Consider the following 137,119-nt stretch of genomic DNA (forward strand, 5'->3'; position numbering starts at 1 on the left):
CGCCCCGGTGCAAGGCAGCTGCGCTCCCGTGGCTCCCCCTCCTCAGGTCCCGCCGCCGAGAGCCCGGATGTTGGATTCAATCCCTACGCCGGGTCCTTCATTTCCATAAAAGGGCAGCGGCACGGCGGGGCAGAGATTGCTGCCGCCGAGGGCGCCCCCGCCTCCCCCGCACTGCTCGCTCCCCCGCCGCGCGCCGCCCCGCCCCCAGCCCGGGAGTCCGCGCGGCCTCGGCCCCGAGTGCGGCCGCAGGGGACGGGGGGGAGGGGCGAGGCGGCCGGACCCGCTGCGTGCGCCTTAGCGGGGCGAGGGGGAGGGAGCCGGACTCGGACTGAGGGGGCGGGGAGAGAGGGGTGGAGCGCCGAGGGAGAGGCGAGGGGCCGCGACGACCGGACTCCATTAGTCGCTCCGGCAGGGACGCAGCGTTTCACCCGCAGAGGAGGGGACTCGCAGCCGCCGCCGCCGCCGCCGCCGGGCGAGCCTTCGCCCCGCGCCTGTTGCCGCGCGAGCCCCGGGCCGGGAGCGCGAGGAGCGCGAGGTAAGGGGCCGGGCCCGGCGGGGACTGAGGGGAGCGCGGGCGGGGAGGAGGACTGTGGAGCCCGCAGGCGGCGTCGCCCGAGCCTGGGTGCGGCCAGCAGGCGGGCAGGTGAAGCCCGCCGCGGTCCGCTAGGCGAGGGCCGCTAGGCTGGGGCCGCGCGGGGCGGGCGGCGCCGTGTCCGCCGAGGGCCGCCGCGGGGCGGGAGCGCGGGGCGGCCGCCGGGAAGGGGCGCGGAGCGCAGGATCCTGCCTGCAGCTGGTCTCGCCGCCGCTCTCCCGAACTTAGGTTCGTGCGGAAACCCTCGCGTTCTCCACCTTCTCTCACCCCGCGGCCGACACTGCGAGTTCGGTGGGATTTGCCTTCCTTTGGGGGAGTGACGCTGACGAGAGCCATTTCCTCCGTGCTTGCAGGAAGGAGCCATGGCTCTAGACGGGATAAGGATGCCAGATGGCTGCTATGCGGATGGGACGTGGGAACTGAGCGTTCATGTGACGGACCTGAACCGCGATGTCACCCTAAGAGTGACCGGGGAGGTGCACATTGGAGGGGTGATGCTCAAGTTGGTGGAAAAACTCGGTGAGTAGCATCCCGGCCGCGTCAAAGTAACGACTACCCAGACTGGGCGCGGGTGTTGGGGGGGTGACTTAAGGCGGGAGGAGGGGTGGATTTTGGAAATTTTGGTTGGCATCCCGCAAATACTTTTTAAAAAAATGTAAGCTCTCTCCGTATTTAAGCAAATAGACCTTTTTCCTTTTGAATCTTGTTTTGTATTGCTACTCTGAAATTTTCATAATGTGGTGATTCCAGCCTCCCGATTAATAACGCTCAACTGCGTAGTAAATGGAGAAGATTCCTTAATTCTTTACACTTAGCGATTTCACATTAAAAGAAATGAGAAGAGTGCGCAAGTGAATGTTGAGAGGGTTATATTACAGGGTTTGTGGTTATCAATTACTTACCTTCAGTGTACCTGGATGTTGGTGACGTTTGGTATTGAGAATGATGCGGAATCTATTTAAGAATAAATTCTACTGGAAATTGTTCAACTTCTGGCGCTGATATGAAGGTTTTGTAGCTGTACTACTACGTGATGGAGTATATTAAAATGTTGCAGTCATCCACTCTTACAAGGGGTAGGGCAGTGTTTGACTACCTATAGTAGTCCGTGTTTTAAGTAAGTTATTTCCCGCGTTCGATTTTACATGAATAACAAGCTGGTGGAAGAATTTTGTTTTAAAAAGCAGACATTATTGAACTTACTCGAGATTGACAATATTTGCTTAGGTACAAATATATTGATTTAAAACTGTTGATTGATTTAAAACTGACTCAGTCTTAAATAATAGGGTATCCAACAATGTGAAGTGTAAGAAAATTTTTCAGTACACATTTGTGATGGATGAAACCATCTTCAGCTGGAAGAATCAACTAAAATGATTCAGTAGATGCTTTTATTACAAGAGAAGTGCTTGGAGGACTGTTCCTGAGCTTTAACGTGCCATTTGTTTGTAATACAGTTTCTGAAAAGTGGAAATGCATGGCATTATCTTTTTAGGCTTTGTGTGTGTGTCTTTTTAAAACACAGCATTCCTTCTTCTGGCCATTCTGGACAAGTAGAGAAGTGGTTATTTATCAGGAAATGTATTTCTTACTGAGGGATTAGTGTATACCTACCACATAAACTTACCGAAATAGTGCTCCAATGTAATTTGCAGTGTAAGACAGCATTCATTTAGGTGGGCCTTCTTTGGATTCCTTTAGGAAGTTTAACTATTGAAGGACCATAAAGAAGCTCCTTGCAGGGTAGCCTCCTCCTTAGGACTGTGCATTGTTTGGTTCTCTGAGACATAACCCAGCACAGAGCCCCCCTGGGTGGCCCTTTGAAAATGAGATTTTGCTGTGTGTTTATCCACTTAACTGTTGGTTAGCATTGTTCTTATCTGATTAATCAATCACTGTGCAAAATATTTCTGAACCTTTTTTGTTCAGCACTAGTGAGGGATTACAGTTAAGGAAGAAAATATCAAATATAATTGTATTTCCTTTGTTTTCAAAGGAAGCAAGCATTTTCTTCAGAGATTGCTTTATATATGATAAATGACCTTATTAATACTCCGGTTTCAATAAGAGATATTTCTTATTGTGAAAAAGGACCTGTTGAAGGTGACTGAGATAACCTGTAGTTCTTGAAAGCCAGTCTTTATCTAATGAATAAATAATGACTTCTATATTTATATTGCATTGATGAGAGCTGTTTATTACAGAATCACAGGCATAAATAGAAATACAGGGAATAAACTTTTTAGACAGAACTGATGTTAATTTGCAGTGACTATAATTTTAATCTTTTAATGTTGATGCATTTTAAATATTTTATGCAGTGAAAAGAAGCCCAGCAAGGTAGGAGATGTTGTGTACGTGAAAGCCTTACATCTTTCTTGAACTGAGCCAATACTGATCCTCTTAGGTTTTGACTTTCAAATAGAAAGTGTTTTTCAGCATAATTCTGACTCTCCTGTTTGGTAAAAAGTAAGGCTAAATGATTTTTTGCTCCTGGTTTTAGGATTAGATACTTTGAATGGCAAGCTATTTTGTTACCTATTGGCAAATAAATAGAGGAGAAATTCAGGACAGCATTTAAAATTTACAAACCAGGCTAATCAGATTAGAAAAGAACTTTATAATTCTTCAGAGTTGCCTAAAACTGGAATGGCCTGCCTTCTGAAGCCCTAAGTTGTGTTACTGAAGGTATTAAAGGGCAGACTGCATGGTTACTTGTCAACGAAGTAGATCAAAGCAGCTTGCCGAGTCTAGATAAGAGGTGGAGGTCATGGTAGGGATGAGAAGGCGCAGGGTTTCATGTTGGAGGGGATTGCAGAGCAGGGATGGACAGCTAGCAGGACCAGGGTGCTCTGGCCTCAGAACACTTAGGGTACCGCAGAACCGCCTTCACCTGCGTGTTCAAACTCCGGGATGCGTGTTTGATACCCTTCTTATTCTCATCAGAGTGTGTATGAACACCAAAGCATTATGTTTTAAGGCTGTCTTCCATATAATCAGTGACAGCAATTATTTCTCTGGGATGGATAGAGTCCATGATGACTCCTTCCCTCAACATTGTGTTAAAATTTTGCGTTATGTGCACATGTGAAATTTTCTGGGAAGAGGCTTCTTAGCTTTCATTAGATTCACAAAGAGGTCTGTGATCAAAAAAAGGGTTATGATAAGGTTTGGCCCTTGAAGGTCAGCCTTATTTTGAAGGTACAGTGTTCATCCCAGACTTAGGCACTTTAATTAAGCAAGTTATAAAAGTAAGTAATGGTTCCTTAGAATGTCAACAACATCTTTATATTTAGTTAGAATTTTATAAAGAACTTGTGTGCTTCTTCAGCTAAGGTCATTCAACCATGATTCTTAGATTTATGACTTTCATTCAAAGATCTGAACGATCCCTTTTAAATTTTAGTACACAACACATTTGTCATTCTGCACTAATCTTTTACAAGAAAATAAAGAGTGTGTACCGTGAAAAAGTGGGCTTTAGGGAATTATATCCTGATGTCACAGAAACTTTTTGCATCTGTGACTTTAGGTTGCTACTAGACAAATAATTTTGACCTCATTCTGAAAATGAAAAATTACTTCACTTTATTTTTTAAAAAATCCAGATTAGAAGCTTTAAATAGAATTTTTAAAACTTATTGTACTTTTTGTTAAAAACAGTTTTGAAAGCTTATAGTTGTTTTTTTTTTTGGGCCGCACCAGGCGGCATGTGGGATCTAGTTCCCTGACCAGGGATGGAACCCGCGCCCCCTACAGTGGAAGCACGGCATCTTAACCACTGGATCTCCAGGGAAGTCCCTAGTTTTTTTTTTTTGTTTTTTTTTTAAGGAAAGAGTTAAAATATAAGACATCAGGGTTAAGGATTATAAAAATAAGACATCAGAGGATAAAATTATAAAATAATTGTATTCAAAATAAATGTTGTAAGGAAGAGGCCCAATTTTATGGGATTCCCTGACGTTCCTCTGGAGATCATTGAGAATTATTAAAACTGTTCTACTCAATAGGATTCAGAGGTTAGTAAGTGTTGAGGATTCAAAATGCCAAAGAGATGCTTTGTTTCACTGCATTTTAGTATCACTTTATAAAAATTGTCTTTTTAGAACTGTGTACAATTAGATCTTTAATTTTCTAGAAAAATTTATGGTAGTTAGAGAGTAAGGAATTTATTGTAACATGGAACTTAGTGAATGGAAATCTCCAGCCAACAGCTCTATGAGGTTGGAGGGAGGAATAGGCTGTGTGATTTCTGAGTTTCTTCTAACTCTGATTCTATGAGTAGGAAGAATGTAGAAGTTGGGTTGAATCAGATTAAATGATAATCCAGAGGAAAAAATGTAAATTGGCAGACTCAGGAGTACCTAAAAAAATACATGGAGTTGACTTAGAAAATTTGAGGAATATGTTTCTGGATGTAGCCTTTGGAAAGAAGTCATCCTTGCTTTAAAGTGTCATGTTCTTGCTATAATAATGAAATAGAGTACATTTGCGTTGGAGTTGCATGTTAGGATTGAGGTAAACTGTGAATTTAGCACACGTGATGACCCCCCCCCCCAAAAAAAGATTTTGGTTCAAATTACCTTAAAAATCCCTTAAAGTCATCATGAAGTATGGTTTCCATACATTCATTCCATCTCACAGAAGTGCAAAATAGCTAGTTTTTCCTTCAGAAACTCCAAAAATAAATTTCTTTAGTTGAGCACCAGATGAAGAAATTGGCTTGCATTAGGGGTTTTGTTACACAAAAATACTTTGAATACTAGGATCAGAGCTTGGCAAGATGCACACAGGGAGAGACACATGTGTTACTGGACAGCTCCCTTATACTCCTGCTTAGTGCTCCTTGGGGAAGGTATGCTTATTTCGTGGAATGGTGCTGTGCTGTTGAAATCCTCAGTTTTTCCCCCTGAGAGCTTATGGTTGAATTCATGGAAGTAAAATGTCTACATGATGCAGCCTCACTGCATTCGTAGTGAAATATATTAAGATAAAAATAAATGTGAAAATCTTTTGGAGTGGGGTGGGAGAAACACCTAATGGTGAAATCATATATATTAGAGTGAGTAAAATTTTAGTTAAATATGTACTGTCTTATTAAGTGTTTAGAGTGCTGTTAATGATCCACAGGAGCTGGACATTGAATTTTATGTTTCTCAGCATATCTTAAGCTCCTTAAAATAAAGGACAGTATGTAAATTTTACTGAAATTCTCATAGCACCTAATAAAGTATAAGCTATTCCTTGGATGCATTATGTGTTGTTTGCTCCCGTGTTTTATACCCAGTTTTTAAAAGATCAGCAAATACTGTTTGATTCCAACTAGAGTTAACTTATTTATAGAGGCACTAGAAAGAATATATCTTTTTTATTCAATTTCTTAGGAAAGATCTTGTTGGAAACGTCTTATTAGCTATTGAAGAAAATTGAAAGAAAATTTAAAGTTTTGCTTTTTATTTTCAACTCTTTGTTTTTTGAAATTTCAAACTTATAAGTTCAAGAATAATAACTGTGAACACTATAATCTTCATCTAGACCATCAGTTAACATTTTGTTATTTGATTTCTCTGTACATGTAAACACATACACATTTTTTGGGAACCATTTGAGGTAGTTGCACACATCATAACCCTTCATCCCTAAGTACTTAAAATATGTATCACGTAAGAACAAGGACTTTCTCTTAGGTATTACGTTACAGTTATCAAATTCAGGAAATGTAACATTGATTCGGTACTAACATGTCTAACATGTTCAATACTAATTGTCTGACATGGATCCGTATTTCAGATTTGCCAGTTGTTCCAGTATTGGCCTTTGTCTTTTCCATCCAGGATTTCATTCTACATTTAACTGTCACTAAATTGACCTCTTTACTTAGTTTCCTTTAATACACACAATGGCTACCAAGTTTAGAACCATAGGAGAGTACGTAATATGTGGCCTATTAATATTACATTAAGATACGTGTACAGCAATTGTACCTGTTTTCAGACTTCATAGCTACCCTATGGAACAGTTCCTTAGCCTTTCTTTTTTTTTTTTTTTTTTTTTAAATTTGTTTATTTATTTATTTTTGGCTGTGTTGGGTCTTAGTTTCTGTGCGAGGGCTTTCTCTAGTTGCGGCGAGCGGGGGCCACTCTTCATCGCGGTGCGCGGGCCTCTCACTATCGTGGCCTCTCTTGTTGCGGAGCACAGGCTCCAGATGCGCAGGCTCAGTAATTGTGGCTCACGGGCCCAGTTGCTCCGCGGCATATGGGATCTTCCCAGACCAGGGCTCGAACCCGTGTCCTCTGCGTTGGCAGGCAGACTCTCAACCACTGCGCCACCAGGGAAGCCCAGTTCCTTAGCCTTTGTCTTTTCAAGACATTGTTTTACCTTTTTTCAATCATAAGATTCTTTATCAGTGTGAATTTCACTTCAGAATGATATTTTTACAGGTTCTTTTTCATACACTTTTATCTTTAAAGTTCAGTTTTCTTCTTCGCTTTCTATTGGATAAGGTATAGATAATAGTTTTAGACATCATTGGGTATAGATTTCCCATAGTGTTGGTTGTCTTTAGACTGTAGTAAATGTTAATGCATACATAGAATAATAAACAATATTCTGGCTCTGCCACATATTGGTTTGTGTGATCACTGGACAACTAATCCAATCTGCTGAGTGGGTTTTGACATCTGTAAAATGCAAATTTAAGAAAACTTTCTCATAGGTCTTGGTGGGAAAAGAGATACTACATGTGAAAATGCATTACATGGACTCTTTGTGCTATACAAATGAGAGTGGCATTGAAAGTCCCTGAATACCCTGAACTGGGGGTGGGGGTGGGGGAGGGACTCCTTTTGAAAGGAGTTAAGATATAATCTAGACTGTTTAATAGGTTCCAGCTTTAATCGTGGAGAACTGTACTCCTCAGAAGGAGCCTAGTTTGGGACTGCTTTGTGCTCTCACCCCCTAAACAGCAAGGAAAATAGCTATCATTCCGCTCTTTTGCTCACTTCCAAACACACCTGCCCCTGTAATGTAGCAAAGAGCTATTTAACTACTGTTTTCATGAGATTTCTGAAGTGGAATGGACCAACAAGTGGACGATGGTATTCCAGAGATTTGAAAAATTTATAACCACGAAGGCCTCAGTAGTATGTTTTTTATTCACTTATAACAAAGGAATGATATAAAATTGTGTCTTGGCATATGAAAACATTAAGCCCATTTAGAAACTAATGTAAGTGGTTTAAGAAAAAAGGTAACGTATTCAGTATTTTTATTTGAATAATTATATTACTGAAATAAATATTAATAATGCTGATGCCACTGTAATGCCACATTACAAAATGGTATATATGCCCAGTGTGAGGTAAACAGATATTCTAAAAGAATATTATAAAATAATTTTTTAAAAGAGATGTTTAAATTTTTTAAATGACATTCTACACTTGGGTTTGTGGTTACAAATTCACATCCAGTATTATTCATTTGTAACAAATTTTTGCATAATTATTGCATTTTTTGCTTGTTAATTTTTTCTTAATGTCAAGCTTACTGAGGTATAATTTACATATAGTAAAATTCATACTGTTTAGTATAATGTGCTGAGTTTTGACAAACCCATGCAGTCATGTAAAACAACCACAATCAAGATATAGAACTTTTCCAACACTACAGAAAATGTCTTTGTGTTCCTTTATAACCAGCCCATCCCCTCAACCCCAGCTTCTGAAAACCACTGAATGCCTTTTCTAGAATGTCATATAAATGGAACCATGGAGCTTTGAGGGTGGTTTCTTTCGCTTAGTATAATACATTTTATTTTATTTAAAAAATATTTTTAGCATAATACATTTTAGATTTGTGTGTATCAGTAGTATTTTGTTGTCGTTGTTGAGCTGTAGTTCATTGTGTGGATGTGTACCACTGTTTATCCATCTGCCACTTGTTTCCAGTGTTTCCAGTCTACCAGTGTTGTTTCCAGTTTGGGGAGATTATGAATTGGGCTGCTGTAAACATTTCCATGAATGTGTATTTTCATTTCTCTTGGATAACTACCAAGGAGAGGGATTGGTGGGTAGTATCCTAAGTATATGCTTAAATTTATTTTTTGAATTTTATTTTATTTTTTATGCAGCAGTTTCTCATTAGTTGTCTATTTTATGCATGTCAGTGTATACATGTCAGTCCCAATCTCCCAGTTCATCCCACCACCACCACTCCCACTATCCCCCTATGCTTAAATTTTTTAGGAAACTGCCAAGCTTTTCCAAAGTGACCACATCATTTTGCATGCCTATCAGCATGGCATAAGAATTAAAAAAACATTTTTTGAGAGTTCCAATTGCTCTCAGTCCTCCCTTAGCACTTGGTATTGTCAGGTGTTTTTGTTTTTATTTTTGTTTAGTCAGTCTAATAAAGTATGTAGTGGTATCTCATTATGATTTTAATTCACATTTCCCTAACGACTAATGATAGGAAGCTTTTCACATGCTTATATGTCATCTGTATATCTTAGTGAACAATCTTCATATCTTTTGCCTATTTTTTTAAATTGTGTTGTTTGTTTTCTTACTGAGTTTTAAGAGTTCTTTATTCTAGATACAAGTACTTTATCAGATATGTGTTTTGCAGTATTTCCTCCCAGTCTATGGCTTGTCTTTTTATTTTCTTAACAGTATCTTTCAAAGAGCAAAATTTAAAAATTTTGAGGAAGTTCATTTTATCAAGTTTTTTTCTTTTCTGGATTGAACTTTTAAAAAATTGTCTCATGCAGGGAAATTGGCCTAGTCAAGGTCTCAAAGATTTTGTCCTGTAAGTTGTATAGCTTCTGTCTATTTGTATGTTAATAAGGAGGAATAGGTGAGGTACAGTAGTGATAATGTATTAGAAAGGAAATGATTGCATCATATCAATTTAAAATAATGTAATTACAACTTTAATTTGGTAGAATCTGAGGTGAAAAATAATAGTCCAATGAACACTGATTTATCATCAATCTACTAGAAAAGTTAGATTTTTTAGAACTTTAGTCATAAAAATAGATCTATAGTAAAGCATCATTGAATAATACAAGTTTTAGGGTTTAATGTTATAGAAAGAATTAAGTCTGGATTCCAATCCTGACCATCCCACTTAATAGCTGTGTGATTTTTTAAATTTTTTAAGTCAGGGTTTTCACGTTAAGGATCTCAGTTTCCTTATTTGTACAGTATAGATAAAGACAGAATAAGCCTTCATTTATGTTTGTTCCCTTAACTTTGTAATGTTATTAGAGTTCTTTGAAAATTATTTTTCAAATGTGATCTCTCTAAACTAGAAGATAAACTAAAACAGTACTGTTGTGGATAAAGAGTCATTATTCGAATCCTGGTCTACCTTCCTTCATTGAGAATACTACACTATTTATTCATAGTGACTCAGAGTTACATGGTAAAATGTTTTGAAAATTTTATTTTCTGATATTTTCTCTCAGTTTCAATAATTCTGCTTCGAAGTGAATCAGTGTACTTAAGAGAAGAAGATAAGCAATAAATCATTGAAATGTTGAGTTTACATTTCAATTTCCTTTCACGATTCAGTTTTCAGTCTCGATTATCTACTATTTAGCTTTATAAGGACCATCCAGTTTCAGTGTATCCTTGGGCAACCCTTATACAGTTTTCAAGGTTATGGAGCCGATAACCTTCAGCCCAGAGGAGGTGACATTTGCTTTGGAATCTGTAGTGAATCTTTTCTGAGATATTTACCTATCTTATATTATGCTGTAACTAAAAACTACATTAAGTATTTTAAAGATCAATTGTGATGTTAAAGCATCAGTGTATTGATGGTTTTGATATCTTAATGGAACACTCAAGGTTATGAATAAATCACCAATAAAGTGCCAGCATTATTTATTGTAGACGAAGATGTCTATTGGATAAGTGCCTCCCAGCTTATTCCTTAATGCAGTTCCTGAATTTCATAACCTTTGAAATTAAAAATAACTTGAAGAAAGCAAACAATTGCTGTATCATTTTAAGGTTTTATGCAAGGTGTTGATGAAATCTGTTGCTGTGATAGAATGCCCTTGTTGTGGACCATAGACTGTGGGAGGGCCTCCTGACTGTGTCACAGTCCTGACTTTACCTTATTCTAGCTGTGCAGCTCTGTGACCTACCTGTCTGTGCCTCTGCTTGCTCATCTGTAAAATGGGAATAATAATAGTATCTTTATCCTAGGATTATTATAAGGATTCAGTTAGTTAATATATATGAAGTGTTTTAGAATAGCCTTTGTAAATGTAGCTATGTTGATGATGAAATGTAGCTGTGTAAAATGTTCCCTTTTACTGAGCTAGAGAAATAATATTTTATAAAAGATTGAGAAAGTGTCATTTATAAAGGTAAGCCAAATAGTACTGATTTATTCTCTACCATATTAGGAATGCATTTTAACTGTATTATGCTAACTTGCATCACTATGGGTAATATTTTTAAAAAGTATAACATGTTTTAGAAGCAGTAGATTTTATGCTTCAATATGTACAAAATTATAGATAAACTATGCTTAAATGGAGGGTATTTCCAATAAATTTAATATTCTGGTTTAGGCAAGTACCTTCTTTAAAAGGTGAACTTTGTTAATGTTTAAGAACTTAAGTCTAAGACATGCCACTTAGAATTATATATGACCTTGGCATGTTATTTTAACCTATCCTGATTATTAGTCTCATTTAACCTTAACCTTAGTTTACTTACCTGTTTCTTGGAGTTACTCAGTTAACCAACTGAGTACGGTGTTAAAAGTATTAACAGAATCCCTGGTAATAAGTAGAATGCCTATATTAAGAGCTCAAAAAAATGTTATCCTCAGTTGTCCTTCAAATACTATGTAAACCTAAAACATAAATTTGAACTGTGGATTGAAGTAGGCTAATTCATTTTCATTGTATTTATGTAGTACTTAACCAGAAACCCCTTCTTATTTTCTTGCTTTTGTAAGTTTTGTTTAATGGTTCTGAACTCTGAATATATTCCCCGAAGCCACACTGCCTTGGGTTTAAATACTGGCTTCACTCCCTATAAGCTTTGTGACCTTGTGTCAAGTTATTTAGCATTGCTGTGACTTAGTTTCCTTACAAGTAAAATGGAGATAATGGTATACTTACTTCATAGGGTTGTTGTGAGGATTAAATGAATACGTATGTGTAAAGCACACAGTGGCACATAGTAAGTTCTGTTAGAGTAACTGGTGTTATTTTATTGAGGGTCCTAATGGACCTCTGGGATATCTCACTATTAAATATCTTACCTTATGAGTTTGGGGAATAAATGCCTTAAAGAACTTAAGACTAGGAAAGAGGGGCTTTAGAGCAAGAGGAGACATTCACATGTAAATATTCCTACCTAAAGTCTGTACACTCATATTCTGTTTTCAATAGGTTAGAGAGGTTTATAACATGAGACTTTTGTGGGGATTAAAGAGGTACGTGAACTTGACCTCATCAGTAGTAGCAGCAAGCAAAACATTTATGGAGGGCCAACCATTATATTAGGTAATGGGACATAGTCCCCACTCAAAATGTGAGCAGCTTTCTAGTACCAAAATGAAAACAGAAGATTGCTTTGAGTTGACAGTCTGGTTGTGAAGTGCCAAATAAGTGGTACAGGAAGGTGGAGGAGATTTAGAAGCATGAACAGAAACTGGCTTTATTTAAAGAGGGCCAGGGTGAAAAGTTAGGAAGAAAGGCATTCTGGATTGAGGATTGCAGTGTTTATGGTGTTCTGGAGACTAGCTTAGAGAAGTAGAAGATAATAATTATAGAGAGGAAAGTTATAGTTAAGTAAGTGAGGAAATGATATTCTGTTCTTTTATTCCTTCACTCACCCACTTAATGTTTTAAATGAGAACCTGCTGAATGCTAGATACCATACTATGAATGGGAGAGACAAGAAGTGAACAAAATTAGCTTATTCCTTACACTCATTCAACTTGTAGTCTTAGGGGCAAGACAGTCTTTAAATAAGTAATTGCTATAATGTGATGAGTGTTAGGATAATTGAACTAGTTATGAGAGTATGTACTGGGGAACCTGACCTAGTCAATGAGGAAGGGTTTCTGGAGGAAATTACTTTTAAAACGAGGTTTGATGGTAGAGTAGGAATTAGCCAGAAGAGTGACAGAGGATCTTAGCATGGGGGCATGGGATAAAAGAACAACAGGTTGGGAGAAGATGAGAAGTCCCAGCATGAGAGCATGGGAACAAGGGAAGGCTGCCATTTGAGGAACTGAAAGAAGTCTAATGATGACGGAGGAATGGTCCTGGGGAACCGGTGACTTGACAGGCTTAAGAAATAAGCAAGTGCTTAAAGTGCATTGTAAACCAGGTTTAAAAGACTTAGTGTTGTACTAAGAGCTGTGAGATACCAATAATAGATTTTAAATTGGAAGAGACATTAGATCTTTACAAATTTGGAGTTCATCATGTACATATGTGTCAGTAACATAAGATACAAGCAGTAATAAGCCTCTTGGATTCCAAGAAATATTTTTTCAGTAGTCTGCACTCCAGTCCTATATTAGAATTTGTTTCTGAGATAAATTTTAAATGTCAAAGCCAATGAAATATTCTTAAGTTACTTCTTTTTTGAACTATAAAATAGCTAGTGCCTTTGACCAACTTTAAAAGACAAATCCAGTTATTACTTCTGTGAGTCAAATACTAACTGATAAATTCAGCCTTGATGTTAACTCTCTTAGAATTTGTTACGTGTTGACATTGCATGGACTCTGAGTCCAGTCTTCTAGGAACTAAGTCAAGTTGAACCAAATTAGTAGTAAGCCTTTGGATTGGATAGAAAGTTACCCACCCTCTGGAAATGAATAATTGACATGACTTCTATTTGTGCGCACTCTGTAATTGCATGCATGTATGTCGTCTGGTAAAGCTTCTCAACTACTTTGAGTTAGTGTATTTTGTAATAGGAAATAATTGATATTGAAATTGATAAACATTATTTTGGGTTTGTGAGTAACTTCAGAAGGCCATTTGTAAACTTAGTTGATTTTGTTTTGTTTTGATGAGTGAATTCCTAATTTTCAATCAAGTTAGCTATGTCAAAGAAACATCAGTCACTTTTTAATCAGGAGTTTAGTTTCTAAATGTTTTTGAAAACTGGGTGATGCATCTGCTTTAGTCAGTCATTGAAGTCTTAATGTAAACCAATAATTTTCTTAAGCTAAAATTGAATGGGGTACTTTAATTGAAATATTTTGGCAATTTGAATGATATGTAAACTTTGAAGCAGTTTACTGCTTATGCTAACAGATGAAAAACATTTTTTTTAAGAAAAGGACATATCAGATTTTTGGAAACCATCAGTATTTTGCACAGTTTCAGTATGCACATGTTTCAGTTATCATGGTTTAGTTAACACCAGTTATCCAACAACATGGTTCACATTTTAGTTACCACCATACTTTGAGTAATTGCATAAAGTACCAACTTTGCTTCTAGCTCTTCAGTCTACAACTCACTGTGTCAATAACATGTGTATCATGATCAGTGACCAGTTATATCACGTATTTCAGTCTGTCCATGATTGGTTACTGTATATTTGTGTTCATGCATAGACAGCATATGTAGTTGTGTTGCTTCTTTTTCTCCCACTGATAAACTCATGAGATTTTTTTTTTAAACGGATAACTGAAAGAGGGAATTGGCCAACGAAGATAAATGTGCAGCAGAAAAACCCAAAAAGTGGTGATGCCAGAACTGAAATTTGAATCAAGCATAAATGGAGTTATAGAAGAAACAGCTCACCACGGGAATGTGGGTGCTGTCGCCATTTGAGAGACTCTAGATATACAGCCAGAGGAATTTAGTGAAGGCAAACTTATCGACATAAATGAGATAAGTGGTATGACAAAAAAGACAAAGATGTCTCAGAGGAAGTGACACCAGCAAAAAATTGCATATTAAAGGAACTCTCGGAGATATATCATGGCATTGAAAGTACACAGGATAAAATGTTGGAAATTGATCTAAACCTAGAAAGGAGTATGATAATTTGCCAGGGCATAGACAAGTGGTATTTAAACTATTCTTGGGGACTTCCCTGGTGGTCCAGTGGGTAAGACTCCACGCTCCCAATGCAGGGGGCCCGGGTGCGATCCCTGGTTGGGGAACTAGAGTCCACATGCCGCAACTAAGAAGTCTGCATGCTGCAACTAAAGATCCCTCATGCAGCAAGACCTGGTGTAGCAAAAATAAATAAATAAATGAATAAAACTACTCTTGGTAAGTTTTTACAAAGAAGTGTAACACTTCTCAATATTTCTAATGTTTTAAATTACAGTACAGTAAATACCAGTTTTATTTTTTCATTTGCCTGTATACACTTAAGAGTTTACACGTTGCCTGCATATTACAAATATTTATTGGTTTAATTCCATGTGCCAGGCCTTGGGCTCTGCCTTTTTAAAAATTTATTTATTTTACTTATTTATTTTCGGCTGTGTTGGGTCTTCATTGCTGCACGCGGGCTTTTTCTCTAGTTGCGGCGAGCGGGGGCTACTCTTCCTTGCAGTGCACGTGTTTCTCATTGCAGTGGCTTCTCTTGTTGCAGAGCATGGGCTCTAGGCACACGTGGGCTTCAGTAGTTGTGGCATGAGGGCTCAGTAGTTGTGGCACACGAGCTCTAGAGTGCAGGCTCAGTAGTTGTGGTGCATGGCTTAGTTGCTCTGCAGCATGTGGGATCTTCCTGGACCAGGGATCGAACCCGTGTCTCCTGCATTGGCAGGTGGATTCTTAACCACTGCACCACCAGCCAAGTCCCTGGGCTCTGCCTTTGAGGTACAAGATAAATAAGATCAAAGACCCTTAATCGAGTGGAAGAAGGTAGGTACATAAAATCAATTATAATGAAGTGTGGTATATTATTCAGAGTGCTAAGATGTACGTAACTGCTTTAACAGGAGGGTCAGTGAAGGCTTGGAGATGGTAATATTTGGTTTTTGTGTAGGATTTTGTCAGCCTGACGGGGGGGAAGAGAAAGGTATCCAATCAAGGATGCACAAAACATCAAGTTGTTTCACAAACTGGGCCAGAGCATGAGCTGTACCTGGGGATAGCCAAGCAGTGTGGGGCACAGATGGTTAAGATTTGTGCAACCTGCTAAGAGGTGATAAAACACTTCAGCAACAGAAGGACCTGTAAAGTTATGTAGAGAAGTAAAATGATCAAATTTGCATTTTAAAAGATAACTCAGATAGTTTTGTAAAAAATGGGATTATAGTAGTTCAGACAAGAGATGCTGAGGACTTAAACTAAGGCAGTGTAATAAAAAGAAAGGAAGGGACAAATTTAACAGCTGTTTGAGAGGTAAATTCCATAGTACTTGGATAGAAAGAAAAACTGAGGAAGAAACTAGACCTTGGAGAGAGATATTCAATTTTAAAGATTTAAAGATTAGGTTAATATAATTTCTATTTGTATGATCTTGGTGTAGTCTCCCTTAATTTGTTGAATGGACGGGGTGAGTGGGGGACAGTTACTGAATTACGGAATATTTACATGCTTCATTGCTAGTGTTTCCTGTTTTCATTTTATTGATTAACAAAAGTATGTCAGCTGAGTTAGCTCTGGGACTTCTTTTAAAGCAGTCTGTTTCTGCTTTTCATAGCTGTGGAAAATCAGGAATATACTTCTTTCTAGTGTACTAATAATCCTATTATAGTAACTTTGATTCAGTCATAGATAGCGTTGTAGTAATGTAGTATAGAATACACTGCTGAGAATCTGTTGGGGATTATTCCTCTAGAATGAAGCGTAGTCTGGAAGAGAGGGTTACTCTTCTAGAATAAGATTTAAAATAATTGAGGAATTTACTTCTGGTCTCTGTGGAACAGTCTTAAGGAAGAGAGGAATGACTTGGAAGTTATTTCAATTATTTTTAGATGATAGAGTATTCATTTTATAATATAATTCTAGTTTCTAATGTAAAATCAAGAGTGGTTAATTACATTATTTTTCTAAATTGCATCTTTGCAGTTGATATGTTTGTGTTCTTCACTTATTTTGAACTCAGTTTAATTTTACATAGTACTATACGCATTCTTCAAATAGTAAAATAGCTACTAACCATAACCTTTTTGAGTTTTATTGTCTGTAGCTGCCATTGTTAAATCAGTTAAAGACATGCATAATATAAATATTCCTTCACACTTGGTGTTTTGAGAGTGAACTGATGAGTGACTTTGTAGTGTTGGCCGGTTCTAGGCAGGACCTCCTGAAACCAGCCCTCACTTGAATCACGGTTTCCATGGTCTAGTCCTTAATTATCTGGTGTAATCCTTATCTTTCTTAGGATATATCTTGAATTGATTAGCTTCTTGGTGTATGGTGGGGACTGGGGTCCATTATATATAAATAAATTGACATTCCGAAGTATGGATAGTATTGGAACAGAGAAATGGAGTGGTTTGAGTGACTATTTCCCCGTAGCTCTTTGAGACCCTAATGAAATAGCAGTCTTATGGGAAATAGGTATTTAGGAGTGAGGAAGAGGACAGATTGGACATCTGTAGGGAGGTAAAGAAATTATTAAATAAAGTGGAAATACCAGGTCTCTGTGTGCCTGGGAGACAGAGTTTGTTTACCTTGGGCAGAGCTGAGTGAACATAAATTTAGTCTTTGAGCCCATTTTTTCATGCTGACTCTTCAGTTGAGATATCAGTTAGATACCTATTAGAACAGGATTCTGATCTTTCTGCCACTGTCTGTGTCCCTCACTTGGACTGTAAGTGACTCTTTGATGGGAATTCTTGCGTAACTAATTATATATTCCCATGGCCTAGCTTAGTGTCTGGCATATGGTAGGTCCTTGGAAAATGTTTATTGATTCATTTATTGGTTGTGTACCTGAAGAGCAGCACTTCGTCCATTTTGCCTATTTCCTTTTTTGAAGGTCTGAGTGATTAAAAACAAGAACAAGAGGGCACATCCTAAAAACAAGGGAGCAGTATCCTCAGCTGCCTCACCTCTGAAATTAAAAGGAGTTTGGGAGGAGAGAGACCTAAAAGAGTGAGAGTGAGGAGTTCTTAAGAACAAAAGATTATGTGATCGAAAAGTGAAATTAATATTTAATGTCCTTTACATTTCAATAAACATTAGGGATAACATTATAGAGATAATTTTTTAAACTTACTTAAGCATTAATTTTACTTGTAGACCTTGTCTTTACACATTATTGGCAATAACATTTCATTAGAAACATTAGAATAGTTGTATGTTTCAGGAATTAGAGAGGAAAGCAGAAGATAAAGCTCTTCTGTTTTTAGGAGCTTTAGTAGAGGAAAGAAACCTTGGCCTAAGACAACAAATTGTAGCTGGGAAAGAGGAAGGAGGCCAGTTAATTCCTGGAGTTTATGGAAGGATGACGAGGGAGTAGCCAGGTGCCCTACTTTAGCAGGAAGCCCTTGTCTCCCTCACAACTTACCAGCAACATTGTCTTTCTTCCTCTCCATCCAACCCACAGTCTGCAGGTGCCATTTAGCAGTTTTCCTTACATCTCTAGTTGAACATCAACCATATATTCTGCAAAAGCCTTATGATATCAGTTTAGTGTAATATTGCTAGTAGTATACTTTGGGCTATTTTAGATTTGAGTAACAGTCTGATTTGGAACCTATTTATAATGTTTCTTTGTGGCAAATCTAAATTCTAAGACTTAAAAGAACTTTTGGAACATAATCATTTCATATAGTAGGGATTGTCTTGAGCAAAAGAAGATGTGAGAAAGAAGAGGAAGTCGATAGGGTTTGATTCCCCATGTCCAGCGGAATCTGTGCCATACTTTTAGTTAGTGTAGACACGTTTTAATTCTGAAGTTGAAGAAGATAAGACAGATTTTTTTAAACATACAACTAAATTAATAAATCTTATTATAATTTTTCTTGTTGGTTTAAGAATAATTTCTTCGTTGGGATTAATGTTTTCTTGAAGTAATGAAGGATCTTTAAAATTTTCAATATGAGGATTCATTCATATATCAAATGTGTGCCAGTCACCTGTGCAATGTGCTAGAAATACAATGGTGATCAAAATAGGCATTGTCCTTGTCTTCTCAGAGTTGGGTAGGGAAGAAAGATACCTCCCCATCCCATGAACAACAAACAAAATGAATGCAAATTTTGATAAGTGATATTACAGTGTACTGAAATAGAGAATAAAGGAGGGACATAGGACATTGGAGGTCTCATCTTAGATAGGGTAGTTAAGAAAGGCCTCTCTGAGAACATGGAATTTAAACTAAAGTTTGAAAGACAAGAGGGAATTAGGCATTCAAAGAGTGGAATGGCACGTGCAAAGCCACTGAGGCAAGAAAGAGCTTATTTACTTGACAGTTCTCAGAGTAGAAAGAAGGCAGGTGTGGCTGAAGCAGAGGAGGAATAGCGCAGGATAAACATGGAGGAGTAGGTGCGTTACACTGTGTGGCACTGTGTAGACTCAAAGGCATTTGGATTTCATTCTCAGTGTAGTTGGAAGCTGTTAAAAGATTTTCAGCAGGGGAATGACATGAAAGCGTTAAATAGATCACTTTGGGTGTTGTGTGGAAAGTGCTGGACGGAATCAAGGAGACCAGTTAGGAGGCTGTTGGAGTAGTCGGTGTAAGAGATGATGGTTACCTGAAAGACAGGATGGTGCCAGTGCAGACTGAAGTGGAGATTTTGGGAAGTGGAACTGACTTGATGAATGTGTGGACTACAGGGAGGAGAAGAATTCATTACTTTTAGATTTCTGGCATGAGACTGCCCTGGTGGTGCAGTGGCTAAGACTCCGTGCTCCCAATGCAGGGGGCCCCGGTTCGATCCCTGGTCAGGGAACTAGATCCCACATGCCGCAACTAAGAGTTCACACGCCACAACTAAAGATCCTGCACGCAGCAGTGAAGATCCCGCGTGCTGCAACTAAGACCCGGTGCAGCCAAATAAATAAATAAACTAGATTTCTGGCATGAGCAACTTGGGTTGACAGTTAGGGCTATTTAATAACAGTAGGGCTAGGAGAAAATTGGGTTAAGTTTTGCACATATTAAGTTTGAGATGCCTGTGAGACATCCAGGTGGAGATGTGGGATAGTCAGTAGGATGTATAAATTGGTGCTCTAAGCAGAAGGTTGGGCTAGAGATAAAAATTAGGAAGGTAAGTGTATAGATACCATGTAAAGCCATAAGAATGGATGAGATACCTAGGAGTCAGAGTGGGAAGTGCATAGTCTCTAGAAGGTGGGAAGGGCAGCAGAGCATAGGTAGCAGGATTGGTTTCAGATAAACAGGAGAGACGCTCCTCTCATCATAACACAAAGGCAGGAGACCCGTACAGGTACAGATGCAAGAAGGTTTGTACATTTGGTTGGCACTTAGGTGAAATAGTTCCAATCTGATGGCTTCTCTGTTTTCTAAAGTAGAATCCGTGGTTGTCTACTGAGGAGGATACTCAGGCAGTGAGGAGGGATGACAAGTTTGAAATACAGCGGTGGATAGAAGAAACATGGTAGGATTGCCTGGTGCTATCTTGGATCCTGTTGGCCATAAATTTATAATAGTTGTTTCAGTCTACCTGGTTTGAAATGAAGGAGCTATTGCATTAAGATATACAGCTTTACACATACACACACACACACACACACACACACACACACACCTTGTGTAGTTAAGTATTTTTGATGTGCAGTTGGCGCTTATGTTTGCCTTGGTTAATGATTCTCAGTTGGTATATCATCTTTCTCAGGATTTTGATCAGAGTGTAAAATTGTTTTTGCTACTTCTGAATAGAATAAATAGATTCTTAAGATATCTGTAGTGGAGCCAATTGTGGGACTTGATGTGTAGCTATTGTTAGTTTCAAAATAAGATACATAGTGTGATACAAAGCCAGAACCAAAGAAAGATTTTCTAGTAAGTGGGAAAATATTGTCTTGCATATTTAAGAGAGCTCAACCAAGTCTCTAAAAAGTTTTGAAATGACACTGTGACACAATGACTCTCTGTGGAGGGGCAGTCAAAGGAAAGAATGATAATTGGAAATGTGCTTTAAGCTTTATAGGATCATCACTATTTAAATAATGCTGAAATAGGTTTCGTTCTTAAAAACAAGACTGAAAATACTTCTTGGATTTGCCACCCCCTTTCCGTTCATCTGCCATCTATGATTCTGCTCCCCACTATAACAAAATAATCAGGAAAAGTTGTCTGTATTCCTTATTTCTCCTTCCTTGCTGCCCAACCATTGTAATTCAAACTTTCATCCTGTCCACTCCCATGTTAACTTCTTGCACGGCCTCTGAATTTCACTCATGCACACCCCTGCCCCTGCATTCTTCAGAACTATCTGATGATTTTGAAATAAAAACTCACTCCCCTGCTTAAAGTCAGTTTCTAGACCCACACCCAGAGTGGTCTGGGCTGAGTCCAGGCATTACTCTATTTGAAAAGTTGCTCAGATAATTCTAATGCCAAACAAGCTGAAAAACACTGCTCTAGTGGCTTCTCTCACACACATAATAAAAGCTGAACAGCTTTATAATATACAAGGCTTCTGCCGAGCTCTCTGATGCTTCACCTCCTCAATTCTAGTCATATTGGCCTTCTTCAAAGATGCTGGAACTTTGTTCTTCTCATCACTGTATCTCTAGCACTAGAATAGTGCCTTCTGGCACATAGTAAATGTTCAGCAGATATTTGTGGAATTAATGAATATTTTATAGATGCTGTTTGTTCTTTTTCTGTAGTAGTGATTATCTTATAATTAATGCTGATTAGGTTGCTGGTATTTTGAGTCTTCAAGAATGCTACCAAAAATTATACTATTTGAACATATGTCACAGGTTCCCGTAGTCCAACCATTCCATCTTCTAGCAGTAACTACTTCTTTTGCTGTCAGAATGCCTGCTTTTCTCTGTTTTTGTCTCTTGGCATGTGCCCTATCGACACTTCAGATCTTCTCTGGTGTCCTGTTTCTGCTTTTATTTGGGGTAATTTTTCTTTCCTATATTGTTACTTATCTACTATTTTCTGTGGGTAAAAAAGACTGATTTTACCAGTGTTGCCAGTCAGTAAAAGATTTTCTCTCTTTCTGTGGGTAAACAAACTATTCATAGGTTTCTAGTACACAGTCTTTGGATTATATGTCCTTCTTGTCAATGTTTATTCTTATTGGATGCAGGGGTGCCGTTCCTTTGGTGTAAAAAACCAAGGTGGAATTGATGGGGAGGGTTAAATTTTTAAAGGGGAAGATCACGGGAAGTACCTGTTTCTGAAGGTCAGTGTTTGAAGCCTAATTGATGCAAAGTTGAGATTTTATTGCATCCGGGCCTACAAAGTCTTTCTTTAAAAGTCCATGTAGTAAATATTTCAGCCTTGGTGAGTTAACTGCTTGAGTGTAGGGAGGCCAGCCCATGCGTGGCAGCTGGGGAAAAGCTGGGAATTTAATGGCCCTAGGAGCAACCCTCAACCAAGGAATTGGATAGATTCCCCAGCTTTCTCTTTCCTTACGGGGATAATTCTAAGTCATGTTCTGTGTGATTCCTCGGAGGGTATCTCACAGGACTGAACTCCAGTTATCCACAGAAGTTAATGAATACTTAATAGACTTTTCTCCCTCTGTTTCACTTTTCCTAATCCCCTCAGGTATGCTTCCTGGGGTCCCCCCCAACCCCAAATAAGCTACTTGTGCCAAAGTTCTTATTTCAGGATTGTCTTTTGATTTAAGTCAAAGGGAACCCAAATGACTTAAGTCAGTATTTACAAAACTATTATTATTATTCGCGGTGTACAGCTTTTTCCTCTCTCCTCCCCCGCACTGGGAATATATGTTGTAGCTTCCTTAATGGTTGATATTGGCAGCGGAAGTGAATGGATTGAGATATGGGGAAGAAAGTATTAGATACCTACCTACAATTAATTCAGTTCAGCTCAGCCTTGCCCTGCTTGGTTACTATCATTCTTTACAAATTATCTTTTTCTGCCTTGGGTTCTTTATTCCTGAAGAAAAAAGTAAACCATCTGTAACGTGTGTGACATTTACCGCATAGTATATGAAAAGGTCCCAACCTTGGTTGTCTTCTTGTGAGCTAGATCAGGTTTGCTGTTTCTAAAATTTAGTTGATAAATTCTGTGCTGGAAGATAATTTAAGATGCAGGGTACTATATACATTGTGTCACAACTAAGTAAGTAGTTGTAAAATATGTATTTCTGCAGCCAAACTTCAAATAACATAATTGACTGGGCTTTCCCGAAACAAATATTGAAATTTCAAAATGGCAATATAATCACAAGTAATTACAGTTCTCCCATTAAAGTACTTACTAATTAAAATATTTCTTTTACTGTCTGGGGGAATTGAAAGTCTTTTTCCCACCTGTGATGTGTTTCTTCCATAATGAGGAGAAGTTAATTATATCAAGTAAATTTCACCATTATAGAAAGTGTTTCTAGGCTCATAATCAATGTGGTAGTTTGATTTTTTACTCTGAAGCTTTCTGGTAGACAGGTGCTAAAAAAAATTACAGGTTAGTGTATACTTTTAAATTTATCTTCTTAAAATTGACCAGTTCTTTTAAAAACTATTAAAATGAACTTTGTATCAGAATCATGATAATATTTTTCATTTTTATTTTCTTCCCCTGGAAAGCTTTGTTTGGCTAATACTGTTTTTTTTTTTTTTTTTAAATATCCTGTCCCCCTTTTTTGGTTCTTAGTTTATCATATAATTGATCCAAAAAGGCTTTACTTTTATTGCTACTTTAAGAACTAGTTAAAGTTGGCTTTTATTTGCAAGTTTATTGTTATGATCTGCTGTATCTGGGGGTAGCCAAGTCTTGTGTAAATTATACTCTTTATTTGGTATAAATTTATTTTCATTTAATTTAATTGCATAAGGATGTTAAAGAGTATAACAGATATTAATGTTTTCTCTTGTACCGAAATATATTGGGGAGAAAAAGTTGGACAGTGTGACTTATAAGTTACTTTTCTTGGAATGTATTTGAGTGTGTGGTTGGGAATGTAGTTTGTTTGTTTTTGTTTTCTCTTAATAAGTTATTAAGTGTTACTCGTGGATGTTTTCTTTTCCAGTCTCTTCTCTACCTAGGATATTGGGTTTTGTTCACTTTGGTTCCATCTTACTTTTCACCACTCATTAACCTCAGCATGCCTCTGCAGCCTCTTATACCTCAGCCTTCTCACCTATTTTATCATCAGAATATTGTCCATCCCTCGAGGCTGGGCTCAGAATCCACCAGCTCCACCTCATCATTAACCCTTCTGATTCTAGTCCCCAGGGTTCCCTTTGTTCTCGGAATGCCTACAGAGAGTACTTACTCTCCTCGTCATTGGTGTGTCCACCTTAAGCATTACTAGTTACCCTGTGTATTCTGCCGCAGTTCCCTTCTGTACTAGCTTTCAAGGGCAGAATGTTTTCTCAGCTATTTAGTATTTTTTTGTACCTATCACAAAACAGGCACTTAGTATTTAATTAGTTGATCATATTAAATACCCAGTTATTTAGTTTTCTGCTTATGATTTCTCTCAAGGTAATCTTGCTGATTTTTAGAAGTGTTTTGTTTGTTTGTTTAATAGATGTAAAAAAAGATTGGTCTGACCATGCTCTGTGGTGGGAAAAGAAGAGAACTTGGCTCCTCAAGACACATTGGACCTTGGATAAGTATGGCGTTCAGGCAGATGCTAAGCTTCAGTTCACCCCCCAGCACAAGCTGCTCCGCCTGCAACTTCCCAACATGAAGTATGTGAAGGTGAAAGTGAATTTCTCTGACAGAGTCTTCAAAGCTGTTTCTGACATCTGTAAGACTTTTAGTAAGTATTAGATAAATTCATGAAATTATGAGTTGCATGATATGTATATGACTGATGACTGACATTGAGTTTATCTCAAGGAGTAGGGATTGGGGTAAGCTATCTGTGTTTGTGTATTTGTGAAATGATTACTTTATTCTTTAAAGTTTTTATATTACTTTAAGGTAAAGAAATGTTGAGTTAAGGAAGAACAGGAGGTGTCTAGTATTTCCTTATTAGAAATATATATTATTATTTAATACCTCATTCTGATGACTTTATTTTTATGGGAAGGAGAAGAGAACAGGCAATTATCTTCAGAGTGATGTAGCTTTTGTATTATTTCCGTCAACGTAAGTCAATATTTGATTTTAGTGATTCAGGCAGATTGTGTTCCTTCATTGAAGGCCTGACACAGCTCCTAAGGAAATGACCATGAGTGATATCCTCCTTAACCAGTCTACAATTTGAACACTCTTGTAGCAGTTCTGTTTATATTTTCTGAAATGAGATGTAGATTACTTTTGGCTGACCCAGTTCTGTCATATGACAGGAAATATTCAACCATCAGAGAAAATGTGAACCATTGTCATTATCATTAGTACATAATTCCATTGTACCATAGATTTGGGGAGATACAGGACGTTACTGTTTTGTTCTAATGACTCAAATTACAAGGTTCTTTTATGTTTAATGGAATTTCTAAGACACAAATTAAAATACAGAAAAATACAAAGAATTATGTAACATTTACCTAAATCCTATTATCTAGAATTAGTAGCTGATATTTTATCATTTTGCTAAACTATTTTTTAAGTCAAAATAATATAGGTAAATTTCTTGATTAATATTCTCCTCTAATGTCCCTTCACAAAGCAACTACCGTCATAAGGTTAGTATGTATCTTTCCAGTACTTTTGAAAATATGTAAACATACATACATGTATCCACATCTGTGAGTATATATATCCAAAAACAAAATGTTACTGCAGTTGCTGTGCAGGCATCTTCTTAATGCCATTTTGCACGAGTGTGGAGGAATTTCTCTTTTGTGTTTGTGTAGAAGTAGAAAGTAGAATTGCTGTGTTTTAAGTGTACACGTAATTCATTTCAGATACCGTCAAATTGCTCTCCCAAGTGGTTATACCAGTTTACATTCCAACCGTCAATGTGTGAAAACCCATTGCCTCCAGTTGTCACTAACACTTGAATGTTGTCAGTTTTTAGTGTTTGCTTCTCTGAGTGAAAAAATACAGTATTTCATTTTAGTTCATAAAGATAACTATGTTTTTATGTCTTTACTGGCCATTTCAGTTTCTTTTTTGAATTGCCTGTTTATATCATTTATCAGTTTTTTTAATAAACTTTTTTTTACAGCAGTTTTAGGTTCACAGCGAAATTAAGCAGAAAGTACAGAGTGTTCCCATTTACCCTCATTCCCACACATAAAACCTCCCCACTATCAAGACCTCACACCAGACTGGGACATTTGTTGTAATGATAAACCTTCATTGATACATCATTATCATCCAGACTACATGGTTTACATTAGCGTTTACTCTTGGTGTTGTACAGTCTGCGGCTTTGGACAAATGTATAATGACATATCCATCATTATAATATCATACAGAATGGTTTCACTGCCCTGAAAATCTGTACTCTGTCTTTTCATCCCTCCCCTACCAACCCCTGGCAATTGTTAATCTGTTTACTGTCTCCATAGTTTTGCCTTTTACAGAATGTCATACAGTTGGAATCATACAATATGTAGCTTTTCAGATTGGTGTCTTTTGCTTAGTAATGTACACTTAAGTTTCCTTCATGTCTTTTCATAGCTTGGTAACTCATTTTTTTAAGCGCTGAATAATATCCCATTGTCTGGATGTGCCATAGTTTATTTTCCACACCTACTGACAGATATCTTAGTTATTTCCAAGTTTTGCAATTATAAATAAAGCTGCTGTAAACATTCATGTACAGGTTTTTTTTTGTGAACATGTGTTTTTTACTCCTTTGGGTAAATGCTAAGGAGTATGATTGTTGGATCATATGGTAAGAATATGCTTAGTTTTGTAGGAAACCGCTAAATTGTCTTCCAAAGTAGCTATACCATTTTGCATTCACATTCAGCAGTGAATGAGAATTCCTGTTGCTTTTGAATTCTCACCAGCATTTGGTGTTGTCAGTGTTCTGGATTGTGGCCATTCTTATAGATGTATAGTGGTATATCATTGTTTTAATTTTGCATTTCCGTGATGACATATGATGTGGAACATCTTTTCATATGCTCATTTGCCATCTGTACATCTTCTTTGGTGAGGTATCTGTTAAAGTCTGTGGCCTATTTTTCAGTCAAGTTTTTTGGTTTTTTACTGTTGAGTTTTAATAGTTCTTTGTATATTTTGGGTAACAGTCCTTTATCAGATATGTCTTGCAAATATTTTATCCCAGTCAGTGGCTTATCTTTTCATTATCTTTGGCAGTTTCTTTCACAGAGCAGAAATTTTTAAGTTTTATAAAGTCTGGCTTATCAGTTATTTCTTTCATGGATCATGCCTTTGTTATCATATCTAAAAAGTCATCACCAAACCCAAGGTCATCTAGATTTTTTTCTGTGTTATCTTTTAAGGCTTTTACAGTTTACATTTAGGTCTGTGATCCATTTTGAGTTCATTTTTGTGAAGGGTGTGTGGTCTGGGTCTAGATTCATTTTTTTTTGCATGTGGATGTCCAGTTGTTAATAGCACTGTTTATTGAAAAATTATCTTTTCTCCATTGTGTTGCCTTTGCTGCTTTGTCAAAGACCAGTTGACTATATTTATGTAGGTCTCTTGCTGGGCTCTATATTCTTTTCCATTGATCTGTTTGCTATTCTTTTGCCGATGCCACCTTGTCTTGATTACTGTAGCTTTTTACAATAAGAATTGAAGTCAGGTAGCATCAATCCTCCATATTTGCTCTTCTCCTTCAATATTGTGTTGGGTATCCTGGGTCTTTTGCCTTTCCATATAAACTTTAGAATTAGTTTGTCAGTATCCATAAAATAACTTGCTGAGATTTTGATTGGGATTGCATTGAATCTATAGATCAAGCTGAGAAGAACTGACATCTTGACAGATCAAGTCTTCCTGACCATGAACATGGAATATCTCTCCCCTTATTTCTTTCTTTGATTTCTTTCATCACAGTTTTGTAGTTCTCCTTATATAGATCATGTGCATATTTTGTCATATTTATATCTAAGTATTTTATTTTTTGGTGCTAATGTAAATAGTATTGTGTTTTACATGTCAAATTCCACATGCTCACTGCTGGAAAGCAATTTACTTTTGTATATTAACCTTGTGTCCTTTACCTTGCTATAATTGTTTATTTGTTTCAGGAGTTTTTGTCAGTTCTTTTAGATTTTCTGTAGAGATGATCATGTTATCTGTGAACAAAGACAGATTTCTTCCTTCCCAATCTATATACCTTTTATTTCCTTTTCTTGTCTTATTGCATAAGCTAGGGCTTCCAGTACAATATTGAAAAGCAGTGATATGAGAGGACATCCTTGCCTTGTTCCTGATTTTAGTGGGAAAGCTTCTAGTTTCTCATCATTACGTACGTTGTTAGCTGAAGGTTTTTTGTAGATACTCTTTATCAAGTTGAGGAAGTGTTCCCCAACCACGGATTGAACTCAGACTGAAGCAGTGAAAGTGTTGAATCCTAACCACTAGACCACCAGGGAGATCATACAAGCCACACAGCACAGCCAAAAAAAAAGTTGAGGAAGTGTTCCCCTCTATTTTAGTTTACTGTGTTTTATCATGAATAAGTGTTGGATTTTGTCATGCTTTTTTTTTTTTTTTTTAACATCTATTGATACGGTCATGTGATTTTTCCTCTTCTGCCTTTTGATGTGATGGGTTATACTGATTTTGGGATGTTGAACCAGCCTTGCATACTTGGCATAAATCCCACTTGGTCATGGTGTATAATTTTATTTATACATTGTTGGATTCGATTTGCTAATAGTTTATTAAAGATTTTTGCATTTATGTTCATTAGAGATATTGGTCTATAGTTTTCTTTTCTTGCAATGTCTTTGTTTGATTTTAGTATTAGAGTAATGCTGGCTTCATAGAATGAATTAGGAAGTATTTCCTCTTCTTCTATCTTCTGAAAGAGATTATAGAGAATTAGTTTAATTTCTTCCTCAAATGTCAAGAAAAGAGCTCCTTGACATGGGTTTTGGCAATGACTTTTTGGATATAACACCTAAAGCACAAGCAAAAATAAACAAGTAGAATTACATCAAACAAAAAAATTTATGCATGGCCAAAGAAATGACCAACAAAATGAAAAACAGCCTGTGGAATGGGAAAAATTATCTGCAATCCATATATCTGATGAGTTAATACCCAAAATATATGAAGAGCTCATATAGCTTAATAGCAAAAAAAACCCCAAATAATCCAATTTTAAAAATGGGCAGGGCTTCCCTGGTGGCGCAGTGGTTGGGAGTCTGCCTGCCGGTGCGGGGACGCGGGTTTGGGCCCTGGTCTGGGGGGATCTCGCATGCCACGGAGCAGCTGGGCCCGTGGGCCACAGCTGCTGGGCCTGAGCGTCTGGAGCCTCTGCTCCGCAACAGGAGAGGCCGCGATGGTGGGAGGCCCGCGCGCCGTGGTGGGGGGTGGCCCCCGCTTGCCGCAGCTGGAGGGGGCCCTCGCACAGAGGTGGAGACCCAACACAGCCAAAAATAAACATAATAAATAAATAATAAATAAAAAATTTTAAAAAAAAAAGGGCAAAGGACCTGAATGGACATTTTTCCAAACAAGTTATACACATGGTCAACAGGTACATGGAAATGTGCTCAACATCACTAATCATTAGGGAAATACAAATTGAAACCACAATGAGATATATCTCACACTTGTTAGAATGGTTATCAAAAAGACAAGTGATAAATGCTGGCAAGGATGTAGAGAAAAGGGAACCCTTGTGCACTGTTGGTGGGATTGTAAATTGATGTAGCCACTATGGAAAACTGTATGGAGGTTCCTCAAAAAACTAAAGTAGAACTACCATATGATCCAGCAGTTCTGCTTCTGGGAATATATCCAAAAGAAATGAAAGCACTGTGTCGAAGAGATAGCTGCACCCCCATGTTTATAGCAGCGTTATTTATAATAGCCAAGACATGGAAACAACCTAAGGGGAGGAATTGCATTAAGGTAGTCAAAAGGTACAAACTTCCAGTTACAAGATAAGTAAGTACTGGGGATGTGGTATATAGCACGATGACTAGAGTTAACACTACTGTATGGTTTATTTGGAAGTTGTTAAGAGACTAGATCATAAGAGTTCTTAACATAAGGAAAATAAACTTTTTTTGGGTATCTGTATGAGATAATGGATGTTAACTAAACTTACTGTGGTAATACTATGTAGGTCAAGTCATTATGCTGTGCACCTTAAACTTACACAGTGTTGTTATGTCAGTTATACCTCAGTAAAACTAGAAAAAATGTTTGGTAGAATTCACCAGTGAACTTGTCTGGCCCTAGTGCTTTCTGTTTTGGAAGGTTATTAATTATTGATTCAATTTCTTTAATAGGTATAGACTCATTCAGATTGTCTGTTTCTTGTGTGAGTTTTGGCAGACTGCTGTCTAAGTTTTTTATTTGGTAAAAATTATCTTGATTTTTTTATAACATAACTCTAAAGAAGATGCTTCTGTGTAATGATTAAGTGAGGTTTTTAGTTACATTTTCGTTTCCTTTTTGAAGGAAACACTGCAAAGCATGCTAAGTTCTTTTATGTAAGGTGGGTTCTGACATGCAGGCTTTACAAATGACGAGCCTTGTTAAGAGAAAATGGAAAGTTCATTTGTATCATTTTTTTAGATTCCACATATAAATGATATCATATGATATTTATCTTTCTCTGTCTGACTTCATTTCCTATGGTAATCTCTAGGTCTATCTGTTACTGCTAATGGCATCATTTCATTCTTTTTTATGGCTGAGTAATATTCCATTACATACACACATGTACACTCACACACCCCACATCTTCTTTATCCATTCATCTGTCAATGGACATTTAGGTTGCTTCCATTAGATTATTTATTTTATTTTTTTCCAGTGGTTTAGATGTAGGAATAGAAATTCACTATTTTTATTACCTTTCAAAACAAAATTGAATATGTTGAAGCCATAGGACTTTATAGACATTGCCTTTTAAAGGAAACTTCATCCAGGACAGTTAATTTAAATACTTCAGAGGAAATGCTAGGAAGCTGGAAAAAAGATATCAGAGAATTCAGTGATTATGGGAAAACAATTAGGTTTCTAAGTGTAATATTGCTTTATAATGATACTATCAAATTGGCATGAAACACAGTTGATAGACCATTTACTTTTAATGTGATTATCAGTGTCGCTGAGTTTAAATCTGCCACCTTGGTATTTGTTTTTTATATGGTATTTATTTTAAGGTTTCTGTGTGTTCTGTTTTTTTTCTTTTCCCTCTTTTAAGTTGAGGGGGGTTTGTTACAGTTATGTTTATTGTCACCTGTGACTTACTAGCTATTACCACTTTTGTCTTTTTAGTGGTTGTTCTGGGGTTACAGTGTATGACTAACTTTATTCACATTCTGTGCTCAAATAGTATACCATTTCATACATAGTATAATAATCTTAAAACAGTATAGTTCCATTTCCTCTTTCCTGTTCTTTGTGCTATTGTCATATGTGTTACTTTCAAATATGCTAAAACTCAACGTTATTTTCCCCTAAAACAATAATTGTCTTTTTAAATATTAAAAAATAAGAAAAATGGTCTTTTATAATTGCCCACGCATTTATCATTTTTCACCGTTCTTTGTAAGAATACTTTCCATGTGATATCCTTTTTCTTCTATCTCAGGAACTTCATATGACCTTTTTATAGTGCAGGTCTGCTGGTGATAATTTTATTTTTTAACTTTTGTCTACAAAAATCTTTGAAAGATATTGCAGCTATGTGAAGAATTCTAGATTTTTCCTCTTTTCAGTAATTTTCTCTTGTCTTCTGGTTTGCATAATTTCAGAAAAGTCCGTTACGGCTCTTCTATTTGTTCCCCTCTGAATGTTTTCTCTGTTAACCTTTTAAGAATTTATCTTTATCCTGGTTTTCAGCATTTAATTCTGATGTGTCCTGGCATAGTTTTCTTTAGGTTTATTCTGTTCTAGGGTCCTGGTGTTTCTTAGATTTGTGGGTTTACGGTTTTCGTCAGATTTGTGTAATTCTCAACTACTAGGTCTTCAAATAATTTTTGGTGTCCCTTCCCACACCTATCCTTTGTTGGGCTTGTTTCATATATGTTAGAGCAACTGTTATTCTTCCATAGGTCACTGATGCTCTCTTCCTTTTTTCGGTCTTTATTCTCTATGTTTCATCTTGGATTGTGTCCATTGTTGTCTTCAAGTTCATTGGTCTTCTGCTGATCTGCTGTTAATCCCATCCAGTGTTCATTTCAGATGTATTTTTCATCACTAGAAGTTTGATTTTGGCCTTTTAAAAAATACATAAATGTTTAATTTTTTTCTTCCTTATTTTTATGCTTTTCTCTCCTTTCTTAAACATATGGAGTGTACTTATAATAGATATTTTAATATCTTTGATTACTGATTCTATCATTAGTTATTACTGATTAGTTATTACTGATTAGTTATTACTGATTCTATCATTAGTTATTCTATCATTAGTTATTTCTGCTTCTGCTACTTTTGCCCCCCTTTTACTCCTGGTAATGGGTCGCTTCTTTTATGTCTGGTAATTTCTGATTGAATGCTAGAGTCTGTTAATTTTTCATTGTTGGTGGCTGGATTTCTTTTTGTATTCCTTAAAGTAGCGTTGGCTGGGACTTTCCTGGTGGCGCAGTGGTTAAGAATCCACCTGCCAATGCAGGGGACACGGGTTTGAGCCCTGGTCTGGGAAGGACCCACATGCCGCGGAGCAGCTAAGCCCGTGCGCCACAACTACTGAGCCTGCGCTCTAGAGCCCGCTAGCCACAACTACTGAGCCCACTTGCCACAACTACTGAAGCCCGCGTGCCTAGAGCCCGTGCTTCACAACAAGAGAAGCCACTGCAGTGAGAAGCCCGCGCATTGCAGCGAAGAGTAGCCCCTGCTCGCCACAACTAGAGAAAGCCCGCACACAGCAATGAAGACCCAACACAGCCATAAATTAATTAATTAATTAATTAATTAATTTAAAAAAGCATTGGCTTTTTTTCTGTCAAATTTTTCAGTCAAATTACTTGGAATCAGTTGGATCCTTTTGACACTTGCTTTTTTTTTTTTTAAGTTTTTTTTTTTTATTTTTAAAATTTATTTATTTATTTTTGGCTGTGTTGGGTCTTCGTTTCTGTGCGAGGGCTTCCTCTAGTTGTGGCAAGCGGGAGCCACTCTTCATCGCGGTGCGCGGGCCTCTCACTGTTGCGGCCTCTCTTGTTGCGGAGCACAGGCTCCAGACGCGCAGGCTCAGTAGCTGTGGCTCATGGGCCTAGTCGCTCCGCGGCATGTGGGATCTTCCCAGACCAGGGCTCAAACCCGTGTCCCCTGCATTGGCAGGCAGATTCTCAACCACTGCGCCACCAGGGAAGCCCTGACACTTGCTTTTAAGCTCTGTTAGGGCAGGTCCAGAGCCACCATTAGTCCAGGGCTAATCTCCTTCTGGGGATTCTTCTCAATATCCTGTGTATTAGGAAGACTTCCCCCTCACAAATGCACAGATCGGTATTCACCCAGATCCCAGTGGATAACTACAGCTCTCCAGATCTCTCTGTGGAGCTCTCTTCTCTCTGGTACTCTGACCCACAAATTTTAGCCATCTTGGCCTCCCTGGATTCCATCTCAGATCTCTCAACTCAGCAAGACCTGACTCTGTTTGCCCCCTCTCCACCCCGAACTACTTCTAGGCAGTAAGCTGGTACAGTCAAAGAGCTCATTCTGTTTTTTTTCTCTTCTCTCCTGTGCTCCTTGTTGTCTAATATCTGAAAAAGTTCCTTTTCCTTTCTTATTGTTTCAATAAAGCAGGAGGGTAAATCAAATTCTTGTTACTCTGTCTTAGTTGAGACCATTCTTAACTCATCCTTGATTTTCTTCTAGCCATGTACCTTTTTTAGAAAGCCATCATTTGCTCATTGAAGCATTATTTATAATAACAAAACCATTTCTTTCACAGAAATTTCAAACTGAACATGTTCAAAACTGAGCTCATGGTATTCCTTTCCAAATCTCTGTGTTCCGCCCCTCCCACTCTGCCCCTCAGAAGTCTCCATAGCAGTAAAAGCACCATCCCGGATATACGTCAGAAACTTGGGAGTGATCCTTAGCACCACTCTCGTCCTTATACACATCTCATCCATCACCCAGAAGTGTTACTTTTGCCTCCAAGATATGTCTTGAATCTTTTCACATCTTTCCATCTCTACCATCCTTACTGCTCTCATAGGCCACACCACCACCATCTCTCTTCTGGACTGGTCCAGCAGCCCCTAAGTGGTCTGCTTTATCCATCCTTGTTCCTTCCAATTTATTCTTTACACAATAAGCAGAAAGATTTTGAAATTATTTTTTTAATCAAAGCCATAGATACAGAGTTAAAGCTAAAAAAGCATATAACATAAAAGGACTTTTCTGTCCTATTTCTCCCCAACCCCAAGCACATTCCCTACCACTTTCTACTTTTTTACTGTTTCGTTTAGTTCCATAATTTAAATAATGTGCTTATGCTGTTATTTCTTGACTTATCCATTTTAGATATCTGTTCACTTCTTTTTTCTCAACTTTTTCTTTCGCACTTTATTATAACTATTATAATTTTTTATTAAATCAGTATCAGTTTGCATTATTTTAACAAGGTAAATATTTTTACTTGCTGAACCAAAGTGTATACTTTTACCTTTTCTATCTTATATGCCTTTTTGTTTATCATTTACTTAGTTTTCAAACTGCTCTGTTGTTGATTCTTCTACATTCTAGATTCTCTATAATTTTCATGATCAAATACATTATCTGATAATAATCTTCTCCCTCCCTCCTTTTTTTTCTTCCTAAACACACTGTGAAGTCCCTCCATCCTCCTGCTCCAATCTGGAGTAGATGGCTTCTAGGGCAAGTTGTACAGTCATAGCCCCAGAACTTCCCTCCACCATTGTCCAAGGAAAGTGTCTTCTCTCTCATACTTGATCCTTGCATTTTTCTCAGTGTTGATTTGCTCTTTTATTTTGATGGACTATATCCTCCGTCATCAAAGGTGGATGGGATGTAAATTTTTGAGATGTTATATTTGAAAATGTCTTTATTTTGTCCTTTGATAGGAATTGTTGGGTTGAAAATTAATTTCCCTCAGAATTGGGAATTCATTGTTCAGTTGTTTTAGCTTCCAGTATTGCTATTTATAGTCCTGATAGTGTTCTTAATTTTTATTTTCATCCTTTCTTTGTAGACTGCTTTTTCTCTCTGGAATGTTTTAGGATTTTTTTCTCTGCCATTTTGAAATTTCATAGTAATGTGCCCTAATTCCTCCCCTGTTTTTTTTTTCTTCTTTTTGTTGCTAGTAATTAGTCCGATATTGTTCTTGGATTGATCCTCTTACGTGACTTTATATTTTGTCTGTTGCTTTTTTATTGTGGCTCTCAAATTTTATTTTTCAGTGTTTTATATTTCTATCTGGATCTTTGTTACCCAGGTATTTATGAATACATTTAAGAGTTGTAGACTTTATATAAGTTAAACCTTAACAAAATAGTTCTTTTTAAAAATGGAAAGGACCCTTCCTCCCCCTTGTTAATATCCAAGAGCCCCTTCTTATCTCTGATTTTTTATTTCTAATTTTAAAAAAAATTTTTTCACTTTTTTTTTTTTATTTTTGGCTGCATTGGGTCTTGTTGCTGCGTGTGCGGGCTTTAGTTGCGGTGAGCGGGGGCTACTCTTTGTTGCAGTATGTGGGCTTCTCACTGTGGTGGCTTCTCTTGTTGTGGAGCACGGGCTCTAGAGCGCAGGCTCAGTAGTTGTGGCGCACAGGCTTAGTTGCTTCGTGGCATGTGGGATCCTCCCGGACCAGGGCTTGAACCCGCGTCCTCTGCATTGGCAGGTGGATTCTTAACCACTGCGCCACCAGGGAAGTCCCTCTGGTTATTTTTTAACATCCTATTCATCTCTCACGGATGCCATTGTCTTATCTTTCTGAGATTTGTAATTAAGAGGTTTTTGTTTTATTCTATTCTGTTCTTTGCATTATTTCTGTTTCCATATGTTGTTCTTTTTCATTTCACTTGCTCTCTTTCACATTGGAAGGTCTGTGAGTTTTCCATTGCTGCCATACACTTAGCACCCTAAAACACACATTTATTATCTCACGGTTTCTGTGTGAAAAGTCTGGGCACAGCATGGCTCAGCTGGATCCTCTGCTTAGAATTCTATAAGGCCAAAATTAAGGTGTCAGCAGGGCTCTGTTCCTTCCTGAAGGCCCTGAGAAAGAATTTTGCATGGTAGAATTGGGTTCCCTGTGGCTATAGGACTGACGCTCCCCTTGGCTTGTCTGTTAGCTTCCACAGACCTCCTGAATTCCTTGACTTGTGGTCTCTTCCTTTGTCAAAGCCAGCAACAGCAAGTCCAGCTCTTCTTACTCCTCAAATCTATATGACCTCTCCTCTCTTATCTCTCCTCTGCTTCCCTCTTCTGCCTTTCTCTTCTGTTAGGCAGGCTTCCTGTGATTGCATTGGACCTACTGAGAGAATTCAGGATAATCTCCCTAAAATCAGTTGATCAGTAACCTAAATTCCATTTGCAAAGTCTCTTCACAGCAGTCCCTAGATTAGCATATGATTGTATAACCAGGGACAGGAATTTTAAGGAGATATCTCTAGAATTCTGCCTATCTCAGAGTCCTTTCTATAAGATCTGTCAGTCATTGATTGTCCATTTTAATTGTCCAGTCATACATATACCTAATAGGAAACTCTAGTTGAATGGGGTTTAGCTTGTCACCCTTTTGCAGGGTATTTAGACATTGAGCACACTTTTTCAAATGTCAGTATCTAAAAGATCTTTTCCCTAGGGCTTTTCAGATTTTCCTCTAAGGAATTCTAAAGGGTGCGTATCAAAGGGGTAGGTGTAATCCGATGTGGGGCAGGATTCATTTTTCTTGTCTCTCTGTTTTCAGTACATGATCATGCTTGATGTTTGGCACAGTGAGTCAGTGTGTTTCCCATTGGTACTTCCTGCAAACACCTTGATTTTCTATTTGTCCACTTTGCTAAGTCATTTGCTTCTTTCCCATCTGGCTTTTGTCTCAGCATTCTTCTGATGTTGCTTATCTGATGTTTTCTCCTATTATTTTTGTCCTTTTAGGTTCATGTTTTATTTCTTTACATTTTGGTATGATTTTTGGAAAGGAGTGAAAGTAAATGCACAAACTCAACATACATGTTTAACTGGAAACACTCCAGAAAATTTTATTTTTAAACTAAAATGATTATTATTTTACCTGAGAACCCTTCTCTGCTCCTTAGTTTCCCACTTCCTCAGCTCCATAGTTTTGGAGATATATATATGTACTATATATAATTACATAATTATTTAGATAATTTATGTAGTCTGTCTTCCACTAGATTTGTATTCTACTTGATAACATTATATTGATTTTGAACGTTAAATTTTATTGCTATGTAGTTTATCCTTTTGTTATAAATAGATCCTGGATTATTGCTTTGTGTAGTGACTCATAATGCTAGTATATCTTTATTATTGAACTATAATTTAGCATAAAGGAAAGATAGCATTGTATTTTGGTGTGCCTATTTTAAAGTTTTTATAACTCATAGTCCTCTAGGTGTATTTTATTTTAGTATAAACCTTGTTTAATTACTTATGCTCTTCACCAAATCCAGTCTTATACATGTGATTCAGATTCCTAAATTCACTAGTTTAATTTCTTCTTGATATAAGACACAGTAAATAAGAAGTCCTAAATTCCTGTATCAATGAAGTAGTATTTTATATGGATTTACCTCACTTTTTCTGTTATTGTTGTAATGAAATGAAAACCACTTATTCACATACTTCATGTGTAGCCAACGGCTACCTTGCTCCAATATAGAACTACCTGTCATTAGAGAAATAAGATGTCGTTCTTCTCCCTCCTCCCCTTTCCCTAAGCTACTAGTTCTCAAGGAAAAGTTGGAATCAAAATTACCGATAGAGCTTTCTTTAAAATAGAGATGTGATTGACATATAACATTATATTAGTTTCAGGTGTACAAAATAATGATTCAGTATTTATATATATTGTGACATGATCACCACAGTAAGTTTAGTTAACATCCATCACTAGAACTTTCATAAAACAAGCTGTTGGAACCCCTGAGTCACTAAGAGTATTATCTGGGGGTGTGGCCTAAGCATATATTTTTAATATAATTATTTTTACATCACAGGAAATTCTCATGGGCACATACAAGTTAGGAGCTGCTTCATCTGCCTATGACTGACCAAAAAGCTAGTTAACAATACTGATTTTTCTAATAATAGTTGGCTTGTGAGCTGACAGGAAATGACCTAAGAACAAAAATCTCAAAGGATGAATCATGTAGTGCAGTGTTTCTCAAGCAGAAACGACATACCAGAAACATTTAGGAGGCTTTTTCCAATTATACATTCTTGCTTTCCCCTCTCCCGCTAAACTTGTTAATGGTAAATTGTGATAGAAGCGTGTCATATCTCTCAGGCGTGATTAGTTTTATGTCCTTACATACTTTTTAGATTTTTCACCCTGTACCAGTTTATGATTTACTTTGGGGAAATGAATGGGTGGAGAGATAGATTACCACCCTGCCCACACTTAATACTGAAGCAGAGGGGACAAGTGATTATTCAGAAGCTAGGAATTTTCTGAAGCCTTTATTTTCTCCCCACATGGCAGTGATAGCAAAGCTGAGGGTATGTTGAGAACTGAAAGTACAACCCGTAAATCATTAGGTCTCTTAGCATGTTAAGTCTTGTTTCTTTTAAAAGTAGTCTAGGAAATGATGATTCAGTTCTGTTAATTAGATAAATATGGCTCAAAAGACATACTTGAAATATCTTCTGAGTTTCTGAATCTACATAATCATAGCAATTAGCACTACTGATTCAAACCCCAAAAGTTACTTTTGAGGATAAATGGGTTAACTTTGTTACCGACTTGTGCCCTTGGACTCTTTAATCAATAGAAATCAATAAAAGGCCAGACAAGGAATTCAGCAAGGCTTTACTGGGACTTGTGCTGTAGCACAGGAGAGCAAAAACAAGCAACAGTTTCCCTTGCTCTCTCTCTGAGGAGGGCGGGCTGGATCCTTAAATGGGGTGACGGTAGGGGCAGGTTGGTGGGCGGGGCTGGAGCGGTGGCTTAGATGGTCTGCCCACCCCTTGGTGCTGTGTGTAGGGATCATGCTCAGTACCCTAGTTTTGCTTCCCAGCACCTCCAAAATGGCAGTTGGTTTGTGGCCTTTTTGTATCTTATTGTTCATAATTGCCCTAACTGCACATACATGCAGCTATTTTTAGTCCCTTATAGTTTCTGTGTATTCTGTTGCTTGAGGAGACATTTGTCCAGGTGCAAGCACTCTGGTAAAGGGTCCCAGGTCCCAGCCTATCTCAACTTGAATATACAAGACTGAAGACAATCTTTGATTTTTAATTTTGTAACTTTATTTATTTATTTATTCATGCATGCATGAAGCGCTGAGTCTTAGTTGCTGCATGAGGGATCTTTAGTTGTGACATGCAGACTTCTTAGTTGTGGCATGCATGCAGGATCTAGTTCCCAGATCAGGGATCGAACCCCGGGCCCCCTGCCTAGGGAGCGGGGAGTCTTACCCACTGGACCACCAGGGAAGTCCCATAATTTTGTAAGTTTAGCTAAAGAATATGCTGTCCTATTTTTAACTTGAAAAAGACATGCCTGGAAGCTTTTAAGAAAGTGACAGAATTTAAGAATTTATTTTTAATGTGATTTCTGCTGTTTAGTACCTAAGATGTACTTAGCCCAAAGTTATTAATTTATGAATAAGTAAGGAGCAGTTATGTTCACCTACTCTCTGGTAAAGTATTTGTTCAGGACAATTTTACTGCTGATTCCATTTTCATGTTTCAGAATAATATTCCTCCCAAAATAGCATGTAAAATACAGAACAAGGGACTTGCCTGGTGGTCCAGTGAGTAAGACTCGTGATCCCAATGCACGGGGCCCGGGTTCGATCCCTGGTCGGGGAACTAGATCCCACATGCATGCTGCAACTAAAGATCCCTCATGCTGAAATGAAGATCCCGTGTGCCACAACTAAGACCCGGTGCAGCCTAAATAAATAAATTAATATTAAAAAAATAAGACTCAACTTATAAAAAAAAATAAACAGAGCAAAACAAAAACCTAATGTGTACCAGAGTGTTCCTAATAGTAAAAATCAAATAACCAACAGAGAAACAAAAAATCCATATAGTTATTAAAAGCTTTATTTGAATTTTTTTTAAACATGGTACAAGACATATATAAAATAAAATTAAAAAGAAAGTTCAGTGTGGTTTGCAGTGATTGCTACCATGTTAATCTTTATATGCAGTTTAACTTTGATTTGAAGAAATCTAATAGAAAAATGAGTAAAAGGAAGGAAATAATATAAATGGCTAAAAACCCATGAGGAAGTGTAACAACATCAGTATTAATCAAAGAAATGTAAATTAAAACAAGGAGATAAACATACTGTTTTAAAAAGAAAGCTTTAAAAAAAATAACACAGGTGCCCATCTTCCTCCATTTTTGCCTTAAAATTATTATAACCTTTGATCCAGTAATTCTATTCCAATGAATTTCTAAAGAAATAAAATGTGGAAAAATATGTATATGGATAGATGTTTGTAGAACCATTATTTATAATGGGCACAGTATTAGAAGAATGGTTAAATTATGTTATATTAATACAATTTTATACATCTATTAAAATGATCACTGATTCACATAGTCATATTCCATTTTTCAAGAACAGATTTTAAATGTCTTATACTTTTTCATAATTTCCAAATTTATACCATAATTGTATATTTTTTTAAATTAGGAAAAAACCATTAATACTTACAAAGTACTTGTCAGGCCCTGTGCAAGGAACTTTACCCATATTAATCATTGAATTTTCACAAAATCCTCCTGCCGTAGTATTAGTCTCATTTTACAGCTGAGGAAACTTGGATGCTGGCAGGCTAATAAGTAGCTTGCCCAAGTCATACAGCTAATAAATAGTGGAGCTGAGATCCAGGTAGTTTGGCCATGTGCTTCTGCCTCAAATTGTGCCGCATCAGCTCTGCAGCAGGTGTGGTCCATCCTAGTTTGAGTTCCCCTACTGATAAAAAGCTTCCTGAATTTGTAATGCTGGATTGAATCTAGTGAATACTGTGGGTTCCTGAAGGTACAGACTACCCCCTGTCAAATTCTGATCCAGCGACTTAGCAGTCTGCATCATTACAAGTTATGCAGCGACTTGGATTTTGTTGTCTGTGACATATGGGGTAGTGCCACCAAACACTGTGAGATACGACCTAGTGCTTCTTTTTTTTGCTGCTTTTTTCTTTTATTGTTTTGTCTTTGCTCTCCCTCTCCTTACACTCTTTATTTTTTAATTAACTTTATTTTGGTATAATTGATGTACAATAAACTGCACCCATTTAAAGTGTACAGTTGGATGAGTTTTGACAGATGTTTACATGTCTGTAACTCCCACAGTCAGGATATAGAACATTTCCATTAGCTCTCAAACTCTAGCCTAACAGTCATCGCTCTGCTCTGTCACTATAGATTTGTTGTCATTTTCTGGAATATTGTGAATGGAATCATGCAGTATATACCCTTTTCTAATTGGCTTCTTCCACTTAGATAATGATTTTGAGATACATTCAGGTTATTGCATGTATTACTAGTTTGTTTCTTTTTACTGATGAGTTGTGTTACATTGTAAGAGTAGTATTCCACTGATATGAAAGGATCACATTTTGTTTATCCAGCTGGGTTATTTCCAGTTTTGGCTTTTGTGAGTAAAGCTATTACAAATATGCTTTTCATTATCTTAAGTAAATAACTAGGAGGGAAGTGTCTGAGTTGTATATGTTTAACTTTATAAGGAACTGCCAGAGTGTTTTCAAATATTCTCATTTCACATTCCCAACAGCTGGTTATGAGAGTTCCAGTTCTTCCACATCCTCACCAACACTGGGTATTATCAGTTTTATTAATGTTGGCCACTCTGGTGGGTGTATATGTGTGTTGTGGTTTTAATTTGCACTTCCCTGACCAGTAATGTTGAGCATCTTTGCATATGCTTCTTGGTTATTCTTATGTATTCTTTGGTGAAGTGCTTGTCCAGATCTTTAGCCCACTGGTCTGCTTATTATTCAGTTGTATGGGTTCTTTATGTATTTTGGATACAACTCCTTTGTCAGATATGCATAATATATTTTGTGAATATTTTGTCCCAATATACATCTTGCCTTTTGTTTTCTTAACAGTCTTTTAAGGAGCAGGGTGGTGGTGGTGTTGTTTTCCTGTAGTAAAGGGCAGTTTTTTTATGGGAGGTATGGGTGTCCTATCTAAGAAATCTTTGTCTACTTAAATTTTCTTTTAGGTCTATGATACATTTAGAATTAATTTTTGCATATTGTGTTAGGTGAGGGCTAATGTTCTTTTAGAAAAACACATGAATCTCTTGTTTAGCACTGTTTATTGAGAGATTTCCCTTTTCCCTTGAATTGCCATGACGCCTTTGTCCAAAATAATTGACTGCCTGTATCTGGGTTTGTTTCTGGGTCCTCTCTTCTATTCCATTCATTTATACGTCTTATCATTTAGCCAGTAATTGTACTGTTTTAATTGCTGTAGTTTTATGATGTCTTAAAATCAGGTGGTATAAATCTTCCAACTTTATTTTAAATTGCTTTGACTCATAAAATTTATAAGGAAATGAGAACGATTCTACAATCAACTTGTTCAAAAGAGTAAGCTGGAATTTTGATGAGAATTCCATTGAATCTTTAGCTCAATTTGGGGGGAACTGACTTCTTAACCATTCTTGCAATTTATAAACATGATATATAATATGTAATGTAATATTTATACTTATTTGGGTCATTTTTAATTCTTTTTGTTACTTTCATGTAACCATTTTGCTTCTCATCAGGTTCTGCACATGAAAATGAATAGAATAAACACAAAAACTTGTAGCCATTCGATATCAAGGTAGAAAAGTTAGAGTCGATTAAAATTTTGAGATTTGGTAATGATGGGAAAATATTTTCTTTACATTTACTTCACATATCTTGTGTTAACTTATGGCATACAGAATGAATGAGGGCTACCATATAATATAAACCTTAATTTCTTACAGTTTTGGATTTAAAAATATATAAATAAGAGTTCTAATATTTTCTTTCTGTACCCTAGTAGATTATTATCTTTCCACTTTGAGGTAACTACATTTATTGGATAGTTATGAATTAAGAGTGCTTTGGTATATTGTTTTTAAAAGTGTCATACTCCAATCTTTTGCATGGCATTAGTATCTGGCAAAACACACACACATACACAGAAGGAAATTACAAATTCTTCTCTTGAATGGATTAATAGATTTACCAAGTGTAATGTGTTTAAATTTTCTGTTATGCTAGTAAAATAATGTTTTTTTATTTTAACAGATATCAGACACCCTGAAGAGCTTTCTCTATTGAAAAAACCCAGAGATCCAACAAAGAAAAAAAAGAAAAAGCTAGATGACCAGTCTGAAGATGAGGCACTTGAATTAGAGGGGCCTCTTATCACTCCTGGATCTGGTGAGGCTTTGACTAAGCATGGGCTCAGTGTGAGAACCATGGACTGTATGCCTCTGTGTGTGTGTATGTGTTTAATTGAAGTATAGTTGATTTACAATATAGTATTAGTTTCAGGTGTAGAGCACAGTGATTCATTTATACACACATACATGTGTGTGTGTGTAAATCAGAAAAAGAATATGTATATTCTTTTTCAGATTCTTTTCCCTTATAGGTCATTAAAAAATATTGAGTATAGTTCCCTGTGCTATACAGTAGGTCTCCCTCTGTGTTTTTGAGATCCGGATAAATGGACTGTGTAGGTCAGGAGAGTGGTCAAGTTAAAGAACACTGTCCCTCAGCATCTTTTCCCTCAAACTTGAAATCATCAGAGTCTGTTATGTGCAGATCATCATGTCAGGTGTTAGCAGTTGCGTCAATAAAAAGAAAAGCTGGTTCTCTGCTCAGGAAGAGTCAAAAGGAGACAGTACCTTAACTGGCCTCAGTTCTTTGCTTTGTGGAAATTGGACAGTTTTTTTTTTTTTTAGCATTTAGTTCCATTTTTTTGGGTAGTTTGTGAAAACCACCAGTATTTAGTTAAGACATTATTGTTTTTATCTGGTTACTTAAAGCTGTCTCTGTGCTTTGCATATGCTGGTCTCTTAGTGCCTCTCTTTTTCCTTTAAGGTGTTGCTCCTTTAAGAAGCTTTCTCAGATTTCCTTCTGTTACCTCCCCGACCTGAATTAGGTTATCCTTCTGTCATAAGTCACCAGACTTTTCTGTGTTTGGTATTATACTACATGTTCTCCCCTAATAATCGTGAGCCCCTGCATGAAGAGACTGTTTCTTACCTTTTTGTTACCAGGACCCAGCTCAGCATATGCCATGCAAAAGGAACATAGGCAGTGTCTTTTGAGAAGCTAGATGACTAATTAATTAGATTACATGGTTCTTTAGTCCCGGGAAATTAGTTTCTCATGTTTCCATTGGCCACACATTTACAAATCCATTTCTTAGGAAAGATCCCAGCAGCAAATAAGTAAACTAATTTTACTATTCAGTTCATTCTTGGTTTTTTAAATTCTGGGGTGATGATGATGGTAATGAAAGTACACAGTGAACATAGAGGTTATGTATGCCCAGACCTATTTCATACATTTTACTCATGGAAACTCATTTAATTCTCACTACAACCCATTGAGGTGGATTATGTTATTACTCACATATAAGGATGAAGATAAGTAGGAATGTCTAAGGTCACATACCTTGTAACTTTTATGTCACTACTCATGTACTGATTACATTTGGGAGATACCAAGAAATAAGACAATCCTTACTCTTAAGTAGTTTATAGGCTCATTGAAAAGCACAATTACAGGTACTATATTTAAGGAGGTAATACATCAATGTTAAATGAATGTTGCAGAAAATAATGTTATAAGAATTCAGAAGACAAAGCAATTCCAAATAAGGTATATTCAGTTTTGGGATTGGGGAGGTAAGTTTGTGAATTAGCTAGGATTCCAGTGGCTAAGCATTTTGATGGGAAGAAAAGGCAATCCTAGTAGAAAGAATGATATTAACAAAGAACATCCTGGCAAAAGAAAAGTACAAGATGTGTAAATAAACCATTTGAGCCAATTCATGGGAGAGAGACCTCCAAGGAACTTCTGGATCACACTGGAGGGTATTTAATGTCAGGCTGAGGAATATAGGCTAGTGCATTGTAGAGTCATTGGTTTCTGAATATGTTACAAAATGAACAAATCATTATTTTAGAAAACATCAAATTTAATTCCAGTAAAATGAGGAGGAGGGAATGAGGGGAAAGAGTAGTGGTAGAAGCCTACAGATTAGGTAGGAGGTGAAAGAGAATGAAAGAATGTGTCTGTCATTAGAATAAGGTAAAAAATCTGATTTAGACTTGACTATATAGATGAAGGCATCTGACAGTAGACACAGTCCCTGCTTTAAATTATTTTTTAGTTTAAATGGAAACTCATTTAATTCTTAAGACAAAGAGCTACATGGAAAAGTATATTTATGGGATGATTTTGGAGTGGTTGAAATCAGTCAGGATTGCTCTTAGAATTGCAAGTGAGAGCTTTTGTATACTGCTTTAAGAAAATACAATTTGAAGACAAAAGATAATGAATTAAGACAAGGGAAAGCTCCAAATCTTTTAAGAGTAAGTAACTATGGGCTTCTTTTCTTTCTTGTTTTAAATTGAGGTGTTACATACAGTAAAATGAACAGATTTTAAATTACAGATGAATATTTGAAGATGTATATACCTTGTAACCACCCAGAACTTGATGTAGCGTATAGCGTGATACCAACACCCCAGAAGGCCTCTCGCGTGCCTTTTCCCAAATAGCCACTGTTTGCCTCTCTCAGCACAGAATAGTGTTACCAGTTTTTAAACCTCATGTGAATGGAATTATACACTATGTGTGCTCTCTTGTGTCTGTGAAGTGACTGTGTTCTCAGTGAAAGAATTAAAAAAAAAAAAAAAGGTTTTATTTGTCTACACCCAAGCAGTTTAATTAAAAACATTTCTACACTCAAGCAGTTTAATTAAAAACATTTGGGGGCTTCCCTGGTGGCGCAGTGGTTGAGAATCCGCCTGCCAATGCAGAGGATATGGGTTCGAGCCCTGGTCTGGGAAGATCCCACATGCCGCAGAGCGGCTAGGCCCGTGAGCCACAACTACTGAGCCTGCGCGTCTGGAGCCTGTGCTCCACAACGGGAGAGGCCGTGATAGTGAGAGGCCCGTGCACCGCGATGAAGAGTGGCCCCCGCTCGCCGGAACTGGAGAAAGTCCTCACACAGAAACGAAGACCCAACACAGCCAAAAATAAATAAATAAATAAATTTAAAAAAAAAAAAAAAAAAACAAACAAAAAAAACATTTGGGGGCTTCCCTGGTGGCGCAGTGGTTGAGAATCTGCCTGCCAATGCAGGGGACACGGGTTCGAGGCCTGGTCTGGGAAGATCCCACATGCCGCAGAGCAACTAGGCCTGTGAGCCACAACTACTGAGCCTGTGCTCTAGAGCCCGCAAGCCACAACTGCTGAACCCGCGTGCCACAACTGCTGAAGCCCACGTGCCTAGAGCCCATGCTCTGCAGCAAGAGAAGCCACTGCAATGAGAATCCCACTCACGTCAACGAAGAGTAGCTCCCACTCACTTCAACTAGAGAAAGCCTGCACACAGCAGTGAAGACCCAATGCAGCCAAAAAAAAAAGTTAAATAATTAATTAAAAAATATATTTGAGGAGTTGATGTGAAATCCTAAGAAAGTACACAAAGATAGAGTGACATGTAGAGGACTGATTATCTGTAGAGAAGAAGTCCCATACACACATGAAAAGTAACGTGATTAATTTTTTTTTAAATTTATTTATTTATTTTATTTTTGGCTGCGTTGGGTCTTTGTTGCTGCGTGCAAGCTTTCTCTAGTTGTGGCAAGTGTGGGCTACTCTTCGTTGCTGTGCGTGGGCTTCTCATTGCGGTGGCTTCTCTTGTTGCAGGGCACGGGCTCTAGGCGCATGGGCTTCAGTAATTATGGCACGCGGGTTCAGTAGTTGTGGCTCTCGGGCTCTAGAGCACAGGCTAAGTAGTTGTGGCCCACGGGCTTAGTTGCTCCGCAGCATGTGGGATCTTCCTGGACCAGGGCTCGAACCCGTGTCCCCTGCATTGGCAGGCAGATTCTTAACCACTGCGCCACCAGGGAAGCCCCAACATGTGATTAATTTTTAAAACAAATATTAAATATCTAGTTTGCATGACTTTATGATTTATCAGTCATGTTAGTCAATTATTGGACCAAATACTGAAAAATATGATCACTTGCATGTTGTGCCCATAATAACTAGCAACAGGTCCATATGTCTCAGTTTATGACATCTTCGGGGTGTCAGATACTGTGCTCAGTGCTTCACAGATGTTCCTGTACTGCAGGGTGTGGTAAGGAGTAGGTGTAATTTTCATTTTACTGAGGAGGAAACAGGCTCAGTTTCCCTTAGTGCGCACGTGCTTCTTGAATTGTGAGCATCTCAGTGTGAGCATGGTTAACAATTATGTGTATGTGTGTATATAGTCAATAAATGATGATTATTATTTATACATACATTATCTTTCATTTTATCCTCACAGAACACCTATGATTCTGGTAGCATTATCCCCATTTTACTTACAAGGAAAGAACATTACAAGGGTTAAGTAATTTGCCCAAGGTCACAAAGCTAATTAGGGACACAGCTAGGATTCAAATCCAGGTTACTCTGGCTCTAGCACTCATGTTTCTAACCATTATGTAACATCATCTCTCCAATTATAACATTTAAAGTAAATATTTTATGAATCCTAATACGAACATTTGATAAAATATTGGTGTGTAAGTTATACCTCAACAAAGCTTTTTTTAAAAGTAATGTTTCAAGAGGTAAAGGATCATGAGTGAATTAATGATTCTCAGACTTTAGTCAAACTCTTATACAGAATTATGGTAAAATTCTGAGTTTTTAAATACCTTGCTTACAGACTGTGCTCAAGTGATACACTCTTGAGTGCCTTGCCACTTCATAGCTGTAACTAGGTAAATATCTAATCTCCAAATACCTGTGAGGAGGGAACCATTTAAGTAGCCTGATCCCATGTCTGGGGGAAACAGCTTTTCCAAGTAAGAATTAACTTTACTGTATAGTACTGACTTACAGACTACCAATTTCAGGATTTATTATGTAAATAGAAATAGAAAATTACTTCATTAGAAACTTTCCTAAGAAATCTTAAAAGCAGCTAGACAAAGGAAAAGTCTGGGTCCTAAAGTAACAGAGAAAGTCATCAGTACTTAACTTGCTTGGCACTGTCAGGAAAATCACCATGCAGGATGCCATTTTTCCTAACTGGAATTTGCCATTTTAAACATCAAAAAATTTTTTTAAAAACTATTCTTTAATTATAAAAGCAATGGGAGTTCCCTGGTGGCCTAGTGGTTAGGATTCTGGGCTTTAACTGCTGTGGCTCGGGTTCAATCCCTGGTTGGAGAATTGAGATCTTGCAAGCTGTGTGACGTGGCCAAAAAAAAAAATTATAAAAGGGATGCATGTTCATAGTAAAAATTCAAATATTACAGAATTATGTTTTTGTTTTTAATGATGAAAGTGGGACTGTGTTATACATGCATTTATAATCTGTGTTTTTTTTTCACTCAGTGATACATACTAATGGACTTTATATCATTTTTTAATTACAAAAGTTATACATTAGTACAGCCTCATTATAAAATATAGAAGTACCATAGTATAGAAAATGTACTAAACCAAAGCTGAAAATTTGACTTCAGTTCATTCCCTTGGTACTCCCTATCAAGAAGTAGCCATTTCTTAATCACTGTGTATAACTATATTGTAAACAGTTGGAGTACAACTTGCCAGTACCTTTTCTATGTTTTATATCTACTTGCATGTCTAGTTTTGTTTTTATAACATTAATGAGAGACATATATATTATATATTGTTCTGCAGTATGAGTTTTTTCATTGAACAGTATGTTTTGGTGATCTTTATGTGTGTCAGAGTAGAGGTCTCCCTACTTCTGTGTATATAGTGTCAAATTTTTCCATGTAGAAGAACTACATTTAACTGTTTCTCTAGCTAACTAGTATCTAATTTTTCTGTCAAATATACTCCAGAAAGTTTCTCCAAGATTCAGACATACAGTTGACCCTTGAACAATGTGGGGTTGGGAGGTCAACCTTCTTTGAAATCGAAAATCTGCATATAGCCTGTAGTTACCCCTCCATACCCGAAGTTCCACATCCACAGACTCAACCAACCACAGATCGTGTAGTACCGTAGTATTTAGGATTGAAAAAAATCCACATGTAAGTGGACGCACGCAGTTCAAACGTGGATGCACGTTCTTCAAGGGTTGACTTTACTCCCAGAAAGAGTTATGAAGGCGACGGTTTTGCACTCCCATCAACAGTATATGAAAGTGCCCCTTTTCCTACATTCTGCCCAATACTGAATGTTGTAAATCTTTACAAAAATGTTTGCCAGTGTGACAGGTATCTCAGAATTACTTTTTTATTTTCCTGGTAAACACTGAGTGTGAACAATAGTTGAATAATATTTCATATATTTATTAGCCATTCCTGTTTCTTCTCTTAATTTTCAGTTATAGACTTTGTCCATTTTCTTTTATCTATGTTTTTGTTTTAGTGATATTAATCTTTTGATGTGATAAATATTTTCCCTATACTGGCATTCTGTATTTAAGTTTGTCTGTGCTCTTTTTTACTATACTAAAGTCTTACATTTTTATGTAGTCAAATCTGGCATTTATTTTGTAGTTCTCTGTTTTCACTGTTAATAAAATCTTCACAAATATTACAGAAAATTTTCTATATTTCCTTTTAATACTTTTATAATTACTTCATATTTATATATTTTAATTTATCTAATATCAATATTCATATTTTTAATTCACCTGTAATGTGTTTTCTAAGTATGGTATGAGCTAGATACTTTGATGGAAAAATTTCTTAAGTGTATTAAATACTTGAGTATTTTTTTAAAAAGGATATATGTGAGTATAATAACTAAGTTATGAGGCAGATTCTACTGTATTAAAATATAGGGATACTCTCAGGAGCTATTAGGTTACATTGGGTTTTTAATATTTATAGTAGGTGTCCCAAGACTGTAGTGCTTGTTGAAGTCTTTGTTTCTCATCCTTATAGTTTTTAAGTTATCATTGCATGTTGTTCAGCAAACTCATATTTTATTGCTACTTCATCTTACCCTGTATTCGTTTTCTGCTTCAAATACGGCTTAAATTGGGCAATCAGGAATACAGGCTGGCTGGGATTATCACTGAACTGGGACTTAAACACACATGCCCTCTGACCCAGCAGTGCTGCTAGAATTGGGGAATAGGTGCAAAACTGTTTATCGGAAGGCACTGTTTGCAATAGCAGTGGTGACATCAGTAATAAAACTCTAAAATGAATAAATGCACACCAACTGGGAATGGCTTAATACGTTACGGTACCTGGGGGGCAGTGTATTTAGCTGCAGTCAGACTGCTGATTTACAGTTTAGCTCTGCAACTTAATAGCTCTTGACATTGGACATGTATATTAAATTCTCCTTGCCTCAGTTTGCTCCTCTGAAATGACAATAATACGTTTGTTGGGAACATTAAATGAGTTATTACTGTAGATTGCCTAACAAAAAAGAACAAACGGGAAAAATGAAGTGATCAGATACAACGTGTAGATTACACAAAGTATAGGTAAATAAGAGGGAAGGGAATTGATTGGGTGGCTGATTCTATTAAATGATGTGTAATGTAGGGGAATATATTTTCTGTTTTAAAAACTTCATAAAGAAGTTTCTAAATCAATTCTAACTTTACTCAGTTCTGAATAGTAATTATAGTTCATACCAGGAATGAATTTTCAGTATTCTGACATATTTAGTAAAAGATTTGTTTGCTAGATCTTTGAAATAAACAATGAGAAGATTCTGCCTAGAAGGTAATGTTTTTTTTTCCACACGGTATTTACATGTATACTCCCTATAGCAGAATTATTCTTTGCCCAGATGAGCTGGAGTAATGTTTTCAGCCCTTTTAATAAGTAACTCTTTCACAAAATGCCTTTGTAGTTTAAGGTTCTTGCTTTAAAGGTACAACTAAATATCCCAGTGTTTTTCCTTAAAGGCTGAAAAGGAGCATTCACAGCTTTCTTTGTTGCTTATTTAACAATGTTCACATTCTACAAGTTGTTTAAGTATCCATTGGGAGAATACATTTAGGGGTATCAAATCAGATACCCTGAGGCTAGTTAAGAGATTTTTTTTTTTTTTCACTTTGTGTTCTCTTCCTAGACTCCGTCTTGACAACTTCAAAAATCTCTAGCATTACCACCACTTTTTCATAGGTAATTGTTTCTGTCATTGTGTGTTGGGGGTTGGTATGTCATTAGAGATGAAAGGAGAGAAATTCCTAAGCATATTCCTAAATTAGGTAAGGAAAACAGCCATTCCATTAACATCATCCATTAACAGTGTGACACCCATTTACACATTTTCTTTTTAAAAATTATGACTACAGGATAAAATATATTAACAGAGTTAGAACTTTGAAGGGGTGCTTTTACTTAATGTCATTCTGAATTTTTTTAAAGTCTTAATTTAATCTCCTTAATTTTTATAGTCTAAATGACAGAGGATAGATCATCAGTGGACTAATTCAACAATTTTTTTTTAATGTGCCTCTACTACATACCTAGCCCTTTAACACTGAGAAAGCAGAAGATTAAAAAGACAGTATCTCTACAGCTTCAGGGCTTTAATTATAAAATGCACCTTGTTAGCCTCTTTCTAGGGCAATATTTATATATCCCTTTGCTTGAATACTTTATTTGTAAATCTGTTGGAGCCAGTTCAGCTATTCACTGAGAAAATTATTCCCTTAATTTATGTGAATTTATTCAGTTACATTGAGCTGTCTTAAAACAGGGTACAGTGATTTCAAAGGGTGATAAATGTATACATGTTTGTCACTAACACATGACTAGAGCACAACCTCTTTTTTTTTTTTAATGACTTTTTAAAAAAATTATTTTTATTTATTTATTTATTTGGCTGCATTGGGTCTTCATTGCTGCACAGGCTCTCTCCAGCTGCGGTGAGCGGGGGCCACTCCTCATTGCGGTGTACGGGCTTTTCATTGCGGTGGCCTCTTGTTGTGGAGCACAGGCTCCAGGTGCGTGGGCTTCAGTAATTGCAGCACGTGGGCTCAGTAGTTGTGGCCCGCAGGCTCCAGAGCGCAGGCTCAGTAGCTGTGGCACACGAGCCCAGCTGCTCTGTGGTATGTGGGATCTTCCCAAACCAGGGCTCGAACCCGTGTCCCCTGCGTTGGCAGGCGGACTCTTAACCACTGTGCCACCAGGGAAGCCCAACCTCATTGTTCTGAATTGGACAAAACTTGTTTTACTTAGATTATAGCTTCTAAGGTTCTTTACTCTTAAATACACTTGGAATATTTACTTCAGTTTATAATTCACAATTAGGAAAAAATCTGTATTTTCTTCTTCCCATTTTCTTTTCATTTTCATTCTTTGTTTCTGTCTCCTATTATTGCCTTTCTTTACCTTCTGAATTCCTTTCTTTCCTTTTCTATAGGCACTGATGTTCTTTACATTGGCCCTCTGAAAGGTGAGCCTTGGCACAATTAAAAAACAAAAGTGTTGGTCTATCTGCTTCAGCAATATCCTTAACTTATATTCTAACTCTCTTGAACTGATTTTTTCCCTAGAGTTTCCAACTTAGTTATATTTTTTGACCTTATTGTTATACATGTTCTTAATGTTATACAAGTAAAGTTAATTTCACTTGTTTTTAAGAGAGGTAAAATAATGTACTAAAGCTTTTCTTTCCAGAGTGAAGCTTGTGTTTCACAGTATGCTTTATATCATTATAGCATGTATTACTGAAAACTAAGATAACTATACTTCATACTTACTACCTGTTTTTCATGTTATTTATTAGGAAGTATATATTCAAGCCCAGGACTTTATAGTAAAACAATGACCCCCACTTACGATGCTCATGATGGAAGCCCCTTGTCACCTACTTCTGCTTGGTTCGGTGACAGTGCTTTGTCAGAAGGCAACCCTGGTATACTTGCTGTCAGTCAGCCAATAACATCACCAGAAATCTTGGCCAAAATGTTCAAGCCTCAAGCCCTTCTTGACAAAGCAAAAATCAACCAAGGGTAAGTTTTTTTTGTTTTGTTTTTTTGCTGTTTACCAATTACTTTACAAGTTTTTTTTGTTTTTGTTTTTGTTTTTTTTTACTGAAGTTATAGTTAATTTACACTATTGTGTTAGTTTCAATTGTACGGCACGGCGGTTCACTTATATATATGTGTGTGTATATATATACACACACACATATACAGCGATTCAGCTATATATATACATATAGCATATGTGTGTGTATATATATGTGTATATATATGTGTATGTATATATATATGTGTGTGTATATGTATATATGTATATATAGTCTTCTTCAGTTTCTCTTCCCTTATAGGTTATTACAAAATATTGAATATAGTTCCCTGTGCTGTATAGTAGGTCCTTGTTGGTTATCTATTTTATAAATAGTAGTGTGTATATGTTGATCCCAGCCTCCTAATTTATCCCGCCCAACCAAGAGTAAGTTTTAAAATATAGATACAATTTAAGAATTTCTTTATCCATATAGAGGTAGAATTAATTTTGTCTTGCTCTGTTCCACTATTGTTAATTTGTCCAGGTGGCTTGATTCCTCAAGATCTCTCATGGAACAAGACGTGAAGGAAAATGAGGCCTTGCTGCTCCGATTCAAGTATTACAGCTTTTTTGATTTGAATCCAAAGGTACCGAGGGTTTAGAGGGATGTCTTTTGTTCCTTTTTGTTTGCTTTTTGGAAGTTGGTGGGGTAAGGAATTGTTTGGATATACATATAGCAAGTCTTGAATAATATTAAAAACTCAAAGCTTTGGACAAAGGCACCTGTATTTTAAAGTAGTCTATTGTTTTAGTAAGTTGGAAGCATAACTAAACCCTTTTCTTTTTGTTAAATAATTGAATTTTTGGTTGATTTGTATTTTAAAGGAACTAGTTAGGTACTACAGAATTGGTAAAGTTAGTTTATGTGTTTTTTTTTAACATCTCTCTTCAACTGTACATAATTATATATCCCAGAAGATGTTGCTTCAAAAAAAAATTCTTTTTAAGTCTATATTTCTCTCAATTTAATAGCCACACATTGTAATATGTTTTTACTATCAGACGGTTGGCATCATCTGTGCTACTGAAGTACTTTGCTTTTCTGATAAGATTTAAATTTGCTGTAGAGATCTGGAGTGTTTTCCCCCAGAAAACACATGGCACAGAGATTTGGGTCTTTTGCTTTCATGTCATCCTTGCGGGTGAGGGGACCTCTCTTGTCTGCTTCTCATCCATTTCATGTCTAGATTATAGCCTAGATTTTAATGTATATATTTATCATTTTAAATTATGTGCTTAAATAATTCTTCATACAACAGTAAAACGTATATAGTAGAATTACAAAAAATCATTTTAATCCCTTTTTAGGCTATATCATACCTAATTTTGGTAAAGCCAAAGCTGTTCTGGGAACATAGTTATATTTGCATGGGGTGGGAGGGGGCTATGTATTTTGTGACCATTCTAAGATAGTACTGTTACAGTATTACTATTGATTTTTATTAACATAACTAAATGGATAATTGAATAACATTTAAGTAAATCTTTTCTACAAATGTGTGTGTGTGCTTATGTATGTTTGTGTATGCCCTCTATTTTGGATTCTTAAAATAATTACTGTTTCCAAGGACCTGCCACTTTGTCTGGGTATGCTTTTCCACAGTGAGCAAGATGTTCCCCGAAATAATTAATTTACTGTCTGATTATGACATGTTAGTGTGGTAAATTGCAACAACAATACTGAAAAACAGTCAGTTCTACCTTACTTTAATGTCTTCAAGTTAAATTCCTTTTATTAAGGGCTGTAATACCTAATGGTTATTTCCCTGGAAAATAACATACAGAATCTACTTCTAATACTGAATATGTAAAAATCTTTTGGCATATTTTAATGCCATTTTTAATGAAAAATTAGATGTGGATATATTTAGGTATACGTAACCCTATAGGTAGCTTTTTTCCTTATTGTTAATGTAAAAGGTAATATATTACAAAAGAATTGTATCTCTTTTGCTGCAGTATGATGCAATCAGAATTAATCAGCTTTATGAGCAGGCCAAATGGGCTATTCTCTTGGAAGAAATTGAATGCACCGAAGAAGAAATGATGATGTTTGCAGCCTTGCAGGTAGTGGCGAGTATTGGTAAATGGGACTTTTCAGGGGAAAGGGTAGGGCATTATTTAAATGGTAAAGTGGCATAGTAATTCCAGTAGCATTTTGATAGGTAGTGTTTTACTTTTTGCTATGTAGAAAGTGAATAGACACTTAGAAGGCAAAATATGTGTGAATTTAATTTAATTTTTGTCTTTTATAAGAGATTAGTGGTATACTTAATAGTTACTTTTCTATATCCTGTAGGAGAAAAATATCCTTCCACCCCTAGATGTATATAAGCTTAAAACTGTCCAATTTTCCCCTGGAAATAAAATCTATATTAAGAATCAGATTTCTGAAATGAAGCTTTGCATAACTTCATAAATAACTGGGGATGGTAATATTTGTAAAATGGGCTATGGCAGAAATTAATACCTTTTAAGATGATAAAATTTTAAGAGACTAGTGAAACTAAACATAGATAAGTTTTTAGAATGGTAATCCTTAAGAAGTAGGTAGCTAACGTTAAACTAGTATTTTTCCAAATGTGGTTCTTGCTTACCACCTGTTTCAGAATTACAGTAGGGCTTATTAAAAAATTAATTGCCCACTTCATTACTGCTGTCCCCTCTGGTAAAGTAATACTAAGGTGGCATCCACAAATCATTCTTGGAGACACTGAGGTCTGACTGACCACTAGATTAATTTTTCTAGATTAATAATTTCAGATATCTGAGTGAGGCTTTGGTGAGTGTTCTCAGATTATGGTGGAATTCTATTTAAGTACTGGAAGCAAGGTTGACATTCAGTTATGAATATCTTTCACTATCACAATGATTTAATTATTTCCTTAGAACACAAATAAAAATGCTCTCAATCTTCCAAATGTTTTTATGTACCCAGAAGAGTTTCTCAGTTAAGACTCAAAAAAGTTGTCCTTTAGAGAGGAAGAGCAGCTCATTTCTCCTTAGTTTACACACTGAAAGAAGGGAATCAAAATGAAGCTCAGACAGGGCAAATTGGTAATGACAGATGAATTAGTTTAGTTATTTTCTAGAGACTTGCTTAATCAGTTAAGACTCTTATATTGTGTTTCTGGGTGATTCAGACTACCTGAAGAATTTCTTTAATTAAATTCTGGAGCAATTTTATTCAAAGTGTCTCACTTGGTTATATAGCGTTCTCACTACATCCTTCTCACTTAGAGTATGGGCTCATAATTTTCTAGTGAAAGTTTTGCTAATGACAGAATAATAATACATGTAAAATGTATGTGGGGAAAACCACAGGTTTTCTTATATAGTATTTCTTATCTTTTTATTATAAAAATAATGCATTTTTTAAAAAAGCCAACAGATATATCCCAGCACATAGGTGTTCAAAAAATATTTGTTGAATGATTATACACACAGTCGTGCTGTCATAGAAATGGGATTATTCTTCAGCTTTGCCCAACTCCCACCCCAACCCAATAAACATTAGATATTCCATTTCGATTCAGTGAAAAACACCTCAGAACCATGGATTTTAATTCATGGAGACTGAATGCCCCAAAGCATAGCTTTCCTGGACCATTTTAGAATCTAGATTCATTGAGAGAATTTTGGACTACAAATCCCCTGAGTTGTTAGAAGCCTTCCAAGAGACTGACCCAAAGCCTCTTGGAAGCCATCCAGTACAAGAAGGGGGAAACTCTGAAAGTATGGCAAGGAGACGCCTAGGATTTTTTATTTTAGACATAGGTTACAATCTGAACTATTCTCTCCTTAGAGCTTCTGGTTCCTTGTGTAAAATAAATCTAGAATAGTAAAAAGAAACAAAATAATTCAAAGTAAGAAGCTGTGGATAAAAAAAATTAGGTAAGCTAGTAACACTGTTTTTCAAGTATTTAGGTCCAGTCATGTATTATAACATTTAACAGATACCCCATGCCCCTTTGAAAGCAAAACTGGATTTTATGACCAGTCCCATTCACATCCAGGATTTCTCCAGTGTAACTCAGAAGGACCTTTTGCATCAGAATCATCTAAGGTACTTAGTAAAAATGCAGATTCCAGGCTGGACCCCATATTTGCTGAATCAGAGTCTCTGGGGGTGAACGAACCTAAGCATCTATATTTTTAACCAGCTCTCCATATGCTTCTTAATATGCTCTGCTATTTGCGGCCACTGCCTGGGGGCCTCACCCTGCCTTTTTCTTCATGATTTGTGAATATGAAAATTTCTACCACTATAAGGATCTCATTTCAGCACAACCGAAGATACAGCCAGACAGTAGTCATTACCAATTCACTAAATCTTAAAATACAGAGGAACGTTGATATTTGGGCTCAGGATTAGTTCATTAAATGTTCCCATGAATAGATTGTATTCAGTGAATGAATCCTTCAGAAATACAGATTGCTACTTAGTGCTTTGAAAGGTAACTGATTAAATGATTTAAAAGTTCTGCTTAACTTTGTATAAAACCTCTCTAAAGTTTAGCATCAAAATCTAATCATTAATATTTGTTCTAAACCACTTACCTAAGTGTATTTAAAATCATGACTAGTTCTATACCCAAAGATTTTTCTATCTACATATAGGAGGAGTTATCACTACTCATTATATATATACATATGTGTATATGGGAGTATTCGTGTGTGTCAGTGGTGGTATATGTATTCACATATAAACGTATTCTACCTTATTTTAACGTATGAATGAGAAGGTAAATGTCATCTCTCTCTGATCAGGTTTTCAGCATTGAATTGAGGATGGGGGAAAGTGGAACTTTAGTTTTCAACATAATAGTGATAACTAAATTTCCTCTGCTGGATAATAGTAGTAATATAAGGTAACCAATGTTAATCCATTTCTACAGAAGACCTTATGCATATTCTGTTCATTCATCCAATACTTGTTGGTTCTAGCCTGCGTTTTAGACGTGGAATACTGCAGTGGGGAAAAAAGACAGTTAAAAGTCTCTGCTCGTGGACTTCCCTGGTGGCGCAGTGGTTATGAATCCACCTGCCGGTGCAGGGGACACAGGTTTGAGCCCTAGTCCGGGAAGATCCCACATGCCACAGAGCAACTAAGCCTGTGTACCACAACTACTGAGCCTGCGCTCTAGAGCCCGCGAGCCACAACTACTGAAGCCCGCATGCCTAGAGCCCGTTCTGCGCAACAAGAAAAGCCACTGCAACGAGAAGCCCGCGCACCGCAACGAAGAGTAGCCCCCGCTCGCCTCAACTAGAGAAAGCCCGTGCACAGCAACGAAGACCCAGTGCAGCCAAAAATAAATAAATTTATTAAAAAAAAAAAAAAAAAAAGTCTCTGCTCATGTAGGGTTCAGTGGGAGAGGTGTTAACTCTCTAAATCCTAGGGACACCCAAACTGAATTCATTTGTATTTGTCCAGGGACCCTACTTTTTTGAGTAAACATTTATTAGCAGGTTTAGGACATTGATTTCAGGTGCCATGCCCATTATTTTCCTATCCTTCTAATTCTTAGAGACGTTTAGCTTTTCAGATTAGGTGATGAAAGATATTCAGTATAGATACAGATGATAATCTCATTTTAAAATTTATAGTTAGAACAATCATTTAAATAAAATATCACTTCTGGTTTCAGTATCATATCAATAAGCTGTCGATCATGACATCAGAGAATCATTTGAACAACAGTGACAAAGAAGTGGATGAAGTTGATGCTGCCCTTTCAGACCTGGAGATTACTTTGGAAGGGGGTAAAACATCAACAATTTTGGTAGGGTGAATCTTTTACCTACTAATTTAGTTTGAACTGATGTTTATACCTTTCTGTGGAATTAGGTTTTCATGCAGTGTTTGGGGGATACAGAGAAATATTTAGCGGTTTAGAAAATACAGACATCAATTTTCCAGAAACTTTCAGGGAAATTTTTAACATTAATATTGTTCTAGTGTCTAGTGCTTCCAACACAGTAAAGATAGATCTTGACAGTCTGCACATTCTCTTACAAGTAGTGGGAGAATATTTCTTCAGAGGAAAAATTAATCTCGTCATGGTAAAATCCATTTAGTGATCTCCAAATTTGAAATATTACAAAAAGAAGAGAAAAATAGATCTCAGGAAAATTTTTAAATGCTTAGGTATTAGTTATTACAGAAGAAACACTATTTTAAGGACTGTTATGAGTTAACAAAAGTTCCATATGCAGCTATAAGCAGTTTTAGCTATATTAAAATCAACACTATATTCTTGTGGGTTGTATAAATTGCTATTTTGATCAAATTTTTAATAGCTTTTTATGCCATTTGAAAATACCATTGTACTATGTGACCATATAATATGATTGTACCTTTAAAATCTTTATAATCTGTGTTTTATGTAATTTTCCTTGTTTACTGAATAAGCTGGTTCTTGATATCAGATACTAATTAGAGTTTCAATTTTTTTTTTAATGAGAAAAAAATGATTTAATTCTTCTCCTAGGGTGACATCACTTCCATTCCTGAACTTGCTGACTATATTAAAGTTTTCAAGTAAGTACAAAAGAGGAGGAATTCCAAATATTAATGAATAAATGTCAGTTTTATAGCCATGTTCACATTTTTGAAATTTACTCTGACTGGCAAATGAGGGAAAATAACCATCTTTACCAAATTAAAATTGCAGTACTTATTGTTTTATCTGATAAACATTTTCCTTAAGGTGGGGGAGGAGATTGTGTAAACCTAGATGGATTGCATCATTGCAGATTCTGAAACATACAGTGGCATATCAGTATAAAGCATCCCGTCTGGGTGAAAGTGGTACATAATGAACTGCTATTGTCAGTGGCTGTTTCCTTGTTTAGAGCCCCAGAATCTATTGAATTCTGTTCATTTGTGGATGGGACATTTTATAACAAGGTTCCAGTGTATCTTATCTAGACTTTTGAACAGTCAATCTAGTCATACTCCACAGAATCAAGAGCGCTAGGCATTAAGGCAGAAAGAGGAAAGGAGGTGATGTGGAATATAAGATACATAAAGCCATTTTAGAATAAACCATTTACTGTAGGTGAACATACAACAGCTCCACATATGTAACATTTCTGAGCTAATGGCACAATTTCAAATGCTGCTCCCTACCCCTACTTTGTTTCCCCTTTACACACCTTTTTTATCTACCTGCACTTTTCCTTATCCTCTCTTCCTCATGCTTCATGTTTGACATTGGAGTGACAAGTTAAAGCCACCACTGAAATACATGCCTGAGAGAGAAGCACTTCCCTCACTTTAGTCTTGCCAGGTAAACTTGCTTGTTTAGAGAGGCTCCAGAGGCAGCCCTGTGGACATCACGAACTTGCAGGTAATTACAGGACCTAGGAACCTTCCAATTATTGACATTTACTTCACCTTTATTTTCCTGTGCTTTCCATGTGATCTGCTAGTGACAGGGACAGCTACAACTGACAGAAATACTGGAATGTTTGCCTTACTGTCTTCCTCTGCCCACTCACTGTAAGATCTTCCTGAGTAGATTGAGAAAGGAGGGGCAAATCCAGTAACAGCAACATTGAATGTAACACACTGGCCAAAAGGGAACTGAATTCAGCATATGTAAAACTTGGTCTCAGACTTTTAACATTGTGAAACTTTGCTCCTAAAACATAGCATTGATAAAGTTATTTCAAAAGTGTTTTTTTTGTTTCTTCTAATTCTGTTTGACACATAGGCCAAAAAAACTGACTCTAAAGGGTTACAAGCAGTATTGGTGCACCTTTAAAGACACATCTATTTCTTGCTATAAGAGCAAAGAAGAATCCAGTGGCACACCAGCTCATCAGATGAACCTAAGAGGTGAGGAAGCCTTGGAATGACCAGTATTGATGGTGGAATATCTGTTAGCTAATATTCAATAAACTTTGTTTTGCTGGGGGATAAAGTTTTTTAGTTTTTTAGTTTCTTAACTCCTTTAGGTACTTTTTTATGTTTAGTATTCAATTTCACATGAATATTTTGTTGTAATCTCTGTGCAGTCCTCACTTGAAGTGTGTGATTCTACTTTTATCCCAAGTAAATTTATTGATGTCTCTTTTCCGTTCTTCAGTATTAGGACATTTAGGTTTTCCTCATCCTGCAGGAGCTGCCCACTGAATTTTCGGATTCTGCCTCATTCTCATCTGTGCTGTAGTCATCTCCTCCCAGTTTTTGCTGGTTTCTCCCTTCCTCATCAGCATCCTGCTCCTCTTCCTGACCTTCACTGGTGACAAGCTGGTCCCGCTCAGGTCCCCAGTCTCTTGGTTTTCTGGCTCACCAGTGGGTTAGCCACCTGCAGGGTTTGGCTGAGTTCTTCCCCTTTCCCAACACCTCTTCCCTGCACATTTTCGTCATCTTCAACACTGCTCTCGTCCTGGCTCCTGGGGCAGCCCCAGGATACCCCTCTGAGGCTCCTCCTAGCTGGCGACCTGAATCTCATTGGTTTCCTCTTATTTCTTCAGATCCAAAGCTGTCTCAAAACAGGGGCTGGTATTTGAGGCACACATTGCTGGACCTGTTTCCACGGTCCTGTGGCAGCTGTGGCGGGCTTGCTTCCTGTGGCCCAGACTGAGCCTGGCCGAGGGCTCAGAGCTGCTGGTTTTGGTCTTTTTTTTTCTGTTCAGGTCTGTGGAGTTACAGCTTCATCTTGGTTTTAGTGAGTTCTGTTGGTTCTTCACACTGCTCCTTCACCACTCTCATCTGTTGGATGCACTGGTTCAGGTGGTAGGAGAGTTCCCTCTCCAGGTTGGTCTGGTTCTTCTATGGCTGGAAGACATCCTGCTGCCTCTTTCTGTGATTCTCTGCAGCCTTTATCTGGTCTTGCAGATTGTTCATGAGCCTCTCACTTGCGGTGATGTTACTTAAAACTGCCAGCTCACTTCCAGTTTAGATACCACTTCCTCCAGGAAGCCTGCTCTCCCACAGGCTCCCACAGCACTCACTGCCCCCATGGCACCCAGCGTACTTGGTGGAGGATGCAGCAGATGGGCTCCTCACTGTTCCACACTCCTTTTACTGTGCCTTCCCTTACAGCAAAAGCTGGAAGACTAAAATACGTTTTCCAAACTCATTTCCAGTGAGATTTAGATTCCAGTCAGATGCATTCTTGTGAGACTTGATTTCCTGAGTTAAGGGGTTGGAGAGGCAGTTAAGAAAGGAGTTAGGTGCTTCCGGGCTCTGGAGTTACATCTGTAGATCTGTATTCTTAATTTTTCTTAGTAAATTGTGCATTAGTATATTTTTAGTATATTTCAACAAGATGTCCAAATCTCTACCCTATCTCTACTCTGCCCAGTAGCCATCTGAACTATTGCTGTACTGTTACACACATTTTAATAAATAGAAAGACCTCTGCCCTGGGTGGATGATTGCTGTGCCTATGGGTTGAAATTCTGTAATTTTCCTACAGCTTCTAGTTAGACTCGCTGTCTTTTTCTCTAAGTCACGAGTTTAACTTTTGAGTCTTTACCATTATTTGTTACTCTCAAAATCTATTGCAGCTGTCCTCTTGCTTCCCTTCTAAGCTGCTCAGGACCAGCTGCAATTATCCACTCTTTATTTAGAGACTTAATCTGTCTTCTGGCCCCTGTCTTCTCTGTCCCTATTACATCCTTAGTCTTCTCCTTCTATAACTGAGAAGTTAAGTCCTGGTATGGAGAACAGCCTACAGGGTGTCCTAATCCCACTTCTCCCAAGTCCTCTCAAAGGAGTACTTTTCTAGCACATCACACTGGTGAAGGTAACACTAGACTAAGAATCAAACGGCCTAGATTCTGCTCTGCCACTAAACTAAATCAAATGGCCTAGATTCTGTTCTGCTCTGTGATTTTGGAAAAGTAGCCTATCTGGACCTTAGTATCTTTCTCTGAGTAATGAGAGTGTTGGACTGGATGCTCTCTAAGGCCCCTAAGATATCTAAAATGCACAATTCTAAAAAGTGCAGTTCAGCAGATGCTGATTGATCTCCTGCCATGAACTGTGCCAGGTACTAGAGACAGGAGCAAGAACAGATTATAGTCACATCCTTCAAGATGTTTAGAGCATGTCAGGAGATAAACAGCTACAGTTCGGGCAATAAATAGTACTCTAAAAAGTAAGCAATAGATCAGAGGAGCAAAGAGGTAAGGGTGCCGTATCAGTTAGTCTTCAGTGACGTTGGAGAGAATTAGGAGAGATTTCATGGGGGAAATAATGTCACAGTTAAGATCCAAAAGAGAAAATTGTGATCTGTGGAAGGAAGGAGGAGAGTTGGTAAAAGAGACTGGTGTGCACATGCGTGGAGAGAAGCATCAGCAGTCACAGGGCGGGTTGTGCTTCCGGACTGTGGAGTTTAAGGGGGGAGGATGAACCCTTCCTTCAGAGCTGTTGAATCCATTCCTGCTAACTATGAGCGGTAATGGCAGAAGAAATTGGCAGGAATTAGAGGATAAAATTGTTAAGTTTTTTAAACTGGCAGCAATGAAGTGACACTGAAAGATTATTATGAAAATGATGGGATCCATCATATTTATATTGACTACAGTGTAGAGGAGTAATTTTAGAGCAGTGATAGTGATCCGAATTACGTTTATCAATATGGGTGGAGAAAAGGGCGCAACTTCATTAGATTCTGAGGAAGTTCGATCAACAGACTGGGTGATTGACCTGGGAGAGGCTCGGGGAGGGACTTGATTCTGGCTTGTATAGCTGGGTGGATAGGGTGATACTGAGATTGAGAATATAGAAGAGATGAGTTTGGGGAGGAAGATGAGCTTAATTTAACTGGGTTATTTTAAATTTGAGGTGCCGGTTGGGTATCTGTTTGGAGCACGGGCGACATCCATGCTGCAGATAGCGATGTGGTAGCAGTTAGTATTAATGGTAGACGTAGCCATTGGAATAGTTGTCTACAATATGAAAAGGCTAGGAGCAGAACCGTGCAGGACACCCATGTTTAAGGGACAGGGCAGATTAGAGGAGGAGGAACTTGCAAGGGAAATAAACCACAAAAAATAATATATAGGAAGACCATGGAAATGAGGCATGATGGAAGTTAAGGTAAAAGTTGTTTCGAAAAGGACAATGTAGTCAATAGTGTCACATGCTACAGAAAAGTAAGATTAAGCCTCCACAGGATTTAGCTACATGGAGGTGGTTAGTAACCTTGATTAAGAACAGATTCAGCAGATTTCAGTGGGCTTTTAAGTATGGGAGCCAAAGTACAGTCATTGAGAGGTACATAGGAAACAAAGATAGCTTTTTGATGCACCTTATCTGTGACAGAGAAGGAGGAAAGAGGGCAGTAATAGAAGAGAGAGGTATAAGGTAGAGGAGAGAGGCGTTTTATGGTTTAAGATGAGAGACTCAAGGAAGTTAAATGCTGATGGAAACGTCACAGTAGAAAGAAAGGAAGGGAGGTGGGAGGAGAAGATCTCTGTAATGGAGCAAGGTTCCTGACGGGTGGTAGAAAATTCAGCCCCCTCGGACAGAAGAGCCTTGGGAGGAGAGACACCTCTTCCACTGTGTGGAAGCAAGGGCAGCCAGGTTTATCTGCTTTGGTGGCAGGAAGTTAGGGCACCTCACTTTCGATGGCTTTCGTCTTCTTGGGAATGTAACATGTGAGGTTGTCCCCTGAGAGTGAGTGGCATAGGAGGCCTGAGAAGATGTGAAATAAACATTGTTGAGAAGGTCTGTTAACACAGAAGGCTTGCCAGTGTCAAGGGGCAGGCTAAGGTTGGGAATTTACGAATTTCTGGTGAAACTTATCTGCTCAGTTTTGTGATTCCTTTTTCTCTCCCCCTTTCCCTCGTACAGTGCTCAGCAGCCAGAGCACAGGCAAGTAAGTGGTAGATGGCTGGGTTGAGCTAGGGTTAAGGTTTTGCTGAGTGTGTATAATAGAAAGACAGTGAGTCTGGGGAGTTGGAGGTGACAGCTGGTGCAGCGGGGTCCAGGCTGGACTGCAGAGAAGGAAGAGGTGGAAACATGATGGGGAGAAAGTGATGGGGTCACAGGATTGGGTCTCTCAAAGAACTTGAGGAGATTTAGGATGGAAGACTGTGATCAGAGTGGGCTGTTTGCATTTAATGCTTCAGAGGACTAGTAACTGGGTTACAGTGAGGTCCAGCATGTTACCATGCAAGCAGGTAGCCTGTGCTTGGAGCAGGCATGGGGTGAGTACTGTCTGAAATGTGGCTGCTGAGTGCCTCTGTGCTTACACTAGTGCCTGAGTTAACACTTGCTTGGTCTCTCCCTTTTTAGTTTTTTTGGTATTTTACTTTAAAAAGAGGTCTAATTATTATGGGCTTGGGTACTTTAAATCTACTTGCATGATTAATGAAATTTGTGGAAAAGATTGTGTATCTTCAAACATCTCTTTGTTTTAACTTTGAAGGTTAAACACATTGCCACACAACTTCCTAATTGTTTCTAATGATTGTATAGGAGTTAATGTGGTAGCTATTTATGTGGAGTAAATGTTCTAAAAAGAAAGCAAAGAGGGGAGAAGGTCCATCAAATGAATGATTGAAGTTAATTCTGGAGAGGAGAGGATCTCTCCTTTATCTAACATGTTCTGTTTCTTTTATATGATACTTAAAACATTTATGTGATGGGGGAAAAAATGACAATTTAAACATATGTTCTTTTTGTGTGATAGATACATAGAGGTTTATTATCTTGTTCCTTGTACTCTCTGTGCCGGGAGAAGTTGCTCCAGTACAAGGAGAAAGGCAACAGCAGGCCCTGCTAACAGTTTACATTCTTCCTCATAGAGCCTACTGGATGGTCTTAACACGTATTGAGGGTGACATGAACTAAGTACTAACAGTTGGAATACTCTTTAGGGAGCTTTGACATGTTCATTATCTTATTGATCCTTACAGCATCCCTGTGAGGTAAGAGTTTAAGGTCAGGATATTTGGGCATAAATAAATTGGACATGATTATGAAGTGGTTGAGAAGGGTCTGGAACCCAAATCTGTCTGCTTGCAGAGCTCTTCTTCCCTGTATTATACTGGTTACTAATTTATTCTGACCATTGTCCCATTATCTAACTGGGTATATACATTCAATAAATCTGTGTTCTCTTCTGTAAAGCCACCAGCTAATGGTTAACAGAGTTGATTACATGGATTTTTATAATCCATAAATGTATGTATTCCTGAAAACTTGCCAGTAGAGTGAAATTCTGCATGCCACTTATTTTCATACTGACTTCCCATGTATATAAGTTTATGTTACCTTCTATACCAGATGGACTTCTAATATATTGTGCTTACAGTTAATTTTTCGTATGTACAAAGAAATGACTAGTAAACTATTTTTGTTCAAATGATCACCCTCTGAATCGAACTGCTTGTTAAGTATTCCAGCACCCTGGAGTTTTGGAAGGAGGCCTGTGCCCAGGAGCATGCAGTTGAATCAGGAGATCCTGTGCTTCCCCTCCCCTGTGCCATTAAGCTTCTTGCTTCCACACAGGAATAGGAGAGGAGAGCAGTTGAGTTAGGGAGCAGTGGGGTCCTAAGGAGGCCCTTATATAGGACTCCAGCTCAAACTGGGTAATCCACCCGAAACATGCCTTTTTTAAAAAGCATCATAAAAGTCATTTATTCTGACCCAGACACAATTAAGTTAGAATTTAATTATAGAAAGATATTTAAAAATCCCTGTACATTTAGAAACTTAGGGAAAAAATCCCAAATAACTTAAGATTCAAAGAACTGAATGATATTAAAACAATACATATGAAACTTGTGGGATGGAGTGCAAGTGTTTTTGGTAAAATATCCTTTTAATAGGACTCTTTCCTTCTCTTCTCAATCAAGGGCCACAAACTCTGTGCAGTTAAATCTCTTGTATATTATATAGATCTGATTCTTTGCTCCACCCCCGGACAAAATTACCGCGCATAAAAAATTTATTCCCTGACTTAGATTCCACGACAGCAAATTCAACATGTTAAGATGCCATAAAATGAGGGCTGCCTATATTGGCTTGGGATTTCTTAAGAGTAAATTTGATCATTTTAATAATTTTTTTACTACAGGGTGTGAAGTTACCCCAGATGTGAACATTTCAGGCCAAAAATTTAACATTAAACTCCTCATTCCAGTTGCAGAGGGCATGAATGAAATCTGGCTTCGTTGTGACAATGTAAGTTTTCTGATTAAAAGTAAACCTCAGTTTTCTTTGCTTCCTTACTTAGTGAGTTGACCATTCATTCTTATATTTTATACTCAAAGGACCCATCATGTGATAGATTTCACACCTCAGTGTTTCTTTTCAACAGGAAAAACAGTACGCACACTGGATGGCAGCCTGCAGACTGGCCTCCAAAGGCAAGACCATGGCGGACAGTTCTTACAACTTAGAAGTTCAAAATATTCTTTCCTTTCTGAAGATGCAGCATTTAAATCCAGATCCCCAGTTAATACCAGAGCAGATCACAACTGATATAAATCCTGAATGTTTGGTGTCCCCTCGCTATCTAAAAAAGTACAAGAACAAGCAGGTACTTGATTCATTTTACTTCATCTGCTATTTTCTGCTGATTTGTTCTATAATTTTCTACATATACTTTAGTTTCCCCCTCTTAAACACAACTTTTTCATTTTAATTGGTAGTCTTAATTTCATATCAGGTGGTTAAAATATAAAATAAGAAATAAATAGCTTTCAGTCAGTTTAAATTGGTCGTTTAAGAAAAGCCTTATTATTTTAATATGAAAGATAATGAGGTGGAATATTGGGAGCATATTTATTCTAAACAACCTGAGGAAATCACTCTGCTAACGGGATGTTCTGTAAGTCTGATATAAAGCACAGCCAGCATTTCCCAACCAAATCTGTGATGACTCTTCTTGCTGTCAAAATTGACTTTTTCAGCTTTGGAAATAAACTTTACGAGGGTAGATATAGTCCACGTTGAACATTGTCTTTTCTTAACATTAACAGTCAAGACCTAAGCAACATTTGCATAATGTGACAAAGTTTGGTAAATTTTCATTGAAATTCACTGCTTTTGTTCCCTCTGTTTAGAATTCCTTTCCTGGAAACTAATACCATAAGAGGATTGCTATTTAGGAAAAAGGTTCTTTGGTACAACAAAGAAGGTTCTTTGCCAGGGGAGTTTCACTTGGGATAGCCCCCAGTATTCTCTACACCCAGCATCATGCCATAAAAGGAAAAGGCTCCAGTTTAGGAGCGGAGGGAAGAAGAACTTTGAAATAAATATTTCATTTTTATCTAGTTTCATTTTTATTTTTGTTAAGGAGTAATTTTAAAACATTACTGGAAAGGCCCAGTGATATATCCAGAACACTTACTAATTCTTAACTTTAAATACAGTCTTTATCATATGGATCTGAAATCACTTAGCTAGAAATGTTCAGAAGTTTTAATCACCAAGTATTTGTCTTTAAGTTGCAGAGGTTGTGTAAACTGTATGGAAATGGTCTATCCCACGGTCATATGATGTGGGAGTAGTGAGGAATGGAGGAAATGCTGCCCTGGGGAGCTTTGTGGAATGTAGATTGTAAGTTAAAAAGGGAAAGTGAATCGAGTTCTAATTTCATTTTTTATTCTTAGTTAATTCATTTAAAAATTATTTATAAAGAGACTTGTTTCTAAAAGTGGATTCATTTGCCTTCAAAGTCAATGAATAGTTTCAGATCTTTAGCAGTCTCATTTCACTATCAGGTATTAGGAAAAAAAGATCTTAAAGTATTAATTGTGAAGACTGTCAAATGTTGGTTTAGTTGTCAGACAGGTATTGTTTTCTCAGAAGCCTTTAAAATGATAGTTTTTGCTTTAAAAAGGTACTTTTCTGTTGGTGAGTTCTTGAATAGATGTCAGCTAAAAATTCTCTTGAGAACAGAGAATGTGTGACTGTCTTTAGCTGGCAGGGTGGCAGCATGTGTGTGGTCTGAGATGAAGGATCTTTCTAGCCCTGTCTTCCACATTGGCATCTTATCAAATGCACATTCTTTTTGAGTTCTCCTTTCCTTAACTAGACTTGGAGGTTGAGTCATATTATTGCCCTGACACCTAGTAAGTGCTGAGAAGCAGGAGTTTAGTTTAGTTTAGTTTAGTTGTGTCAGGTGCTGTAGTAGTCGTTGGATATATTGCTCAGTAATTGTTTGTTAAACTGTATGATCCAGTGGCACTCCGGAGTCAGGTAGGTCTAAGATGTGCAGGCCATGGGGTCATTCAGCCCTACCAGGGCATAAAGTCTTTGGGTCCATCAATATAGCCTTTGTTATAGTTAATCTACTTTAATTCCCAAAAACTGTATATTAATTAAATTTGCTATGGATATTTTTTACATAGATGACTCCCAAACTGGATTTTAACATTTTAAAGGAAAGAATTGTTCTACGTTTTAAAGGATAAGAATTGTTCTTATCCATGTTAATCCAAATTGAAATGGACCAATATGTTTATAGCCACCACTCCTACTGTAGTGTATGGCATATTTTTATTTTCCCTTCCAGGAAAAAGGATGCAAAAAACAGATGGTAATTGAGGGGTTTGCTTTTCTTGTGTAAATAAAAAAAACAGTATGGTCACTGCACTTACTTTATGCCTTCAACTTATTTCTGAAAAGCGGTGCATGGATATATTATCTGACTCAATATGAGACAACATTAAAGGCTTTTGAATATTAATTTTTATTTTGCTACTAAAATAATTAGCTTTACCCTAACCAGTAAGAACTGGTACATGAGGGGGGAAAGGTTATTTGCTCTTAATTTTCTCCCTACAAATTTCTGCCCTTAATTTTAGTAACACTTAACAATCTAAAATAATGTGGAGTGTTTCTCAGTATTCTAAATGGAAAGTAATTGCTGCTTTCTCATTTTCATTTTCATGCTTGCGTTTACCTTGCTTGGTTTCCATCTAAAGTAATTTTTTGCATGGTTTTTGGCTGGAATTTTGGTTTGCAGGTTACCGCAACTTTTTCTTTGCTTCATTGCCATTTTTTCTGATTGCCTTTTTTTCTTTCTGCTTCCTTTTTCTTTTCCTCGCATTGCCATCTACAGCCAGGCTATGTAAGAGATTTGGTAAGTTCTCCATATTTACAAAAAAAAAAAAAAAAGAAAAAGAAAAGAAATAATTAAAAATATTTAAAGCCCTAGCTACAATCTCCCCTCATGGATTAATTTCCTTCTACTCTTTGAGGGAACAGTCATCCCAAAGTGAGTATAATTTAAATTAAAAAATTAACCTTTCTGATGATTGCTTTAGAAACATTTTAAAGTTATTACAGTGATTTCAAGTACTTTAAAGCTGCTAAAATATATATTATTCCTGCTAGAAACTTGTATGCCAGGTACTCATTCTGATCATATATCTTGGTGCTGAATTTAAAACCCGTCATGTATATGAGGATTACAAAATACAGTTTTATAATGCAGTATCATATGTATGTGTACTTGAATATGTCTCAAGAATGGCAGTTATGCACTCCTAATAGTTCACTGTTTCTTGACATATGGAAACTAAAATTAAGAAAAAATATATATTGAGGTTTATTTTGGAAAGTCATTATTTTACTAAAATTCCCAAATGTAGCTTCAGATATTTTCTAATTCCAGCTCTTGCAATACATAATTTTGGGTGGGGCACATAATTCAATGTTTTAATCTTTTTTTGTCTTGATTCTACCATGAAAGAATAATATCTAATGGTAAAGATGATGTTTAATCATGTTTAGATAACAGCAAGAATCTTGGAGGCCCATCAGAATGTAGCTCAGATGAGTCTTATTGAAGCCAAGATGAGATTTATTCAAGCTTGGCAGTCATTACCAGAATTCGGCATCACACACTTTATTGCAAGGTCAGTGGTTCTACTAAGCACCTATGTGTAAACCTTAATCTGTGCCTTTTTACTTAATCTACTTCATCTAATTAGAAATTAAACATTTAAAGCTACCTCCTGAGACCCATTAACCTGTTACACAGTAAAATTTAAAGACTGTTGGAATGGTATTTTCTATACTTAAAAATGTTTCATCAAAAATTCAAAATGATTGCATTTCTGTTTTGTGCAAGAATAGCACTTTTTTTTAGAATTAAAACACACGTGTCTTGAAGAAAAACAGACCAACATGTCCCCCTCCCACCCCCAACATGTTTTAAAACATTTATTTATATTTTTAATGCTGTAGATTCCAAGGGGGCAAAAAAGAAGAACTTATTGGAATTGCATACAACAGACTGATTAGGATGGACGCCAGCACAGGAGATGCAATTAAAACCTGGCGTTTCAGTAACATGAAACAGTGGAATGTAAACTGGGAAATAAAAATGGTAAGCTGTAACTATGCTACTTGAATGCGTATGTAGTCCGTCTGCTAAAAATGAATGAATTAAGAAGAAAAAGGCCTATAAATTCTGAAGATTATTTGTACCATTACCTCTTAAAGTGTAAAACATGGTTATTCTATTCATTTCCTCCTTAAACTTGCCTATTTCATAACTAGCCTAGGTATTAAATTCTAAGAACATAATATTTTACAATATTGCCTCATCTTTAAGGTTATCTTTCTATAACGGATAAGTCCTTTCCACTCACAAAGAGCAGCTACTCTTTATTGAATGCCTGTGCCAGGCATGATACTAGATGTTTTACATTTGTACCATATTTCTAAACCTCACCCCAGCCCTGTAAGGTTGATGGGTTATCCCCACTTTACAAATGAGGACACTAGAATTCAGAGGACTGAGGGCCGTCGCTGTCCGTGACCACACACTTAGTAACAGAATCAGGATTCCAACTGGGATACTTAGGGCTCTAAAGCCTGGCACATCATGCTACCCCTAGCCTTAGAGTACATGATTATCATTTAAAATAAACAGAATGTTTTACTAGTAAGTCATCTGTTTTAGGGTCGCTGGGTTTGTTGTATCGATTTCAGTTACTTCATAGAATCTTGTATTTCTGAAATGTTCAAACATGAAACCTAAAGGTTAAATATCTAAAGCAGATATTAAACACAGGAAGTAGGTTTTCTCCCAGGACTTCAAGAGAGACATTCTCATTAATTGAATCACCAGAGACCATTTGGGAACCTAATGACCTAAAGCCCCCTTGCATTCAGTCTTCCTTTTCAGAACAAGAAAACTAAAAAGGAGGAGGGGAGGGGCTAGTAAACTTTACTTATGCTTTTGGACTTAAAGGCATTATTAGTTTAGGATTAAAAAAATATTTGAGGACCAGCAAGTATTTTGTGATAAGGACAGACCTTAAGCACAGTAGCTTCACTTGGACCCAACCATCTGGAGTTTTGCAGGGACTGATCGTTCTCTGTCTTTGTTCTAGGTCACTGTAGAGTTTGCAGATGAAGTACGATTGTCCTTCATTTGTACTGAAGTAGATTGCAAAGTGGTTCATGAATTCATTGGTGGCTACATATTTCTCTCAACACGTGCAAAAGACCAAAATGAGAGTTTAGATGAAGAGATGTTCTACAAACTTACCAGTGGTTGGGTGTGAACAGAAACGCTGTGTAATGAAGCTCCATGGCCATAACAGTTATTTAAGTTTAAAAGCTGTTGTTTGTTATATGCTGCTTAATAAAGTAAGCTTGAAATTTATTATTTTATCATGAAAACATTTTTGCCTTACCAGACCAGTTAATATGTGCACTAACAAGCACGACTATTAATCGCTATCATGATACAATATATGGACTTGAATATGGCACACGTTCCTTAGGGCCATGAATTGAAAACTGAAGTAGTGGGCAAGTCAGAAACAAAACATCACTGATTCAAGCTAGCCAAACTGTATGTAAGAAACTCAAGCCATCTTACTTTAAAGCTATCCAGGGCTTAAACTATATGAAGTCTATTTATCATGTTTAATGCATGTGTTTTAATGTATGTTTAATTTGACCTGTATTTTTCAAACAGCCTCCTTCTGGTCGCCATTTGTCATCCGTCCGCCCCCAACCCCCCCCCCCCAAGTAAATCAGGCCTGCAGAAGGTGCCTGATATTTAATACTGTCGTTGTTTGATCTTGAAGGAAAATGCTGTTAGTCGTCATGCCTGGTTTGTTTTTGTCCTTGAATAAGCATGTATGTATATTGTCTTGTGTTTTTATTTTTACACCATATTGTATTACAACACTTTTAGTATTCACCAGCATATTCACTGTCTGCCTAAAATATGCAACTTTTGCATTACAATATGAAGTAAAGGTCTATGAAGTATGCATTTTATGTAACTAATGTACAAACACAAATTTTATAAAATTGTACAGTTTTTTAAAAAACTACTCACAACTAGCAAATGGCTTGGATGTTGCTTCTTTGCATTAATTAAATGCTCTTTAAAATATAATTAATGTGCAGTTTTAATATCTGCTAAATTAAGGATGACTTCATTATAGTCATGATTTGCCACAGTGTCCTTAACTCGAATGCCTGGACTGGCTGTGTTCTGGTCTGTTGCGCTGTTACAATCTGCATTGGTGCTAGTCAGAAAATTCCTAGCTCACGTAGCCCAGAAGGGTGCCAGGGAGGGGTAGATTACCAGTATTGTTCAATAATCCATGGTTTAAAGACTGTGTATAAATGCATTTTATTTTAAATAAAAGCAAAATCTTTTATTTAACGTTTCTTTGTACTTCTTGTTTTTACTGTTTACATGGCATTAGCTTTGTAGAAATGATCTTTTTTGCCTTTTGGAAGTGCTTACCTGCAGCTTGTAAGAACAGCTTGCTTAGTATTCTGGAGTGTCACCGGACAGACATACTTAATCTCTAAGATGGAGTCTTCCATTTAAATAGAAACCCCTCATTTTTCCTGCTACTTAGGAATGAACTGTAAAATATGTATATGTTAGAAATATAGCTATAAACAGAAATATGACAGATGAACCGCACTGGTTGACTTGGGCAGAACTGGTTTTAAACAGTAAAACGACCGACTCAGTTTCAAAAAACACAATTTTTATGAATTTACTCCTCTGTATTGTTACTGCTATCCCATCATCATTCAGACTCAGAACTTCAGTTCTGGACTTTCTCCTTTACCCCTTGCAGTTAATCAGGCCAAGCCCTGTTGATATTTCCCTCATGCAGCCCAGTGTCTTTCATTTGTCACTGCTCTCACCATCCCCTGAATTCAGGGGTTTCTTTGGTCTGTGTCACATTCTCCATGGCTTTTCTTTGTACTCTAAGGCCAGGTCATAACATAAATTTAAGAGCTCCTTCCCATTAAAAAAAAAAAAAAAAAAAAGGTAATAATATGTTCCCTTAAGTACAGATCACCAACTTGTACAGTCACTTGCTAAAAGCCCTAAAATATATTTAGTCTATGGCGTGCCCGAGCCGTTGATGGTCCCATGGCCTCCCCACAAGGGAGAGAGTAGCCTCTGTGCTGACTTCCCTGCCTCTGGTTGCCCCATTGCCCTCCCAGTGATTTCAAGATTAATTTAGCCCCAGCACAGCAACAGGCTATGCTCTAATAACTCTTGGTTGCTTACAGCATAAAAGCTAAAAGTCCCCAGTTAAGTGCTCAGAGGTCTTCTGTGGCCTGTTTCCCAGGTCACATTTTTTCACCCTCATCTCCCAACAGTCTTCTGCATACTTCACTCAAACTGGGCGGCTGCAGACACACTTTGCACTTGCCCATCTCCATGTCACTCCCCAAACCTGCGATGTCTTCATCCCCAAACCTTCTAGTCTCCACCTGTCCAAATCTCAACTTTCTATAGCATTTTACAAATTTTAGAAAGAGCTCAAGTGTTCTTTCTTCCATGAATACTTCCAAGTTTCCTTGTAGCCAAAAATTTTCTCTTACTCTGAACTGCCATTGAATTTGGTCCTTTTTGGAACTTAAGAGCAATCATCTTTATTGAGTATATCCTATTGCCCCTAATAAATTATTACTTCCTTGAGGACTGGATCTGAGCCTCACGGTTTCTACCTAGGATCAGTTAACATACATTTGTTTATTGAATATAGTGATGGCCATCTTGGAAATCAAGGAATTATTACAACTTAGAATTTTTCAGCCTCAGCATAGTTTAATACGGAGGAAACATTTTTGGCACACCAACTGTGCACTAAGAGGCATGCTAAGTGCTTTCACATACATTATCTAAAGATTCGTGCAATTCAACCTCATTTTATAGGTGAAGCTCAGAGAGGCCAAGTGACCTGTTTGAAGTCACACAGCTATAACTGACAAGTGCCAAGGCAGAGCTAGAAGTGGAACCCTGGTTCCCATCTCCCTGTCCAGTGGTATTAAAAACAAAGCCTTCAAGAATCCTGGGGAACCCTATTGGTGGTGATCTCTCTACAGAGGTGATACCAGTCCGTGAAAAGAACACTGGCAGGGCCTGCAGCAACATAGTTTCTGGTTTCTGCTCAGTGACTCAGCTTTAAGTGGATGTAAAGGCTCAGGGGATGGGAGACTAAGCTCCCTTCTGACTCTTTCTCTTAAATCAGGAGGTTAGAGACCAGCTGGAAGCCCCTGATGTAGTTAATCAGTAATCTTCACTTGGTACAAATTATTTTTTACAAAACCTTGAACTTCAAGTCAGGTACCTAGAGATGTGAACTTATTTTTCCCCGGTATTACTGAGGTATAATTGACCAAACTGTAAGATATTTAAAGTGTACATTGTGATTTGATGGAGGTACACACTATGAAAGGATTCCCACCACCTAGCTAATTAACACAGCTATAACCCCAGAGACATGAACTTTGTAGAAGGAAAGCCAATTGGCAGTTCTTGACTTGCTCTTACACAGGCCAAAAAGCAACAGTGTAGCAGATAGTGCTTATTTCATTTTGTATTCCACAGTTGTTTTTTTTTTTATGTTAAAAGTCTTATTAAGGTGCTTAGTTATCAGTTAGTGATGCAGTGGGATCAGACCAACCTAGGTTCCTGACCCTTAATTTATGTAGGAAAGACCACACAGAGTTAACTGTACCTACACTGAATGTAGTAGTTTCTTAGTAAAATGTTAGGTTGTCTTAAACTCAAAACTTCTTTGATTCTCTGGAATGCATCGTTACCCTGTACCTTTCATAATTCTTTCTACCCCCTATAATTAAGTTTGACAAGGGCTGCTGCTGTTCTTAGACCATCAATCAAAACATGGTAATGTCTTCACCACTTTGATAATTCAGAAAATAAGAACAGGGCTTTCTGAAATCCATCCCTTTGTGACAGAGTATCATCACTGATACTTCCTGAATGCCTCTCCTCCACACATGACCCTGCACAGCTGCCGTCTATGCTCTGCTTTATTCTAAAAATGCAGACACTGATTCCAAAAAATCCTGCCACCCCCTTCCAAAACGTTTTTGTGGCTACTGTAGCCATTCCCTCTTTTTGCAGCTATATAGTTGCAAAGAAAGGCAGAGGTGAGCTGACTTGCTATCTGGGTGTAGACCTAATAGACATGTACAGTAAGAAGTTGATCCAGTTCTCATTCTGCTGATAAAGCTCCTGTCATCTCTACACAGTACTATGCAGGAAGAAGGTGTTTACTGAAAGCTCTGTGCTCTTCAGCAAGTTAACTGTGTCTTTATCTGTTTGAACTGCTTTGGTTTGGCAGCTCAAGAATGGGGGAGGTGGCAGAGAGTGACAGGAAATGGGAAATTGTCAAGCTGGGTAAGAGGAATGAAACTCCGAGTGGACAGCAGAGCCATCCAGAACAGGAAACAGGGTAGCAAAGAAGCCTTATCTGGTGACCTTATTTCCCGCTGTGCTGACTCCTCTCTTGCTTTCTCTGCTTTATTTAATAAACAATACAAAGTTTCCCAGGCTGAATGTGTACATTAAAATTCTCTGTTTATTCCTTTAGTGAGCAGTTACCAGAGCGCGCACACACACACACACCCCCACACACACCCCTAGTTGAGTCTCCCTTTTGATATCTGTACCTGGGCCTGCATATTACTAAAAATTACAAGCACTCAAAATAATTTGAGACCATTATTTCATGAGCTCTAGTTATAGTCTCATGTGGCTTCACTGGCCAAGCATTATGTACATTACTGCTCAGGGAAGTGGTCCAAGTTCAATGTTAATTAAATTTGTGATAAAAACAGCACGACCAACCAGACAGGTTTAACATATCTGTATTAATATGGTTTGTAGATATTGGACAATTTTTTTAAAAAAACACTTTTTCTGAACATAAATTCTCATCTCAAATCTAAATTTCATGAACTTAATTTTTATGACCAAGTAAAATTCAAGTAAACACATTTACTCTGATATTTACTGTTCAGAACATCTAAACCTTGTTTCTATCTTCCTTGCCTAACTGCAAATTCAGTTAGCTCTTAGAAGGAACATTTAGAAAACAGCATTTCTTCTATTCCAGGAGCACAGAGGGCCAAGAATAGCTAAGATGTTCTTAGAGAACAACAGGTGAGGCCTCACCAGACAGCAAGAAGTCGTATAACACTAGACGGAAAGTGTGGTGTTGGCACAGAGATAAATACAATAATCGAAGATCCCAAACAGACCCCAGAAGCAAACATGCCCACATAGGGAAACTTGATTTCCGAAAGCCAGCCTTGCAGATCAGCACGAAACACAAGGACTTCCACCAAACGGTGCTGGTGGTTATCTTTATGGAAGGAATTTAGACCACTAACCCCATCTATGAATGTAGTAGTCCAGGTCAACTCCAGATGGATTAAATACTTAAATAGGGAAAGAATAAAACTTTTAAAAGATAACATAAGAGAGCATTTATATGACAGTGGGGAAAGAGCTTGTGTATTAATAAGACAAAAAGTACAAACCAGTTACATCAAAATGAGAACTATAAAGATATTATAAAGTGTAAAAAGGCAAATCAAACTGGGAGAGATATTTGCAACACATAATTGACAGAGCATTACCATCTGGAATGTAAGTACACACGCTCACTGATGAAGACAAAAGAAAAATGGACAGAAGACTGGAATGGGTACTTCACAAAAAAGGAAGGCTGAATGGCCAGTAAATATACAAAAAACTGTACAACTCTACTAGTATTCTAGAATATGGAGGAAAAAACGAATTTTAAATACAATTAAAATACAGCTTCACACATGCCACATTGGTAAAATGTTTAAAGTCTGACAATATCAAGTATTGGCCAGGATGTGTAATCACTGGAATACTTGTTGGTGGGAATATAAACTGGAACAGAGCCCTGCACAAACACTTTGATATCATCTGGTAAAATTAAAGATGTATCCTATAGGCCAGCAATTCCACTCCTAGGTATGTATAGAACCTGGAGAAACTCTTGCACATGCAATCCAGAAGACACAAACGTGAACATGCACAGCAGAACTACTTATAATAGCAAAAAACCGGAAATCAAGTGTTCATCACGGTAGAATGGATCAAATATAATAGTCATAAAATGCAATCAAAATCGTGAATAAATTCCAAAACAACATAGAGGTATCTCAACCTAATGATGAATCAAAAATCTAGCTTGCAGAACACATAGTATGATTCAAGTTTTAAAATGTACAAGATTTTTTCAACATTAAAAATGGAAGTAAGCGAGCCTTGCTCTTGACAGCTGCCACTCTATTCTTCTGATAGACTTTCCTGGATCTGGACTGGATCAGCACATGGGTCCGGCCCATCCTGCCAAGTGAATCACTAATTGGCTGACTGTTGGGCTGCCCTGGTTTACGAATGGAGCTAATGAGCCCAGGGTCAGGGGTTCATTCCCCTTGCGGTCCAGTTGGTTTTGCTCTGTTTCATGCTCACGGGCGGCACCACCATTCTGTGAACATGCAGGCTTAGTCACATGAGGGACTGGATAAGAAAAGATCTATAAGCTCAATCAGAAAATCAACTTAAAAATCAAGGCTCGGGGCTTCCCTGGTGGCGCAGTGGTTAAGAATCCGCCTGCCAACGCATGGGACATGGGTTTGAGCCCTGGTCTGGGAAGATCCCACATGCTGCGGGGCAACTAAGCCCGTGCGCCACAACTACTGAGCCCGCACACCTAGAGTCTGTGCTCCGCAACAAGAGAAGCCACCACAACGAAGAGTAGCCCCTGCTCACCACAACTAGAGAAAGTCCGCGTGCAGCAACGAAGACCCAACACAGACAAAAATAAATAAATTAAATAAATAAATTTAAAAAAATAAAGCTCAAGGCTCTGGTCAATATACAAATCACAGCATTGTTACTTATAAGCCTTTGTGAGGATGTCAACCCAGATCTTATTAAACCATCCAGGTCACAGCAGAGGAGTCAGGGAACTTACTTGACACCTTCCCTTGCTGCCCACCTTAGTATTAAAATGTGTCCTTCAGATCCAGCCTTCTACAGATGCTGACTTTATAAGAGAGGAATTCTGAACAAAATGTTGACTCTCAAGAAATTAGGCTTTCATGATTTGAAAGTGCTTTATAAATATATGAACAGAAAGTCAACAGGATAGGAATGATAGATAAAAGCCACTGCTTACATAGCAGGGCGATCTTGAAAATAGCTGGAATCTATTTTGATTTGTTTGTTTTAAAAATGTCCCTGTTCATACAGAAAGTACCAGAATAAGGAGTGATGCAAGTAAGTAAAACTGTCAGAAGGTTAAAACTAATGGATTAGTAAGACTAGTTCAGCATGGCTTCAGTGAGAATGGAAAGAGACACATAGAATCATGGACTAAACAAGATACATATCAAGTGTTCTTACAAGGGTATATTTTGAAAAGCCATCATTTGTACCAGGGGGTGATGATACCAGTTGTTCTGTACAAAAGATGGGGAAAAAGAAGCTTCAAAAGTAGCTTTAACAGGGAAGAAACTTACTTAACAAGAGTAAAGAACAGATAGCAAATAGGAGACTGTTTTGAGGTCATCTTTGTCACTCAGGTTTGACTTTTATTTCTAAATGTTATACTCAAGAAATAACTTTGTAAAATCAGCCTATATGTCTTTACAGAAGGTCTGGAAATGCTTCAGTTTCAAAAGAGGCCTGGATGTCTTGTCCTAAATAGGTTAGGCTTCTTTCTGATTGGGTTTTAGTCTCATTTCAGTGCTCCAAGTACTTGCCATATGGCAGTAGTTTAGAAACTTCCTTTTGCTTTCTCATAAATTTTGTTGAAAGCAACCACATAATGAAGAGTAAATGCCTTCTACTTATCCTTAGCAGGAAGCCAGAACTGAGTTCCTTGCAACGCCCTATCCAGACCTGGCTGTACTGTAGATGGAAGCCTATACTGTGACCTTGACTCCTTTCACATGCCCAGAATTCCTCCTATGAAGATCTTTAAAGAGGGGACTGGACAGATGTTTTCTTTCATCTTCACTGGTTGAGACAAATCTGTGGAATGTAGAAATTCTAGAGGGTTTTTGTCTTTTGATTTTTGTTTTTTAGGCAAACAAAATGAATTTAAAATATTTCCTCTAGTCCCAAGAACTGTTTGAGATCAAATTATGTTGATTTCTAAGCAAAAATGATTCTTAAGCCTATGAGATTTGATTATAAACCTTGCCCTTGATTTATATTCTGAGAAACTGCACTAAGAAGCTGTGCTCCATAAAAGCCTGGGGCACAGTCTTTTGCAATCTGTTAGGCAACTATTTAAAGGGGGGTTGTTGGTGGTGTAATACCTAATTGAGTTCTGTCTCTAAGTAAGAGGTCACAAATCACTGGAGGCCAGTCAGCTCATTTTGTTCCAACACATCTATAAATTCAGATGAGTTCCTCTGTGACGCAGGTAAAGCTGCCTGGTTGACTATTCTTTTGAGAAAGGGAGAAACTTTTCTTGGTCATCTGAAAACCAAAGTAGGTTTGGTTTGAAGCTAAAGCTGGAGAAGTAGAAGGCAAGGAGCTATTAATCTTTTTTTAAAAAATCTAATATTTTGAACACTCAGGAGGAAGAGAGTGATGTAGGGCCCAGAGATGAAAAGACTCTAGTAATCGTGGAAGACAGTATAGGAGAAGTTTGGTACATGTCACATGGCTGTTTATGACTAACTGCCAAGCCAGTGATGGAGGTGATAAGCGCTCACGAGGCAGAGAAGGCCGTGGGCCAGAGCAGCCCCGGAGCACCGCCTGACCACGGGGACACCGGAGCGGCGAGGCCTGGAAGGACACGGAGAGAAGTGTGTGTGGGGGGGGGGGGGGGCGGTGCCTGAAGGCAGGAGGGTGAGAAGCAAGGGTCCAGGTTACTGAGAAAATCCCAGTTCTGACATGAGGAAATGGTAGGTGCTCAATAAATATTTGTGAAAACCTAAAAGAGGGATTTAAAAACACCCAACTGATTAAAATACTCAGAGAAATCGTGTGGAGTAATGTGATATGTGTTTGAGTTATTCAAATGAAGCTAAATTTAGCCAATTATTTCAGAAGTACAGTTGGGGAAACCAGAATGTGAGGGAGACAAGCCCTTCAAAATCATCCTGAAGAAACGTGGAAAATAATACACACACGTAAAGCAGCAGCTATAACCTTAATTAGCATAAATGCCTCTATTTTTAAAAAGCGGAGGAAAAAAGATGAAAAAGCAACAACAAAAGAGGTTTTATAAAAATGCAAGATAAAGGGGGATAACACACTGAAGCTTCCAAAACAAGATGTCCTGGAGAAGACGCCTGGGAAGGCCACTTCCATTTGAAAAGACTCTCCTTACATTTCAGGATGAGGAGGGAGAGGGCGGAAACAGATCGGAGCGTGTGAGCATCCTTAGGGGCGAGGGAAGGAGGGAATCACAGGCCGGCGCCCAGAGCCCAAGCGTGGGAACCTCTCTGCTACACGTGAGGGTGTGTGGAGAACTTTGACCCTCAGCAGATGGGCCGAAATCTGCTTTTCTACAACGAAATATGTGTGGTGCTCAGAGAAACTAATGGGAAGTGGAAAGACTGTCACCACAAATCAGTCTTCAAAGCCAGCTCTGTCTGGCAAATTCCATTTAGGTCCTTTAAAGAAAAATGACACCAAAACCCAACAGTATGTAAAGCAAGAAAAAGAGACCAATGGAGCCCTTCTCATCCGACAGGACGTGCACCCATGAATCTCGGAGAGACCTTCCCTGACAACCCTTCCTGTGTCCCCATGAGATCATCCTTATTTACTGAGTGTGTCCCAGCCTTAGAGCCGCGGGCCGTCCTCGGCCTCGCCTCCCCAGCGCCTGACGGCCGGGATAAACAAGGTGCTCAAAACGTTTTCCCTGAATGAATGAGGTTACGAATTCCAGCCATAAAGGAAAAGATTTCCTATAACAATGGGAAGGCTTGGAGTTAGAAGCTGCTAACAAAAGACGCTCAGAGTCAAGTGTTCTCCAGGCCTGAGAGTGAATATGGTTATATACTTGGTTTTTTATTAGCCAGCTGGGGATTATTTATTTTGCTATTTTTAGGTCCCAACATCTTAGCCTTCTCTCCCTACCACTAGCTGTTTTGAAGTTACAAAACAGCCAATTTAAATACTGGCCCAAGCAAAACATCCCAGAGACAGGTGCTATCAAAAGAAAAGAAAAAGTTCAAATTCGAAAAGCGAACAAATAAGAAAAAAAGATTTTGGGATTGTCCACATCATCGTTTCATGTTAGGAATTTGAAGACAACCTCATGGAGATAAACTTTAGGTGTTAATTTCCAAGTTCACTGCAAGGGCAGCAGCGCTTTTCTAATTTCTTCTCAGCCAAACCTTCCCCAGTGGGATCCCATCATATTGACTCCTCAAATATCAGAAACAGTCACACTCAAATTACACAGAAAAGGATTTTTTCAAAGCCAAGTAAAAATAAATTTTTAAAGTGATCTCTGCCACATCTTCCCTCCGCTAATCGTAATAGCTAACATTTATTGAGCAAGAACTTGGCAAAGCACTTTACATGTATTTTGTCTCATTTAAACCTCACAAAGCCCTATGGCGGACCTGAACTATGGAGAAATCAAGGCGTTTTCTCAAAGCCATGGAGCTAGTAAATGGTTCCAAAGCTTGTAATCTTCAACCACTGCTCTCGCCCATTAATATGGATAATTGAACATTGCCCAGAAAAGTATGGCAACCAGAGCAACCCATGATCCATCCATCAATTCACTTTTTAATTTCATACACACTTTCAAAACTTTTTATTATGGAAAAATTCAAACACATATAAAGAGAACCTTCATATGAACCTATATAATGAACCTCCACGTATCCATCACACACGTTTAACAATTACCAATATCCTGACATTCTTGCATCACCTTTATGTCTTCCTACTCCTCACTCAATTATTATGTTTTTGCAGTTTTTTTGAGGTAAAAATTACATCCACTGACATGCACAAATCTCAGCTGTACAACTTGACAAAAGGATACACACCTGTAATCCACACTCCTCATTCGATTCAGAACATTCCGTCTCCCCAGAAAGTGCCTCTATGTCTTCCCAGTTCCTCCCCATTCTCAGAGGCAACCACTGCTTTGCTGTTGTTGTTTTTCCCACCTTAGTTTGCCTCTCCTAGAATTTCTATAAATGGAATCACACAGCATGTCCTCTTGTGTCTGGCTTCCTTTGCTCCATGTGTTTTTGAGATTTATCCAATGTTGTTGGATGTATCAGTAGTTCATTCTTTGTATGAATACACCAAAATTTGTCTATCCGTTCTCCTACTGAGGCACATGTGGGATGTTTCCATTCTCGAGCTATTATGAATAAAGCGCCTGTGAACATTCTTGTACAAGCCTTTTTGTGAACATGTGTTTCATTTCTCTCTGGGAGTGGAATTTCCGAGTCAAAGCGTAGGTGTGTGTTTGATTTTTATCTGAAACTGCTAAACCTTTTCCCAAAGTGGATATACTCTTTTATATTTCTACTAGCATTGTACAGGAGTTGCTTACAGCCTCACCAACATTTGATGTTCTCAGTCTTTTTAATTTTAGCCATTTTAATGGGTGTGTAGTCTTAGTTCACTGTCGTTTGAATTTGCATTTCTCTGATGACTAATTATGTTGAGAATCTTTCCATGTGTTTGCTGACCATTCATGTATCTTCCTTTGTGAAGTGTGGGTTTAAGACTTCTGTCCATTTTTTAAAAAGTGGGCTTTCGCTTCATGACAGGAAGGACTGAAATGTCTCATGGATGCCTCGTCCTTCCCTGATGTCCTCACGGCCACCGGGTGGGGCAGAGATGGACACCCCTGGTCTTTGCCTGTGTGTGTGTGTGTGTATGGGGTGGTCCTTCTCTAGGCTTCCTTTTCAAGCGGAAACTGAGAGAGGGATTGGAGTGAGTGAGTCTGAGATTTCAGCAGTATTTGCAACGGTTCACAATTCAATAAACGTTGATGAGGTTAAAAGAAGAAGTGGGTTGTCTTTATTATTGAATTGTGGAGTTCCTTATATCTTCTGGATACAACTCCTTTATTAGATATACCTTTGCCACTGTCTTCTTCCAGGCCACGGATTACTTATTTTCTTAATAGTGTTTCTAATAAACAAATACTTAATTTTGAAGAAATCTAATTTATAAATTTTTTCTTTTATGGTTATTGCTTTCTGAGTCCTGTCTCAATAGTTGCCTACCCCCACTTCATGAATGTTTTCTCTTATGTTATCTTTCTAGTGCTTTATAGTTTTAGCTTTTATATTTATGTCTAGGATCCATCTTAAGTTTTGTATATGCTGTGAGGTACTGGTTGAGGTTCATTTTCATGCATACGGTTATCCAGTTATTCCTGCACCATTTGTTGAAAACACTATTGTTTCCTGGATTGAATTACCTTGACCCTTTGACAAAAATCAGCTGACCACGTAAGTGAGGATCTATTTCTGGACTTTCTGTTCTGTCCTTACTCCATACTTTCCTCTTTATTTCCTAGCTTTATTCTTCTTAAAGATTGTTTTGACAAGTCTAGGTCCTTTGCATTTCCATATAGATTTTACAATTATCTTGTTAATTTCTAACACATTAGAAAGTCTGCTGAGGTTACATTGAATCTTTACACTACTTTGGAGAGAACTGACATTTTAACAATATTGAATCTTCCAATCAATGAATATGGTATCTCTTTCCATTTATTGGAATTTTTTTTTTTGGCAAGACTGAGTCTCTATTTACCTGATAGAAACAAAGCTATTTTTTTTAAAGCAGCTTAATTGAGACATAACTGATACACAAAAACCCCTGCACATATTTAATGTTGCAATTTGATGAGTTTGGACATACGCATACACCCATGATACCACATTGGAATCTTTATTTTTATTTATTTATTTTAAAAAATATTTATTTATTTACCTATCTGTTTATTTATTTACTTTTGGCTGTGTTGGGTCTTCATTGCTGCACGCGGGCTTTCTCTAGTTGCAGCGAGCGAGGGCTACTCTTCATTGCAGTGCGCGGGCTTCTCACTGTGGTGGCTTCTCTTGTTGCGGAGCATGGGCTCTAGGCGCGTGGGCTTCAGTAGTTATGGCACATGGGCTCAGTAGTTGTGGCTCCTGGGCTCTAGAGCACAGGCTCAGTAGTTGTGGCTCATGGGCTCTAGAGCGCAGGCTCAGTAGTTGTGGCTCATGTGCTCTAGAGTGCAGGCTCAGTAGTTGTGCCGCACGGGCTTAGTTGCTCCGCGGCACGTGGGATCTTCCCGGACCAGGGCTCAAACCCTTGTCCCCTGCATTGGCAGGCGGATTCTTAACCACTGTGTCACCAGGGAAGTCCCCACACTGGAATCTTTAAAAGAAAAAATTATCAGAAAAATCTTATTCCAAGGTTAAAGGTGCTTTCTATTCTATTCTTCCCTATTCAAAAACTTTCTAGCTATTTTAGTCAGAGATTACCTCAAATAATAGTAATAATTCCAAATAGGAAAAAAATGTGTTCCCCCAAAATGTAAATAAAGGAACTATGTAAGAGCTAATCAAGCAAGATGTCTACTACTGTGTTAAAATATATTTTTGTTTGTTTGATGTATATATATATTTGCAGCTAAGGGGATGGTCACATAGTCTACCTGAAAGTAGGGGAAATTAGTCACACAATTTGAGGGCCTGAAGTGTTGGACAACATAAGTGGAAAAAAAAAAAAAAAAAGGAAGTAGATGCTGATGGAAAGATAATGGAAAGTGGAAGCCCCAGCTTCCTAATGATAGCATAAGATAGCCTCTCTTGTTAACTTAATGGTCAAGTGTGATTTGTTAAAGAGAAAAAGCATTGGCTGGAGTGCTTTGTGATATCCTGCACTCTAGTGTCACAAGTCAACCCTCTTGTAACAGTACAAAGATCGAGAAGTGAGAGATAAGTAGTTCTGTAATAGAAAAGGGAAAACCCTTAGCTCCCGGCTAAGGGTGTGGCCTCTGTGATACTTTTCTATGGGACTAACACCCAGCAATGGTCAAGTCTTATGTGGCCAAATTAATTAGATCAATGAGGCATTAGTGAAATTTTGAATGTGATCTAGATACATCTTTCCCTTTGTGAATAAAAGATGCTTTAAAGATAACCGAACCAGGGCTTCCCTGGTGGCACAGTGGTTGAGAATCTGCCTGCCAATGCGGGGGACACGGGTTCGAGCCCTGGTCTGGGAAGATCCCACATGCCGCGGAGCAACTAGGCCCGTGAGCCACAACTACTGAGCCTGCGCGTCTGGAGCCTGTGCTCCGCAACGGGAGAGGCCGTGACAGTGAGAGGCCCGTGCACCGCGATGAGGAGTGCCCCCGCTTGCCGCAACTAGAGAAAGCCCTCGCACAGAAACGAAGACCCAACACAGCCATAAATAAATAAAAAAAAAAAAAAAAAAAAAATAGCCGAACCAAATTGTAGAACTACTTTTCTCTACTGTGTAGTAGGGACGATTTTGACTAGGAACAGGAGCTTCCAGGACAAAATGTCGATTTTTAATAATTTACAAATCATCCTAATTCTCGAAACGTATGAATGGAACTTTTAAAATACCCAGTACTCACCAGAGGTACACCAGCATCAACATCAACAATGTAGTCTACATTTTAAATATCTGTTATGTAAATATGTGCAATCAACTCAAATTAAAATCATTACAAAATGAGGACAAAATCTCGAGAGGGGTGTGTGTGTGTGTGTGCATGTGTGTTTTGGAGGCGGAGGCGAGGGTCACAGAAACATTAGCTGTCTGAGAGCTCCCACTCCCCCAGTAAGATGTTCTTCAGCTCTGCGCTCTTTTCATTTTTCCCTTAAAAGAAGGATTAGACAGACAATACCTAAAAGAAATGTCTCCAGGCCTAGAGAAATATGGGCTACTGCTTTAAAATAGACATGAAAGGGCCAGGCCTTGGCTCTGCACATCTCTGGGTTACTCATGCTCACCTCCACAGCCCCTCCCTGGCACAGCTGTGGAGTATGCAAAATTTATCTTTAGATTCTCCTACTTCCCTGTCTGGGCCATGGTCCTCTCTGTGGGTCCATCCACAGTGCTCGATGCCTCATGTTGTCTGGGGTAGCACCACACCTGGGCCTGCCCTTCTTGAAATGTTGCCTTGTCCTTAAAATAGTGTTTCTCCCTCTCCTTCTACTTCGCCCCAACCCTCTAATCAAGTTAAAGTTAAAATTGCCTTCTTCTCGGTAATCAACTGGGAGGCAAGTAATGTAAATGAATTCACACTTGCATGTGAGTGACTAATATTTTTTATTCCTCCCATGTGCACTGGCATTCCAGAAGTTTGTTAATATGTTCCTTAGGAGGAGAGCTCAATCTGTAGGATACCCAACAGAGAAAATGTGGAGCAGTCTGGATTCCCCAAACCATCCAAGTGCCATCAGCCTGGCAGAGTTTTGTCATCCCTAATAGAGGTAAAGTCACTATCCCCATTGACTCTCGAGCAAAGGGCTGGTAAAAAACTGTGGCAGATGGATAGATTTTGAAAACCTATCAAAAAGTGAAATGTAAATCTAAAAGATGAAATGTAATTCTAACAGTTTCCTCTTCTCAATGTAAAATAAAAGTGAATGATCAACAAGGGTGCCAAGACCATTCAATGGGGAAAGGACAGTCTTTTCAACAAATGGTGCTTGCAAACTGAATAACCACATGCAAAAGAATGAAACTGGACCCATGCCTTACACCACACATAAAAATTAACTCCAAATGGGTCAAAGACCTAAATGTGAGAGCTAAAAACTATAAAACTCTTAGAAGAAAACATAGGAGAAAAGCTTCATGACACTGGATTTGGCAATGAATTCTTAGGTATGACACCAAAACACAGACCACAGAAGAAAAATAAATAAATTGGACCTTGTCAAAATTCAAAACTTTTCTGTATCAAAGGACACTATTAACAGAGTGAAAAGGCAACCTACAGAATGGGAGAAAATATTTACAAATCATATATCTGATAAGCGATTAATATCCAGAATATATAAAGAACTCTTAACAACTCAACAACAAAACAACAAATGATCCAATTTTAAAATAGGCAAAGGATTTGAATAGACATTTCTCCAAAGAAGATAAACAAATGGCCATAGTCACATGAAAAGATGCTTTATATCATCAATTACGAGGGAAATGCAAATCAAAACCACAATGAAATACCACTTCATACCCATTAGGAAGGCTACTATAAAAGAAAACAGAAGATAAATGTTGGCGAGGATATGGAGAGTTCAGAATTCTTGTGCATTGCTGGTGGGAATGTAAAATGGTATAGCCACTGTGGAAAACAGTATGATGGTTCCTCAAAAAATTAAAAATGGATTTACCAAATGATCTAGCATATACCCAAAAGAATTGAAAGCAGGGACTCAGACAGATATTTGTACACCCATGTTCATAGCAGCATTACTCACAGTAGCCAAAAGTTGGAAGCAACCCACGTGTCCATTGACAGATACATGGATAAACAAAATGTGGTATATACATACAATGGAATATTATTCAGCCTTAAAAAGGAAGGAAATTCTGACGTATGCTACAACATGGAGGAAACTTGAAGACATTATGCTAAGTGAAATAAGAAATAAGCTAGTCACAAAAGGACAAATATTGTATGATTTCACTTACATGAGGTACCTAGAGGCACTCACAGAGGACAGAAACTCATAGACACAAAAAGTAGAACAATGTTTGCCCAGGACTAAGGGGAGGGAGGGGACGGGGAATTAGTGTTTAATGGGGATAGAGTTTCAGTTTGGGATAATGGAAAACTTCTGGAAATGGATAGCGATGAATGTGAACATACTTTAATGCCACTGAACTGTACACTTAAAAAGGGTTAAAATGGTAAATTTTATTCTGTCTATTTTACCCCAACTTAAAAAAACTGAATAAACTGTACTTGACAAGGTCAAGTTTATAATCTAAAATTGTGTTTCCAGAGCTTCCCTGGTGGTGCAGTGGTTAAGAATCCGCCTGCCAATGCAGGGGACATGGGTTCGAGCCCTGGTCCGGGACGATCCCACATGCCGCGGAGCAACTAAGCCCGCGAGCCACAACTACTGAGCCTGCATCTAGAGCCCACGAGCCACAACTACTGAGCCTGTGTGCCACAACTACTGAAGCCCGCGTGCCTAGAGCCCGTGCTCCACAACAAGAGAAGCCACCGCAATGAGAAGCCTATGCACCGCCACGAAGAGTAGCCCCGCTCGCCACAACTAGAGAAAGCCCATGTGCAGCAACGAAGACCCAATGCAGCCAAAAATAAAAATAAATAAATTTAAAATAAATAAATAAATAAAATTGTGTTTCCAATATTTTTAATACATAAACTTAATAAAAGGTGATCTGATTCTTCCATTTTGACTGTGGAACATAGCACAATAAAAACTTCCAAGTGTCCCTGGACCCAGTTTAACAGTAGATTGCTTGGCTGGACTGGGTGGGGATGGGGCACAGGGGGCAGCGGCCTGGAAGCTCTGTCTGGCCCTGAGAACCATCGGCCCAACTGGCCCAGAAGGGAAGTGTTGGGCAGAGCAACCCTGTGTGTATTACCTGCCAAGCACAAGTCTGAGAAGGGCCTTTCCCCTCTCAGGTCAACTGCACCAGAGCCCCTCCTCCCCTCTCTGCAGTGGAAACCCTGATTCAGTACACATCCCAAAGACACTCTCCTTGACCAAACTTGAGTCAGACTCCGGTCTACCAGGCCTCGACCTCGGCCCTCATCCTTGCTGGGATCAAGTTCCTCATCCCTCACATTTGAGGTACGTGTCCTTGACCTGCCTTCAGCAAGAATCCTGTTAAGTAGGTTTAGCGAATCTCCCTACCCTTGATCCTCGTGGTAGTTTTCCATCCACTGGCCCCGCTCCCTCTGCTCTTTGGCCGTAATCCCCGGCTGTCTATTGTATTTGGAGTTGAGCCTCATCTCTCTCCCCTACTGCAATGCTCTGACTTACAAGAGTCCTGGAAACGTTTTCCTTACTGTTTTAACAAGTATCAGAATAATTTTTTCTTTAACACATATCAGCAGGAATCTTGGAAGTTTAAAAAAATTTTAGCATTTCAAAAGCAATAATCCCATGGGGGTCATAGTTACTGGCAAAGTAACCAATAATTTATTCAATCATCTAATTGTGTTCTGGTAAATAAAACCCAACAGTGGTTGAGCGCAGAGGTTCATAATCTTCTAAAAGTGAGAAAATTTAATGCTCACATCTGAGCTCTCTTGGGAGAATGGAAAAAAAATTATTCATGGTGATTTAAAGAGCAGTGTCTAGGTCTTGAAATACTGTTGCAGGCACTCCAAAGTCCGGACCCATTTACTGTGTCCATCAGTCCGCCTCAGCCCAGACCCAGCACACTTCTACCCATCCCCCAACACATACCCTTGCTGCTCCTGTGAAATGGGCATCAGTTACCCCCTTTCCCTCCCACTCCGTAGGATCCTTAGACCCAGGCCTTGGTTTCTCAGGGTGGTGGCATCCGGCAGAGTTGGCAGTCTCGTCTGGGAAACAGCTGACGCTGTGGGCAACGCGGGATGCTGGTGCGACGCAAGCCAGTCTGCTTAGAGAGAAAACGTCCAGGATGCCGGAGCGTGTCTGTCTGCATGACTCACTGGAGGACCTGTCTCTCTGGGAGGGAGTGGGGAGTAGCCTCTCTGTATTCCATTTAGGTACATTAAGGGGTGGAAAACCACTTGAAGAAGCTGGAAGGCAAAGGCCAGAACTCACCCCTGGGCACAGGACTGCTTCTGCACTGAGCCAGATGGGTACAGACCCATTCAGAGCAAAACAACTTATTCCCTTTACATGATGAGAAAGCAGTGTCTTTGTCCTTTGTCAAGGTGTCCCAGGGAAGCGTGGGTGGCTCTCACAAACAGAAAATAACTACCTTTCATTTGCATCACAACTAACCTCCTGTGTGGTAAATAATGGAAAATGTTGTAGAAATGCGTCTGGAAACCTTTGCTTCATCAGAGATGCTTTATACTTAGTATGGGAAGATCTTCCTTAGGCCCAAGGCCATTCTGGTTTCCAGAGCAAGGGGTGTTGACTAAATTAGGTAACTGAGCCATCTGTCTTAATAAACTTTATTACTAACTTCCTGACCTTGGTTATAGGTCCCACAATTAGTTGGTCTCTAAATGAGAATGGTACTCAGTATTTTTTTAATGGCCATCATCTTATTCATCAAGTTCTATAAGTAAAACAAACAAAAAAAGCTTTCTTCACAAAAGTAATATCTACTCTGGGGGGGGATTTTTGACTGATAGTCAGCTAGCTGTTAACCACCTAAACATGCACGACCCTCTCCACTCTGCCCCACTCCCCCCATCAAATTCTAATTTAATATTTTTCCTGTTTAAAAACAATAGTTCTCACTGGTTATAAGAATATATCTTTAAATTCTGTATTTTAAAAAATCTAATAATTTGGAAGTTTACTCACTTGTGTTTCTACTCTATTAAACAATGACATTTTTCTAAAGTATGACAAGAACCGTCTCTATACTCATCTGCAGCAAAAACCATGCCAAGACAGCGAGTCAGCCAAAATGAGGATGTTACATGATGTACTGTATGACTTCCATTTTTGGACCAGAGGTAGAATGACAGTGATTTTAACTATATGACATTGCATAAAAATGTATTTCAAAACCAAGAACTCTTTTTTCTCAGTCATCTATGTTACATCATGTGATTCTTTATTCACAATTAACTGTTTAATGTTATCTGTCTTTATACATCTAATGGGTTTTTTCCCATCGAATAATATTTTCAGATGAATAGTAATTTAATCAAATGTTCCCCTCTGTTTAAAAAGAAAGAAAGAAAGAAGCCAGAGCTTGTTATGGGCTAAATCTAGCTTAATTATATTAGTTTGTTTATAAAATATATTAAATAAAGCTGAAGGGAGCATATTTTGGAAAAGCCTATTCCCGGTGACTTCAATGTTTTCTCATTAATTTTTTTTTTTTATCTCAAGCCCTTAGTTTTCTCTTATGAATTAATTAACTGAAAACCAGATCTGGTTCTAATTTGCAAACCCAGCTCTAATTCAGAATAAGCTTTTAGTCATAGGACTTCAGACACAAAGTCTGCCTTACCCACTGACTGTGCCCAGGGCAGAGGAAAACCGAGGTTAGGAAAGTGTAACAGAGAGCAATGGGACATCAAGTGATTTACTCAGGCATTACTAGGGTATGTGTTTCATATCCAGAATTCTGTGTGATCCTTATGAACTCCGAGGAGGAAAATTACATCTTAAATTCATTTATCTCTGACTCTGAGTTTTGCTAAAACTAGCATTAGCTAAACAATCAATTTCCCTGGAAATTTTGCATCAAAATTGATGGCTCCTATGTCATACGAGACAAAGAAAGGCTGCGGAAATGTTCCAGATTAGAGAGACTCGATCCTATAGTAAAGAAAAAAAATGCTTTAAGCTTTTGCACAGCAAAGGAAACCATAAACAAAACAAAAAGACAACCCACAGAATGGAGGAAAATATTTGCAAACAATGCAACTGGCAAGGGCTTCATTTCCAAAATATACAAACAGCTCATACAACTCAATATCAAACAAACAAAAAAACAACCCAATCAAAAATGGGCAGAAGAACTAAATAGACATTCTCCAAAGAAGACATACAGAGGGCCAATAAGCACATGAAAAGATGCTCAACTTTGCTAATTATTGGAGAAATGCAAATCAAAACTACAATGAAGTACCACCTCACACCAGTCAGAATGGCCATTATCAAAAAGTCTACAAATAATAAATGCTGCAGAGGGTGTGGAGAAAAGGGAACCCTCCTACACTGTTAGTGGGAATGTAAATTGGTGCCGCCACTATGGAAAACAGTATGGAGGTTCCTTAAAAAACCAGAGTTACGATATGATCTAGCAATCCCACTTCTGGGCATATATCTGGGCGAAACTCTAATTTGAAAAGATACATGCACCTCAATGTTCACAGCAGTGCTATTTACAATAGCCAAGACATGAAAGCAACCTAGGTGTCCTTTGACGGATGAATGGATAAAGAAGATGCAGTGTGTATATATATATATATATATATATATATACATATATATATATATATATATATATAATGGAATATTACTCAGCCATAAAAAAGAATGAAATAATGCCATTTGCAGCAACATGGACGGACCTAGAGATTATCATACTACATGAAGTTAAGTCAGATAGAGGAAGACAACTATCATACGACATCACTTATATGTGGAGTCTAAAATATGATACAAATGAACCTATTTACAACACGAAAACAGACTCACGGACATAGAAAGCAAACTTATGGATACCGAAGCAGAACGTTGGGGGAGAGGAGGGATAAATGAGGAGTTTGGGATTGGCAGATGCAAGCTACTGTATATAAAATAGATAAACAACAAGGTCCTACTGTATAGCACAGGGAATTATATTCAATATCTTGTAATACTCTATAATGGGAAAGAATTTAAAAATGCTTTAAAGGACAATGTCAGACCAATGGATACAACTGGAATATAGATAATGGAATAGATATAAGTATTATATCAGTAATAAATTTCTCTTAGTTGATAACTGTACTGGGTTAGTAAGAGTGTCCCTCTTCTTAGGAAACACACACTGAAGCATTTAGAAGTAAAGAGTTATGTTATATATAACTTACACTCAAATGTGTGTGCGTGCACACGCATAGGGGGAAAGATAGTGCATGCACAGTGATAAAGTAAATGGGTAAACTAGATGAAGTCGGGGAGAGTAAATATGAGTTTCCTTTGCACTATTCCTACTCTTGCAACACTTCTGTAAATTTGAAATTATTTCCAAATAAAAAGTTAAAAAACATCAATGAGGCATGAGTGTAGCATGATCTGGGGACAGGGACAATGTTGACTGGCTAAGTTTTTAAGGCTCCTTCCAGACGTATCACTTTTGCAAACTGATAGCCAGAAGGTACTTTCTTCAGAGGATTACTATAAAAACGATACAGCCCACTGAAATCTCTTATAATTGTATCTACTGTTTAATGTAGGTTTTTAATTCTTGTGTCAGTCAGGGTTCTCCGGAGAAGCGGAACCACTAGGAGAGAATGAGCTTTTAAGGAATTGGCTCGTGTGACTGCAGGGGCTGGCAAGTGTGAAGTCTAAGTTCAGGGGAGAGCGAATACTGCATCTGGAGTGTGACCCATAGGGCAGTGGGCTGGAAATTCAGGCAGGGTTTCTACGCTGCAGTCTTGAGAAGAATGCGTTCTATTTCAGGGAGCTTCAGTCTTTGCACTTAAGGCCTTCAGCTAATTAGATGAGGCCCGTTCACACTGTGGAGAGCAATCTGCTTTACTCAATGTCCACTGATTGAAGAGTTAATCACGTCTAAAAAAAATTTCTTCACAGAAACATCTTGACCAGTGTTTGACCAAACGACTGGCCACCACAGCCTAGCCAAGTTGACATGAAATTAACCATCACAGTTCTGGAAACAGAGAGTTCAGTGATCAGCATAGGTTAAACTCCTGTGGGAAAATGGAGACAAAGCATAGAGTGGACCCTGTCTTTAAGAATAGTAAACTGTAGGGACAAACCTGTACTAAGTACCCCAGAAATCACTGTAGAATAATTAAAAAATGATAGAATGAAAGGCTCCATGCCAAGGTACAGAGTACAGGGGTTCAAAGCAGGTGAGAAGAGCCTGGAAAGGGGCAGGGCTCAGAGTCAAAGGAGGCCGGATTTAAGGGTGAGAAGCTTTTGACTGGGGGATGGGAAGGGAGGTTCTTCCAGATGAACTCAATTAACTCTTTTCTCTTCCCAGTCTTTTTACTTTGGGGAAGTGTTTAAACAAAGGAACAAAACAAGCCGTCAGTAGGTAGCATTATGTGATATGGCTTATGTCCGACTCAATGAGCGCCCCCAGTTAATAAATCCAGCAGATTTACAACTGAGCTTTCATACTCTGAAGGGCTATAGGATTCAAAGTTTGGTTTACAGTTTTCTAATTGTCTTAATTGTTTAAAGATGTGGGAAGATTCTGCTTGCCTTTACTATGAAAACCACAGAATTCAATTTTGAAAATTCAGTATATTTTAGTCCATAAAAGTTTTCAGACCTTTGAAACTTTATTATGGATCTATTATTTTATGACTTTGCCATGGTTTTCCTAATAGAAAACCCAAGCATAATTTTAAAAGAGAATCTAATCACTATATCTAATTACTAAAAGAGTTTTATTTCAGTTACCTTAAATACGACTTTTAAAAATAATGACTCTCAGACAGGAAGCTGCCATTAGAACAGCTGGAGTTGAAAGAAGCTCATGTCATTAAAGAAACCCTTTTTAAAATTTCAGCTTAATAAGCCATGTTAACTTTCCAGAATACCTTCGCAAATGCAGTCGTAAAATATCAGGAAAAATTTCAGAGTGGCCTTTGACTCCTTTTTCTGTTGTTATTAACACAAATAGCTCTTCCACAACAGAAACAAAATTTTATGACTCTATAGGAGACATCAAACCCTCACTAAAATCTGCAGCTACTTAATAAGTCAATGGACTCATGGAGAAGTCTTATATTACTTTTGCATGTGCAGAGAGAGAGTCAAGCCTTGCCCTACCCAGTGCCTTGCATATATTTTTAATAAGTATTTAGTCATCCAATAATCATTTATTACGTGCCTACTAGGTGCTAAAGTTTACATAAATGTTTGTTGAACTGAAATGAATGAAGTTAAGTAGATCCGCCGAGACCAGGTGACCACACGAAGCTCCGCGGGGAACCTTCAGGGAAGCCTCAGAGGGTGGAATGGAAAGATCCCCATGGCGGGGTGCTCTTTCAAGGGGTCGGCCTAGAAGTCACAGTGGCCAGGTTTCACCGACTCAGAAAGTGGCACCTGTCAGATACTGAGGCTGCATTTGCCACTGTAAAATACTCTCTTTTCCAAAATTCTCTCTCCCTAAGTTTTCTGATGCCATTTTCCCTGGTTCTCTTTTCTCTGGCTCCTCTCTCTGCCCACCCCCTGTCAAGGTTAGGCCAGGCCTCCTCGTAGAGACTCTCCTCCTCTCATTCCACACATTCTCCCAGGGTGCAGTCACCCGTGCCATCACTGCAGCATCCTCTAGAGGCGGGCTGATGACTTCCAAGTCCCCACCTCAGCTCAGACCTCTCCTTAGCAACGCCAGTCCAGGGGTGCTGGGATCCCACCTCTCAGGTATTTCTCTCTCTCCTTTTTTAAATTTTATTTTATTGAAGTATGGTTGATTTACATAGCCACTGGTTTTTTTTATTTAGTTAGTTTTTGGCCACACCATGCGGCATGCGGAGATTTTAGTTCCCCAACCAGGGATTGTACCTGTGCCCCCTGCACTGGGAGTGCAGAGTCTTAACCACTGGACCACCAGGGAAGTCCCTCAGGTATCTCTTAAATGTCTCAAATGCACCACGGCCAAGGCAGAACTCATCACGACCCTCCCCTACTCCTCTACCAGCTGCCAACATCCCCTTCCCACCCACCCACCCACCTACCATGGCACCAGATCTACCCAGTGACTCTTCTCGCCCCCTCACAGCCCAGCACCACAAATACCTAGTCAGCCATGTAAGGGTCCTTCAAGTCTACCCACTAAATACTTCTCGAACCTGTCTAATCCTTTCTATGCCATGCCTTAGTTCAGGACCTCACGTTCGCTGTCTGGATGACTTCCATTACCTGACACTGTTCTCCCTAATTCTGGTTAGAGCCCCTTACAGTCAAGCCTCTACGCCAAAGGATCTTTCCAACATGTAACTGCTTTCAGTGGTTCCCTACAACTATCAAGATTAAGTCCTAAAAAAATAAAGAGGGAGGGAGAGAGGGAGAGCGTATGTGTATGTCTGTGTGTGTGTAAGTGTAATATAAGCACTGGCTCTCCAGAGACAGGCCCCACCTACTTTTCAAGGCAGAACAGTACAGCTGAGGTGAATAGAGTCTGGAGTTTGAATGCCTGAGTTCAAATTTCAAATTCATAATTTATGAGTTATGTGACCTTGGAAAAGTTACTTAATATGTGATGCCTCAGTGTCTGTATTAGTTATCTAGTGCTGCGTAACAAATTACCTCAAGACTTAGTAGCTTAAAACAACAAACACTTATTATCCCAGAGGCTTTGGGGAGGGGGGATCAGGAGTTTGGGAGAAGCTGAGCTAGGTAGTGCTGGCTCATGCTTTCTCATAAGGCTGCGGTCAAGGCTGGGGCTGCAGTCATTTGAAGGCTTGACTGAGGCTAGATCTTCTTTCCGAAACAGCTCCCTCACATGGCAGATGGCAGGAGGCTCTTGGCCGGAGGGCTCTGTTTCTTGCCATGTGGGCCTCTCCGTAAGGCTGCTTAAGTGGCCTCATCATACGGCAGCTGGCTTCCTCCAGAGTGAATGAGAAAACAAGGAGGAGGCCATAATGCCTTTTATGACCTAGTTTCAGAAGCCACAAATCATCACTTCTGCTATATTTTATTAGTTGGAAGCAGGTCATTAGCCAGCCCACACCCAAGGGGAGAAGAATTAGGGTATACTTACAGGGAAGCCTCTCAAAGAATTTGTGGACATATTTTAATACCATCACAATGTCCTCCTCTGCAAAATGGAGATAATAATAGTAACTTCATCAAGTTACATGAGGATTAAATGAGCTAAGACATGTCAGGGTTTAGAATGGTGCATGGCACATGGTAAGAACTCAGTAAGTACTAGTTACTGCTCATCATCAACTCCCCTCACAAATCCTGTCTCCCAGCCTTTCTGAGCTGTTTGAATAAGTTAGCAAACACCTTCATGCCCTGGCCCTTCACTCTGCCTTACTGGAAGACTCCCTTATTCCATATTTTTCCTCCAACCCTTAGTGGGTCCTTCTCCAAGCACCTCCCCAGAACCTCTCAGGCGGGGCGAGGTGCACCTGGCCAGCCTCCCAGGGCTCCCTCAGCCAAGCGCGCACCACATACACCTGCCTCCTCCTGTTCTAGCTCGTGATGGCGGGTGTGTGTTCCTCAGGTAGCTGTTCCCTCACGTAGGTCTCCCCTGACATTTCCAGCGGAACAAGGAGCTCCTTCCCAGGAGACCTCTTGGAACCTCAAACCTATTTCTGTTTGTGTATCATCACGTTGTCATTGTCTTTGTCACCCACTCACACTGACAGGGAGCACAAGCATAGTGCCCAGAACACAGTGGGTGAATAAGAGATAATTTGTTGAACCAATGGATAGGTGTCTAAAGCTTCAGAGAATATTTTTAATGTACAGGAGGAAGAAGAATCACAGAAAAATCAACAAAATGGGTCAAGCACATCATAAATCTCACAGGCAAGCTCTGGCCAAACAAGGTCACACTATACTATTCATCTGGGATGCTCACAATTCTGTTTTCTCAGAATCTACTTTTGTCTTCATCACTAATTAATATAAGCTAAGTTTAAAAGTATAAGTTTATGTTATAAGCTTATATAACATCACTATGTTTATAAACTATAAATAACTCTAAGAACTTTGACAGAAAATAAAGCTGTTCATTGTTTACAATTTACAACGCCAAGGCATAAAAATTTCCCCTATATTTAATACATTTTCACAATCTCTTGTTTAAACGTTTATTTCATTATCAATGCCTTTAAAGGTAGTCAAAACAAAGCACCCAGAAATAAGTGTAAGAAGTTTGCCTATAAACACATTGATGGCCAAAAATGGAACATGACTCAGATCAAATAAATACTTCTAAAAACAGGCACAAAGTAAGTCTTAACCTGAAATCTATTTTTCAACAGCAACTCACACACAAACAGGCAACCTGAGAGAAGACTTTGTGACTTAGCATTAAAGCATGGTACACTTGATAACCGAGGGACGAATAGCGAGAAATGTGAGATGTGAAGATGCTGATGTACTTGTTTGTGGGGTTAGAAGTAGATGTCCTTGGCCTCCTGTCAGAGGATATATACACTGAAATATCTTTCTTAACGTCTCACTGAAGCCTCACCAAAGTTTTAGTTTGAACTTGACCTACTGTATTCTATGAATGTTCCTGTTCTTCTAAGATTAGATTTCTTTCCAGTTTTTGAAAGATGTGTTTTTAAAGCATTTGTGGTAGCTTTCAAGAGCCAAAGTTAATCTATTTAATAATGTTGGACTAACAGGCAGTAGAGTATTTCTGAATGAAGCACCCTGTCTGGTGTCCCCTCAAATCATGCCAGCTATGTATCCTGTCCACTTGAAGGCAGGCCCCGGATAGAGAGAATTAGGGAATTGTTACACGTTAGAGTTTCTGCTAACACATCCCTGTAAAAATAAAGGAACATTCGTGCATATGCTGCTGTACCCTTCCAGATGTATTCATGGCTGCAGCTGATACATTATTTTAGGAGTTCAGTAGCAGCTCCTATGCCACCAGCTCCAAAGCTGCAGTACTTCCTTCTCTGAATAACTAAGAAAATAGAAGCAGTGGCCTCTAAACTATGGGATCTGGGAGCAAACTTGAAAGACAAGGACCCAGGAGGCTCCTGCTGTAGATACTGTTATGAAGGTGAAACAGGAGGGAAGAGGGCAGGGCACAACCTTTAAAAGAATGAAATAGCTGTTGAGAATACAACATAAACTGGTTAGAACCAATTAGGTCCAAGATGGCGGAAGATTCGACTTCCAGTAGACCTTGAGCCTCATTATACGCACATTGTAATACAGTAGCATATGCTAAATGACACACCCACAGGTGCCATGACAGTTCCAAGAGGCTGACCGTAAAAGGCCAAAAAGTGGCCAGTGGCCCAATTCCTGGAAATCCCCATCCCTTCCCCCGAAATAGCTGGAATAATCTTCCCACTCATTAGCCTATGAAATTACCCAGCCCATAAAAACTAACCACCCCGTATTTCAGGGCCTTTTGCCTTCTGAGATGGCCCACACTTTGTCTACGGAGTGTGTCTCTCTCTCAATAAATTTACTTCTTACCTATCACCATGCCTCTCGCTGAATTCCTTCTGTGCTGAGACTTCAGCAAGTCCTGAGGCCAGGTGTGGAATCAATGAAAAGACAGTGGGTTCAAGTCTGTCTGAGTTTTGGCTGGGTTTGAGTCCCAACCAGTGGGTTCAAGTCCCAGTCTGAGTTGTGTGGTTTCAAAGGGACACTGTGACCAGAAAAGCATTTCAGAATCAGAAGGAATCTTAAACCTATGGGAGACTTGTGACCCAGATTTTTCACTGCAAGCACAATTTCAAATATTCTGCTCCTCTGTCAGATCATGAGTCATAGGTCATCTGGGCCACCACCTTAATTTTATAGGCAAAGAAACTGAGGATAAATAATTTGCCAAAGATCACACAAGTAATTAGTGCCAGATGGATATGCTCAACTGTTCATTCCTCACTGTCCTTCTAAGCAATCCCCGGGACAAATGTCAAGGTCTCTTGCAATTTAGTTCTAGCCTTTCCTCACTATATAACACTGAATACGTTTTTTATGAGTTGCATCATTACGAGACAATCTGAATTTAAAAAGGAAAGTTCAGATGAGCCAACATTTCCTCCTATGACAAGAATGAAGGGTTTTAAGTTGGGGATTGGGAATTTAACAAGCTTAAGTTTCAATTAAACTGAGAACCTTTCAGTAACCAGTTCAAGAACGAACTAAGGAACAGCTAGCAAAATATCTAAATGTGTGAACTTTATATTAGTTAGAAAACTTAACATGCATTTTAAGGCACAAAAATAGATCCCCAAAATTGAGTCAGTAAAAACCACAGAATAAAATGAAGAACGGAGAAGGAAAATCTTGAAGAAGAAAAGTGGACAACATATTTTGAGGGAGGTTTGTTTAGACGTGGTGATTGTTTACCACTGTCCAAAATGAACTTCAGACTTTGGGGTTTAGAATTCTGTCACTCTTAATCAAAGAGATAAAAGGGAAAGCGAGTCAGACACAGTAATTCTGGCTCTGGGAAAAAATGCAGTAGGGTTTCCTCCCTCTGACAATCAGTACAAGGGGACAAAATAGGAAGACAGAAAAGCTGCCGGCCTCAGACGATCCACAGAGTGACAGGTTTCAAAATCATTTAAAATGCTACTTCTTTCTTTGAAAAAATAACATTTTTTCTGTCTATAAGCATACTTCTTATACTTCTGTAGAAAGTATACTTTGTAGACAACTTGAAAAACAGAGAGAAAATAAAAAGAAGAAAAGCACTCATCTCCAGGCACATCCAGGTAACCTCTATTAATGCTTGCCTATGTTTTTCATTATTTTTCTCCAAATGCAGTAATATTTTATATGAGATAACCCATGTTTATAGATTTTTAACCTCTTTAATTCAGTAAAGTACTATGAACATTTTCTTTTGTCATTTAAAATTATTTTGCAAGTAGTTTGTAAATGGCTGCCTTATATCATAAGCCCACCCTAATTTATATAATGATTTTCTTATTTATAAATACTACAAATAATGCTGTTATCAATATCTTTGTACATAAACCCTTGTCCACATTCCTGATTACTCCTACAGAGAGGAGCCTAGAATCTGAACTACTAGGTCAGTTTGAACAATTTAAGTTTCTTTTTAACATTTGTCAAATTAACTTCCAGAAAAGTTGTACCGATTTACACTCCCTCTGCCAGCAATGAGGTGGCCGTCTTACCACTGCCTTCGTATCTCTGAGGATGAGGGTTACAGACTTTAGAGGCGCTACACAGCTCTTCAGTTTTGATTTGATTGTTAGTGCGTTGTAATATATTTTCACATAATTACTAGCAATCTATATTCCTCTTTGGATCCTTCAACCATTGAGAGTTCTTCTTTGGTAAAGTAATTTAGACATTATATATATAATAATATCCCATTATCTTTCCTTACAATCTATTTTCACATTAATTGGGCAACTTATTTTCTTTTAGAACTTCCTAAAGAAAACTTCATGGATCAATAAAGTGAAATAAACTCTTAAACCTGTCACAACAGTATACATAATACTGTATGAAATAATTATGGAATGACTAATTTTTCCTCAAATAAATCATACGTTAAAACATTTTGCAAAAAAAGAGGCTTTAGTCCTAGCTCTGCCTCAAACCAGAATTTTTATCTTAAACAGGCCAAATTTCAATGAGTCTCATGTGTTCATCTGTAAAACAAGATGCATAATCTTTGAGAATCTTTCCATTTCAAAAGTAGGCAGTGTTGTGTCTAACATAAAACAATACACAGCACCACCTAGAGGTAAAAAGAAATACTTTTATACATTTTCCCTAGGTTAACAAGCAATCTTTAGTCTTCAGCAAAATATCAAGTTGATAAATTTTATATTAGCAAAAGTTGCCTGAGTAAATGTATTAGAATTTTAATAGTCTCTATAATACAGGATCAAACTTTTAAAATGAATCTGTCACAGCATCTGCAAGAGTTCTTAGCTCCTGTGTAAATCTAGCTCATTTTTCCCTACCATCACTTTTTTTTTTTTTTAATTTTGTTTTATTTTTGGGCGTGTTCGGTCTTTGTTGCTGCGCGTGGGCTTTCTCTAGTTGCGGCGAGCGGGGGCTACTCTTCGTTGCGGTGCATGGGCTTCTCATTGTGGTGGCTTCTCTTGTTGAGGAGCATGAGCTCTAGGCACGCAGGCTTCAGTAGTTGTGGTGTGCGGGCTCAGTAGTTGTGGCCCGCGGGCTCTAGAGCACAGGCTCAGTAGTTGTGGTGCACGGGCTTAGCTGCTCCGCGGCATGTAGGATCTTCCCACCAGAGCTCGAACCTGTGTCCCCTGCATTGGCAGGCGGATGCTTAACCACTGTACCACCAGGGAAGCCCTCCTACCATCACTTTTTTAGGGGATCAACCTTGAGAAAATTGGCATTGCTTGAGAAAATCCATGACACTATCTGAAGTCTGACTCTAAGGACCACAGATGTCACGATAACTTAACAATGCGATGTATCGTAGTGTACAATAGATATTTGGCATACTGGAGGTATTCTTTACCCTTTGAGGCTTTGTGGACTTGATGAAAACCATGGTCAAAAAACAATTTCTCAGGACTTCCTTGGTGGTCCAGTGGTTAAGAATCTGCCTTCCAATGCAGGCAACGCAGTTCCATCCCTGGTAGGGGAACTAAGATCCCACATGTCGCGGGGTAACTAAGCCCGTGCACCACAACTACTGAGCCTGCGTGCCACAACTAGAGAGCCTGCGTGCCGCAACTGCTGAGCCTACATGCTCTGGAGCCTGCACACCACAACTACAGAGAAGCCCGCACACCGCAACGAAGAGCCCACGTGCCGCAACAAAAGATCCCACATGCTGCAATGAAGATCCTGCATGCCGCAACTAAGACCTGATGCAGCCAAATAAATGAATGAATGAATGAATGAATAAAAACACAATTTCTCCATGATTAAAACACAATGTCACTCCCTGGTTTCAACTTCAGAGAAAATAATGCCTGGGTTGAAAACGCAGGTAGCATCAAAAAATTCCAGTGGTGGTACCCTGAATCTACTTGGACTTGAGGAAAATTTTAATCTATGGAAAGATAAGTCTATGGATGTCCAATCGCTGTTAACATCTAGAATATTACAACACTTTGCTTCCACGCTGATAGTAAGAACAGCTTCTGTAACCCCCTCTGGAACTGCACTGTTTTCATTTGTACTTTCTAAATTGTTCTGAGTGTGTTCTTCAGCTTCATCATGCTTAACCTTTCAACTAAACTGTAAGCTCGCCAAGTGAAGTTGCATCTTCTGATGGCTTGGGGCCAGCCCCCCACCTTCCAGGCCTGTCATAATGGGAACGTTTCTGTGGAATAAGTGACAAGTACCTTGCTAGTGGCTATGCAGACACAATTCCTCTGGCAAATGTGAATGTACAAGGTAAAAGGGGGCTTGGGCAAATAAAGGTTAAGTAACTGTTGTGACAACGTTCAGAAAGAGTGTTGCCTAAGACCTGAGTTTACCCTTGACTGATGTAACTTAGACTTAAAAGAAAAACAACAAAATCCTTTCTGAAACTGACTTAAGTTTGTATGATCTCCAATTTCTAACTCATATTTCGGGGAATAGATTCCCTTTGGGGAAATGCATAATCATACATTGTTCTTAACAGGGAAGAGAAAAAGGGACTAAACGCTTTTCCCAACTTTTTATTCTGAAAGTTTTCAAACATCCAGAAAATTTGCAAGAATAGTATGATTAGCACCCATACACCTACCACCTACCATTAACCATTGTTAACATTCTTCTTTATGTAACTATATTTATTTCTGAAACTTTGAAACTGAGTTACAGATATCATGACACTTCACCCCCAAATACTTCAAGCATCACTGAACAACAAGGATATTCTCCTTCATAACCCCAGTGTCACTGTCACACTCAAGAGAATCAACAAGAATGCCCTAATATCTAATATCCAGTTGAAATCCAAATGTCCATAATTGTCCCAAGGACGTCCTTTATAGCTGTTTAAAAAAAACAATCAAGGACTACAAATTACATGTAGTTTATGTTGTTTTTGAAGCATTCATTTATTGGGTGCTTACTCTGTCCCAGGTTACACAGGTCTTCTTATTTAATTTTCACAAGAAAATCTGAGACAGTTTTTTGTTATGTCAAATGGTGATAAAGTCCTTACCTCTGAATATTCTGATGTATTTTAGTTATTCACCATTATATTCAGAGAATTTAGCACAGAGCCTTGGACATACCAGGTACTAATATACAGCTGTGGAATAAACGAAACGTGGTGTACTTGTCCATTCTGATGGAAAAACTATCATGAAAATGTGATGGTGAAGTACCTAATCTGTTGTGACAATACACCGAGGTATAGGCAGCCCTTCACCACACTCCCCTGCTTTTCCAGGCACTTTGGTGGAAACATTTGAGCAGTCCACCATTAGCTGCCTCAAGCGACCTGCTACAGGATAACAATTACAATTCATGCCAATTTTGTATCTATTCAATAGATCCATTTTTTTTGTTTTAATATTAAAAATGGTTTTTAATTTAGCATCAAGGAGGAAAAGAGTTTCCCATTTGTTTTGTCAGGCTATAGGGTATATCAAATTTGGACACTAATTAAAAGGAAGCCAATAGCAAATATAAGTTTACCATCCAGGCAATTTCTTTTTTTTTGAGTCACAGAATTTTGAGAACCTAGATTCACATAAAAATAGAGATATAAATAGCAGACAATTTTTTAATCTTTGTGAGTTATGGCAGGCTAATCCCTGACAAGATATACACAGACCATCACAAAAGAGGTGATAGAATGCAACGCTGCAGCCTAATTTTGGTAACATTTTGATAAGTATTACCTGGCAAGAAGGTAAGACATTTATGTCATTTATTGGGCTAAAATATTCTCTGATACTTTGTCAGTCTCTTTTAGAATCTAAGAGATGTATCTGTCAAAGAACTGTTTAGAAAAGAAAGATGACTGAAGATGATGATTTTTACCATGAATACTATAATTTCTATGACATATGAGTGAAGAATCTGAAATAACTCATAGTTTCCATGATAAATGTTAATTACAGCAATCTTGTACAGAAATCTATAATTTTGCCTTCCAGTTGTTAGCTGAATCTACTAAATAAAGCCAACTTTGTAAGATGAACAATGGAGTCATTCATCTTATTTATTTACTTTAAATTTATTTATTTATTTATTTTTGGCTGTGTTGGGTCTTCGTTGCTGCACGTGGGCTTCCTCTGGTTGCGGCGAGCAGGGGCTACTCTTCGTTGCGGTGCGTGGGCTTCTCATTGAGGTGGCTTCTCTTGTTGTGGAGCACGGGCTCTAGGCGCACGGGCTTCAGTAGTTGTGGCACGTGGGATCAGGAGTTGTGGCACACAGGCTTAGCTGCTCCGCGCCATGTGGGATCTTCCTGGACCAGGGCTCGAACCAATGTCCCCTGCATTGGCAGGCAGATTCTTAACCACTGAGGCACCAGGGAAGTCCCCATTCATCTTATTTAGATTTTAACAGTTTGTTGTGATATCTTTTTGGTTCTCTATGAAGGGAAATAACTTAAACCTGCTCAAAGAAATTCCTGCCAGTACTTTCCCCTGAGCCAGCATATATCTATCCAAAAGAGCAATTTTTCAGTTACTTCTTTGTGTGACTGACTAGTTTGCATTAAAAGGCTAGTATTAGTAAAACTGTATGCAAAATTTACTTTTGTTTTTAAACCACCCCACTTCACAGACTGAGAAAGTAAAAAGGCACATTCTCTGGGGTAAGGTATCCTCAGGAAGGACGCAGGCGGGTAGGTGTGTTCAGAGTGTGCCGAGGTTTTGGTGGCAGCCTTGCCCACTCCTGCAGGGTTTTTTTTTTTTTTTTGCTGTCATAAATTTGGCCTCAATTATGCAAATGCCTGTAAATTTTTGCCCAGTGAATGCTATGCTCTTTAAAACACTGATCTTTGTTGAAGATTTCATCACCAGCAATCAAGCAGTTTTCAAATCAACATGTCTTCATATCCTCAGAAATATGTGAAATATAGAGAACAAAGACCAGTAGGCCCAAATTTCATTAATAATCATGTAGAAGACCCTTAGCATTTTTTAGTAAAGCACTGAACCCAACAAAAAAATAACTACTTCCCTTTTAATAAACTAGAATAGTTTACATAAATGTCATGAGAACAGAGACTTCATTTGCTTGGATTGTAACTACACCCACAGTGCCAGCATATGGTAGGCATTCAATAAATATTTACTCAATGGATATGTTGAATGTTTTAACTCCTGAGGCAGCTATTAGGCTCTGAAAAGACAGTGGACCCTGGCAGACCACCGAGTCTAAGCAGTGCCATGAGGTGGGTGTTTTCTGCTCCACTTAGCTATAACCTGAGCCATTTCCAGAAGTCAGGTCGAAACAATATATCTGAACTGAACCCAACAGGACCTGAATGCACAAGCAGAGTGACAATGCAGGTGGTTTACACTCGGCCCACAGACAGTACCACATTCCTGCTCTTCTCTCAACCCTCAACTATAGGACTGTGGGCAGCTCCCTATGAGTTGAGCTGAGGCTTGGTAACCCCAGACTTACTAGATGGAGGGATATACCTTACCATATATTAAGAATTATTTTCAAGCCTTAATAACTAAAACTGTTTTCTGGTATAAGAATAGATAAATAGACCAACTGAGCAAAACATATAGCTCAGAAACAGGCTTATATTTATATGAATATTTGATATATGACAGAAGTGACATTACAAATCAATGTGAAAAGGATGGAATAATCAACGAATGGTATTGAGACAACAGGATATCAATATTGGAATAAATTTAGATCTGTACCTCACAGCTCAACACAAATTAATCCTAGGTTAATTAAGGATCTAACTATGAAAGAAATCATTTTAAAACTCTTAGAAGGATAACTGCTACAACACAGATGAAATTTAAAATATCTGAAATAAGCCAATCCCAAAGGAAAAATGCCGTATTATTCCACTCATATGAGGTACCTAGAGTAGTCAAATTCACAGAGACAGGAAGTAGATGTAATCGTCAGGAGCTGGTGGAGAGGAAAGGGCAGTTACTTCAATGGGTACAGAGTTGCAATTCTGCAAGATGATAAAAATTCTGGAGATAGATGGTGGTGATGGTTGCACACCAATGTGAAGGTACTTAAAGCCACTGAACCATGCATGTAAAAATGGTAAAATTTATGTTATGTATATTTTATCACAATTTTAAAAACTCAGAAGAAAATGTAGACAATGTCTTCCATTTCAATATGGCATACTCATTTATACAGACAGTCCCTCCCACAGACAAATAAAAATGCTTAATAAACATTTAAAATATTCTTTAAAACACCACCTGATGATTCCTGACATCTCAAGCTACAGTTTTAAAGTGGTCCTGGATTGGGAGAACTCTAAGAACCTGGTAGAAGTGGGTACAACACTCTTTGAGGGAATTCACCCTCATCCAAGGCCTCACAGAATCACCACAAATAATTCTCAGGGAAATGAGCAGCTTACAGTAAGAAAAATAACCAAGCACACAAGAAACAAGGACTCATGAGTAAGAACCAACAGAAACAACAGATAGCAGAAGAGAACTCATGAAGACTGTTATTAACCAAAGGAGTTGTCTATATGGTCTGGGATGCAAAAAGAAGTGGCAAATTTATTGGTAAATACTGTACAGATATAAAATAATAATAATGGCTTATGGAGTAAAGAAAAGAGAGAATTAAAATATACAATCACAATAACATAAATAAGGAGGAAGATAAATGAAGTTAAAAGTGTTCTAAAGTTCTTATGTTATACCAAAGGCAGAAGTATTGCTTTTTAGGACTTTGGTAAGTTAATACGCATGTTGAAATTTCTAGTCATCACTGAAGAAGAGAAATAGTATAGTATACCTTCCAAATAAAGGGAAAAACATGGAGGGATTCAATCAACCCAAAAGAATTCAATAAAGAAGAGAAAAATAAATAAATTGTACAAATAGAAATCACAAAGTGAAATGACAGATTTAAAGCTAAATATATGAGAAATGATACTTAATAATAATGGACTAAATGCTCCAGTGAAAAGGTTAGATCATCAGACTAAGTAAAATAAAAAACCCAATGATACCCTCTGTAAAAGAAAGACATCCAAAACATAAGGCAGATAGAAAAGTTTAAAGTAAAAAGATGTTAAAATATATACATTGTGCAAATACCAACCAAAAGATAGCTAGTATGGCATATTAATATGAGACAAAATAAACTTTAAGGCAAGAAGCCTTAATAGAGATAAAGAGGTTAAAATTTTCACAAAACTACAGTCTGAGATGGCTTACTGGACAAGTTCTATTAAATATTAAAGAAATAAATAACTCCAAAATATTTCAGGGCTAGTGTAACATATAAGTAAGAACCTATAGAAACAGTAAGAGAAAGGACAATTACAGGACAATCTCATTCACAAACACAAATGCAAAAATCTTTAGCAAAATAATAGCAAAGCAAATCAAACAAAGTATAAAAAGGAAAATCTAACATGACCAAGTTGGTTTTATTTCAGAAGTACAAAGTTGGTTTCACATTAGAATAAAAACCAAACAATGTAATTTACTACATTAACAGATTAAAGTGAAAAATCATACAAATATCTCAACAGATGCAGAAAAAAGCATTTAATAAAATTCAACATTTGTGACTTTTAAAAATCTTAGCTAAGTAGAAACAGAAAGGAACAACTACTTGACACTGCACTGTAGCTCTTAAACAGTGAAGTAGAGCAAGAAAAAAATATATATAAGGATTAGAATTAAAAAACCAAAACTATCATTGTTCATTATTTGAAAATGATATCTAAGTAATTCAAAATAATACTTCAATTAATTATTGTATAGGAAAATCAATATACAAAGTTACGGGGTAGAAAAATCAATATGCAAAATTTATTTTTTTCCTTTATACTTGCAACTCGTAGGTTAAAAAAAAATACCATTTGCAATAGCATAAAAGTATGAAAGCTAGGGAATAAATCAAACTCTAAATATTAGATTCTATGCAGAGAATTTATGGAGAAAATTTTAAAAGTTTATTTAAAATCTCAAGAAGACCTGAATAAATATACAGGAATCAGAAGATTTAGCATCATAAAGATGCTAAGCTCCACTACTGATCATAAAGTAAGTGGCACAGAACTTGCTCTTCCACAGTAAACAACCAGAAACCTGGAGAAAAGGTATGAAACAACTGTTTGCAAATGACAGGCAAAGACTCTGATATCTGAGAGAAGGAAAATAAAATGCTCCAGCTTCCTACCTGGTGGCAAATTTGAGACTACAGCACAGCAAAGAAAAACTCAAACAAAGCACAGTGGTCTCACTAAATTGAGGAGATAGAGACTGGATTTTTGGGAGGGGAGGGAGCTGGAATTTGTGGGACAAAGTATCAGAGAGGAGGGAGCTATACAGAGAAAGAGCTTCCAAAATCTGTACAGGGGTCTTCTTGAGTCTTTGGCTGAATACCAATCTGCACAAGCACAGAATGAAACTCCACAAGGCTGGGCAAAGAACTACTAACAGAGGCTGTAAACTGACCATTTCTCAGCACACAGAAGATTAGAAGATGTTCAAATTCTAGCCAACCAGAGTAGAGAGACCTCACTGAGCCATAGGGCAATCAACAGAAACCCTGGAGGGGGTCACGGCTTAGTATTAAAGCTAAACTAGCCCTTGAATAAAGCCTATTCTAGGCACACTCCAACAAAGCTTAAAATAATCCTCAATTATCAGGTTGACCCACAACTAACCTAAAGATTAACCTGTGCGCCAAAACAAACTTCAAAACTCTTTGAAAAAAGACAACAAAAGGCAAACATTCAACAGCATAACATTTATAATCTATGATATCAAACAGAAAATCACTAGACATAGAAAAAAGTAACAAGCTCTGAACCAGAAAAAGACCTGAAAATAATATATATAAAATATTATATATGTAATTTTCATAAACACATAATATATACATGCATGTATTGTATACACACACATACACATTTTTTTGTTCCAGCCCTTTTCACTTTGACTTAACTTCAGTGCTAACACCATCAGATTTCCTGATAATGCAAAAGTGATCATTTCATGTACATAAAATTTAGTTCCCTCCATGTTTACAATCAAACAAAAACAACATAAATATTAGTGAGTATGGAAAAGGACAATCAACTAATTTTGCTTATTTATGTGTGTTAAGCCCTTTAACACTAGTTAAAAAAAAAAAAAAAGATAAACTTTTTTCTCCCTATGTTTTCTTTGGCTTTACCTATTCCCAGTACATTGTCCTTATCCCAGGGGTATGCATCTAGTGGTGTGCTGGAACTGGCTCTCACCAGCTCCTGAGAGCCAACTGTTAAATATTTAGGAATTTCGCAATCCAATTGCTAAACTGTTGTAAGCCTGAAATCAGCTATTTCATTGGCAGCATTTAAACTCCCCAAATTGACAAACAGTACAAATCAGGGCTTTATTTCATCATGCTGATCTGCTGGTACACTACTGTGTGTTTTTCAGTTTAAGAAGTATCCCCTAGGGAGTTCCATGGTGGCATAGTGGTTGGATTCCAGGCTTTCACTGCTGTGGCCGCAAGCCGTGCGGCGCAGCCAAAAAAAAAAACTACTGTATCCCCTAGAGAGTGAGCAAACTATGGCCTCCAGGTCAAATCTGGTCCATCGCCTGTTTTTGTAAATAAAGTTTTATTGGAACCCAGCCATACCCATTTGCTTACATACTGTCAATGGCTACTTTTGTGCTACAACAGCAGAGTTGAGTAGTCACGACAGAGACCACAAAGCCTAAAATATTTACTATCTGGCTCTTTACCAGAAAAGAGAGGGTAAACAAAAGCTATATCGAGCAGCAGAGGTACTAGTCGGACATGGCAAATAATAATAAATTACAGTTTGAACAGAATTCATCAAAAGCTGCCATCTTGGAAAAGTTCTTTTTACACATTCTGATATACAAAAAACCTAAAATCCATAGCCATTCTTGTTAATAGTCTCAGATGTCTAACAGTAGTATACATTTGGTAGACTAATCCCAGGAAATACCATCATCAAATATAACTCTTTCATTTTTGGTTCACCTAAGCAGCTTTGTACAGATATGTAATATTCTCTAATAATGTATATCCAATGATGGTGCCATTCTCTGGTTTTCTTATCTCAAAGATCCTACCAAGCATGGTCATACACAGTTTTTGCTGTCTTTATAATTTGAATCAACATTTGTATAAGAAGAGATTTGGCATAAAAATCGAAACTCCTGATGTCTTTTGAAAAATCAAAATATCTGAAAACATCAGGGCTACTTTCCTGTGACAAGGCGCAGCTACCCACTTTGGAGGAGACATAATTTCCAAAGTACCCATCATTCCCTATTAATTTCTGACACCTAAAACCTTCCAGTTCACTCATTTATATTTCTTGTCTCTGCACCACCTTCTCCCATCCCCAAGGCAGCTGATTTCACCTGTTCTTCCTCTCTACTTCCCAGTTTCTTTTGCAAGTTCTTTTCCTTCATCCATCTCTTAAACATTAGTGTTTCCTAGGGTCTCGTTTTTGGCTCTCTTCTCACCTTTTGTAACTCTCACCGGACAACCTCATCTATACCCGCCATCTGGACTTGAACTACCAGGCCCAGTGATAAGTTTAAAGAGCACGGACGGCAACCTTACACTGGTAGGGATCACCAAGAATTTTTAGTCTTTTTTCTCTAGTCCTGACCTCCTCTCTGAACCCTTGTTCCACCTTTCTATCTATAGACATCTCGCAGCAACTAAGACAACATGCCCAACACTAAACTATGAGCTCATTTCCCAAACCAGTTCCTCATTATTTCCTCGTATTGTTTAATCACACCGTAAACCACTCAGTTATCCAAGCCAGACTCTCGGGATTCACCTGTGACTCTTCGCTCATGTTCATACCCATATCCAAATTTTACTAAGTCCTAGCAATTCTATTCCATTAATATGTCTAAATATTGCCCCATCTTGTTCATTCCCCCTTTGAATTATTTAGTTCAGACACTCCTTATCTTCATGTAGAGCTATAACAATAACTTCTTAATTTGTCTCCAAGCTTCTTGTTTTGACCCCCTCTGATTCATTCTCCACATTGCTGGCAATGTGCACCTTCTAACAGTGCAAATGTGATCATGGTGCCTCTGCTTAAGCTCCTCCAGTGGCTCCCCATCACTTACAGCATCAAGTCTAAGCTCCTCTGGATGAAATATCTAACTTCTAACAATCTTTACAGCTTCATTGCCCACCACTCCCCCACATGTGTCTTGCACTTCAAATATCCTGCAAGATTTGCAGTTACTAAATGAGTCATGATCTTTTTCACCCCCATCTTTGCATATAGTGGGTTTTTTTGTTTGTTTTTTTTGCTGCCTGGGATGGATTTTTTTCATTCTTCCATCTGCTTTTTAAAGTCCTGCATAAACTCCAAACTCAGTTCAAATGTCACATCCTCCAGGAAGATTTCTGCCATCTTCAGAGTTAAGTGTCTGCTATTCTCACCTCTTCTAGTGAACTTTCCACATTGTTCTAATGATTAGTTATTTTAGTCGAGGAGACAGACAAGCCTATGGAACTGTTCTTTCATCAGTGGTGAGGAGTAACTATGCCAGCTTCACTCTCTCAACTGGCACATAGTTCAAGATTTCTTAAACTAGGGTCCCCAAATTCCCGACTGTTTTTAAAACAGTTGTTTACCACTTATAAATTATTTCTCCCAGAATTCACAATTAAAAGGTATTTTTATACAAAAAGCCTTTTTAGCTTATTAAGTCAATATTTCTCTGCTGACATATTCTTAGAGATTTACAAGGAGTATTTATGGGAGGGCTGTTCGTTTCTCAAGTTTGAAAAACACTGTTCTGAATAACTGGCTGAGGTATTTACAACCACGTCAGTTTTTCTCTATAAAAATCTAAGTGATCAGTACAAAATAAAACCCACACTAACCTCATTGTCACTACCTTATTTATGGTATACTACTCACAACCACCTTTTGAGAACATTAGAAGTCAGCATTAACAAAATTGACACGTGAATGAAGTATGTTTAGGAACCGAAGGAAGTAGATACGTTTAAGAAATCTGATTATCAGCATTCTAATCTAAATTAACCCTATCAACCACAAAATAGGATGCAGTAGTGCAAGTGAGAATTATATCACTGTATTAAAAGAAAATCTGGGCGAGTGGGGAAAGACTGGAGATATCCTTTGGAGAGAGAGAGAAGCATTAGTTACAAATATAATTTTAACCATTTTAGTGCAAGCTCCACACAGGGTGGGACTCTGAGCATCCCTGTTACCTGCACTGAGGGCATCTCAGGTGGCCACTGTTGAAGTAGAAGCGTATTTCCCTCTTTCTCTATCCTTGGTAGCCAACGATTTCAAATTCAAACCATTGAATTCAAACCATTCAGCTGACAAGGGGCTGGGAGTAGGCGGTGAGTGCAGCACAAGTCAGGTGTTGCACCAAACTAAGGAGCTAGCTAACTCACTCACCAACCTGGCCCCACTACCACACGGGAGAAGTGGGCTCAGCTGTCCCTTTGGAGTGTCCCCATGTAGATAATGCCTCAACCAACAAAAAATTTTCCCTTTACCTCCCTCCACCTTGTTTTTTGTTCTTATTTTTTTCTTGAACTCCCCGCTTCCTTCCTTTACCTCAAAATATACAGGCCCTATCTCCTCTGTGATCTTTAAAATCCTAGACTATTCCCCTCCTCCAATCCAATTTTCCCTTGCTCAGTAAAGACACAAGGGGTCATTCGTTCAGTAGGTATTTCCTGAGTGCATACTGGGTACCCGACACTGTGACCAAGAGAGGCTTGCTTCCTTTATGAGGGTGGTGTTTGACACACAAAGTCGACAGACAAATTAAATAATTATAAATCAGTACCATGAAGGAAATAAATAATAATGGGAAGTGGGGTACCAGTTGGATGGCCAAGGTAAATTTCTCTGGGGGGGCTGAGAGCTGAAAGATGAGAAGGAGCTAGATTTTGCAAGGGATGCTGGAGGAGAACGTTCCGGGCAGAAGGAACGACTTGTTTGAAGGCAAGAAAGATCTTCACCTGTGAGACAAACTGAGCAGTAAGGTTTGGCTGGAGCACAGTGAGAGAGAGGAACAAGACGCAGGACGAGGATGGATTAGAGAGGAAGGGACCAGCTCGCCTCGGGCCTTACGGGCCAAGATACCGAGTCTGACTTTCAAGAGCCATGGGACCCCATCAGAGGGGTTTTGTTGGAGGGGAACTGCCTGATCTAATTTGTTTTGAGAGGATCATTCTTGCAGCTGTGGAGAACAGATTTGAAGGGGGCAAAAATGATATCTGATAGAACAGCTAGGCACATTTATTGCTTTTTAACATTAATGTGCATACAAATCACCTGGAGATCTTGTTAAAAGTGCTGTTTCTGGCATGGGGGGAGGGGGAGGGCGTCTGAGATCCTGCATTTCTATAAAGCTCCCAGCTCCGAGGCTGATGCTCTTGGTCTATGAGACACACATTAAGTAGTAAGTTAAGTAACCGGGAGACCTTGCAGTATCCAGGTGAGAGATGACAGTGATTAGGAACAGGTTCACGGCAACAAAGATGGAGAAAAGTAGGTGTACCCAAAACATATTTCATGCTGGACTGGAAAAAAGAAACATCAAGATGGGTTGTAAACTTCTCCTTCCACCTTTTTTTTTTTTTTTAATGAGAAGTCTCACATTGGGAGGTTGGACTTTAGGTCAAAAGCTCTCACTAGGACTATGTAGAAGACTCATCCAAATGCTAGAGAAACTTCTGGACCTTACTATGCCAAAAGAGCATTTCTTTTTCATAAACGTGCATTATAACATCTTCTCCTATTCACATTTATTGGGATTGCCATTCCCAATCACTCTTCCTACTTCCCAGGATTCCCTACCCCTCTACAGCAGAAAGTATGAAATTAATAATACCCAGGGGCTTCCCTGGTGGCGCAGTGGTTAAGAATCTGCCTGCCAATGCAGGGGACACGGGTTCAAGCCCTGGTCTGGGAAGATCCCACATGCCACTGAGCAACTAAGCCCGTGAGCTACAACTCCTGAGCCTGCGTTCCGCAACGGGAGAGGTTGCGACAGTGAGAGGCCCCCGCTCGCCGCAACTGGAGAAAGCCCTCGCACAGAAACGAAGACCCAACACAGTCAAAAATAAATAAATAAATAAATAAATAAATTTATTAAAAAACAAACAAACAAAAAACCCAGAACAGCAGTTCTCACAGTGTGATCCCCAAACAGCTGCATCAGCATCACATGGGAATTTGTTGGGAATGAAGATTTCTGGACTCCACCTTACACGTACTGAATCAGAAAATCTGAGAACAGATTCCAGAAATCTGTGCTTTAACAAACCCTCCAGGTGATTCTGATGCTCATTCAAGTTTAAGAACCACTGAATTAGAAGATCAGAAAATATTAGTGTATATGTTACTGGACATTAACATCATGGATTCAGGATGTTTCTGAGTGAATCTTTTGGAAAGATAAGACAAAGAAGATAGAACAACTTTAACCAAACAAATTAGATAACCTGGAAAAAACAAAAACAGGCCATCCGAGCCTCTTAGATTATGTGTATGGGCAGCTTTCACTATTACCGTTTGCCCTTTCTGTGTGTTACTATGATGACAAGAAGAAAATTAGGAAAGAAAAAGAAAGCCCTGTCTTCTTCCCTTTAAAATAAATTGTTTAATAAATTTCAGCTTAAGCAGGTATTTGATATTTGCTTTGTGCCTCTCCTTTCTTTTAGCCACAATTATGAATTAGGGGTATGAGGATGGAGGAATATGAGAATCATCTAAGAAGCTTTCTCAAAATACGTATCCCCCTCCCCTCTCCCTTCCCCAACTGAGATGCTGATATAGGAGTGTGGGTGAACTAGCACATATATCTGAGGAATCTTCCTTGTGGTTCCAATCTACTTCCATCCTTGACTCTCTCCACATCCCCCACCAGCTCTCTTAGCCTCTTCTCAATGCAGGAGGAAGTATCAGGACCACCAAATCTGTCTTCTGTCTTCCTGTGCTTACTAATATGCACCTACTACAGCTTTAGCACCATGCTGCGAGGTATGGTCTCAGCCCTGAAGGCTGTAATAGTCTACATAAAAGAAACAACCAGTGAAAAGCATTAGACTAAATGCAATCAAGTGCTATACTGTGTGATGGAGACTTCGAGACTATGAAATTTGGAGAACAAGAGCTAGGCTTCCCGTTCACTTTCACAACGTTATCTTCTCACCTTGGAACATTGGGGCCAGATGGTCTGAGCTGCCAGAAGGACAAACATATAGTCACATTCCACTCATACATATAAACAAAAACAGCAGAAGGGAAGAGTACTTTATGAAACACACCTGAAAATTACAGATGCATTAGGGCCAAAGCAATCTGAGAGAAGACAAGAAAAGTCTTTTAAGAGCCACTGTTGAGCTTATGTGTATTTCATGTTTCTCCTTTCCTTTCTTGTTGCCTGACCCTTAACCATTTTGCTTCTTGTTTATTCTTTCAGTGGTGGATACGTAGGACAGGGGAAATAGCAAATAAACTTGAGTATACTATATCTTGTACTCTTTAATAATAAAAGGTATAGTGACGAGAACATTTCAAAGTGTTAGCTAAGCTTTGTGTACGGATATGGATGTGAATTCCAAGATATATTGTTAAGCAAAAAAAAAACAAAACCCAAGGTGAGAATAGTGTGTATTTATGTCATTTCTGTTAAAAGGGTGAAAAAGAATATTTATATTTATGTATAAATGCTTTGGTAAAGATACACAAGAAACTGGTAACATCAGTTGCTTCTGAAAAGAGGAATTGAGTGACGGGTAGACAGGGTTAAAAGGAGAGTTTTCACTGGATACCCTTTCGTTATTTCTTGAATTTTGAACCATGTGTTTGTATGACCTATTTTTAAAAAACAAATAACCTTTTTTAAGAAAATTGGCAAAGAGGAGATTTAGGAATCTCAATCCTTTCTTCTAAGAGGTTTCATGGTATAATAGAAAGAGCGTTGTTTTGGGAGTTTAAAAAAAAGAAAACAGATCTGGTTCCCAAACCTGGTCTGCTACTTACTACTTTTGTGACCTTGGCCAAGTTCCTTAAGTTAGCTGAATCTCAGTTTGTGCATTAATAAAATCAGTATAACAAAAGCTACTTTGTGAGGATTAGACATTATATAAAACTGCCTTGTGCTTACTAAATGGTAGCTATTATTCTGTGGATTTCAATTATCCCTGCTATTCATTTCTACCAATTATGTGTTGGATGTTGATTAAAGGGAACCTGAGGTATGAAGGAGGTCTAAGAGAGTCTTAGTTTACAGATATCAATTAACTACGTTTGGGAGAAAACTGATCATTCTTTTAAAAATTGTATTCAGGTGCTTTTTGGGTCTTTGGATATAAAGTCCAAGGGCTTTTTAAGGCTTCTTAAGGACTATTCCAAGAGATCAAGCAAGCAATGGCATTTAATAATGGCCAACTCCATAACGCAATTTCATACTGGTTCTCCCTCCTTCCTTGCTTCACTCTTTTTCTTATTCCTGTTTCTTGGACCGGCTTGCCCTAATAAAGTGATACCACATAAGCCTTTTGCCTCAGGCTATGTATACTTGCTGGGGAAACCCAAGCTAAGACTGGGGCCTGCCTAATACTATTGAAGAGAGTCTGGGACTGTGCAGCAGGTACTATTGGTGCCCTGCCCATATGCCTTCAGGCCTCAACATTAATAGGGCTTGCTTTCCTGACTGCCAGTATTTGCATCTCTTGCACTGCTAGAGAGCTTTCTTTGCCACCCTCAACAAATATTTTCTGCCATTCTGTGGGGTGTCTTTAAATTTCTTGATGGTATAGTTTGCCCTATAAAGGTTTTAATTTTGATGAAGTCCAATTTATCAATTTTTTTTTTTTTTTTTTTGGCTGCACGGCATGGCATGCGGGATCTTAGTTCCCTGCCCAGCGATCAAACCTGCGCTCCTTCCATTGGAAGCACGGAGTCTTAACCACTGGACAGCCAGGGAAGTCCCTCAAATTTATTATCTTATCACTTGTCCTTTTGGTGTTTTTGGTATCTAAGAAATCATTGCCTAACTCAAGGTCACTAAAATTTACTCAGTGTTTCTTCTAGTAGTTTTATAGTTTCTTTACACTTAGATCTAGATCATTTTTGGTTAATTTTGTGTATAGTTGAGGTAGGGGGTCCAATTTTATTCTTTCATATGTGGATATCCAATTGTTCCAGCCCCATTTGTTGAAAAGACTATTTTTTCCCCATTGAATTGTCTTGGCATCCTTGAGGAAAATCAGTTGACCACAAATGTAAGGGCTTATTTCTGGATTCTCCATTTTCTTCCATTAATCTATATGTCTATCCTATGCCAATACCACACTGTCTTGATTACTGTAGTTTTGTAGTGAAGTTTGAAGTTGGGAAGTGTAAGTTCTCCGATTTTGGTCTTCTTTTTCAAGATCTTCTTGGCTGTCATATTTGCCTTTTGATTTACAATTTTTGGCTCTTCTTTTTCAAGATTGTCTTGGCTGTCATATTTGCCTTTTGATTTATACTTTTTGGCTCTTCTTTAAGAAATCCTTTTGGACTCCAAAACCATAAAACATTTTTCTATGTGTTTTTCTAAAAGTTTTATTATTTGCCCTTTTCAGTTAGACCTTTGATCTATTTGGAATTTATTTTAGCACATGGTGAGAGGTAGGGGTCTAGCGTCACGCATTTAAATTGTATTAACACTTTTTTTTAAAGTCCATTCTTTCTTCAACTGATCTGCAAAGCAAGCCTGTTACAAATCAATTTTCCATTTAGGCAGGGTTCTGGTTGGGTGTTCTATTCTGTTCCGTTGGTCATTTTTTCTACCCCTGAACCAGCATCACCCTTCCTTAATTACTACATATTTTAATAAGGTAATCTGTAGGGCAATTCTGCCCATCTTGTTCTTCTTCACAAGTGTATTTTTGGCTCTTACATATCAATTATGGATACAGCTTGACAAGTTACACACATACATATACACACACAAAAACTTCATTTGGATTTTGACTGAAATTGCACTGAATCTATAGATCAATTTAGGAAGAAATTATTTTAAAAATAATATTGAGTCTTATACTCAATAAACATGATACATCTCTTTATTTCCTTACATTGGGCCACAGTGTGGTAAAGTTCCAGGGGTGTCTCTCATCCTGAGATCCATTTAGATCTTCTCTCCTTTATGCTACCTGCCTTGTTCCTGAGCTTAAAGAGAATGCTTTCAACATAACAAATTAAGAATAATGTTAGCTGCTGTATTTGGTAGGTAACTTTTATCTGGTTAGAAAGGTCCTTTTTATTCCTTGTTTGTTAAGAAGCATTTTAAAAAAATCGTGTGTTGAATTTTATCATACATGCTTTGTTTCTAATATTAAACTAATCCTGGATTTGTGAAATATACCCGTCCTGGTAATGATGTGTTATCACTTTTACATACGTCAGATTCCATTTCCTAACTGAACTTATTTAAGACTTTCACTATTAAGATTTTCACTCTGGTCAGGACAGGTCCTTTACTGTCTTAAGTTACATTGACATATTGATATCAAAGTTATATCAATTTTATAAACAGAGTTGGGGAGTTCATCTCTTTTTCTATTCTCCAATATAGTTTATATAATATTGGAACTGTTTGTTACTTGACTGGTAGAACTCTGGGTCTGAAGTTTGCTCTGCAGGAAGATTTTAATTGACTGACAATGTATTTCATGGCTACAGAACTACTTTTCAAAGATTCACTTTCTTCTTGAGATAGTTGGAGGAAGTTATATTTTCTAAGACTATCAATTTTCATCTAATTTTCAAAGTTTTTAGCATAAACTTGTTAATATCTTATCTTTTTAATGTTGGAAGCACTTCTAAGCCTCCTTTTTCATTCTTATTATTGTTTACTTGTGCATTCTCTTTTTTTCTTGATGAATCTTGCTAGAAGTTTGCTGTTGTTATGACTCTTACATTGGCCTTGTATAAATTTGTTTACATGTTATTATTTTCCTCTCTTATTATATTACTGTCTCCTTCCATACATTTTGTTTATTCTGCTGTTTATTTTCTAATTTCCTAAGTTTTATGCTTTGAGCATTAATTTCCAGCCTTTCTTCAATTCTAACAGAAGGAGTTAAGACAATAAATTTCCCCTGAAGCTCTGTTTAGCTGTCAATTTTCACTTACAGAATTTTCACTTAGTTCTGTTTTTCTAATTTCCATTTCTCTACTGAGATTCCCCATCTGTTCACTCACACTTTTCAAGGAAAACTTCATCTTTTGCTTTAAACCCTTGAACATATTTATAACAGCTGCTTTAAAGTCCATGTCTACTTATTCCATCATCCAGGGTCACTGATGTTTCTATTGACTATCTTGTCTCTTGATTAAGGGTCACATTCCCCTGCTTCTTGAGTTACTTTTCTAAGAGTTTCTTCCTGTATGTGGAACAATTTTGGCTGCTACACTGTGAGGAACTGTATGATACTGTCTTTCTTTAAAGTGTGTTGAGTTTTTTTTCTGGCAGGTTGTTGCTTACACTGATTCACCTTGATCCTACGCCGATTTTGTCCTTAATGTAGGGCATGGACCTTACTGGAGTTTCAATTGAATGTTCAAGGTACTCAGTAAGATCCCTCTAGTCTGAATGGATTGGATTCCACAGTCTTTCAGCACTGGTATTTCCGTTACGTTCTTAGTCCCCTAACAGTCACTACTGGCAGGCCTCACATGGTCTTGACTTGCATATGGGCAGTCCAGCACGTAGCCATAGTCCTGAAGATGACCTCCTATGAGATTACCCTCTTCACAGCTCTGTCATTTTGGGTATACTGACCCACAAATTGCAGCCACCTCAGCAGCCCAAATCTGACCTCTGCCTCTTCTACTCAGCAAGGCTGCTGCTCTGCACTTGGGCCCACCTCCCTGTACCACACATCAAAAAGCGCTCCTGTTCAGAAAGGCAAGGCAAACATGCAGGTCACCTCACGTTTCCCTTATGTTAAGGATCATTGCCCTGTGCTGTTGTCCACTGCCTGAGAACACTTGCTTTGTATATTTTGCTACTTTCATAGTTGTTTGTGGCACAAAGCTAAGCCCAATATTAGTTACTCTAGCATGTCTAGAAGCAGCAATCCCCATCATTTTTTAATATGCAATACTTTTATCATTCAGTTTAAACATTTTCAAATTCCCATTATTTTCTTAGTGGTTCATAAGTATGTTTCTTAGTCTCCAAACATGAACTTTTTATATTTTTTCAGTGCATATTTCTTATTTAATCCCAGTGTGATCAAAGAAAGCAATATATATGATACCATTCTTTGGAAATTTGTGCAGACTTCCAATATCTGGTCACAAATATTCTGCTTGAAAATGTGTATTCTGCAATTTTGGGGTGGAATGTTCTATATGTGTCCATTGAATCAAGTATATTCATTGTTTTGTTCAAATTTTCTATATTCTTGTTGATTTTTTTTTTGTCTGCTTGATCTTTCATTAAGAAATGGGTGTTAAAATCCTTCATTATGATTGTGGGATTTGTCTCCAATTCCTTATTGTTCCTGGTGATTCTTTTATCATATCTAGTGACCTCTTTATTTTTAGTAATGCTCTTTGCTTTAAATTCTTACTTTTTTCTGATATTAATAGATTTATCCTAGCTTTTCTATTTGCCTGATATATCTTTTCCATGCTTTTGTTTCCAACCTTTCTATATTCTTACTTTTAGCTATAGCTTTTGTGAAGATTTGTAGACATTCAGTTCAATCCTGCTTCATTACTGTGAAACAGGTGTCCCCCAGCAACATTTGGCAATAATAGTTTGTCATAAAGATATGCTTCTTCCTTCATAATAGTTTTCTCATTTTTTGTTCAGTTTTGGAAATTGGTAAAACATAGGGAAGATTAGCAGCTGGAGGGTAGAAAGTGATTGAGTATATTAGAATGCCACGGAGAAAAAAAACTATAATAAATGAAGAAAATTCAAACTGTGGGAGTGATCTTCAGATGAAATCAGACATTACATGAGAGATTTAAGGATAAGAGAAAACAAGAAATTATGGTTTTAGAATCTGTAAGAAAGGGTAGGCTTTAAATAGTGCAATTTAAAGCTAACACCAGTACAACACCCAATGCCTGGACTAAAAGGATCTGAAATGCCCATGAACAGGACTGTGAAAGACCACTAAAAGGATATAAATATCCAAAACTTATAAAGCAAGACTTGGGGATCAAGTAATAAGCATAATTTTGATGAGAACCTGTATTTGCATATCTATATGTAATCTGCACCTGAGATTTTTGTATTCTAAATGGCTTATTGTATATGCTATGTGCTGGTCAACTATGATTCACGACTCTCCTTCCCAAACCTTCTCTTCTTCCAGTATTCCTTATTTAAATAAATGACATCCCCCCGTTTGGTTAAGCCAGAAGTCTGGAAGTAGCCTTGATTCATCTTTTCCTCGCAATCAAAGCCTATTGATTCTGTCTCTTAAGTATCTCTTGAATCAGTCCACTTTTTCTTCCTCTTCTCTTCCAACTTCCTAACTCATTTCCTCTAACTGCCTCCTAACTGGTTTCTCCACATATATTTGTACAGCATCCTCTCCTCCATTCTGTACATAGCGCCTAGAATGATCTTTTAAAAATGCAAGTGACTATGTCACTTCCCTGCTTAAACATATAAAACAAAAAAATTAACAAACAGAAAACTTCAATGGCTTCCCTCCTATTACTCTCAGAATAGAAACCAAACCTACAATAAGGCCTCAGAGATCTGGCTCCTGTCTCTCACTGCAGCCCTGCTGGCTTTCCTTTCAGTACTTCAAAATCAGTTCAGTGCTGTTCCCTCTGCCTAAACCACTTTCCCCTCTATTCTTCGCCCAGCCCACTCCTCCTCATTTTTCTTGTTTTAGCTTTGATATCTCTAAAATCCATTCTGACCTCCCAAATAGGTTACATAATCCCCTGTTGAAAGCTCCCACAGGGAGCTTTCTGCTACTGCACAATCTCAGTGCACTTATAGATGCTTGTATAATGTTGGTGTCCCTTGCTCTCTTAACAGTTCCATGAGGGCTGGACCTTGTCTATCTCATTCCTCTTTGGATCACCAGTCCTGAGCATATTACTTGGCACATGGTAGGATCTTAATATTTAGCAAATGATCAACACACGAAAAGAAAGAAAGAACGAATGATCATTGAATAGAGAATCTGTGATATGGTAAAGGAGTATAAAGCAAAGCTCTAGTCCTCAGGTAGAAATCTAAGGAAATTCTCCCTTCAGAGGAGGATTAGTAATTAACATAGGGAACCATCTTTTGAAGGGCCACATGAATGGTTCTTTTATGATTCTTTATTTTTCCCTTTGTTCGGGCTTCTACCTGGAAGAACCAGGCTCAGGATTTTGGTATACTCAAACCATACCAGTAAAATGCAGAAGGAAGGTAATCTGTATCCCTGTTTTTCAGATAAGGCAATTAAGTTCAGAGATCAAAATTACTGTTCACGGTCTCAAAGAAATTTTGTGACCTTTGAACTAAGATGATGCTATATGTTTCCTGTGTTTGACATTGAGGTATGGCCACTATTCTAAAACTGTTTTTATGATTAAATAAGGCCTGTGAGTAGACAGTCTGATACTGAGAAATGAATCATTCCAAATCCTAAAAGTGTCTCCAACTGAATGTCAGTGTAATGCAGTAATCCTTCCTTCCTGAGGTAACAACATTGTTCTCAAAACGGAGATCGTGCCTCATAAAATACATCATGACTACGGTGAACTGAATTATGGAAACAAAACTTTTTAGGCACCAGACTTCCAAGTTATCTGTGTCACCGAAGTGCAATTCTCTCTAAATTTGTAATTCTCTTTTCCTTGGCCCCAGCTCTTCCAAAATAGCTTCCTAGCAGCGTCATGCATTTTCCTTTCAACATGATGCTCTGGTTGTGTGACTAACACTGACCAAATTTGCCCTTGACGAGAGTCTTCCTCACTGCTTGACCAAGCCTGTCACCACTTCCCTTAAATGCAGGGGTATTCAGTGATCTCTCAGACACTCCTCCTTGGGGTCTGGGTGTGGCCTCACAATCTAGCCAAGTCAGTTTGAGAGAGTCCAGTAAACTCTTTCGGCTGAACCAGGCTGATTTCACTTTTTTGCTTCAATCGTTATCATCTAATTGTTGAGACACTTGGTCATTTTAAGGAAAAACTGACAGAATTTACTCAAAATGTTTGTGCAATGTAGCCTAGTTCCATGGCAACGGAAAGTAAATCACTGAAAGAACAAAATTTTTAGTGGAAGAATCATGATAAGAATATGACTAAGAAAAGTCTCTATTCAAACTATACCTCACATCGGCCAATTACTTGAAAAAAGTACCTAAAGTATTTTTGAACCAGCTCTCTAATCCTCAAAACTTTTAAATTGCTTGTGGATGTACTATTTCATGCAGCTTACTTTTTTCTTTCTTTTACATTCTCAGCACAGCAACATGCTGTAAGAATGATTAGGGACTGATGTTGTATTTAACAAGGTCATCACTAAGTTTTTTATTTCTCAATCTATAATTTTCATAGAGAATGTATCATATGTCTAATCACATTAAAGGAATGATAGAAAGGGAGATAAAAGGTAATGATTAAGAGTTTAACAAATAATAAGAAAAATAAGACTAACATACACAAGTATGCAGGGATAAACAGCAATATGTAATCAAATGCTAGATTGTTTAGTACCCAGAGTTAGTGAGGATGCAGAGAAATAAACAAGTTAAAACATTGTTTCTGAGGAAGTAAATTGATAAAATCTTTTTTTTTTAATTGAGAAGGTCTATTAAATTTTCTATCATGATTTTGTTTTTCCAAAATGCAGGTATAAAATTTGGATGTGGGTTTTACAACCAGGGCTACTTTTTCATTTTTAACTTTTTTTCATGGAAAATTTTAAACACATATGAAAATAGAAAAATGCGTTTTCATGTACACATCACCAAACCTCTAGAAATAATCACAAGGCTGACTTCTTCATACCTTTCAGAGTTTAACTCAAATCACCTCAAAGAGGTCTTCCATGATCATTCTATTTAAAACTGTATCCTCAGAACATCCTCTACATTTCCCTTATTTCCCACCATAATATTTATTACTTTCTAACATATTATACTTTAAAAATATTATATTTCCTATCTATTTGGAATGCAGTAAACTATATGAAGGTAGGGATTATCAAATGTTTTCTTCATTGGTATATCCCGTACCTAGAACAATGTCTGACACATGGAAGGGCTCAATAATGAATGAATGAATGAATGAATGAATATGTATCGATATGGAGAGATGTCCATCATAAGTTTAAAGAAACTGAACAATTGCAACACAGTTTGAGTAATATTATACCATGCTGAAGGGAAAGAAATAGATTGTGACAGAGGTAGTAGCACTCAACAGATATTCTTCACTCCACACTCCACATTTCCCAGCTTACTTGCAGCTATGACCAATAAATTGTAATTGGATGCGGAGAATTATGGGCTGAGGCAGTAAAAAGTCCATGTGAGATTTTACAGTCTATTTTCACTGCTATGGTGACCAAAGGGGCCTTGTATTCCAGCGTGTGACCACAACGTGGTGGAATCTCCCTACCCTGGGTCCCTGAGTGACTGCATGGAGAAACCACCCTGCCAATCTGTGTAAGACACGCAGCATTGGCAGGAAATAAACTTTTGTTGTGTTAAGTCACCAAGACTTTGGGGGTTGTTTGTTATTGCAACATAATCTAGCCTATCGGGATGAACACATGTACAAAAAATTGTATTCATAAACACTTAATGAATAGTTAAGCAGGAACCATTATCTTACATATTATCTTATTAAACCCTCACAAACCCCTGTAAGCCAGTACTATTACAATGAGGAAACTGAGGCAGCATGAGGACAAATAACTGGTCCAAGGCTGCCAGCTAAATGAAAAAGCTGGAAATGGAACCCAGGCAGTTTGGAGTAAGAGCTACCAAGCTGTTAACAGTAGCTATCCCTTACAAAACAGAAACAGACTCACAGACATACAGAACAGACTTGTGGTTGCCAAGAGGGAGCGGGGAGGGGGTGGGATGGACTAGGAGTTTGGGATTAGCAGATGCAAACTATTATATACAGGATAGATAAACAACAAGGTCCTACTCTACAGCACAGGGAAGTATAATCAAGATCCTGGGATAAACCATAATGGACAAGAATATGAAAAAAAGAATGTGTGTATGTGTATAAGTGAGTCACTCTGCTGTACAGCAGGGATTAGCACAACACTGTAAATCAACTACACGTCAATAAAAAACAAACAAACAAACAAAAAAAAACCGGTAGTTATCTCTGAGGGCAGGGCTATGGGGACTTATCACTCTTTGTTCTTCATTTCTGCAATGTTGCAAATTTTTAATCATTCATTACCTTTGCAGTAGGCAATAAACAAATAGATAAATTATGTTTAGATACTTCAAAACTATGAATTCAGAGATGGAAGTCAAGTGACCACTGGAGCTTGGCATAATTAAGAAATGTCTAAAAATGGCCCTCTACCATCTATAGGCATACCTGGTTTTATAGGTGAATTTCAGCAAATAAAGTGAATCATATTGTATTTCACAATAAAATTGGATTTGTTTCATAGGAGAAAAATACCCCTATATGTTTTAACTTTTGGCAAGGAAGGAATTAATAAAATGGCCACGCCCATAGCAGGATGAATGTTGTAGTTTTGGGGATGTTGTGTGGTTTTTCCCGTACTTCTGTCTGTCCCTCAGTACCTGCAGGGGATTGGTTCAAGCATCCCTTGTGGACACCAAAATCCGCAGATGCCCAAGTCCCTTATGTAAAATGGTATAGGGCTTCCCTGGTGGCGCAGTGGTTGAGAATCTGCCTGCCAATGCAGGGGACACGGGTTCAAGCCCTGGTCTGGGAAGATCCCACATGCTGCGGAGCAACTAGGCCCGTGAGCCACAGTTACTGAGCCTGCGCGTCTGGAGCCTGTGCTCCGCAACGGGAGAGGCCGCGATAGTGAGAGGCCCGCGCACCGCGATGAAGAGTGGCCCCCGCTTGCCGCAACTAGAGAAAGCCCTCGCACAGAAACGAAGACCCAAACACAGCCATAAATAAATAAATAAATAAAATTAAAAAAAATAAAAAATAAAATGGTATATTATTTGCATATAACCTATGCACATCCTCCCCATATACTTTAAACAATCTCTAGATTACTTATAATACGTAATACAACGCAAATGCTATGTAAACCGTTGCCGATACATGGCAAATTCAAGTTTGGCTTTTTGGGAACTTTCTGGAATTTTTGTTTTTAAGTTTTTGATCCACAGTTAGTTGAATCCATGGATGCAGAACCTGTAGATATGGAGGGCTAACTGTACTTAAGAGCGCTCTTTAAAAGAAAAGCAATAATAATAAAATAATTCCTTATAGTTAAACATGGCTTTATTAAGTGTGTATTTTAAATGTTCTATTCAGCCATATTTAAACAAAATATACATGGCATAATATACAATAATCCAGTATACATGTAGTTTTGCTGGCTGCCCAGGCTCTGAATCCCCATTTGGGGAATTGAACAACATATGACTTTTGACAGGAGGAAACTGAAAGGCCAAAATACTGGTCCTCCCAGACTCTGGGCAGCTAACCGGGTTCTTGGGTACCTGGACTCTCTTGGCCTCTATCATTGTCTGAGGCTGGTTCTCGCCAGCCTTCGCACCGATTCTGTAAACTAACTACTCTTCCAGAATTGGTTTCTTTTGCATGGAAGCAAGAACCTGACTACCAACCAGGCAGTAGCTACTGACAGCTATATAATCTGAAGGCACGGTATTAGGAGAAAATGAGCCACCCTTGAAGGATTCAAGAACAAGACAGAAATCTATAATATGATAATAAATGCCATAAAAGCACTTTGACCAGATTTGAGATACTTTCGTACCACCACATTTCTCCCAGGCTTGATCTTTTGCTTCCTCTCCAGGAATCTCTGTCGTATCTGAGTATTCCCTGACTCCACACATAAAATGCCTATGCTTAACTCCCATCTTTCATCTTTCATTTATAACATCCCAGTTTCAAAAAGGTGTCATTATGGATCATGATCTACTCAACAGTAAAAATGCTTTAAATTTGTGGTTGAATGTTACAGAAAACAAATCACTGAACAGTTTTTTTAGGTTAGGTTCAAAAGTATAAAATAAAACACCACCTCACCTATAAGAAAATGAAAATTACCTGAGTTTCATTTGCCTTATCTCACAGTATTCATATGAGGATCAAAATGAAACAATTGATGATCATTTTTAGAGATTTATTATTTTAAGATATGAACCACATTTCATTAAATCTTAAGATACACCTATTGTAAGATGCACTATTAGTTTATTATATACCACTAAGAAAGAAAAATATGGCCAATTAAAAACTGCAACACATACTTTCTTATCACTTGAACACTACCATTTAGTAAAAGAGCCCTTTATACTTATCTAGACACAGGTTGTTATATCTAGTTCTTGTGCACATACTGAGAGAAAAATATGAATGAAATAAATTGGTTAAGGTAGTCTTAAAACTTCTCATTGAGTCCAACATTCCTCAATCATTTCTCAATTCAATCACTGATATTCATGTTTTCCCACATAATATCAATACCTATTCCATCAAGAATGTTGGCGATGCAGCATTTCTTGTAAGAATCTGTAAAATGTTTTTCTGGTTCAAAATGGCAACACAGGAGAATCCTGAACTCACCTCTCACAGACACACTGAATCTACACCTACACACAGAACAATTTCCTTCGAAAGATATCCAGAAACTAGCTGAACAGCTCTTATACATTAGAGGAACCAAAAAACCCACATCAAAACGGGTAGGTGAGACGCCATCTCACCATAAACCTCACCCCCATGCGGTGACATAAAACCGGGAGAGAACTCACAACTCTCGGCTTCTCCCTGAGGAGCGAAGGGTTTGGACCCCACAGCTGGTGCTACACCTTTTAAGACTTCCACCTCAGAAATGGACCCCAAAACATCTAGCTCTGAAAGCCAACAGGGCTTGCATTCATGAGACCCACAAGGCTATAGGGAACTAATCGAATAGACAGTTCTTAGAGTGCGTGGATTGTCGGTGGCTAATCCTCCAGGGCCCAGTGCAGAGGCAGCAGGCTGAAACGCCCAGTCTCTCCAGGAGAGAGGACTATCAGCTTGTTAATAGTTGCGGTCTGAGGAGCTAGCTGCACTCCTCTCCAGAGACCAGGGAGGCCCATGGGGGCCACCTTCATGCTCTCTCTCTGCCCTGCTCCAGACTGCTGGTGCCTCTGAGAAAGGAGCTTATGCACACTTCTGCCACCCGGGGTTCTGGGACTGCCGCAGAGAGGACACACCTCCTGCTAACCTGGCACTGGTGACCAGCGGGCCTTGTGTTCATGGGTTCAATGGGATGATAGCAAATAAAGAAACAGTTTTAGAAGGGATATCCCCCCCAGGGCTCAGCGCAGAGGGCGCAGACAGATACATCACCTAGTCTTTCCCCGAGGAGGTATATTTACACCTTTAAAAGGTGCTGCCTCAGGGTCTGGCTTCCATTCAGTCTGCGTCCAGGTGCTAACTGAGATCCTCCCCTTTGGGACGCTGACAGGGCTTGGCACACCCTCAGCTACTGGGAGCCTATAAAAACACGAAAGGCTGCAGGGATAACCACAAAGGTTTAAGAGAAAAGCATGAGCTAGGGCAGGGCTGAATGATAAGGTGCATCTCCTAAATGAGACCACTCCTTCAAGACTGAGAGAGGTGGCATTAGAGCCAACATAGAGAGTCAAAGAAAATGGAAGACACAGAGAAATACGTTCCAAACGAAGGAACAGGATAAACTCCCAGAAAAAGACCTTAATGAAATGCAGTTAAATTCAGAATAATCTAATGTTGTAATGGTGGTAGGTTAATCACTTATAAACCTAGACAATAACTACAGCTACTATAATTTGTTAATGTGTACACAAGATAAAAAGATATAAATTGTGAAATCAAAAATATAAAATGTGGGTGGGGGGTAAAAATGTAGAGCTTTACAATGTGTTCAAACTTAAGTTATTATCAACTTAAAATAGACTTAAAAGATATTTCATGTAAGCCTCATGATAATCACAAAACAAAAACCTATAGTAGATACACACAAGATAAAGACATTTAAGGTTACCACTACAGAAAATCATCCGATCACACAGAAGAGAGCAAGAGAAGAAGAAAGGAACAAAGGAATTACAAAACATCCAGAAAACAATCAACAAAATGGTAATAAGTTCATACCTATAGATAATTACTTTATATGTAAATGGACTTCAGAAAATTCTCCAATTGAAAGATATAGAATGGCTGATGGATTAAAAACAACAACAACGAAAAATAAGACCCAAATATATACTGCCTACAAGAGACTCACATCAGCTTTAAGGACACACACAGACAGAAAGTGAAGATATGGGAAAAAATAGTCTATGCAAACAGAAACCAAGAGAAAGCTGTGGTAGCTATACTTACATCAGACAAAACAGACTTAAAAACAAACCTGTAATAGGAGATGAAGAAGGTCTTTATATAATGATAAAGGGGTCAATCCAACAAGAGGATATAGCATTTGTAGATTTACATGCACCCAACATAGGAACACCTAAATATATAAAGCAAATATTAATAGACTTAAAGGGAGAAACAGATAGCAATACAATAATAGTAGGGCACTTCAATACTCACTTTCATCAATGGATACATCAACTAGACAGAAAATCAATAAGGAAACATTGGACTTCAAAAACACATTAGACCAGATGAACTTAACACACATTTATAGAACATTCCATCCAAAAGTAGCAGAATACACATTTTTCTCAAGCACACCTAAAACATTCTCCAGGATAGATCATATGTTAGGTCACAAAACAAGTCTCAATAGATCTAAGAAGACTGAAATCATACTGAGCATTTTTCTCAACCATGGTATGAAACTAGAAATCAATTACAAGAAGGAAACTGGAAAATCCACAAATACATGCAGATTAAACAACATGCTACCAAACAATCAATGTGCCAAAGAAGAAATAAAAAGAGAACTCAAAAAATATCTTGAGACAAATGAAAATGGATATACAACATACAAAAATTTATGGGCTATAGCAAAAGCAGTTCTAAGAGGGAAGTTCATACTGATAAATGCCTACATCAAGAAACAAGAGTGATCTCAAATAAACAACCTAACTTTACATCTTAAGGAACTACAAAAAGAAGAACAAACTAAGCCCTTAGTCAGTAGAAGGAAGGGCATAATAAAGATCAGAGTGGAAATGAATGAAATAGAGACTAAAAAGACAACAGAAAAGATTGATGAAACTAAGCTGGTTCTTTGAGAGGATAAACTAAATCAACAGCTTTAGCTAGACTAACCAAGAAAAAAAGGGGAGAGGGCTCAAATAAGGTCAGAAATGAAAGAGGAGAAATTATAACTGATACCACAGAAATACAAAGGTTTATAGGAGAATATGATGAACAATTATATGCCAACAAATTGGACAACCTAGAAGAAATGGACAAATTCCTAGAAACATACAATCTATCAAGACTGAATCATGAAGAAACAGAAAACCCGACTAGACCAATTACTAGTAAGGAGATTGAATCAGTAATCAAAAACCTCCCAACAACAAAAGTCCAGGACCAAGTTGGCTTCACTGGTGAATTTTTCCAAATTCAACAATTTAATACCTATACTTCTCAAATGCTTCCAAAAAATTGAAGAAGACAGAATGCTTCCAAACAAATTTTACAAGGCCAGCATTACCATGATACCAAAACCAGACAAAGGGCTCCACAAAAAAAGAAAATTACAGGCCAATATCCTTGATAAACATAGACACAAAAATCCTCAACAAAATATTAACAAACTGAATTCAACAATACATTAAAAGGATCACACACCATGATCCAGTGGGATTTATTCCAGGGATGCAAGAATGGTTCAAAATCTACAAGTCAATCAACTTAATACACAACATTAACAAAATTAAGGATAAGAATCATATGATCATCTAAGATGCAGAAAAAGCATTTGACAAAATTCAACATCCATTCTTGATAAAAACGCTCAACAAAGTGGGTATAGAGGGAACATACCTCAACATAAGGAAGGCCATATATGACAAGCCCACAGCAAACATCATTCTCAATGGTGAAAAACTGAAAGCTTTTCCTCTAAGATCAGGAACAAAACAAGGATGCCCACTCTTGACATTTTTATTTAACATAGTCCTGGGAGTCCTAGCCAGAGCAATTAGGCAAGAAAAATAAAGGGCACCCAAATCAGAAAGGAAGAGTAAAACTGTCTTTATTTTCAAGTGACATGGTATTATACATAGGAAACCCTAAAGTTTAAAGACTTCACAAAAAAACTGTTAGAACCAACAAATTCAGTAAAGTTCAGGAAACAAAATCAATGTACAAGAATCAGTTGTGGTTTTCTACACTAATAACAAACTACCAGAAAGAGAAATTTAAAAAACAGTCTTATTTACAATTGCATCAAAAGAACAAAATGCCTACAAATATACATATATATATCCAAGGATGTGAAAGACCTGTACACTGAATACTACAAGACACTGATGAAAGAAATTGAAGCTGAAGAAGTCACAAATAAATGGAAAGATATTCTGTGTTCATGGATCAGAAGAATTAATATTGTTAAAATGTTCATACTAACCAAAGCAATCAACAGATTAAATGCAATCCCTATCAAAATTCCAATGGCATTTTTCACAGACATAGAACAAATAAGTCTAAAATCTGACCCCGAATAGCCAAAGCAATCCTGAGAAAGAACAAAGTTTCAGGCATCACACTTCCTGATTTCAAACTATATTACAAAGCAGTAGTATCAAAACAATATGGTAGTGACTTCCCTGGTGGCTCAGTGGTTAGGAATCTACCTGCCAACTCAGGAGACAGGGGTTTGATCCCTGGTCTGGGAAGATCCCACATGCTGTGGAGCAACTAAGCCCATGTGCCACAACTACTGAGCCTGTGCTCTAGAGCCCACGAGTCACAACTACTGAGCCTGCGTGCCACAACTACTGAAGCCCGCATGCTCTAGGGCCCATGTGCCACAACTACTGAGCCCGCATGCTGCAACTACTGAAGCCCACACGCCTAGAGCCTGTGCTCCGCAACAAGAGAAGCCATCTCAATGAGAAGCCCATGCACCACAATGAAGAGTAGCCCCCGCTCACTGCAACTAGAGAAAGCCGGCACGCAGCAACAAAGACCCAACGCAACCAAAAATAAATAAATAAATAAATTTATTTAAAAAACAATACGGTATTGGCATTGAAAACAGACACATAGATCAATGGAACAAAACAAAGAACCCAGAAATAAACACATACATGTATGATAAGTTAATTTACAACAAACAAACAAGAATAGGCAATGGGTAAAGGATAGTCTCTTCAATAAACAGTGCTAGAAAAAGCGACAACTACATGCAAAAGAACGAAACTGGACCCCTATCTTACATCCTACACAAATATCAACTCAAACTGGATTAAATACTCAAACATAAGACCTAAAACCATAAAACTCCTAGACGAAAACATGGGGGTAAGCTCCCTGACATCAGTCTTGGCAGTAATTTTTTAGATTTGATACCAAAAGCAAAAATAAACAAGTGGGACTACATCAAACTAAGAAGCTTCTGTACAGAAAAGGAAACCATAAACAAAATGAAAAGGCAACCTACCAAATGGGAGAAAACATTTGCAAACTATATATCTGACAAGAGGTTAATATCCAAAATATATAAAGAACTCATACAACTCAATAGCAACCCCCCCAAAACAAAACAAACAAAAACCCTCCAAAAGACAAAACCCCAATTTGATTAAAAAATGGGCAGAGGAGCTGAATAGACAGCTTCCAGTGTAGACATATGTAAGGCCAACAGGTGTATGAAAAGGTGCTCAATTGTCACTAATCATTAGGGAAATGCAAGTCAAAACCATAACGAGATATCACCTCACACCTGTTAGAATGGCATCATCAAAAAGACAGATAACAAGCATTGGTAAGGGTCTGGAGAAAGGGGAACCCTTGTGTCCTACTGGTGAGACTGTAAATTGGTGCAGCCACTATGGAAAATAGTATGGCGGTTCCTCAAAAAATTAAAAATAGAACTATCATATGATCCAGCAATCCCACTGTGGGTATTTATCCGAAGGAAACAAAATCTCTATCTTATACATCAAAAGATATATGCACCCCCATGTTCATAGCAGCATTACAGACAATAGCCAAGACATGCAAACCACCTGTGCATCCACTGACAGGTGAGTAGATAAAGAAGTTTAGGCACATCCGCACATGGTGGAATATTACTCAGCAATAAAAAAGAAGAAAATCTTGCCATTTGTGAAAACATGGATGGACCCTGAAAGCATTATGCTAAGTGAAAAAAGTCAGACAGAGAAAGACAAATACTATATAATTTCATTTATATGTAGAATCTAAGCAAAAGACTAATTCATACATACAGAGAACAAATTGGTGGTTGCCAGAGTAGGGGGATGGGGGGTGAAATGAGAGGAAGGTGGTCAAAAGATACAAACTTCCACTTATAAGATAAATAAGGTCCAGAGATATAATGTGATATATGGTGACTATAGTTAACAATACTGTACTATATATCTGAAAGTTGGTAAGAGAATAAATCCTAAAAGTTCTCATCACAAGAAAAAAATCTGTAACTATGTGTGGTGATAGACGTTAACAAAACTGACTGTGGTGATCATTTCCCAATATTTACATATATCAAATCATTATGTTGTACACCTAAACCTAATATAATGTTATATGCCAATTATATTTCTATTAAAAAAAAGAATCCATAAAATAAATAAAAATCACCAGAGGACACACCAACGGTTCTATTAAACTAGAAGTTGACATTGTCACCTGGCTACCTTGGGCTGCTCATTGCAACAGTCAAAGAAAGAGGGTCACTGTCTGGTCAGAGTGACTGACTTTGTTGAAGAGGAATTGGGTTCCTATGGCACAATGAGGGTAAGGAGTAGTATGTCTCAAATGCAGATCTTTTGGGGTACCTCTTAGAACTCCTGTGGTCTCTGATACATTTTATAATTAATTGTTTCACTCTGATAAATGATAAATTTTACAGGGTTCTTTTGCTCAGGAGGAGCTCATTGTAAACATAGGGCAAGAAGTCTGAAAGAAAACAAGGCTATATGTTTCTTAAGATTAGTGGTGTTTATTTTTGTTTATGTCTTAATTCTTTTGTATGTTTAAGGGTAAAAACAAGGATAGATACAGAGATATTTGAAGTTATGAGAATACATCAATCAGCAAAAGAGTTATCTGAAATTTAAGTCTCACAAATAAGCAGAAAATATTATTTCTGGCAGACTATATATGGTGTTAATTCTTTGCACCGTATTAAGAACAATTTCAATAAGTAGAAATTTATGGTACAAGGCAAGGAATGGGAGCTACTAGCCACGTAACTTCGGCAAATTACTTAACATCTCTGAAACTCTTTCCCAATCTGTAAAATGAGGGCACGTGCTAGTTAGGTAAGACGCTTTGTAAGTGGGAGTTCAGAGAAAAGTCAGTTTTCTTCTCCTAACCCAGGGTTTCTCAACTTCAGCAATACTGACATTTCAGGCCAGGTAATTCTTTATTGTGGGGAGCTGTCCTTTGTATTGTAAAACATGTCGCAGCGTGCCTGATCTCTACCCATATCTACCCTCTATCATTTGGAGAGATGCCAGTAACACCTCTCTCCCAGACTTGAGGTTGAAAATGACCACACATTGCCAACTGCCTCCTGAGAGGCAAAATCGCCGCAGCTGAGAATCATTGTCCTAACCTCCGTGTTCATCCAAAAAGGATCTGAGCGAGAAATAAAACGTAGTCTCGGAGTAGAATGCAGGGGTCCCACCT

The 137,119-nt window shown here is 38.0% G+C and overlaps 1 protein-coding gene across 4 annotated transcripts; it reads left to right on the top strand.

The window, feature by feature from the left end:
- The first annotated feature begins 320 nt into the window (after positions 1-320).
- On the top strand, positions 321-73,762 carry FERMT2 (FERM domain containing kindlin 2). 4 transcript variants are annotated; one of them, XM_082450405.1, is made up of 16 exons: positions 326-535; positions 946-1,111; positions 24,212-24,445; positions 43,177-43,311; positions 52,492-52,524; positions 52,858-53,083; positions 53,629-53,731; positions 55,104-55,211; positions 58,793-58,927; positions 59,636-59,685; positions 60,863-60,987; positions 67,190-67,296; positions 67,433-67,654; positions 70,858-70,982; positions 71,314-71,455; positions 72,468-73,762. In XM_082450405.1, the coding sequence occupies exons 2-16, from the start codon at positions 955-957 to the stop codon at positions 72,639-72,641; spliced, it is 2,076 nt and encodes a 691-aa protein (XP_082306531.1). In that variant the 5' UTR covers positions 326-535; positions 946-954; the 3' UTR covers positions 72,642-73,762. The 4 variants fall into 4 exon arrangements, with proteins under 4 accessions (XP_082306533.1, XP_082306534.1, XP_082306531.1 ...); XM_082450408.1 differs by lacking the exons at positions 71,314-71,455; positions 72,468-73,762 and adding an exon at positions 69,635-69,658 and having other exon boundaries at positions 322-535; positions 70,837-70,973; XM_082450406.1 differs by lacking the exon at positions 52,492-52,524 and having other exon boundaries at positions 328-535.
- The last annotated feature ends 63,357 nt before the right edge of the window (positions 73,763-137,119 follow it).

This window comes from Balaenoptera physalus (assembly GCF_965194825.1).
Source record: "Balaenoptera physalus genome assembly, chromosome: 2".
In the NCBI taxonomy this organism is placed as follows: Eukaryota; Metazoa; Chordata; class Mammalia; order Artiodactyla; family Balaenopteridae; genus Balaenoptera; species Balaenoptera physalus.

Bases quoted from the DNA above. Each gene is read 5' to 3' on its own strand.
- FERMT2 (XM_082450405.1), top strand. From the start codon at position 955: ATGGCTCTAGACGGGATAAGGATGCCAGATGGCTGCTATGCGGATGGG. The intron at 24,446-43,176 runs GTAAGTATTAGA...TTATTTTAACAG, and splicing joins TGACATCTGTAAGACTTTTA to ATATCAGACACCCTGAAGAG. The intron at 58,928-59,635 runs GTAGGGTGAATC...TTCTTCTCCTAG, and splicing joins GTAAAACATCAACAATTTTG to GGTGACATCACTTCCATTCC.